Source organism: Azolla caroliniana, unplaced genomic scaffold (assembly GCF_043228905.1).
Source record: "Azolla caroliniana isolate FFs.n. ecotype wild unplaced genomic scaffold, voAzoCaro1.0.p SCAF_4, whole genome shotgun sequence".
Classification (NCBI taxonomy): domain Eukaryota; kingdom Viridiplantae; phylum Streptophyta; class Polypodiopsida; order Salviniales; family Salviniaceae; genus Azolla; species Azolla caroliniana.
Genome location: NW_028230439.1, coordinates 10,140,772 through 10,284,950, shown reverse-complemented (window position 1 = coordinate 10,284,950; position 144,179 = coordinate 10,140,772). Strand labels below are relative to the sequence as shown.

The following is a 144,179-nucleotide window of genomic DNA, read 5'->3' as shown; positions in this document are numbered from 1 at the left end:
CATTGCAGATGAAGCATATTTCTGTTATTTTGTCCATGGCTTTAGCACCACTGCGAGTTAATTCATACCTAGGAGTTGCCCTATGGAGTCCACTTTAGAACATCAATCTGAATATTATGGTAATGATGTTCACATGTACAGTAGAGAGACCTATTGAGGTTAATTCTAACATATAGTAGCATGACTGAAAGCATGGCTGCAAAACAAATGTTTCTATAAAAGCCAGAAAACCATGCCATTTCCTGAATTCATTTTCACTCATTTTTGTACCACAATGCCTGGATGGAACAGTGAGAAATACTCCTCTTCATCAGATTGGACATGGCAATCACTCATCAAGCAGTTGTTCACATGGAACACAGCCGAGACTTCAATGATTTTGTCCTTTTGCATTGGATCTCGCTGGGAATTCTTTGATACAGGAAATGATAACGATGCAGAAGAGAATCATGCTGGAACAACAAAACTCTAGATGACAGAAAGATATGGTACAACCAAAGAATCCGGCAAAAGAACAAATTCTACAGAAAAGATAAGAACCAAGACAGAAAAAAAAACATCCTGGTATAAAGGTGTGGTGAAACAAAAAGGAATCTTTACATATAAAATTTTAGAATTTTATGCAAAACAATGAATAAACAGAACGGAATGGCTCTGGAAAAACAAATATTTTCCATGACATGCTTCACGTGAGAAAGATGTGGTAGACTGTTGAAGAAAAGAAGGGATGCCCTACAGACATATAAAGCTAGGATTCCATGGGAGTGATAAAAAATAGAAGAGGATCTAACTAGAAAAAATACTTCTCCGTGGCAGCTTCTATAAGAAAGAAAGACGCGATTGAAAAGAATAAGTGCAGGTAATACAATTTACATGGAAATGATAAGGTGCGGAAGAGACCAAGTTGGTAAAATGTATATCAAGGAAATGGATAAAATCAAACAATGAAATACATTTCATGGAGATGATAATAAACCAAGGAGGAATAAAGCTAGAAAGTATATTTCGATGGTGTTTCATCAAAATGACGACAGAACCAAGACAGAAGAGATTGTGGTCGAAACAAAGAATCACACAAGGAAAGACACAAATCCACGGAAATAATGACAGGAAAGATGCGGTGGAACCGAGAAAAGACAGGAAACCCCATGCAAAGTAATGACAGATTCAGATGTAGGAGGTACAAACAAAAGAGAGAGAGAGAGAGAGAAGGACAGAAAAGAACAAATTTAGGTTCTGTCAAGAGAGCCAACGATATAAATTAGGGTTTTGAACAGGAAGCAGCAGCGGAAGCAGAAGACTTACGTTGTGCTTAAGCTGGTTGATGATCTTGTGGCGAAGGCTGTCGAAGGTCCCATCGTTCATGAGGGAATTGAGGACATCCTGAGGGCTCACCTCCTCCGCCTCCGCCTCCGCCTCCGCCGTCCCCTTCGTCTTCTTCTTCGACGCTCCGCCTCCTCGATCCATTGGAAATTCAATCAATCAAACACAGTTTCCTTTTGCTTTTCGCCTCTCTCTCTCTCTCTCTCTCTCTCTCTCTCTCTCTCTCTGCGTCCGTCTGTCTGTCTGTCTGTCTCTGGCTCGTTTCTATGTGCAACCAAATCATAATTAGGCCTCCTGGTGAGGGTGAGGAAATCGCGGACACGGACGGTGCAGGACACGTTTTGAATGGCGCCTGTGATCTGCACCGTTCGATCTCTATCCACAAAAAGCGCGCGCTGAAAACCTAACCCGGGTATGACAATTGCCTTTGTTACATCTAACCCGGGTCTGACAATCGGATCTCTCACATCTATAACCTGGGTCTCACAATTGCCTCTGTCACATCTAACCCGAGTCTGACAATCGGATCTCTCACATCTATAACCCGGGTTTGACAATTGCCTCTGTCACATCTAACCCGGGTCTGACAATCGGATCTCTCACATCTAACCCGGGTAGTCTAACAATTGCCTCAGTCACATCTAACCCGGGTCTAACAAGCCTCTGTCACACCTAACCCAGGTCTAACCTAACCCGGGTGCATGCACCTAACCCAAGTACCCAATTAAAATTTATGAAGAGATCATAGTTAAAAAAAGATGCTAAGATTACTCAAAAATATCAAGCCTAATTTTTATAATACAAAATTGCATGATTTTACATATAATAATCACATGATGTAATGTAATAAAAATTATGAGATCAAGGCTCTTGTTCAAAGCACGGCAAGATACACCCACAATTTTTGTAGCAATTTGCATTGGAGTCTCTTGAAGTCAGTCAATGTCAAACCATCACAATGCAAACACCGAACCTTCTTAGTGTCACATATTGGCAACCACCTCTTAGCACGACGAGCACCTCTTTGTAGTCAGCCAGTGTGTGTTTTGGTCATGTTTGGGGAGCTGCCAATAAGTTCTTGTGAAATGTTGGGCATGGCTCCTCTTTTCACACCAATTTGTTGCTTCCGACTTATTGAACCTCCCGATGCCATATTACAAATACTTTCCCGGGTTAGGTGCAAATATTACTTTCCGGGTTAGGTGATAATGTACAACATATATACCATATATATCTAACATCAATTTTCAACTTCCATATATACTATTATTGACATATATCCGTTTGCCCAATTATGACATAATATTGAAAGAAGCAACACGTCTGATTCATTGTTTATAGCGTAATATGCACAAACAAAAGTTACTACAATATGCACAAGAATTTATCAAAAAGTGTGGCTTTGTATTGACACGTAAAATACAATATATTGTGGGCAAAATTACATGCCGAAATTTACAATACCTACAAGGCATTCATATTGTCCAAAATTGCAAGACAATTGACTTTAATACCGAGAGTACCTACAAGTTTGTTTACACATGCCATATGGCTTTAACAAATGGACCAATATTACGTCTCTGAGATACAAGTGTGGCTATTACAATAAACCCAATTACAATACTGAGGGGTATAATAAACATGTACAAGCCATATAGAGGATGACAGAAAACAGGATCAGGTTATAAGTTCAGAAACCCAAAACACGTCGTGCCCACTTAGCAATTGTAACGCGTAGAAGGTAGACGTCATCATCGTCGTACCAATGCTCAGACCCCTACCAAATAGGATGTATAAGAACCAATAATCGAGGGTGACTATAGAAAATGGAAATAATAAGATACTTACGAAGTTTGGTGATTTGAGGCCATAAGCGAACTCTTCGACAAACATACGAATTGTTTGCATTACATAATATATGCAATCTGTTTCGTTGGGCTGAGTTGGTATATGGATTTTAGTATATCGGTTCTCAGGTATGATTTTATGGTCTGCGACGGTGCTTGTGACTTTGGTTATAGCCATTTCTGCCAAACTCTTAAATTCCCTAGTAGCTGGCTTATTCATTCATTGGGTCAATAAATACAATTGGATTATTCATGGACCATGTCGATGCCATCTCTCCGTGGGTGCACATCGATTGCAATTCACGTTCCCCGATGTAAACAGACAAATTCAACCTTCTACAAAAAAGTTGGAATCTGTTTTGCATCATAATATTACAACATGAGAATACCCTTCGAATGTTGATTGTTAGTACACTAAATCATCGATTGTACAACCAGAACACCTGGTGAATGTCTTTCCATTTGTCATGGATAAGGATCTTATGACTTCCCTGTATGCGATCTGAACGTAGCCGACATCTTCATAATCCTCCTTTGACTCAAATGGAATATGTACCCATAAGGTCGGGTCCAACTTTGGCCGTCTCACTGGGATTTTGGCTCTACCCGGTGGGTATGCTTCCAAGTTAAATTGTGTCTTATGCCCACCGCTAGTTGAGATGTTCCAATCTTCTTTGTCTATTTGCACCTTTTGAGCCCTACACTATAAGGTATCAAATTGGCAACATATTATTAGTTCGATGAGTATTATTAAAAATACCCTAAACCCAAAATAAAATACTTACATAAAAGTCGTAACCTTTTGCAATCTTAGCCTTAATCTTCTCTATCCGCGTCTCTTTTGTAGAATCATATTTCTCGATCTTGTGGCATGTAAAGTTTTGTACAAATTCAGCCTCTGTGCAAGATCGAAGATCATTAGGGATTGCATTGTATTCCTCGAGTGCTTTTTGCTTTATTGTTCTTAAGTGGGACAGATGAGCTCTATTATATTTTTTATCAACATTAAAAAAGTGATTGATTGATCTCTCTCGTTCGTAGTTGCTAAAGTATCTGGGACTACCTTCCAATGCTTCCTCCTCTTCCACTATCTTCAACCCTCTTGGAAACACGGTCCTAACGCCATGTTCCTTCAATAAATGTGCCTCCAGATCCACTTTCTTGTGAAACCATCGTGGGTTTTCCTAGCACGACTTTGCAACTATGCATACTCGACATTTGATCCCCATTGGATCTCGAACACACTTGAACATTTGGAGGGTGTCAACTCCACCTGATTTCACAATGACGACAATGTATAAGATGCATTACAAAAAAAGATTTTGTATCAATTAGCCTTATCTAAACCCTTACCTGATGAAGTCCTATCAACATTTATCACATTTGTCGATTCACAGTGGGTCTGTTGGCTTACAATGTCTACACTTTCTAAAGCCCTTGCCTCATCCATATTGTCTTGGGTCTCCATCAATCTTGAATCGTGGTTTGTTTTCCTCCTTCGTACATAAACCTTGTTGCCATTGCTGAAAATAGAACATCTTCATTAAAACATTCAATGACTATAACATATTTTTTGAATGAATTTGAATAGTACCTGTCCTCATTAGTTCTTCTTTCACCCCAAAATCCATCCATGTCAAGGAATTGCAAGGATTGAGCAGTCATCAATCTAACAATATTATATATTTGAAAGCTGAAAAGCAATTGAAGAATTATTATGCACCAAGGGAGTTGTTGAACAACAGTGCTCGGCCACAACCGAGGAATAGGATCGATTTTCAGAAAACGGGAAATACACGAAATGCACGAAGACAATAGAGAGAAGAGTACACAGGATGTTTTACGTGGAAAACCCTAAATGGGAAAAACCACGGGAGTCCTCAAACTCCAACTATCACTATACACAGAGATGTACAATGGTGAAGCTACAAGGCAACAACCTTGAGCTCACTGCCTTCGCCACAGGCGGCGGTATTACACAGAGGCGTCGACCTCTTCCTTCCTCTCTCTTTCTCTCTCTCTCGGCTGCTCTCACTTTGCTCTCTCTCGGCTGAAAACATAAAATGAGCAACAAACACAAAACTGTTTGCCCTAAGTCATATTTATACACATATGACTTTCGGGCTATTTACAAATATAGCCTCAAGGGCTCTTGGCAAACATATTCACAAATATGTCCCCGCATCCGGATCTCTCTCCGGGTACATTCGTCATCCGGCTCCGTAACCGGGGTCTTCATCATCCGGATCCGTATCCGGGTACTCTTCATCCGGCTTCATGCCGGGTACTCTTCATCATCCGGTTCCGTAACCGCAACCGGGCTTGCCGTCATTCATCTCCGGACATCCCATCCGGAGGGACCGAAATCCCAACAAACTCCCCCTTCACTTCGGCATGGGATGTCTCTCCAATCCGACTCTCTTCCGGCACGCTCCCAGCTTGTCGGGTGTGAGCACTTTGGTCAGCATATCTGACCCGTTCTCTTCCGTGTGGATCTTCGTCAGCACGAACTCCTGGTCTTCTATCCTTTCCCGGATCCAGTGATATCTTCGCTGGATGTGCTTCGTCCGGGAGTGATAGGCCGCGTTCTTCGCAAGGTGGATGGCACTCTGACTGTCGCAGTAGAGTCGGTACTCCTCTTGCCGGATACCGAGCTCTCTAATAAAGTCCTTCATCCATATTATTTCCTTGCCGGCTTCAACAGCCGCCATGTACTCCGCCTCCGTGGTTGACAACGCAAACGTCTTCTGCAGCCTCGACTGCCACGAAACAGCTCCCCCTGCATACGTCATCACATACCCTGATGTGGACCGGCTGGTGTCTGCATCAGCCGACATATCCGAATCGGTAAAGCCGTCGAGTTCGGGCTTACCGGAGCCGAATCGGAGGCACACGTTTGCCGTGCCCTTTAGGTATCGGAGTATCCACTTGACCGCGTTCCAATGCTCTTTGCCGGGATTGCTCATGTACCGGCTCACCACTCCGACTGCATATCCTATGTCCGGTCTCGTACACACCATGGCGTACATCAAGCTCCCGACGGCTGAGGCATACGGCACTTTCATCATATCCTCCTTTTCAGCCTTTGTCTTGGGACTTTGCTTGTTGGACAACTTGCAGTTTGCCGGGAGGGTCGATCCGACCGGTCTTGCTTCCGACATGTTGAACCGGTGAAGCACCTTTGTTACGTACTTCTCCTGTGACAGCCACAACTGCTTCTTCTTCCGGTCTCGGATGATGTGCATCCCTAGTATTTGCCTCGCCGGACCCAGGTCCTTCATTGAGAAGGTTCGGTGAAGTGCTTTCTTCAGCATCCGTATCTTGCCCTGGTCCCGTCCGACGATCAACATGTCGTCCACGTACAGGAGGAGTATTAGAAAGTCTCCTCCTTCGAACTTCTTCACAAACACGCAGTGATCGGACTGCGTTTTGTGGTACCCTTCGTCGGTCATGAAGGAGTCGAACTTCCGGTACCATTGCCGGGGAGCCTCCTTCAGTCCGTAAAGGCTCTTCTTCAACCGGCATACCAGGTGCTCCTTCCCTTTCTTCTCGAATCCTTCCGGTTGCTGCATGTAGATCTCTTCTTCGAGGTCACCGTGAAGGAATGCCGTCTTCACGTCCATCTGTTCTACCTCGAGGTCCATGCTTGCCGCTATGCTCAGCACCGTCCGGATGGAGGTCATCTTCACTACCGGGGCAAATATCTCGTCGAAGTCGACGCCCTTCTTTTGCTGGAACCCCTTCACCACGATCCTGGCTTTGTATCTCGGGGTGTTTCCGGCATCTCCCGGTTTCAGCTTGAACACCCACTTGTTTCGAAGTGCTCGCTTTCCTTTCGGCAACTCCACAAGTTCATATGTGTGGTTCTCATGCAGGGAATCCATCTCCTCCTGCATGGCACTTAACCACCTGCGGCTATGGGTGTCAAGCTTTGCTTCTTCAAAACTCTCCGGCTCCCCCTCGTCGGTTAGCAGCACGTGCTCTGGTTCCGGAAATCTCCGGGGGGCCCTTCTCTCTCTTAGAGGGTATCTCCGTTCCGGAGCTTCGATAACCGGCTCCTCCGTTTCCTCTTCATCCGAATCCATTTCGGGATCGGGGTTGGTTCCGGTATCAGTTTCATCTTCCTCGGCCGGTTCTGTTTCTTCACCGTCTTCGGCCGGATCCTCGAGTGCTAACCGGTCCCTTGCCGGTCGGGACTGCTCCTCGTAGAGTTGATCCTCACCGGTCGACTTGGAGCTCTTCATCTTCTTCTCCGACTCCCAGTCGGCGAGTGTCTTGTTCTCCATGAAGATGATATCTCGACTCCTGAATATCTTCTTGTCGACCGGGTCCCATACTCGGTAGCCGAACTCGTCGTCGCCGTAACCGAGGAATATGCATGGCCGGGTCTTTGGATCTAACTTTCCTCTCCGGTCCTTTGCCACATGCACATATGTGAGACACCCGAACACCTTCAGATGCCGGTAGGAAACTTCCCTACCGGTCCACACTCTCTGCGGCGTGTCTCCGTCCAAAGGCACTGAGGGTGATCTGTTTATCACGTATGTCGCCGTCGACATTGCCTCAGCCCAAAATCCCTTGGGTAATTTCGCATGTGCCAGCATACTCCGGACCCTCTCCATTATGGTCCGGTTCATCCTCTCGGCCAGCCCGTTCAGTTCCGGCGTCTTCGGCACGGTGAACTCGAGCCGGATTCCCTTCGAGCGACAGTACTCCTGGAACAGCCCCCGGTATTCCCCTCCGTTATCTGCTCGTATCGCTTTCAGCTTCTTGCCGGATTCCCTTTCCACTCTCGCGTGGAGTTCTTTGAAGACGGACAATACTTGGTCCTTTGTCTTCAACGGTGCCGTCCACAGCTTCCGGCTGTGGTCATCTATGAATGTTACGAAGTATTGGGCTCCGCCATGTGACTTCGTTTCTACCTGACACACATCAGTGTGCACCAACTCCAATGGTACACTACGTCTCGTCGGTGGCCTTGAGTGGAAGGAGGTCCGGTTTTGCTTACCGGCCAAGCAGTCGGTGCACTTCTCCAGGTGCACATGCTTCACTGGAATAAGGTTGTCTTCTGCAAGCCTCTTCATCCCCTTCTCACTCATGTGGCACAGTCTCTTGTGCCACAGCTCACCGGCAGTGTCGGCTGCCACGTTCAGCTCCTCCGGACATAGCCAGGAATTCATCAGGTACAGTGTGTTGACCTTCCGGGCCCGAGCCACTATCAGGCTCCCCTTGCTGAACTTCATGACACCGTTCCGGATGCTACCCGTGTAGCCTTCATCATCTAGCCTCCCGGCCGAGATCAGGTTCAATCGGACCTCCGGAACGTGTCGCACATCCTTCAGCAGCATCTTGCATCCGGTTGATGTCATCAGCCACACGTCTCCTATGCCGGCAATCCGGCATGTGCCTTCATTTCCCATCCGGACACAGCCATGCTCACCGGCTGTGTAGGATGAGAAGTATTTCTTCTCCGGGGTCAGGTGGAACGACGCTCCGGAATCGACCACCCAGGTCATCTCTACACCGGCAAGGTTCAGCTCCCTCTCTTCGGTAATGAGCATTATCTCTTCTTCACTTGCCGCGAGTGCCGTCGTTCCTTTCCGGTCCTGCCCTCGCCGATCCGGACCTCTCCGGTCCGTGGCTCCTCGGTATGCACCGTTTCGCTCCGGTGACTTCTTCGAATCGGTGTCGTCGGCTCCGTTGTCTTTTCGGTAATGCCGACAATTCTTCCGGAAGTGCCCCGGCTTCCCACAGTGGAAGCATGTGGGTCTTCCTCTTGACTGCGACCGGGTCCCCGACTTCTCCCGTCTTTGCGGACTCCGGTTCCATTGTCTTCCCCGATCCGATTCGGTAAGCAGCATCTTCGGATCGGAAACCGGTTCTTTATCTCTCCGACGCGCTTCTTCGTTCAAGATGCTTGTCTTTACCGTTTGTAGAGACAAGTTATCTTCGGTGCAGGAGGTGCTGAGAGTCACCACCAAGTTCTCCCAGCTGTCCGGCAATGTACACATCAGGATGATGGCTTGCATTGCATCCTCCAACGGGAACTTGATCGCCGCAAGCTGGTTCACGAATCCCATGAACGTGCTTACGTGTTCCACCATGCTCTCGCCGTCCCGGTACTTGAGGTTCACTATCTTTCTCATCAGGGAGGTCCGGTTCAACGCATTCTTCCTCTCGTAGAGGCCCGACAGCTTCCGCCACATCTCATATGCGTTGGTGTCGTTCGCCACGTGTTGTAGAACGCTCACGTCGACGTATTGCCGAATGGTTGCAACGGCTTTCCGGTTCAGAAGCCTCCATTCCGTCTCAAGTACCCCCTTGGGTATTTCCGACCTGTCGATCGGTTCATACAGGTCCCGAACAATGAGCAGATCCTCCATCTTTATCTTCCAGTCGGCGTAGTTCTGCGCATTCAGCACCATCATCCCCGGCTGCCCGCTGCTGCCGCCTTCCATTTTCTGTGTTACCGTCGCTCTGATACCACTTTGTTGAACAACAGTGCTCGGCCACAACCGAGGAATAGGATCGATTTACAGAAAACGGGAAATACACGAAATGCACGAAGACAATAGAGAGAAGAGTACACAGGATGTTTTACGTGGAAAACCCTAAATGGGAAAAACCACGGGAGTCCTCAAACTCCAACTATCACTATACACAGAGATGTACAATGGTGAAGCTACAAGGCAACAACCTTGAGCTCACTGCCTTCGCCACAGGCGGCGGTATTACACAGAGGCGTCGACCTCTTCCTTCCTCTCTCTCTCGGCTGCTCTCACTTTGCTCTCTCTCGGCTGAAAACATAGAATGAGCAACAACAATAACTGTTTGCCCTAAGTCATATTTATACACATATGACTTTCGGGCTATTTACAAATATAGCCTCAAGGGCTCTTGGCAAACATATTCACAAATATGTCCCCGCATCCGGATCTCTCTCCGGGTACATTCGTCATCCAGCTCCGTAACCGGGGTCTTCATCATCCGGATCCGTATCCGGGTACTCTTCATCCGGCTTCATGCCGGGTACTCTTCATCATCCGGTTCCGTAACCGCAACCGGGCTTGCCGTCATTCATCTCCGGACATCCCATCCGGAGGGACCGAAATCCCAACAGGAGTTGTGTGTTTTCATAATACTCACTTTCCATCCATCTACAATGCTATCATGCGAAGGATGAAATGCTCGAGTCGAATCGACGCGAATCCGACTTCGAGGGAAGTGATGACGGGTCTTCGAGAGCGAAGTCCGCATCGACTAAGATTGCCTCAACATCGGCTAATGACCAATTGCGCCGATCTACCCGCCAGAAGAACCCTATTGTGCGGTTTGGATACAATGAGTACATGGCGCATCACTATGCGTACATGACCCATGTAGCAGAAGTGCATGAGCCGGAGAGCTACGCAGAAGCGGTGAAGGACGCAAATTGGCACGCCGCAATGGAGGAAGAGATGCGCGCATTAGCGGAGAATGAAACCTGGGACCTGGTTGACGCACCGAAAGGTGTGAAGCCGATTGGATGTAGGTGGGTGTACAAGGTCAAGTACAACACTGACGGCTCGGTCAAGCGATACAAGGCCCGGTTAGTAGCGAAAGGCTACTGCGTAGAAACACGGCATCGACTACGATGAGACGTTTGCACCGGTCGCGAAGATGACGACCTTCTGTGTTTTGCTTGCGGTAGCTGCGGCAAAGGGGTGGCACTTACATCAGATAGATGTAAAGAATGCGTTCCTGCAAGGTGAGCTTGAGGAACAGGTGTACATGGTACAACCCCCTGGATTTCACTTCGGAACGAACAATTCGGCGGTGTGCCGATTGAAGAAGTCCCTTTACGGACTAAAGCAAGCCTTGCGTGCCTGGAACGCGAAGATCACGCAATGATTGCGTCAGATGGGCTTTGCGACGTCAAAATCGGACTCCTCATTGTTCATCCGGAAAGGTCGACTCGGGCCAGTTAGCATTTTACTTTATGTTGATGACTTGGTCATCACCGGCGCCGACCTAGGTGAGATTGACCATGTGAAGCTCCAGCATGCGGCATCATTTGACATGAAGGACCTAGGGGGCCTTCATTACTTCCTCGGGATCAAAGTGATCCGCACCCTCGAAGGCATACTGATCAGCCAACGACGTTACGTGCTAAGTATGCTCTTCAAATTCGAGATGGCCGACTGTAAGTCCGTCTCGACTCCTCTGGATAGAACCGTCAAGCTTCGCCCCGATTCCGGAGTGGTATGCGACTCGACGAGGTTCCGATAGATAGTCGGAAGCCTTATATACTTGACCATCACCCGACCAGATCTTAGCTACCCGGTTGGGGTGATTAGTCAGTTCATGGTGCGACCTACCGAGGAGCACCTTCAGTGTGCGCAACATGTCCTACGGTACGTAAGCGGCACTAAGGACCGGGGGGCTACTATATCGGACCGGTACAACCCTGCAGTTGGTCGGCTACACCGATGCCGACTGGGCCGGCAACGTCGTGGATCACCGATCCACGTTCGGGTTTGCGTTCTCTCTTGGGAGTGCCGCGATTGCGTGGAGTAGCAAGAAGCAGCCGACAATTGTGTTGTCGAGCACCGAAGCCAAGTATAGAGGAGCGGCCATCGTGACATGTGAAGCCATATGGTTGAAGCGGCTACTTAAGGATCTGCAGCAGGAGGTGTCCAATCCAACGACGATCTACTGTGACAACCTTAGTAGCATCCAACTAGTGAGGAAACCCGTATTCCATGCCCGGACCAAGCACATTGAGGTGCACTACCATTTTGTCCGTGAGCGTGTCCTTTCTAGTGAAGTCGAACTTCAGTATGTTCCGACGAATCGGCAGAACGCCGACATCTTCACCAAGCCTCTTGGTCTGGACAAGTTGCGGCAATTCTCAGGTGCGCTTGGGTTGCGTCACCTCGATGTGCCGAACTTGAGGGGGACAGACGTCCATGATGACCATGGAAGGGAGCAGGAAAGGAGCGGAAAAGACCGTGATGCCGACTCAGATGACGAATTTGATTTCGGATTGGCTGAAGAAGCCGAGGGCGGATCCGCGGAAGAGTCCGAAATTGGACATAAGGGGAGCAGTCGAAAGAAAGAGCCGAAGCCAACCAAGCGTGGGGGAGATGAAGCCATCAAGGGTGAGAAGACCGAAGACGAGTTGGAGACAACCAACTCGGACGAGAGCGAAAACCGATCAGAGGAAACCGAGTCGGTTCAGATGTTTGATTCGGATATGCTGAATCAACCAAAGGCCAAGAGGACAAGAAGGCAGCAAAAGTCAACACCAACACGAAGGAATCGGCGAACCGACAAGCGCCAAAGTCACAGCAGCGAGGGAGCTGATTTGGGCCTGTTGAGCAGACAAGCCGACCGAGGAGGTCGAGGTGCACAGAAACAGAAGGGTCGCGGCAAACGGGACCGGACCAGACGAGGAGCGCGAGCGAGGCGGAGTGATGCCAGAAGGAGCCGGGTGGAAAGACCGGCTGCCATGGAGACTGACACTACGATCCGACATCAAGTTGAGCTTGAGGGGGAGTGTTGAGCGGCAAGCTCAACTAGATCCGGATCGACTGAATAAGCCTGAGCCAGATCGGCATCCGGAAGGATGAGCCGGTGAGCAAGTGAGCCGGTGAGCTGGGGAGTCGGTTAGCCGGATCCATCAATAACCGGAAGCCTAGTAGCAGCCTAGACTACTAGGTAGTTAATGTCTCATAGTTAGTGTCAGACGCTCGTGTGAGCATTGAAGTACACCGTACTTCTTTCAGTCTGTATGGACTTGTATAAAAGTGTTCATTGAACACATACGATGTACAGATTGAGTATTATCTTTTGAATTGAGTTTTGTGTGCTCTCTGTCTCTATCTCTCCCGCGTACTGTGTATATTCTAAGCTCTCCAGTAAACCTATTTTTCTGTGTTCGGTTTTCTATTGCTTCCCCATGCTATTCGTTTTAACAAGCACTTGTTAACTCATATAGAATAGAGCCTTTTGTGTGTTTAGAGAATTTGATGGCAATTACCAACATGAGAATTTGATGGTGTCATGAACACATGACCATTATGGCGTCACCCGGACTTGAACCTCGAACCTTGTAATTCATACTTGAAAACCTCAACCATTAAGATAGCTTATTGTTATATGAAACAATAAAAGCTACTTCTTGTATTACATTGATTATTGTAAAAACTCTAGATTATTCTAGAATGTTCTAGAATGTCCTAGAGCATTCTAGGTCTAGAACATTCTAGAACATTCTAGAAATCTCTAGGCTATTCTATAGGAACCTATAAATAAGCGCATACATGTATTCTCAAATCAATTCGAATCAACACCAGTCTTTAGCTCTCATTACATATCTTGTATCCATTCTCTTTCTTTCTCTATCTTATACATCCATTCTTCTCTATCCTTCTTCCATCACTCTATCTTTTATCCTTGGTTCTGACAGTTTGATTCGAATTCTCTCTCTCTCTCTCTCTCTCTCTCTTATCCTCCTTTGTAACCATCCTGAAACCATGGCTGCCATTAACTCAGAAGAATATCTCACCCTTGTTGCAGAAATGGAGAACCTTAAATCCAAGTTCGCATCTCTTGAAGTAGAGAATCAACGTCTACTTGGGGATCTACAAAAGGTTACTATAGAGAAGCAACAACAACAAGAGGAGTTCACGCGACGAGTGCAACAGTTAGAGTCGACAATCGTCGTGTTACAACAACAAAGGGTTGAAGGTCAGGGACTTATCAAGGAGCCCAAAATTAGCCTCCCAGCTAAATTTGATGGGTCGAGGGCGCATTTCCGAGGTTTTTTGAATCAAGTACGGTTGGTGATTCAAATGCATCCCGCACGTTATCCAACAGATGCATCACGAGTCGGGCTAGTGGGCACTTTATTGACTGGCATAGCATTGTCGTGGTTTGCTCCATTGCTAGAGACCAATTCTCCTCTACTAAATAATTTCGAGGAATTTATCAAGGAATTTAAGGCTTGTTTCGGAGATACTGATGGGGCGAGAACAGCTATCAACAAGATTCGTACACTTCGTCAAGGTGATCAACCAGCTTCAACATATGCTGCCAATTTCCGTCTCATTGCAAGCGATATTCCTTGGGATGAACAAGCCCTAATGGAGCAATTCCGTTCAGGCCTTCGTAGTGATGTCAAAGACTTACTTCTTACCTTCCCTGAGGATCCAAGGTCACTTACAGAAGCTATTAGTCGAGCAATACGGTGTGATAATCGCCTTTTTGAGCGTCGATGTGAGCGACAACAACAAATAACAAGATCTAGATTCACACCAACTTTTGCATCAGTAATGGCGCAATCATCCCCAAGGCAAATGTATAGCCCTGCTCCAACTCCGAGGCAAACACGTAGTCCAGTCCCAATGGATAGTCCTACATCCATGGAGATCGATATGACCCAATGATGAGGACCGTTGTCAGACGAAGAGAAGCAACGTCGTCGAGCAAACCATCTGTGCTTATATTGTGGAGGTCCAGGACATATAGCCATTCATTGCTCCCGTAGGCCGAGACGTCAGGTAAATCAAATTCACTATGACAATAAAAATGAGTCCAACATTTTAGAAGTAGTTAGTGAATCTAATATTATGAATAATCCACCCTTGTCCAATAAATTTGAAGTCCTAAGCCAATTAGAAGAGGAGTCAAACGAATAAGTCCGGCCAAAATAGGAGCCATTTGGTTGGACAACCCTAGATATGTACAACCTGGTGTGGGTTCCATTTCTTCCAAGCATGTTAGTAGAGTCTTCTCAGCCCTAGTACAAGTTAGGACACCCAGTTGTCAACTTCAAGTCCAAGCCCTCTTAGATACTGGAGCCAATTCTTGTTTCATGGATAGAGATTTTGCCCAAAAACACCAAATATCCTTGCATACACTTCCTTGTCCAGTTTCCGTAGTAGTGATTGATGGATGCCCCATAGCTTCCGGGAAGATATTTGAAGAGTCTGAGCCAATACACATACTCTTGGGTGATTTAGGATGTGTAGTTTCCTTTAACATAATCCGTAGTCCTGAGCATCCAATTGTCCTCGGTTTGCCATGGTTCGAGCTACATAACCCTAGAATCGATTGGAGGAAGCGAGAAATTAGGTGCCCTTTAGCAGAAAATATCATTGTCAAGGATCGAACTCGGGATTATCCTCCCAAAGTATATAGTTCTACCGATGCACCATATCCTTCTCATCAAATTTCAGCCATCACATTGCAACAATTGCACCAAGTGGGAGGCAAGGAGGACCTTTTCTTATTTGCAGTATCAGTGACACCTTCTAGTGTCACTCAAGGGAATTCAGACATCCAAATTCCCAAAAAATATCAAGACTATGCTGATGTTTTCGACAAAGTCAAAGCTAGTGTTCTTCCAAAGCATCGACCGTACGACTGTCCTATTGATCTCCAACCAGGAAAAGAGCCTCCGTGGGGTCCGATTTACAATTTATCACCCACTGAGCTTGAGGTTCTTCGAGAATACATCGAGGAAAATCTTGCACATGGGTTTATTCGACATTCAAAGTCTCCATCTGGTGCTCCTATCTTTTTTGTGAAGAAAAAGGACGACTCCCTTCGTTTGGTCGTGGACTATCGAGGCTTAAATAAAGTCACCATAAGGAATAGGTATGCTTTACCTTTAATCTCCAATCTCTTAGAACGCATTGGTGGGGCAAAGCATTTTACCAAAATTGATCTAAGGGGTGCATATAATCTTGTTCGAATTCGGCCAGGAGATGAGTGGAAAACAACATTTCGTACTCGGTATGGTCATTTCGAGTATACAGTCATGCCTTTCGGGCTCACAAATGCACCTGCCGTATTCCAACATATGGCAAATGACATCTTCCGGGATTTCTTGGATATTTTTCTAATCATCTACCTAGATGATCTATTGATTTACTCTAAAACACAGGGGGAGCATGATATACATGTGCGGCAAGTACTTGAACGCCTAAGGAAGTATGGTCTTTACGCCAAACTTGAGAAATGCAGTTTTGATTGCAAACAAGTCGAATTTTTGGGATACACTATTTCATCCCAGGGTGTTTTCATGGACCCGGCAAAAGTCCAAACAATATTGGAATGGAAACCCCCATGCTCAGTTCGGGATGTCCAGTGTTTCCTCGGATTTGCGAACTTCTATCGCAAATTCATACATAATTATTCAAGCATTGTGTTACCCCTTACTCAACTCACCAAGAAAAATCAAGCATTTTTTTGGAGTATCGAAGCGGACAAGGCTTTTATGCAGCTAAAAGAGGCATTCACATCAGCACCCATCCTGAAAAGCCATTTACTATTGAGGCGGATGCATCAGACTTTGCATTGGGGAGTATCCTATCGCAACCAGGCGAGGACGGGCAGATACATCCAGTCGCGTTTCACTCGAGAAAGTTTACTGTTTCGGAGATAAACTATGAGGTGCATGACAAGGAGTTACTAGCTGTGGTCGACTCATTCGAGCAATGGCGTCATTTTCTAGAAGGATCACCTCATCAGATTATCATTTATAGTGATCACAAAAATCTCACATATTTTCAAACAGCTCGAGTATTAAATAGACGACAAGCTCGGTGGGCCCAATTTCTAACGCGTTTCAATTTCAAGATCATTTTTCGCCCCAGAAAACAAGGGAAAGCAGATGCTTTGTCTCGGTGTTCGTATCTAGCACTTCGACCTGGAGATCCGGCCTTTGACAATCAAAAGCAAACTCTCCTCGGGCCATCAAAGCTACAAGTAACAACAATTTATGCCACACCACTTGATTCTACCCTTCTTGACACTATTCGGCAACAACTTCATTCGGATGATTTTGCTAAGGATGTCTTAGCCCACTGTGGTTCAAGTTGTCCATCTTGCTCCACATTGCCAGGGTCATCTCAACATTATAAGGACTTCAAGTGGCAAGATGGTTTACTCTTCTACAAGAATCTCCTTTACGTCCCCGACGGATCACCCCAACTTCAAGTGTTGGAACACTGTCATGATGCCCCCATGGCTAGACATTTTGGTATTTCTAAGACCATTGAGCTGGTGAAACGTTTGTTTTGGTGGCCTCACTTGCAAAAATTTGTCGAAGATTATGTTCGCACTTGTGACACCTGCTGTTGCGCCAAAATACCCTGGCATCACCCTTATGGCTTACTACAACCATTACCCCCTCCCAACAAGCCATGGCAATCTATTTCTATGGATTTCATTACGGATCTGCCACCTTCCAAAGGCTTTGATACTATTTTAACAGTAGTGGATCGGTTCACCAAGATGGCACATTTTGTACCATGTGTAAAGACCATCAATAGTGAAGAAACTGCAGATCTCATTATGCGTGAAGTGTTTCGCCATCATGGTCTCCCGAATGATATTATTAGCAATCGAGGTCCTCAATTTATCTCACACTTTTGGAAGCACCTATGGGCAGGCCTCAAAATCTCTTGCAAACTCTCTTTGGCTTATCATCCACAAACTGACGGACAAACATAGCGCACAAATCAAACGCTTGAGCAATATCTTCGATGTTTCATTAGTTATCAACAAGATGATTGGAGTAAAATTTTACATCTTGCTGAGTTTGCATACAACAACACGGTCCACTCTTCTACCAAAGTTACACCTTTCTTTGCCTACACCGGCAACCACCCTCGATGGTGTATACTGGATCTTCCCGAGGTGTCACGAAACCCTAGTGCGGCGCATCACCTCCACCGACTACAACAAATCCAGTTCGAGTTATCGTCACATCTTCAGAAAGCGCAAGCACACCATAAGACCAATGCCGATCGACATCGTCTTAAGTCTCCGTTTAAGGTTGGTGACCGTGTATGGTTGCTTCGTCGTCACATCAAGACTACCCGACCGTGTGCTAAGCTTGACTATCAACGCTTAGGTCCTTTTGTCATCACGACGCAGATTAATGATGCAACATTTCGTCTTAACCTTCCTGCACATATGCGGCTTCACCCTGTCTTTCATAGCTCTCTTTTGGAACCTTGCCACACCTCTTTAATTCCTGATCGTGTCGTGCCACCACCGCCTTCTGTACAACTTGTGGACGGCCCCGAATACGAGGTAGCTGCTATTCTAGAGCATTCTAGGTCTAGAACATTCTAGAACATTCTAGAAATCTCTAAGCTATTCTATAGGAACCTATAAATAAGCGTATACATGTATTCTCAAATCAATTCGAATCAACACTAGTCTTTAGCTCTCATTACATATCTTGTATCCATTCTCTTTCTTTCTCTATCTTATACATCCATTCCTCTCTATCCTTCTTCCATCACTCTATCTTTTATCCTTGGTTCTGACAGATGGCAATCCATCCATCTAAGGCCTTTGAAAATGTTACATGACAAAAAAAATTGGATTTGAAAACATCATAGGGCTATGACAAAAAATATGTTCCTCATCCATAGCCAAGCAACTCTATAAAATGACCATCCAAAAGCAAAATATACCATATGTTCTAATTTTTTAGAACAATAATTTATAACTAGTTATATAATCAACCACATATATTTGCTAGTAGATATACGATTTAGAAATAAATAGCATACCAAATGCATAAGAGACGGGGCATAGTTGTTAATGGTAGGAAAGACATATGATGATCAATGTTTTTCAATTTTTCAACTAAGATGAAAGATCATATGCATAGAGTCTTGGATGCCTAATAACGATAGAGAGGCAAAGAGAGAAAAGAGGGAAAGAATGTATCTTAAAGTGTATCCAGTAGCTATTCTGATGTAGGTGCGGGGGTAGCTTTTGGTTCTAATGCACTTGCAAATGCAGGTGTAGGTTTCAAATTTTGAAAATTTGGGGAAAAAGAATTTATGTAGGGTTTTAATCTTGTTGGAGTTGTGCCCGGGTTAGGTTTGAAGGACCAGGTTAGGACAATTGGATTATAAGGCCCGGGTTAGGTGAAAGGACTGTGGGTTAGGATTATAGGATCTTAAGGCCCGGGTTAGGTGAAGACTCTGGGTTAGGCTTCGATAATTACATTCCCCGGGTTAGATGTGACAGGGGCTCGTCAAACCCGAGTGAGGTTTTAAGCACGCACTTTTTATAGACAGAGATCGAACGGTGTAGATCGCACACGCCATTCAAAATGTCTTTGCACCGTCCATGTCCGAGATTTCCTCACCAAGCCTAATTATTATTTGGTAGCAAATAGAAACGTCGTTGTCTCTGCGTATATGTATATGTATACAATATATATATATGTATATATATATATATATATATGTATATATATATATATATATATATGTATGTATGTATGTATGTATGTATGTATGTATGTATGTATAAGTGAAAAACACACACTTCTATTAATACTAAACTTTGCGTGTCCACAAACACTACTACTATTACTATTACTACTACTACTACTACGAGTGTTGGGCAAAGTTTCTAGTGCCTACTGGAAATTTTCCTGTTGCTTATGATCCTAACTGGAAATTAAAAATTTTAACCAGCCACTTTCCTACGAGTGATAATGTCAACCGGAACATGTTCAAAAAATGTTTTTTTTGGCACATAGCAAATTTTGTTTTGGCACATCCAATTATATCAAACTGATGAAACATCTTAATCAAATTCACAAGCCTTTATGGCTTATGTTTTCTTAATGAACCATTTACCGTCGTGATGGCTAAAGATTTGATTCTGAGGCTCAATATTGGATGTTATTGGCAACTCACAAATATTTCAAACTTCAATACTATTCATATCTCGTCGATATCTAAGTTGTTTACAATGTTCAGATACATTTCTAGGAAATTAGGCTCTCCTATCCAAGGAAAAAATCATGGCATTTGGTACTTTGGTTATCCATACTCAAAATCAGAATGTTTGAAACGCTTTTGTTTATCCAATAATGGTTGTTTAAGGCCTATCAATTGTTTCCTGGCCTTATCTAGTTTTTCTATCAATCACTCTAGCTTTGCGAATTCATTGAGCTCTGCAATGGGAAAAAGGAACAAACCATACTTTTATATAGCTTTGAGCAACCACTGACATTGCCAATTAGCACATGTTTTGTATCCATAAAACTAGAAGTATTACAACCATACATTGTTTTGGATGAACTACGCCCGCTGTGCAAATTTCAATGTGCTCATGTCTCATTGGCACACCTGTAATAAAGAGAGGTTACCAATGTTAGCCCACTTACAACAAATCAACAGGTTTGAGGTTGGTAATAACTGTCAACTAGTTTCTATGTTAGTTTGTGAGGCTGAACAAAATTGTTAAACAAGATTTCTTGCTAGACTTACAAGATAGATGGGTTCACTATAGCAATAATGGTTGTTTTCGAGTTACCACCCAAAGAATCTTTTATTAAAAATCCCTCTTTGAATCATCATCAACTATAAATTTTCATGTCCTAATAATCTAGGTAGACTTAGATAGTAACTTACTTGAAGTAAGAATGTGAGTTTGGAATCCCGTTAGGGTACATGGCATTGTTCTCCATGTGCAATGCCCACCAACACCATGATAACTAAACTGGAATGACAATTATATTTGATAACTTATGAAACAAAGTGCACATTTAATGTAACACCGTAGAATAAGGGATTTCCTTACCCAAGTGTGGAAAGAGATTTATTAATGCTTATAGCCTCTCTCAGTCACTCACCTTTTGCTTTAGAGCTCTTTTGTCTGCCAAATAGATTTGTATTATCAATAAATTGATTATTTGTGCTTCTTATATCTTTACAAAAGGTTGTTATGAATATGTATATATGTACACAAAAGCTTGTCGTATCCAACAATAGGGGAAGCCAACTAAGACAGGGCTCTCTCTCTCTCTCTCTCTCTCTCTCTTTAAGTCAAATCTCTTTCCAACAAATATGTTTTTGATTTATATAGACCCTGGAAAGGACCAAATCAACTGACCTTTGATGTTCTTTGTAATAACCAAATAATTGAAACTCATGGATAAAGAAGAATCATTCAAATTCATCATGATGTATATCACTATAGCTGACTACTACATATATTAAATTTCTGGCAACTATAACATAAAGGTAAACATCAAGAATATCCCACCTCAAATTATTCAAGGAATGTGATATAGGAAAATGTCATGTCAAGTTAGTGTTTTGCTAGAATTGTTTTGCTCAAGCAATGCAAGCTTTGCTTCCCTATTTGCAACCTTTTTCTGAGCGCGTTCTGATGCTCATCTAGGACGAGCTTTGAGCTCACTCACATTCAGAGGGGGCATTATGTAAGGCTGCAAGGGCTTGTAAGCAAATGGATGCTTATCATCCACAAACATTCACAGCTTTCTTGCCCTATCATCTTGTAGCCTATTCTTGGGAAGCATATGGAATACAACTTTACGAATAACTTTAGTAGGATCTCTTCGCATCTGCTCTGTCAAACTCCTCTCCTTCAGGTGACCTACATAACCAATATGCCAACGATAGAACTTATTAGTCAATTTTCTTCCAGTAAATGCAACCTCATTAGCATTTACTGCAACACAAATGTCTCCTTTTTCAATATGAGGCGTGTATGTAGGCTTATCTTTCCCTTGTAAAACCACATTAATCTATGATGCTAGACGTCCAAGAACCTGTCCTTTCGCGTCAAAGAGTCTCCACCTTAGACCTTCAATTCGTTCAGATGTAAGACTTGCCATGGCTCTCTTTAAGGCCGCCATTGCTGCGGAAGCTCGCTCCTTCCTACAATTGCTACACACTCGGAAAACTATTGAGCAAAAGGAGTCTCTCTCTCTCTCTCTCTCTCTCTTTGTTTTCTAATTATTTTTATATAGAGATTAGTTATTAACTAAATTAACATTAATTAATTAAATAATGCATCATACCCTACCTCCATAGTTTTTTCTTCTTCATAACCAATAGAGGATTTGTCAGCATCAATCAAGTCGCCATCGAATGTTTAGATTGATGTCAATACATGTACACAATTTATAATATATGGGATTGCCTGTGTATGGATTGTCAAGTCTCGACTCTCGACTCTCGAGTCGAAGGCACTGACAAACGAGAAGAGGTAATATAGACAAACAGGAAATAAGAGGGAAAAGAGGAGAAAGAGGGGGAAATGAGGGATTCGAGAGTGGGGGGAGAGGGGGAAAACAGATAGGGAAAAACACACCGAAAGAGGGGGAAAGAGGGAAATTTGTTTTTATAACATTATTTTTAAAAAAAATGCATAAATAGTTGGTTACAAAAAATTAACCGGTTAGATTCCGGTTTTGGGGAAATTCTAGTCGTAATTAGTTCCGGCTCCCCCGCACCTAGACCGGCAAATGTCCCAACCCAACCGGAACACTGAAATTGTTCTTGGGACTTTGGCCAACACTGACTACTATTACTTAGTACTAAGCAATGGTTGGCCACAAGTGAGTGACTGACAAAACTTGCCAAATCTCCAAATCTAACAATCAATCAAACCTTTCTCTCTTGGTAAAAAGCACACAATTATATTAATTGTATGTAAAATCCACTTAGTTACAACACTTCTTAGAGTCCTCTACCTATCATATATATGCCTATATATGTAGGGAGAAGGACGTCTTGTAATGCCATTACAAAAACTTGAATGTGCATTTGAGGAAATGATCCTCACATGCTCTATCAACCAAAAATTCTACACGAGAATTGTTGAGAATTAAGCTCAACTTGGTCTAGTGTGTGAACTCACTTTGAGAGTGAAGAGACACTCCAACGGTCAAGAGTCACCATTATGTCACCACTTTGTATTCTAGCATTTAGTATGAGTTATAGAATCATATTCTATGACACATAACTTATGAGCTTTCACATTCCCCATGCTCCATGAGGCTTGTACTTAATGAAGAGAGAGGGTGACTACATAAAGCACCCTCCTCCCACCTTGTATAATGTTGAGTCTTTCTCCTTTGTTAATATACTTAACCTTGCGTATTCTCTGTGTTTTACTCCTTGTCTCTCTTACTCTCTCTCTCACACACATATACACACATAACTCATATCTCTTCCGCTTCACAAGTATCCATCTCTTGATTCTTTACATGGTATCAGAGCGATTTGGTAGCTCGATCTAGCTCATTCGCCTCATTGTGATCGTGTGTTGTGCTCTACGCCGACGACCAAGAACCGGCTCATAGTTATCGTAGCGTTGCTACATAGCTCGCATTCAAAGAGAGAAGAAGAAGAAGAAGAATCGACATAATGAATACTCAAATGGGGAGCGCTCTCCCTACCGAGAAGTTGGATCGAAACAACTTCGCATCTTGGGAGTACAAGATGCACCAATACCTTGTCGGACAAGGCTATTGGAGCTACATCAAAGGAGTGCATGAAGACCAACCCGCCGAAGCGGCTCCTAGATACGCGACATGGGAGCAAGCCGCAAGCCACAAGCCGCGTGATGTATTGCTTGGCGACATGTGTTCACGACCACATGCTCGGTTACATTCGAGAAGCCAAGACGCCGAAGGAAGCGTGGGAAAATCTACGAAAGATTTTCGCCGCCAACACGACCACAAGGAAGCTTCACCTCTGCCAAGAGTTGAACAACATTCAACAAAGGGACATGTCCATCACGACATACACCTTGAAGATCAAGGAGCTTTGCGACTTGCTCGGCTCAATAAGCGTAAGTATAGAGGATGATGAGATGGTTCAAATATGCCTTGACGGCCTCGCACCATGGTTCGGCGGCGATGCGAACCGCCGTTCTAGCACGGGAGAAATCTCCCTCCTTCTTCGAGCTCCAATCAATGCTATTGGTCGAAGAAAACCACGTGTGTACGAGGAGCAATGAGTCGGAAGGCCACATGCTCTACACACACTCTAATGGAGGAAGAGGACACAGATGAGCGAGAGGCCGATTCGGCCAAGGACACGACGGACGAGGTTCGACCTACGACAACAACTCCCAATTTCGGCCGCAAAACGGAGGCCAACGAGGAACCTTCGCAAGAAGGGGGAGCTTCCACTCCAGCCTGAGCCGTCAAAACGCAACCGAATGCAGATATTGCGGAAAGCTCGGCCACCACGAAGAAGAGTGCCGAAAGAAGATGCGCGAATCGGCTTCCACAAGCCGACAACTCACGAATTACGTGCACAATTCCGACTACGAAGAGTATAGCGGAATGTATAGGCACAACTCCGACTACGAGGATTGTGGCGGAATGTACGTATACAACTCCGACCGTGGCGGAATGTTCATGATGAAACATAGAGCAAACTCTATGTCGGCCTCTACCTCAACTAGTGCTCTCAATCCGGACGACGTATGGTTTGTTGACTTCGGGGCCTCAAACCATATGACATCCCACAAAGAATGGTTTCTCGAACTTTGAGAGCCGGAGCGACCCGGTTTTGTCAAAACCGGAGATGACACTACGCACCCGATTCGGCACATCGGCAATGTTTCGTTTGGCGAAAGAGGTAAGAAAACATACATTAAAAATGTCTTGCATGTTCCCACCATCGCAAAGAATTTGGTCTCGGTCAGCCAAATGGATAAGCAAGGGATGCAAGTACGATTCGACCAAGAAGGCTGCTTCATCGAAAAAGAAGGCCGAATCATCGCACGCGGAAGAAGAGAGGGCCGGATGTTCATTCTCGATTCGCACGAGATGAAATCCGCCATGTTCGCGAAAAGCACGAAAGCCGACTCCGACATGGAGCTATGGCATAAACGAATCGGCCACATCAATCTCAACAAACTCAAAGCAATGAAATCGAAAGGAGTCATTATCGGACTCCCGACATTCAAAGAGAAGGAGATTGAAGGTGTATGCGAAGCGTGCCAATTTGGCAAGCAACACCGACACCCATTCCCGAAGGAGTGGAATGTGAGCAAAGGCATACTCGACGTAATTCATTCCAATGTATGGGGTCCGGCCCAAACGGCGACATTCGGCGGATGCCGATATTACGTGCTCTTCATCGACGACTTTTCTAGGCACACTTGGATCTATCCGATGCGGCAAAAGAGCGAAGTGTTCGGACACTTCCAAAAGTTCAAGAATGAAGTCGAGAAAGCTACGGGCCGACATGTACAATCCCTTCGATCGGATGGCAGCAAGGAGTACTTCTCAGACGATTTCACGGCGTATCTCTGAAAGGAAGGAATTCGGCGAGAATTCACTTGCCGACACACTCCGCAACAAAACGGAGTAGCCGAGCGCAAAAATCGGCACATCCTCGAAGTAGCACGGGCCATGATGAACGAGAAGCATATGCCCAAGTCATATTGGGCCGAAGCTGCAAATACGGCAGTCTACCTAATGAACCGGTGCACAACATCTGGCGTGCACGAGGTCACTCCGCACGAAAAATACTTCGGAAGGAAGCCAGACTTATTGCATATCCGGATATTCGGCACGATAGCATACGTGCACATCCCCGACGAGAAGCATCAAAAGCTTGACCCGAAGTCGGAGAAATGTATCCTCATAGGATACTCACTTGAACAAAAGGGGTACAAGTGCTACAACCCCTCAACTCGAAAATCTCGAGTAAGTCGAAACGTCGTTTTTGACGAGTCCGCCTCCTGGTACGCACCAGAGACAACTTCGCCTCTGCTCGACCCGGAATTTGCCGAACAAGAGATCGAGGATGAAGATCGCCCTACGCGCATGATCGAAGAAAGTCCGATCACGACCCGACTGAGCGGACCACAAGAGCCTTTGAGCGATCAAAGCACATCACGGCCTAGCCCGACGATGGACAAAGGCAAGGCGAAAATGGCGGAATATGAAGACGATCGCCTCGACGACGATGAATCGACTCACTCACTCGACAGTGAGTTCGACGGCTTCGATGTACCAATCGGAACTAAGAAAGCCCTCATCTCTGCAAATGAAAAGCTCCGCCGATCCACTCGTGAAAAGAACCCCGTAAGCCGATTCGGCTACAACGAGTATATGGCGTACCATTACGCCTTTATGATGAAGGTAGCGACAGTACGGGAGCCGGAAACCTTGTCGGAAGCCGCGAAGGACCCGCGATGGATTGAAGCAATGAACGAAGAGATGCAGGCACTATGGAAGAACGAGACGTGGGATCTCGTTCCCACCTCACCACACAAAAAGGAGATCGAATGCAGATGGATCTACAAGGTGAAGTATAACGCCGATGGCTCCGTAAACCACTACAAAGCTCGACTCGTAGCGAAAGGATACGCTCAGACGCATGGCGTCGACTACAAAGAGACCTTTGCCCCGGTGGAAAAGATGACGACGGTGCGAACCGTAATTGCGATTGCCGCGGTCAAAGGGTGGCACCTCCATCAAATGGACGTCAAGAACGCCTTTCTACAAGGCGAATTAGAAGAGGAGGTGTACATGATCCAACCACCCGGCTTCAACTCGAGCACCCATCCGAAAGCGGTTTGCCGACTCAAGAAGCCTCTCTACGGCCTCAAGCAAGCACCGCGTGCTTGGCATTCGAAGATAACGCAATATCTTCATCAAATTGGCTTCCGTATGTCAAAATCGGACAACTCCCTCTACATACGAAGCGATTCTGCAAGTCCGATCGTCATCATTTTATATGTGGATGACCTAGTCATTGGAGGTGAGCATCTCGTCGAAATCAATAAAGTCAAATCCCTCCTTTCCGACAAGTTCGAGATGACGGACATGAAGGAGCTCCACTACTTCCTCGGCATCGAGCTAATTCGGACTCCAGCCGGAATCATGATCTCTCAACGGCACTACATCCTCAACTTGTTATACAAGTTCGGGATGGCTGAGTGCAAATCCGCGGCAACCCCGCTCGATCGCAATCTTAAACTAGATGCGAACTTCGGCACCAAAGCGTGTGAGCCGACTCAGTATCGGCAACTCATCGGGAGTCTAATCTACCTCACTATCACTCGACCCAATCTCAGTTATCTGGTCGGTCTCCTTAGCCAATTCATGCAAACACCGCGTGATACTCACTTGGATTGCACTAAGCGAGTTCTACGATACTTGAGCAGCACAATGGATTGCGGCATCCTCTACAAGACCGCGATGCCAATACGACTCGAGGGGTACACAAATGCCGATTGGGTCGGCTACAAAGCCGATAGAAGATCAACCTCCGTATTTGTTTTCTCCCTCGGCAGCGGAGCAATATCCTGGAGTAGCAAGAAGCAACCCACCGTCGCTCTTTCGAGTACGGAGGCGAAATACAGGGGCGCAGCCGTAGCTGCGTGTGAAGCTGTATGGCTCAAGAGGATTTTGAAGGATCTGGGCGTACCCATCAAGGATCCGACTTCCCTTTACTGCGACAACATGAGCAATATCTATCTGGCTCGGAACCCGGTGTTCCACACGCGGACAAAGCACATCAAAGTGCATTATCACTTCATCCGAGAGCGCGTTCTGGCTGGCGATGTCGACTTACTACACATTAGCACCAATCTTCAAACGGCCGACATCTTCACTAAAGCCTTAGGAGCCGACAAGCTATGGCAATTCATGACCGATCTTGGATTGACGATCCCTGATCTGCCAAGCTTGAGGGGGAGTACTTTGCAACTACGCACGCAAGCAGAAGCACAGACTTTGCACAACGCAAGCTAAAGCACAGATTCCGCAACTCCGCATAAAGCGAGCCAACGCGAGTCGAAGCGGATTTCGGATACCGTATGAAACCGACCCGACTTGAGCTTGAGGGGGCGTGTTGAGAATCAAGCTCAACTTGGTCTAGTGTGTGAACTCACCTTGAGAGTGAAGAGACACTCCAACGGTCAAGAGTCACCATTATGTCACCACTTTGTATTCTAGCATTTAGTATGAGTCATAGAATCATATTCTATGACACATAACTTATGAGCTTTCACATTCCCCATGCTCCATGAGGCTTGTAGTTAATGAAGAGAGAGGGTGACTACATAAAGCACCCTCCTCCCACCTTGTATAATGTTGAGTCTTTCTCCTTTGTTAATATACTTAACCTTGCGTATTCTCTATGTTTTACTCCTTGTCTCTCTCACTCTCTCTCTCTCACACATATACACACATAACTCATATCTCTTCTGCTTCACAAGAATCCATCTCTTGATTCTTTACAAGAATACTTTCACCTTCTTTATATGTGCTTCCACCCCATGTCTATTATCAAACATGAAAGCATTACACATATTCCAATTGTGTTGTAGTCCCCAATATCGTAAAAATTGGAACAATATCTCCATCTGATCATTTGAACCATTTTGAACATATTGAGAAAAAACCCATTGTTGAGGTCTCAAACAACAAGGGGTTAAAACTTGCCAAATGTCGGATAAGTACTTCCAAACGGTACACGCTATAGGACATTTAATGAACCTATGTGCACTATCCTCTAGTGGAACAATGCAAAAGAAACAAATGTCAGACCCTAGTCCTCGTCTCTTTAAGGTTGAACCTAATGGGAGCCCACCAATCATTACTCTCCATATGAATACCTTTGCACGAAATGGTAGATGGGAATTCCAACGACGTTGTAATATTTTCCACCACCTTGCATCCGGCTTACATACATTCCACAACTTCTTTGCTTTAGGAGATAACCAAGATAATGATTTCATTGCATGATGACACAATATATTTGTTGTTAGAGTTATGATCTAAAGTAAGCATATGATAAGGATAAAAGATAGATAGATAGAAAGGAGAGAGAGAAAGAAGGGTGTTGAACCACCTGACCACCCTCGAGCGAAGGGATCGAGACGGACTCGAGCCTCGATCGACGTCCCATACCACCGCAGTGGCATCGAGTCATACCTAGTGCTGGCGCGCTTGCTACAAGAGTTGACCCACCACGAAACAGAGTCTCGACATAGTCAAGATATGATGAAATGAGGGTAGCTAGGCCTCATATTTATAGTGATACACAAGACCCCCAAGCAAGTTCACACTTGGCCTAACGGGTTGTCTCAATCCCGAGGATTAAAAGTAATCCTCTCCTTCTTTACACTCTCATTTAACCCTCACACTTATCCACGTGTATAGAATACTACAATAAATTCTCACCGCGGGATATCATATGGTCATGCCCGTAACATTTGTAATGACCTGTAACAAGCGTGTACCATCTTGTAACCCCCAATCCACCCAAGGTGCAACATTCGTTTTTGATGGCAAAGATCCTTGCAACAATGGTATATCTTGTAATTTCTCCCAAATAAATCCATAAATTGGGAGATACATAACCATTGCTTGGCATCTTCAAATTTCGACAACCTTTGAGATTCATTATCAACCACATCTTCTGAATGTATAATCCCTAATCGAAATAAATGATTGAATTGAGATCTCAAGTTCTCTTTCCCATGCCAAAACAATAGTTGAGAAGCAACGAGCAATTCATTTTGTAATGAATTACAAGATTCTCAATCACTTGATGGTTCCCACTCAAAAAGAGATAATGCATCTTGCCATGATCTTACCAAATGTTGTACACATACAGAATGTCGAATCTTTAGAGGAATACTTCCATTGAGTAAGGACCACCAATATGCTTGAATCTTTGTTTTCCCGTGCACCAATCCTTCATGCTCAATAAAATATTGCATCATAGATATCCATGGTTGATCTTGTTGACATATATCTCATAATAATGCAAATCTATGAGCCATCAAATGCATTTCCTACTCCAATATTGTTGTACCACCTAACCTTTTGGGAGTAGCCAACTAGTCCCATGAAATCCATGTAACTCCCATCCTTTCTCCCTTCCGCCACAACATGAACTAAATAGGTTGTAACATGTTTTGTAATGCCTTCTTAGTCCAAGGTAGTAATGGTAAAAAATATAATAACATGGGTATCAAGATACATTGCACTACTTTGAGTCATACATGAAATGGCCATAATTGAGACTTCCAATACATAGATTTGTCCTTCAATTTACAGCCAATCCAATCAATCAATTGAACATTTGCAACATCAACACCCAATGGATAACCCAAATGTCGATAAATGGATCCTCATGTAATCACTAACCCTCACCATCCCAAACATTTTAAATCACTCTCCGTACATGAAATAAGGCGAGACTTCCTCCAATTTATATACCACCCTGAAGCCAAAGCAAATTGGTCCCAAACTTGCATACTCCTTTCAAGATTTTCTTTTGAGGCTTGCAAAACATAAAACAATCATCAGCCAATGCTTGTGCCACCAATTGTCCACCAGAAGGAAGATGCAAACTCACAATATCACCACTAGCCGCAAGATTTGACAACATTACTAACAAAGGATGTGTAACAATAGCAAATAAGAATGGGCTTAGTGGACATCCTTGCTGCGCGGATGTAGTGACGAACACTTTTGAAGTAACTCCGCCATTAAGCATCACACACGAGGTTTCATTTTGCCCTAGCAAATAGATAAGTTGACACATATGAGAATCAAACCCCATATTATACATCACACCTGAGAGGAAAGACCAATTAACATGATCATATGCTTTTTCCAAATCTAATTGCACCATAACCATTTCTTGATGGGTATGTTGAGCATAATTAGTAGCCATTTGAACATTCAAAATAATATGCAATATATGTCTACTTGCATAAAACCATGTTGAGATGGATGAATAAATTTAGGTAAGAATTTCTTAAGTTTGTTGGATAATATCTTTGCAAACACTTTGTACAACCCTCCCATCAATGAAATAGGCCTCCATTGATGAAATGACGCCGGAGATGGTACCTTTGGTATCAATTTGATTAAGCCCACTTTCTAGCTCTCAAGCATGAAATTAGAATCCCAACATTGTTGAAACATTTGTGTGAATGGACTCTTAAGCATGCAAGCATACTTCTTAAAAACTTCAATTGTGACACCATCCCAACTAGGGCTTTTATCATTTGGAAGGTGTAACAATAGTTTTTCCACCTCAACTTCTTCAAAATCAACATCCAATTCTTGACAAATATTTGTATTCACGACACACCCAATTACATTAAAAAACTCTTGTCGTGCTTTCAACACAATCAAATTCTTAAAATGAGTAATACATAACTCAATAACCTTGATTGGGTCTACAACAATGTCATCCCCTATCTTAATTTGTACCACATTTGAACGAGCATATGATGGTCTTAATCCTTGAAAAAACATATGAGATTGTGATTGATTATCTATAAATCCCTCCTTTAACTGATGTAGACTTGTTTGTGTTGATAACTTTGACAAGACAAATTCTTCACAATATCATGTACTTGAACTTGAAGATCTAAAAGCTCTTATTCATGCAGATTATTCTTCATCGCATAAGAATATGTGAAAACTTATCAATCAATTTCTTACGCTTTTTAGCAGTAGTCATACCATACATACGATGAATATCACTGATGTTTTTTAGTGTTGTAACTTGTATCACATGCATGCTATCCTTTTGAAATAACTTGTTTTGAAAACATGCCAAAAATTTGTTGCATATTGTTAGGAACAATACTAAGATAGAGAGGGAATTAGTACTAAAAGATGTGAATTAGTACTAAGAGAGAGAAAAGGGTGTAGATCTCACGAGAGAAGGATAGAGAGAGAGAGAGAGAGAGGAGAGAGAGAGAGAGAGAGAGAATGATGATAACAAAAGATATATTATATTATATGAAGAGTAAGTACAAGAATAGCTATGAGGCTTAAGACTGGCGTTGAACCGATTTGGTTCGAAATAATGCCTTGTGCCTCCTTTTATAGTGTTTTCAGGAGTACTCTTGAAGTTTCTAGAATGTTCTAGAGAAATCTGGAAATATACATCAATTTTCTATAGTGAAATAATAAATGAAAATAATATCCTTCGTATTACAATATATTGTCTAATGGCAAGGGCTCAACCTATGTAACATAAGGCCATGGGTTCAAATATTTCCATATCATGACACGATCCTCTCTTCAAAACGACGAGTGTTATGAGTTGGTTTGGATTGAGGACCCGGTTTTTTTGGATATTGACGATGGAAGTCTTCAAGAAGAGCAGGAGCACGGGTCACATTCTCTATTGGTTCCCAAGTACACTCACTAGGGCTATATATCCTAGCCAATCGACCAAATGGTAGAGCTTGTTGCAAACAATCTTGGAATCGAGGATGACAACAACCTCGTACTCAGGTCCATCTTCAAGTTCGATCGGAGGTGGAGGTGGTTTAATATGACCTGGGATAATGTTGTTCTGATAGGGTTCTAGAATAGAACTATGAAATACCAGATGTATCCATAATTACGGAGGTAGATCGAGACGAAAAGCGACATCATTAATTTTTCTGATAATACGGGATGGACCCAATCGCCGATAATCCAATTTATCACATAGGTGAGTAGTCTTGATGTGTCGTCGTAATAGCCATACCCGATCTCCAATGTTAAAACTAGATGGAAGCCGATGATGATCCGCATAATCCTTGTGTGTTTGTTGAGCTTGTTGTAAATCAATAGATAAATCCATTTGTATCTTGCGTAACCGCTCCAAACGATCCTCTGCACAAGGATTTGTGGGTAACTCTGGAGTTTCGAATACACACCACCAGGGATGATACCCCATATAAGTATAAAATGGTGTAACCTTAGTCGATGAGTGGACAGAGTTATTAGACGCAAATTCGGCAAAGTGGAGAATATCCGCCCAATCATCTTGGTGATAGCTTAGAAAACACCGAAGATATTGTTCCAGCATTTGATTTGTTCGTTCTGCTTGTCCGTCTGTTTGCGGGTGGTAGCTAGAGGAGAGGTTACAAGTGACCTTGAGCATTTTGAAGAGGTGCTTCCAGAATTTCGAGATGAACTGGGGTCCATGGTCGTTGAGGACACTATCAGGGAGGCCATGATGCCGACATACCTCACGCATAACAGTTTCGACGGTTTCTTCACTAGTGATTTCCTTAGCACATGGCAGGAAATGGGCCATCTTCGTATATCGATCTAGTACAGTTAAGATCGCATCGAATCCCTTAGAAATTGGAAGATCTATCATGAAATCTAGAGCAATGGATTGCCACGACTTGCTTGGATTTGGTAATGGTTCCAATAAACCATATGGATGATGTCTTGGCATCTTTGCTCTGCAACATGTATCACATGTCTGAACATAATCTTTGACAATCGTTGCATATGGGCCCAACATAATGATTCTTGTACTAAATCTAACATTTTAGTACTACCAAAATGCCCAACTGTATATGTGTCATGACAATTTTGGACTAGAAGGTGACAAGAACCATTGGGAACATACAAGAGTTTCTTAAAGAATAGTAATCCATCATGACATTCGAATTGTCGATAGTCCGTACCTGGTTGTTGCGACTGTGAACAGGTTGCCCGCGAGGGATCCATTTGTGTTAGAATGGCTTGAGCGAAAGCATCTATCTTCAAGTCCTCACGTATGGTATCATTAATGTGGGAGTCCAATGGAATACCGAAAACCCGTGTTGCTTGCAGTCATGCCGGTCCCATGATTACTTGCTTTTGGTTATCAAATGTAGGCTCACCGGGACGCGGTGCTAGATACGAGCGCTGTGATAACACATCTACCTTCCCTTGCTGCTTCCCAGGACGATATGTAATTTTGAAGTCGAAACGAGTGAGGAATTGGGCCCACTGAGTCTGTCGTCGATTTAATGCACAAGCATTTTGGAAATACGCAAGGTTTTTGTGATCACTGAATATGGTGACTTGATGAGAAGATCCTTCTAAAAAATGCCTCCATTGTGCAAAAGAATCCACTATTGCTAATAGGAGCTGATGTAAATGCTTTCTTAAGATTTACAAAAGCAGTGCCCGATTTCTTAGACCAAACAAATGATTGCCCCTTCTTGGGAAGCTGTATGAGAGGCAAAATTGTTAGGAAATCGGTCCCTGCGGATGGGATCCGGTGATGGATGAAGAGGACCCGGTGAGAACCGGAAGAGATCCGGAAACAGGAGACCCGGTAAGAACCGGAAGAGAAGACATATCTGTAAATATGTTTTGAGTAAGCCTATGGAGGCTATATTTGTAAATAGCCCTAAGTTCATATAAGTATAAATATGACTTAGGGCAATCACTTTGTATTGTGTGAGATAGTACTTGTTGTCATATTGTTGTACAAAGCGCGACAGAGAGAGAGAGCGTGATACATAATGTTTTCTGTTGTAACCACCGCTAGGCAAAGAAACAGAGCTCGAGGTCGTTTCCTCCGAGTCTCTGATTGTACCTTTCTCATATAGTGATAGTTCGGAGCCTGTGGGCTCCTGTGGTTTTTCCCTATTAGCGTTTTCCACATAAACATCCTGTGTATTTCCTTGTGTACTCTCCATTTCCCATTTCTGTGTTTCATTCCCTTTTGAAGTGATTCAAGACTAGGTTGTGGCCGAGCTATATTCCACGCTATTCTCTTCAAACTGGTATCAGAGTGAACAACATAGGAAATGGAAGAATCGTTCGGCGGCATGTTCAAGCTCACCAGCTCCAACTACTCAGTGTGGAAGTCGAAGATGAGGGATATGCTGGTGGTTAAAGATCTTTGGTTGCCGGTTGAGTTCGGGGAAAAGAGACCAGATAAGATGGACGCCACAGTGTGGGAGGCAATGCACATGAAGATGACGACATACATCCGGTGCTTCATCGACATGACCCTGTACAACAACTTCAATGAAGAGAGCAAGGATCATGAACTCTGGGAGAAGATCGGCATCATGTTCTAGAACAAGAATGCCGTTAATCGGGTTTGGGTATTCCGGAAGCTAGTGAGGCTCCGGTATGGCAGAGCACATGAATGCCTTCCAGGGGCTGATACACCAAGCAACCTCGTTGTAAGTACCTCTCGCTGATGAGGTACTCGCATTACTCTCGGATATTTGGGAGACGTTAGTTGGCACGTTGGGCAACGCCGGGCCGGAAGGAAAGCAATTGTCCCTAGCAAGGGTAAAATCAAGCTTGCTAGATGAAGAGGCTCGCCAGAAGGACCGGGAGTCTGGAACCGATCCGAAGGCCTTGGTCACGGAAGATGACCACAACCGGGGAAGAGGCCAGTATCGGAGTCCCCAAAACCAGGACAAATCAGGGACAAAGTCGAAGTCAAGGGGGAGGCCTACTTGCTTCTACTGTGGGAAGCCGGGGCACTTCCAAAAGAACTGTCGGCATTTCTGGAAAGAGAAAGAGACCGGCACCACCGATTCGAAGAAGAGTTTGGACCAAAACGGTTCGGACCGGAAAGGCCCGGATCGGAAAGGAATGTTGGCGATCGCGACAAGGGAAGAAGAACTTATGTCATTACCAAAGAGAATGAGTTAAACCTTATCGATGATGAGAAAATGTGGGTTGTCAATTCCGGACCGTCGTTCCACCTGACACTGGATTGGAAATGCTTCTCATCCTACAGAGCCGGTGATCATGGTTGTGTCCAGATGGGGAATGAAGGTACATGCCGAATTATCGGCATAGGAGATTTGTTGTTGATGACATCAACTGGATGCAAGTTGCTGTTGAAGGATGTCTGACACCTTCCGGAGGTTCGACTGAATTTGATATCAGTCGGTCGGCTAGATGATGAAGGCTACACGGGTGGCATCCGGAACAGAGTTATGAAGTTCAGCTAAGGGAGCCTAATAGTGGCTCAAGCCCGGAAGGTCAACACACTGTACTTGATGCATGCCCGGATATGCCGGGAAGAAGTGAATGTACCATCCGACACTACCGGTGAGCTGTGGCAATCTCATTCCATGTTGGGAGACAGGCCCCTCCGGATGGGAAGGAAGAAGAAACGGTATGAGGAGTACCCGGCTATGGAGAGCCGGATGATACAGACCCGATGAGGACCGGATGAGGAGTACCCGGCTACGGAGAGCCGGATGATACAGTCCTGGTGAAGACCGGATGAGGAGTACCCGGCTACGGACAGCCGGATGATACAATCCCGGTGAAGATCGGATGAGGAGTACCCGGCTACGGAGAGCCGGATGATACAGTCCCGGTGAAGACCGGATGAGGAGTACCTGGCTACGGAGAGCCGGATGATACAGTCCCGGTGAAGATCGGATGAGGAGTACTCGGCTATGGAGAGCCGGATGATACAGGCCCAGTATGAACCGGATGAGGAGTACCCGGCTACGAAGAGCCGGATGGTGCAAAACCGGTGAGAACCGGAGGAAGAGACATATTCGTAAATATGTTTTTGAGAGCCCATCGAGGCTATATTTGTAAATAGCCGAAAAGTCATATTAGTATAAATATGACTTAGGGCAAACTTTTAGTCGTTGTTGTCATTCTTCCTTGTTGGTGCAAGAAGAAGAGAGAGCACGTAATAGTGTACAGAGAGAGAGAGAGAGAGAAAGAGGTCGTTGCCTCTGTTGTAACCGCTGCGTGTGGCGAAGATCTGTGAGCACGAGGTCGTTGCCTCTGTGAACTCACTGTTGTACATTCTCACATAGTGACAGTTTGCAGCCTGTGGGCTGCCGTGGTTTTTCCCTCTCTGGGTTTTCCACGTAAACCTCCTGTGTGTCTTCCTCTCCTTTGTGTCGTGTTTTATTTCCCGTTTTCTGTGTATCATTCTACGCTCGGTTGTGGCCGAGCATCGCGCATAAGGAACGTCCGGTTCCTGTCAAGTGGTATCAGAGCGAAATCGACACAGAAAATGGACGAATCATTTGGCGGCATGTTCAAGCTCACCGGCTCCAACTATTCAGTATGGAAGTCGAAGATGAGGGACATGCTCGTTGTTAAAGACCTCTGGCTGCCGGTTCATTTCGGGGACAAGAGACCAGACAAAATCGATGTCGCGATATGGGAGGTGATGCACATAAAGACAACGGCGTACATACGGTGCTTCATCGACTTGAGCCTGTACAACAACTTCAATGAAGAGAGCAAGGCTCATGAGCTATGGGAGAAGATCGGCATAATGTTTCAAAACAAAAATGTTGTTAATCAGGTTTCGGTATTCCGGAAGCTAGTAAGACTCCGGTACCAAGATGGCTCCAGCATGGCGGAGCATATGAATGCCTTCCAAGGGCTGATCCACCAGGCAACGTCATTGGAAGTACCTCTTGCCGATGAGGTACTAGCGCTACTCCTGCTCGGTTCCCTCCCGGATAGCTGGGAGACGTTGGTTGTCACTTTGGGCAACGCCGGGCCGGAAGGAAAACGGTTATCCCTAGCAAGAGTAAAGTCGAGCTTGCTGGATGAGGAGGCACGTCGGAAAGACAAAGATGCGAGCTCCGACTCCAAAGCGCTTCTTACCGAATCGGAACGCAGAAGACATAGAAACCGTAGTCCCCAGAACCGGGAGAAGTCGGGGACACGGTCAAAGTCAAGGGGGAGGCCTACTTGCTTCTATTGCGGCAAGCCGGGACACTTCCAAAAGAACTGTCGGCATTTCCGTAAAGACAAGGAAACCGACGGTACCGATTCGAAGCAAACCCCGAACCGTAACGGTAAAGACCGGAAGGGGCCGGACCGGAAGGGAACGAGGGCAATCGCGGCAAGTGAAGAGGAGTTGATGCTCATCACCGAGGAGAGTGAGATAAACCTTGTCGACGACGAGATGACCTGGGTGGTAGACTCCGGAGCGTCGTTCCACCTTACCCCGGACCGGAAATGCTTCTCATCCTACTCAGCCGGTGATCACGACTGTGTCCGGATGGGGAATGAAGGTACATGCCAAATTGTCGGCATAGGAGACGTGTGGCTGACAACACCAACCGGATGCAAGATGCTGCTGGAGGATGTCCGACACGTTCCGGAAGTTCGTTTGAACCTGATATCAACCGGTCGGCTAGATGATGAAGGCTACACGGGTAGCATCCGGAATGGTGTCATGAAGTTCAGCAAAGGGAGCCTGATTGTGGCTCGGGCCCGGAAGGTAAACACACTGTACCTGATGAATGCTCGGTTATGTCCGGAAGAAGTGAACGTGGCATCCGACACTGCCGGTGAGCTGTGGCACAAGAGGTTGTATCATATGAGCGAGAAGGGGATGAAGAGGCTTGCAGACGACAACCTCATTCCAGTGAAGAACGTCCACTTGGAGAAGTGCACTGATTGTCTGGCCGGTAAGCAGAACCGGACCTCCTTTCGATCAACGCCACCGATGAGACGTAATGCACCACTGGAGTTGGTGCATACGGATGTGTGTCAAGTAAACACGAAGTCACATGCCGGAGCGCAGTACTTCGTGACGTTCATAGATGACCACAGCCGAAAGCTGTGGGCCACACCGTTGAAGACAAAGGATCAGGTGTTATCCGTCTTCAAAGAGCTCCACGCGAGAGTGGAAAGAGAAACCGGCCGGAAGCTGAAGACGGTTCAAGCAGATAACGGAGGAGAGTACCGGGGGAAGTTCGAGGAGTACTGCCGCTCGAAGGGAATCCGGCTCAAATTTACCGTGCCGAAGACGCCGGAACTAAACGGACTGGCCGAGAGGATGAACCGGACAATAATGGAGAGGGTCCGGATTATGCTAGCGCATGCTAAACTACCCAAGAAGTTTTGGGCTGAGGCACTGTCGACGGCGACATACGTGATAAATAGATCACCCTCAGTACCCTTGGACGGAGACACGCCACAGAGAGTGTGGACTGGTAAGGAAGTATCCTACCGGCATCTGAAGGTGTTCGGGTGTCTCGCGTACGTGCATGTAGCTAAGGACCGGAGAGGAAAGCTAGATCCAAAGACCCGACCATGCATATTCCTCGGTTACGGTGACGATGAGTTCGGCTACCGAGTGTGGGACCCGGTCAACAAGAAGGTATTCCGGAGTCGAGATATTATCTTCATGGAGGACAAGACGCTCGCCGATTGGGAGTCGGAGAAGAAGATAATGAACTCCGAGTCGACTGGGAAGGATCGACTCTACGATGAGCAGACCCAACCGGCGAGAGACCGGTTAGCACTCGAGGAACCAGCCGGTTACGGTGAGGATACCGAACCGGCAGAAGAAGAAGTAGAGGAAGCTGAGACCGGAACCGGCCAAGACCCCGAATCAGATTCGGATGAAGAGCAAATGGAGGAGCCGGTTACCGAAGCCCGAAGACGGAGATATCCTCTCAGAGAGAGAGAAGGGCGTCCCGGAGATTTACCGATGCAGAGCATGTTCTGCTGACCAATGAGGGGGAGCCGGAAAGCTTCGAAGAAGCGAAGGAAGACACCCACAACCGAAAATGGTTAAGTGCCATGCAGGATGAGATGGATTCCCCCCATGAGAACCATACGTACGAATTGGTGGAGCTGCCGAAAGGAAAGCGAGCACTCCGAAACAAGTGGGTGTACAAGTTGAAACCAGAAGATGCCGGCAACCCCCCGAGATACAAAGCCAGGATCGTGGTGAAGGGGTTCCAGCAGAAGAAGGGCGTGGACTTCGACGAGATATTTGCCCCGGTAGTAAAGATGACCTCCATGCGGACGGTGCTGAGTATAGCAGCAAGCATGGACATCGAGGTAGAGCAGCTGGACGTGAAGACGGCATTCCTTCACGGCGACCTCGAAGAGGAGATCTACATGAAGCAACCTGAAGGATTTTTGGAGAAAGGGAAGGAGCACCTGCTATGCCGGTTGAAGAAGAGTTTGTACGGACTGAAGCAGGCTCCCCGGCAATGGTACCGGAAGTTCGACTCCTTCATGACCGATCAAGGGTACCACAAGACGCAAGCCGATCACTGCGTGTTTGTGAAGAAGTTCGAAGGAGGGGACTTCCTGATACTCCTCCTATACGTGGATGACATGTTGATCGTCGGACGAGACCAAGTAAAAATACGGATGCTGAAGAAGGCTCTCAACCGAACCTTCTCAATGAAAGACTTGGGTCCGGCAAGACAGATGCCGGGGATGCACATCATCCGGAACCGGTCAACGAAGCAATTATGGCTGTCACAGGAGAAGTATGTGACAAAGGTGCTTCACCGGTTCAACATGTCAGAAGCGAAGCCGGTCAGATCAACACTTCTGGCAAACTGCAATCTATTCGGAAAGCAAAGCCCGAAGACGAAGGCAGAGAAGGCGGAAATGATGAAGATCCCATATGCCTGTACCGTCGGGAGCTTGATGTACGCAATGGTGTGTACTTGACCGGATATAGGATACGCAGTCGGGGTGGTGAGCCGGTTTATGAGCAATCCCGGCAAGGAGCACTGGAACGTGGTCAAATGGATACTCCGGTATTTGAAGGGCACTTCAAATATGTGTCTCCGATTCGGCTCCGGAAAACCTCAACTAGACGGTTTCACCAATTCGGACATGTCAGTTGATGTGGATACCATCCGGTCTACATCCGGGTATGTGATGACATATGCAGGGGGAGCTGTTTCGTGGCAGTCGAGGCTGCAGAAGACGGTTGCATTGTCAACCACAGAGGCGGAGTACATGGCGGCTGTGGAAGCCGGCAAGGAAAATTTATGGATGAAGGACTTCATCGGAGAGCTCGGTATACGGCAAGAGGAATACCGACTCTATTGCGACAGTCAAAGTGCTATCCACCTTGCTAAGAATGCGGCCTACCATTCCCGGATGAAGCATATCCAGCAGAGGTATCACTGGATCTGGGAAAGAGTAGATGACCAGGAGTTCGCACTGACGAAGATCCACACGGCCAAGAACGGGTCAGATATGCTGACCAAAGTGCTGACACCCGACAAGCTGGATGCATGCCGGAAGAGAATCGGACTGGTAAGACACCCCATGCCGGAGTGAAGGGGGAGTTTGTTGGGAGACTGGTCCCTCCGAATGGGAAACGGTATGAGGAGTACCCGGCTACGGAGAGCCGGATGATACAGACCCGATGAAGACCGGATGAGGAGTACCCGGCTACGGAGAGCCGGATGATACAGACCCGGTGAGGACCGGATGAGGAGTACCCGGCTACGGAGAGCCAGATGATACAGTCCCGGTGAAGACCGGATGAGGAGTACCCGGCTACGGAGAGCCGGATGATACAGTCCCGGTGAAGATCGGATGAGGAGTACTCGGCTATGGAGAGCCGGATGATACAGGCCCGGTATGAACCGGATGAGGAGTACCCGACTACGGAGAGCCGGATGGTGCAAAACCGGTGAGAACCGGAGGAAGAGACATATTCGTAAATATGTTTCTGAGAGCCCATCGAGGCTATATTTGTAAATAGCCGAAAAGTCATATTAGTATAAATATGACTTAGGGCAAACTTTTAGTCGTTGTTGTCATTCTTCCTTGTTGGTGCAAGAAGAAGAGAGAGCATGTAATAGTGTACAGAGAGAGAGAGAGAGAAAGAGGTCGTTGCCTCTGTTGTAACCACCGCGTGTGGCGAAGCTCTGTGAGCACGAGGTCGTTGCCTCTGTGAACTCACTGTTGTACATTCTCACATAGTGATAGTTTGCAGCTTGTGGGCTGCCGTGGTTTTTCCCTCTTTGGGTTTTCCACGTAAACCTCCTGTGTATCTTCCTCTCCTTTGTGTCGTGTTTTATTTCCCGTTTTTTGTGTATCATTCTACGCTCGGTTGTGGCCGAGCGTCGCCCATAAGGAACGTCGGGTTCCTGTCATTCCAGTGAAGCACGTGCAACTTGAGAAGTGCATTGATTGTCTTTCCGGCAAGAAAAACCGAACCTCCTTCCGGTCAAGACCACCAATGAGACGTAATGCACCACTGGAGCTGGTGCATACCGATGTGTGTCAAGTGGATACGAAGTCACATGCCGGATCGCAGTACTTCATGACATTCATAGATGACCATAGCTGGAAGTTGTGGGTCTCACCGTTGAAGACAAAGGATCAGGTGTTATCCGTCTTCAAGGAGCTCCACGCGATAGTGGAAGGAGAAACCAGCTGGAAGCTGAAGGTGGTTCGAACGGACAACGGAGGAGATAACCGGGTGCAGTTCGAGGAGTACTGCCGGTCAAAGGGAATCTGGCTCAAATTTACCATGACGAATACACCGGAATTGAACGGGCTGGCCAAAAGGATGAACCAGATCATAATGGAGAGAGTCCGGAGCATGCTCACACATGCCAAGCTACCCAAGACATTTTGGGATGAGGAGCTGACGACGGCGACCTATGTGATAAACAGATCACCCTCAGCACCCTTGGAAGGAGACTCACCTCAGAAAGTATGGACCGGTAAAGATGTATCTTACCGGCATCTGAAGGTGTTCGGGTGTCTCGCATACGTGCATGTGGAAAAGGACAAGAGAGCAAAGCTGGATCCGAAGTCCCAACCATTTATATTCCTTGGATACGGCAATGATGAGTTCCGTTACCGTGTGTGGGATCTAGTCGACATGAAGGTGTTCTGGAGTCGGGACATAGTCTTCATGGAAGACAAGACCATTGCCAACTGGGAGTTGGAGAAGAAGATGATCAACTCCGGAACATCCAATGAAAACTGGCTTGAGGACACAAAGACCTACCCGGTTGAAAACCGGATGTTAGCCGGCAACCGAATGACACTAGACGAACAGGCCGGATACGGACGAGAAACCAAACCGATCGAAGAAGAAGAACATGAAGAAGACACCGGAACTAGACAAGATCCTGTCAGGAACTGCACGCTCCCTATACGCAACGCTCGGCCATAACCGAGCTTAGAATCATACACAGAAAAACAGGAAATAAATGCACGACACAAAGAAGAGAAGGGTACACAGGATGTTTACGTGGAAAACCCCAAACTAGGGAAAAAACCACGGCAGCCCATAAGCTGCAAACTATCACTATGTTAGAATGTACAACAGTGAGTTCACGGAGGCAACGACCTCGTGCTCACGATCTTCGCCACACGCGGCGGTTTCAACAGAGGCAACGACCTCGTTCTCTCTCTCTCTCTCTCTCTCTCTCTCTCTCTCTCTCTCTCTCTCTCTCTCTCTCTCTCTTTGTACACAGTTACACGCTCTCTCTCTTCTTGCACCAACAAGAATAACAACTTAAAAGTTTGCCCTAAGTCATATTTATACTAATATGACTTTTCGGCTATTTACAAATATAGCCATGATGGACTCTCAGAAACATATTTACGAATATGTCTCTTCATCCGGTGAGCACTCCTCACCGGGTCTGCACCATCTGGCTCTCCGTAGCTGGGTACTCCTCATCTGGTTCTCACCGAGTCTACACCATCCGGCTCTCCGTAGTCGGGTACTCCTCATCCGGTTCTCACCGAGTTTGTTCATTAGCACTGTTCTTCTCCCTTCCCATCCGGAGGGACCTGTCTCCCAACAGATCCCGAATCGGATTCGGATTCGGAATAGATGAAGGAACCGGTAATCAAAAACCAGGGACGAAGATATCCTCTCCTGAAGAGAAGAGCCCCCCGGAGATTTCCAGATGCAGAGCACGTGTTGCTGACAGATGAGGGGGAGCTGGAAAGCTTCGAAGAAGCAAAGAGAGACACCCACAGCCGCAAGAGGCTGAGTACCATGGAGGATGAGATGGATTCCTTGCATGAGAACCACACATATGAACTAACAGAGTTGCCGAAAGGGAAGAGAGCACTCTGGAACAAGTGGTTATACAAGCTGAAACCGGGTGATGTCGGAAATCCACCAAGGTATAAGGCATGAATCATGGTGAAGGGCTTCCAGCAGAAGAAGGGAGTGGACTTCGATGAGATCTTTGCCTCGGTAGTAAAGATGACATCCATCCGGACGGTATTGGGCATAGCGGCAAGCATGGACCTCGAGGTAGAGCAATTGGACGTCAAGACTGCATTCCTACATGGCAACCTCGAAGAAGAAATCTACATGCAGCAACCAGAAGGATTTGAGAAGAAAGGGAAGGAGCACCTCGTGTGCCGTCTGAAGAACAGCTTATACAGACGGAAGCAAGCTCCCCGACAATGGTATCGGAAGTTCGAGTCCTTCATGATCAACCAAGGGTACCACAAGACACAAGCCGATCACTGCGTGTTTGTGAAGAAATTTGACGAAGGTGACTTCTTGATATTGCTCCTATATGTGGATGATATGTTGATCGTCAGACGAGACCAAGGAAAGATCCGGATGCTGAAGAAGGATCTGAACCGGACCTTCTCAATGAAAGACTTGGGGCCGGCAAGACAGATATTGGGAATGCACATCATCCGAGACCGGTCGAAGAAGTTGTTGTGGTTGTCATAGGAGAAGTACGTGACAAAGGTGCTTCAACGGTTCAACATGTCGGAGGTGAAACCGGTCAGATTGACACTTCCGGCAAACTGCAAGCTATCTGGGAAACAAAGCCTGAGGACAAAGGCGGAGAAGACAGATATGATGAAGATTCCATATGCCTTTGCCGTTGGAAGCTTGATGTACGCGATGGTCTGTACCCGGCCGGATATCGGATATGCAGTCGGAGTGGTAAGCCGGTTCATGAGAAATCCTGGAAGAGAGCACTAGAACGTGGTCAAGTGGATACTCCGGTATTTGAAAGGAACCATGAGTATGTGCCTCCAGTTTGGCTCCGGTAAACCCCAACTTGACGGATTCACGGATTCGGATATGTCGGTTGATGTGGATACCAGCTGGTCTACATCCGGATATTTCATGACTTATGCAGGGGAAGCTATTTCATGGCAGTCGAGGCTGCAGAAGATGGTTGCATTGTCAACCACAAAGGTAGAGTACATGGCAGCTGTAGAAGCCGGCAAGGAGATAATCTAGATGAAGGACTTCATCGGAGAGCTAGGGATCCAACAAGAGGAATACCGGCTCTACTGCGACAGTCAAAGTGCCATCCACCTTGCAGAGAACGTGGCCTACCATTCCCGGACAAAACATATCCAACGGAGGTACCACCGGATCTAGGAGAGAGTAGAAGATCAAGAGTTCGTGCTGACGAAGATCCACACGGAGGAGAATGGGTCGAACATGCTAACCAAGGTCCTAACAACTGACAAGCTGGACGCGTGCCGAAAGCGGATCGGGCTGACGAGACAGCCCATACCGGAGTGAAGGGGGAGATTGTTGGGAAATCGGTCCCTTTGGATGGGATTCGGTGATGGATGAAGAGGACCCGGTGAGAACCGGAAGAGATCCAGAAACCGGAGGAGACCCGTTGAGAGCCGGAAGAGAAGACATATCGGTAAATATGTTTTGAGTAAGCCTATGAAGGCTATATTTGTAAATAGCCCTAAGTTCATATAAGTATAAATATGACTTAGGGCAATCACTTTGTATTGTTTGAGATAGTAGTTGTTGTCATATTGTTGTACAAAGAGTGACAGAGAAAGACAACGTGATACAAAACGTTTTCTGTTGTAACCGCCGCTAGGCGAAGAAACAGAGCTCGAGGTCGTTTCCTCCGAGTCTCTGATTGTATCTTTCTCATATAGTGATAGTTCGGAGCCTGTGGGCTCTTGTGGTTTTTCCCTATTAGGGTTTTCCACATAAACATCCTGTGTAATTTCTTGTGTACTCTCCATTTCCCATTTCTGTGTTTCATTCTCTTTTGAAGTGATTCAAGACTCGGTTGTGGCCGAGCTATATTCCGCGCCATTTTCTTCAAAAATAAGCTTTTAGTCCTGTATAAACTTGCGGTGGAAATTTGTGAAGCCTAAAAAACATTGCACATCTTGCAACGAACGGGGAGTCTGCTAGTCTACCACAGTTTTGACCTTAGCTGGATGTATAGAGATGCCTTTCGAGGAGATGACATGGCCTAGAAATTCCACCTGGTTGCACTCGAAACTACATTTTTCTAGTTTTGCATAAATACCATGTTCTCGAAGCCGTTTTAGTACTAACAGTACATGAGAATCATGCTCTTCTTGGGTCTTCGAATAAACCAGTAGATCATCCGAATAGTTGATCAAACAAACATCCAAGAGATCTTAGAATATATCATTCGCCATGTGCGGGAAGACTGTCGGTGCATTAGTGAGACCGAATGACATGACCCTCGTGCTTATCTCTCCATCTAGAGGGACCAGTTTCCAAACAAACTCCCCCTTCACTCCGGCACAAGGTGCCTCGTAAATCTGACTTGTCTGTGGCACACCTCTAGCTTCTCTGTCGACAACACCTTTGTCAGCATGTCTGATCCGTTCTCCGTTGTGTGGATCTTCATCTGAGCAAACTCCTTTTCTATTACCCTTTCCTAGAGCCAATGGTATCTCCTCTGGATGTGCTTGGTCCTTGAGTGGTAGGCAACATTCTTCGCAAGGTCCATGAGTCGGAATTCTTCTTGCTGAATCCCCAGCTCTCTAATGAACTCAATTTCTCCCGCTTCCTCCCAGCCTCAATTTGTATACCCAATTGTTCTCGAGTCCCTTCTTTCCTTTCGGCAACTCGGCCAGTTCATACGTGCGGTTCTCATGCAAAGAATCCATCTCATCTTGCATGGTATGGTACTCAACCACTTTCAGTTGTGGGTATCTTAGCTTCCTCGAAGCTTTCCAACTCCCCTTCATCTGTTAAGAGAACATGTTCTTCATCCGGAAATCTACGAGGGGCTCTTCTCTCTCTCAAAGGGTATCTTCTGCATCCATTTGCAGCAGACGGCTCTTCATTCGAATAGGATTCTAATCCTCATTTGGCTGATTGTCTTCTTTTGACCGGTTCCCTTGTTCCTCACTTGGCTCTCGGCTTTGACGACTAACTACTCGGTCCATTGGTTCGTCTCTGGCTTCAGTCGAATTGACGGATGTCCGATTCGGCTAACCATCAACTCGGCTCGGGTCAGCATCTGGAGGGCTATTTTCCATCTCCCAGTCAACAATCGTCTTTTCTTCCATGAAGATGATATCTCGGCTCCTAATCACCTTCTTGCCAATTAGGTCCTGTTGTTGGGGTGGGGGGTGAAGCCTAGAATGCCTTCACCCCCCCTCCCAAGGGGATTACAATAGAGAGAGCTAAGGAGAGTGAGAATACAAGATGACACCAAAAATGAGGGGAAAAAACTATCTTCATTACATGCCCCATAAGGGGTTTATATAATACAAAATGTAACGGTAAATAATAACCGTTACAAAAGAGACGACCGTTACACTCTTGTCACATGCACATAATTGTGCATGTGCTCACACATACTCATCCTCACACACTCATATACATATTACACATACCGAACAACCCCTTCAACGTGTTTTACCCTTATGCCGCCCCGTACAACTCCTACGGGTAACAGGTCCCATAGTCGATAACCGAATTCATCTTCGCCGTAGCCAAGAAATAGACACGGTCGACTCTTGGGATCAAGTGTCCCCATCTGGTCCTTAGTTACATGCACATAGGCCAGGCAACCAAACACCCTCAAATGCTTTTATGATACCTCTTTGCCAGACCATACCCTTTGTGGTATGTTACCTTCCAATGGAACCAAGGGAGACTTGTTTATTATATAAATAATTGTCATCAACGCCTTGGCCTGGTATATCTTCGGCAACTTCGCATGTGCCAACATACTTCAGACTCTTTCCATGATGGTCCAATTCATTCTCTCGGCCAACCCATTCAACTCTAGCGTCTTCGGCATGGTATATTCAAGCCGGATACTGTTCGATCAACAGTACTCCTCAAACTGGCCTCGGTATTCACCGCCATTGTTCGTCCGGACCGCCTTCAACTTCCGTCCAGTTTCTCTCTCGGCTCTTGCCTAGAACTCCTTTAAAACACTCGGTACTTGATACTTCATCTATAAAGTAGCCAGAGTTAAGAGGAAGGTCAACCTGAAGCATGTGTGTCTGGAGTTGTATGAGGATTGCATGAGGCTTCACCAAAACGTACATCAAGATATCCTTGTCAACAACGCGTTGTCAAATGCATTCGCCAGGGCGTTCACCTACAAGAATTGCCAAATGGCAAAGGAAGCAACTAACCCTTAATTGTATAGGGTAGCAAGAGATCTTATAGGTGAGTCATTGACAGAACGTTGCCGCAAGAAGACACCACACAAACACAACAAAACCAATGTCAATGATACAGGGGAGACATTGATTTAGTCAATGATGAGAAATGTTCATCGTGCCTGGGAGACATTGGAAGCAACAAAGGCTGCCTTAGAGAAAGCAACATTTGTTGCTGCCATCAAAAGCAAGCTCAACATGGCAGTCACAACGATACGGAGCAAGATCGAGGTTGCTCAACGTGAGCTCGAAAAAGAGGGGCCGCTAGATCCCCAACAGAAAATATAGCTAGAGACAGAGATCCAGGTTCTTACAATGAGCATGGATCTCCTAGGGGTCAAACATGTCGCTAGCAATGATGTTCCAAACCTCCAAGTAAGTCAATGTATTTGTTTCTTGTTATTCATTCTTCCTCATTCTATGAATATGATATGGCAGTAAAATTTGCAATACAACTTCTAGGAACAATACAAAAATCAAGATTAGCTGGTTAGTTGCCTTAAAAAGCAACCACAATTTGTGGAGGGAATGTAAAGGTGTAGACAAGAAAGCGACCTCAATATTCCTGCACCCTTACTAAAAGTAGCAATTGGAGATAAGAGTACATTGAGTGTTCACGCAACATGCATTGCTTGCGGCTTAGCCATTGAGGACACAACTGCTACTATGTTGGAACACCTACGAGCATGCTAGCATACATATCATATCGCTTGTTTTGTATATGCCTATCACACTACTGCAATGTGTTTGGGAGATTGAAATACAACTCTCCCTGATGAGTGGACAAAACAGACATGTAAGTTTTCTACTCGGCTCTCTACAAAGCAAAAGTTGTAATAGGTAATAGTTGTTGCTAATTTGCTAAGGCCTAGGGAGAGTAATAGCTAATTAGGTAAGCCTTGAAAGTTATAGCTAAATGTCTAAATTTGTCCAACAAGAGTAGCTAATTAGCATACTATTGCGTAAAGTAATAGCTAATTAGCTAAGCCTTGAAAGGTGTAGCTAAATTGCTACAATTGTACAAGAGTGATAGCTAATTTGCTAACAATGGAAGGAGTAGTAACAAAATACCTATATAGTGGTGGCTAATTAGCTTACAGTTGCGAAAAGTGATAGCTAATTAGCTAAGCCTTGAAAGGTGTAGCTAAATAGCTACAGTTCTACAAGAGTGATAGCTAATTGGCTAACAATGGAAAGAGTAGTAGCAAAATACCTATATAGTGGTAGCTAATTAGCTAACATTAGGGAGAAAGGAAGCTAAATAGCTAAGGTAGTTGTAGCTAATTAGCTAACACTAGGAAGAGTAGTAGCTAAATAACGAACTGTGGGAATACTCATAGCTAAACAACTAACAACGGGAAGAGCGGTAGCTAATTAGTTATAGATGTAAAAGAGTAGTAGCTAAATAGCTAAGACCTAGACAAACGGATGAAGAAGACGATTAAACAATGGATGAAGAACGCATTCATCTGTCACCCACTGCACAGGACGTAGGACTTGATCTTGCCCCTCATCACACATGCATATAACACCTTGGTGCAAGCATCTACCCGAATCAGCCTTTTCTGAGAACTCTATCTATGGATGTGACCCTCGCTTACCTCCCGATGTCAATGTGGACCTACGAGGCAAAGATACCCGCACCGACACCATGGATTGGTGGCTACATTTACAACAGCTCGAGCCTTTGCTCCAGTTGAGCATATGCAAGAACCTGCAATTAGGACAGTCATGAGAAAAGCGGTTGTATGGTAAAGGTTGATATGCAGCTCAAAACACAGCTAGAGCACGGGTCTTGGGTCTATTGCCCGATCCTAGTCTATTTCCTTACTAAGAAAACGGGACTCAATGAATCAACGATGCACATGTGGATCGACTCTTTTATTTACTATCATACGCACCATGAGGACCAACACATATTCTCTCCACCCAGAGATGCAAATGGACAAACGACACTTAAAACACAACGACGGATTGGAGACGACATCAGAAACAACCACTACGGGCAAATTTTTTGAAAGGGGGAGTTGTGGAATCACGCGATAAAACTAGAGGGTAAAACCCTAATCTAATCCGAGTAACTACAACCAAGGTTAACATAGTTAAACCCGAGTTAAGGGTAGCTAGGGGAATGTAACCATGAGAGCTTCAAGATAGTAGACTAGATCTTGAAGTGTAACTATAAGCTCTATAAAGGAGTTTACATGAACATGAACCAATAGAACATACAAGAGCATTTTATAGTATAATTAACTATTATTATTAATATTTTAATAATAATAATTAACTAATATTGTTTTTACTTCTTATTATTACTTATCATTAATAATATTGTTATTAATATTAATCTATTCCTTTATTTATTTATTTAATTTTAATCTTGTTTGTGAAAATTATTTATTATTACAACTCGTCTAACCTTACAACACCCTTTGCTTTATCATTCAACCTTTTCCATATTCCTAGTTTAACTTATTTCCTCCTATGGTCTCCCCCATCTCGACACCAAACTTTATTTCTCAATAGATAAAACATTCACATTTATTCAGATGTTCTGCATTTGTAATATTATTGCTCAGTCTCTAAGGTCTGATTCGAACTGTAGTGCGAGTGAAATTAAAAGAGAGAACGATTGATGTTCAAAAAAGATCGGATGCCCAAATGGTTAGCTCAGAATATCTTCTTGTGCATGCCACATTTTCCTCATCAATCATATTTCTCAACTTAGACCATGTATTTCATCCAGAAGAGATGTGTGAACAATGTGGTTGTCCCATAATAGACCGTGCACTTGAAATCGCCCATTCATCTTGACCAATGCTTCATAGATCGACTTGATGATCGAGGCTTTCATACCATCCGTACTCTAGGAACTAGATATCAGTTCTATATGATGCAAGCTCTCGATTCATTCTTCCCTTCGTAACATGTTGATTTCCTTGTTCTTTGAGCCATATACTTGCACCGTGTACATTATACCCTTCCAACAAACAGCTTTGTGTGAGATTTGGTTGATAATGGCCTGTGACATATTACAGAAACAAAATAGAATCAGCATATCTAGAGTTTTCTTCATCATTGAGAAATTTTAAACAAGCGAAAGGAGTATTTATAACATTGCCCTTATATGTAGCATTTTTCTATTATTTCAGAGGGATAGATCATAGTTAAGTGTAAAATATCTCTAGGTTGATATGCCCGAGGATGATCTCCGAAAAAATATTATCACTCTTGTCCATTTGATGCAATCAAAACCTTTTCATGGATACTCTCCAAGATGCCAGTATAGGTATTAATAGTACTTACAATATTCAGTTGTAAATCCATCAGTCAAAAGCTCTAATCTGTATTAAAGAGGAGGTTGCCCCCCCCATGTAAAGTATATATTATGGTACAAGAAGGGGCACAAATATAATATTACTTGGCCCTGAGGACAAGAGAAATTGTACAGCGCATATTTTTTAGAGATAGAGGAAGATAACTTACTATAACATAAGAAGTTGCATCTCGAACCCAGAAGATCGAGGAGATGCCATCATGGATCGACCTTGGAGTGCCGTAGAATGCTCAGGATTGAGTATTTGTTCTATCGAATATCCACCAAGTTCGCCATCTTTACTCCTGCATCTCTACTGATTGAGAGGAAGGTAGCTATCCTCGCAAAGGAAGATGTATGTATAGTTTCATCTAAACATAATCAACATGTGTCTAAACATGTGTAACCTTGTCACCGAACTTTCTTTCTTGGATGAAGTTCATAAGTGATCAAAGTATTTCATCATTTGTGTATTTTTTTTATATCCAGAATTGATGTCCTTGATTTTTCATGTTTTCTCACCGTCGAGCTCTCATTAACTCAACCTTGTTAGCATCCTCCTGCATTGCAGCTTCAATATAGATATTATACATACAAATGTAAATGGCATCTTCCATTTCATCAAAGCCCACCACATTTCCAAACGCAAGTCTTGCAACCTGCACATTACCACACCTTCGGCAGGAAGCCAACAATGTTTGCAACAAAACAGTACCAGGATGCAGTGGCATTTTCTTTATCATTGCTACTGCTTTATCAATATTCCCTGCTCGACCAAAAAGATCCACCATGCAATTATAATGCTCAACTGCAGGAATAAGATCAAAATCATGTATCATCGCCTCAAAGTACATTTCACCCTTATCTACTAAGCCAGCATGGCTACAAGCATTAAAGACATTAAGGAATGTAACAAGATCTGGCATCGTACCTCCTCTTAACATCATATTAAAGAGTTCGAGAACATTATCGTTTGCTGCTACTTGTGTATATCCTATTATTAGTGCATTCCATGAAACAGTTGTCCATAATTGGAGGTTGTCGAAGATGTATTTTGCTACAGTACATGATCCACACTTAACATACAAATCTATCAAGGCATTTCCAATCAGAATCTCTCTTTCAAGCCCTCTTTTTGTTATCTGCGTATGGATTTCTTGACCTTTAACTATTGCTCCTACATTGGCACAACAAACCAAGCTGCAAATCAAGGCCACAGGATCTGGAGATATTCCTGCATGGTAAATCTGTTCAAAACATTTGAGCACATGGTCATTGTGCCCAAAATCAGCAAAAGCTGTGATAATTACATTCCACGATACTACGTCTCTATTCGGAAGTTTTTCAAACACTTCCTGTGCTGCTTCAAGCAAACCATGTTTTGCATACATGTCTATTAAAGCATTGCCAATAAGAAGCTCTTTTTCTAGCCCTTTTTTCATAATCTCAGCGTGTATTTCGGTGGCTTTTCTTCTATCTCCAACATTAACAGAAGCTTTAATTACGAAAACATAGGTAATAACATCTGGAGATACTCCTTCAAGTTGCATTTGTTCAAAACAATTTATAGCTTCCTCACTATTGTGGCATTCTACATTTGCTCTTATTATTGAAGTCCATGAAAATACCTCGGGAACAAAAATACTGTCAAATGACGCTTGTGCATCCATGAGCATGCCCGAATCAGTATACATGTCAATCAACACGCTGCCAAGTGCACTGTCTATTTCAATCCCTTGCTTTACAATTTTGACATGCATTTCTTGACCTTTGGCTACAGCTCCTATGCTAGCACAAGCTTTCAAGGAACAAATGTATGTGATAGTACTGGGTAAGACATCATTGAAGCACATTTGTTCATAACAAAGAAGTGCTTGTTGAGTATGTCCAAGTTCAGCATAGCCTGTTATCAATGCAGTCCATGAGACAACATTTCTGTGAGACAACTTGTCAAACACTTCCTGTGCTTTGTTGGGGGATCCACACTTTGCATACATATGGATCACAGTGCTGCTAAGGAGCTGGTTCCCTTCCAAACCTTTTTTGGCAATCTCAAGATGTATGTCTTCACCCAAAGAAATGGTTCCAGTGATAATGCATGCTTTCAAGCTGAAAATTAGAGTAATGACATCTGGGGAGAGGCCCATTTGTTGCATTCTCTCAAAGCAGGTCAATGCTTCCTCGCCATATCCATGCTCCACATAGCCTGCTATTAAAGCATTCCATGAGACTACATTCCGGATTAGAACCTTATCAAACACATCCTGTGCTTTTATTATCATCCCAATTTTAGCATATATATAAACTAGGGTACTGCTTAACATTACATCCTTTTCTAGGAGTCCTTTCTTTGCAATTTCAGCATGTATGTTGTCAATGGTTTCAACGTTATCACATGCTTTCAAACTATGAATAAAGGTCACAGGACTTGGAGATACTCCTTCGCCTTGCATATTCTCAAAGCAAACCAATGCCTCATTACCACGCCCATTGTCCACATAACCTGAAATAAGTGCATTCCAAGAAACAACATTTCGGACTGGAAGATTGACCAGCACTTGCTTTGCTTCCACAAGCATATCACATTTAGCATACATATCAATTAATGTGGTTCCAAGGAAAACATCCCCTTCTAACAATCCCTTTCTTGTGATCTCATCATGTATTTCTTTTCCATTGAGTGTTGCTCCAGTACCACTACAAGCTCTCAAACAGCACATGTATGTTATAGCATCTGGGACAATACCATTGAATTGCATTTGTTTAGAACATTTTAGCACTTCCTCGAAACACCCATGATCAGCATATCCTGTTATAAGAGTGTTCCACAACACTACATTTCGAATTGAGATCATTTCAAATGTTTCCTGTGCTTTCGTGAGTAAACCACATTTGGCATACATATCAACCAAAGCACTACCGACAAAAACATTTCTTTCCAGCAATCCCATTCTGACAACATCAATGTGCAACCTACTTCCACTATCAACATCCTCCAATTTGATACAAGCCTTAACTAATATTACATAGGAATGCCCTGTCAAACAAGGCAATTCATGTTCACCCATCTTGTGATAGAAATCGATCAGTGGTTGAGACTCGCCACAGTTGGCATAACCCATGATCATGAGATTCCATAAATGCCCATCTTGATGCTCGAGCATCGCAAATACACGCAGAGCTTGGTTCATTTTCCCAATCTCAACCAGCATGGAGACAAGGTCATTTCCTATCAATGGATGAGCTTGGAGGCCAGCATCACATATGGAGGTATACAAGCCTATTGCATAGACTTTGTCTTTATGTTTTTGCTTTCTCCATGTGCACAAGGCAGCAATGAAATCATGAAGAGAAGATGAATACTTTTGACTTATCTGTGGTGGCGAAAATACGACTTCATTAGGAAGAGAATGTCTCGATAAAGATGTGCATAGCTTGACCATTTAGTACACAGACCTTCTTCTGCACTTGATTTGTCAGAATGATCTTCTACACGATTAAGGGTAAGCGGCCATTTTTGTGGAGTTTCTTGAAACATGAAGGACATTTTCGGAGCTCTGTCAAAATGGAGGGTATTTTGGGAAGTAATGGAGATGTATTGTATTTTTTGGAGTTTTGAAATCAAGGGCACCAAGTGGGGGCCCCTAGAATAAATCTAGTATGGATGGGGTCGTAGAACCGTTAAGAGGATTAGAGCATGTGGCATGTGCCTAAGAAACCATGTGTTTGATTTACAATAACACCCAATTTTGGGTTTGCAGGATGCATATTAGGTTACATACTAACATGGGAAGGGGCATGTTCTCTCCCAATGAATCATTAAAAATGGGGAAGATATGAGGTTTCAATCCTCTCTCATCAAATATGCTAATGGTCGGTTTTTCACTTGAGTCTAGGAGTTATCAAGTAAGCAAGCAAGCATGTGAGGAAACAAACAGAGAAATGGCCCTAACTAGCCAATAGGGCTAAAGCAACGACAAGTAGAACTCTAACCACAACATAGGTGTTCTTTCCTCCGGTCGGCCACCTTTGGACATCACAACGTTGTGTGGGCATCGTGTTGCCAATTGCACAACATGTATACCGTCTCTAAACCTAGAAATTCTCCATATTTCCCATTTATGCTAAAATATTTTAAATGTAAATGACTACAAGGTATAAATTTTGAACCCGAGACCTTGTTTACATGTAGCATTATGTTAGCAATATGTCCCTCCTATGGGAGAAGCCGATAGTCGAAGTCAAGGAGTAGCCGACTGGTCAGGCCAAGAGCCGACAATTGATGTCAGGGAGAGTCGACAACATAGTAAGTAATCCAAGTCGAAGACACGACTAGCTAGTTGGGCCAACTAGATGGATGAAGAAAAGGCTGACTAGTTGGACCGACTGGACAGTCGACATAGGTGTCGGCTAGTTGAATCAACTAGTCGACCAGTCGACTGATTAACTGTTATTAGTATAGTAATAGGAAGATATTAGTAGAGGTTACATTTTAAATAGCCCATATTGTGTATAAGTATAAATACACTTACGGAAAACATAAAGATTTGTATGCATAGAACAGAAAGAATAGAATAGTGTTGAGCCCCCATAGCGAGGGTGTTATAGAGGTAAGAGAGATAGAGAGAAGAGAGAGCGACACCGTAGTTTTGTGAGCTTAGACGCCAAGAGCCCAATGTGGTTGATACACTCTATGCAGAGAGAGTGTTGTATACTGTCTCCTTTTGTATTCTCCATTGTATAGCAGATCTTTGTTCCCATGGTTTTCCCCAAATAGGGTTTCCATGTAAAAATGTGTATTTTGTGCATTTGTTGTTTTCTATTTCGGCATTGTTGTGTATTTCACAATTGGTCTTCCTCACGAATCTTAGGGAACACATCTCAACAAACTAGTATCAGAGCATAGGTGAAAGATGGAAGGAAGTGTGAGTGGTTTCTCAGGTATGATAGTTCTAAATTCTCAGAACAATGAAGACTAGAAGATAAAGGTGGAAGACCTTCTCATAGTTAAAGACATGTATGAGCCCATCAATAGAGTAGAGATACCCACAGGGGTATTAGAGTCTGAATGGAAACTCTTGAACAGAAAGGCGGTGGCCATTATCATATAACGCGTCAACGTGAGTGTCCTTCAGCATGTGGCGAACGACACAAATGCCTACGAGATGTGGCAGAAGCTGTCAGGTCTATATGAGAGGAAGAACGCCCTCAACAAAACATCTTTGATGAGAAAGATTGTGAGGCTGAAATACAGGGATGGAGAAAGCATAGTTGAGCACATAAGTGTCACAAACACACCAACCGCGGACTCGGACGGAACACGAATGACAAGGCTACGAGGAACTTACAAAGCTAGGAATGACATAAAAGAATGAAGATAGAGATGTTATACGTTTTAGGGTTAGGGTTAATGGTAATGATGATTGATAATGACGAACATAGACATGGTGTAATAATGAAGATGATGGAGAGTATGATGGTGAGAGAGATCATGAAGATGTTGACAAGCATTGAGAAGCATTGCGGGGTGGGGGATGGTTTCCTAGAATGGCTCCACCCCCCTCCCAAGGGGGTTCAACGTAAGGAAGAGAGAGAGAGAGAGATGTCAAAGAGAGAGAGAGAGAGAGAGAGAAATGATCATTGTATTCATGCATTCCCCATAAGGGGTTAAATAGGTACAAAAGGGTAGATACACAAGGGTGCAAGACCCTTGGGCATTCACACCTAGTCACTCACTCACACCTCTTTGTATCTGCCACACTCACACTTACATTCACACTCATAATCGTATAACATTACACATACATATCAACACATTACATCTTTCACCCTCACTTATCACAGTTATCAATCACTTGTACATCTCGTACGATAACACAATATGGCACACCCATGGGAGAGTGCCTTGCACGTCGATCCCCCATGCCTTGATCATAATCTTTCTTCGACTGGAACTTCAATCGGTCCACTCAACGATCGACTCCCTCGATTGGAGCACTTGACTCGAACATCTTTGTCGGTCAGCGAATCTTCATCGCCACGAACATTCTCGTTTTGTCGTTCACGAACTTTGGTAACATCAACGATCGACTCCCTCGATCGGAGCGCTTGACTCGAACATCTCCATCGGTCAGCAAATCTTCATCGACACGAACATTCCCGTTCTGTCGGTTCACAAACTTCGTTAACATCATTTGGGTCGTCAAAAAAACGTTTTATGTATGTGTGTTCTTCTTCATATCTTGTGAGTTGCGTGTGGATCGCATCCATTTCTTTTAGGTTCATGAGTTTTTGAAATTCTATAGGTGCCCTTTGATTTTTAAAATTTTAATTATGTACCCTTATGAAATCTGCTCGTTATACCCTTGTGTTTTGTTTTTCCCTCTCTTTTGTTTTATTATTATGATTATTTTAATTGTTTATTTTGCCTTGGATTCTGCAACTTGCTTGCAACGGAAAGCATTTCTTCCTGCTTCATGTGTTCTTCTTCTTCTAGTCTTCTGCCTTTTCGTCTTCTGTCTTCTTTCTTTTTCCTCTTTCTTTTTCTTTCTGTCTCTCCTCCTCACTTCTCCATCTCTCCATGTCTTCCATTTCTCCTATCTTTCTTTCTCTTCTTCTCCTTCGTTCTTTTTTCTTCCTTCTGCTTTGTTTCTCCTCATTCTATGCTATGCTTGTTTTTGCTTCCTCTCCTTCTGAAGCTCCATAGTATCCATCGCTCGGCGGTTGTCGCCATTTGTCTCTGGCTCTGCAACCGTCTCTGTGCGGCCACTATCCGGCGTCATCGTCTCTATTAGCCCTATCCGGCCTGTCTCTATTTTGGCCATCATTCGTGTCGTGAGCGAACATGTGCGGTCCTCACCAGGAACTAGAATAGCAACGAGCAAAGGACTGTAGGTGAAGTGGTCAACTCGACTTCTTCTATCATGAGATTGTAAATAGTCGAAGTTGAGCCAAAACATGGCACAAACGGTAGCGCTAGCGAGAAACCAACACGATCCCCACAAGGAAAGTGAGCAGGTGTGATCCCCACCGTGTAGTTAGGCGTGCCAAACGGGATAGTAAACTGTTTCAGCATGCCATACATCCCGCGAAACGTCTCTTTTACCTTCTCGATAGACCTACCTCTACTTTAGATACTTTCATGTGGTTAGGACGTCATACATCTAATTTTCCCTTCTCCCCATATGTGAAAAAGACCCATTGTAGGAAACCCCGTAATAAATTTTGCACGCCTCTCCTTGGTAAACCTAGAATTAGTAGGATCCACAACCACTCTAATTATTCCCTCTCTAAACATGAGACACAACTCCTTAGCCTAGGTTCGAAACACATCCTCCCATCTTCTCCACCATCATCCCCTACCCTACTTAAAGAATTTGATAGCCTAAGTAGGACCCTTCGACTTAAACATTTTTTCAAAGATGTGAATAATTCACCCCAAAATCCCTTTAAGCTACCTAACCCTAGTTAGCAACCTCCTACTAAGTACACTCCCCTAGAAAACATTATAGCTAAACACCAAACTATCTTTAGGGACACACTTCATACACTCAAATTAAAACCCATTAGGATTGCACCTCACTTATCACTAGCCTTACAATCTCTTAAGAAAAACAACAAAATCATAATCCTACCTGCTGACAAAAATGTTGGAGTGTGTGTTCTTGATAAGGACACGTACTATAACAAAGCTATAAAACACCTTTCCGATACTAATACATATAAAAAAGTCTCCTACTATCCACTTGAGGAGTTATCCTATAGATTGAGAAGCATTGTTAATAACCATCTTGGTACCCTATCCAACATAGAAGCCAACTACATACTACATAAACCCTCAAAAGGGTACCAAGTATGCCATATATATTTCCTCCCAAAACTCCATAAAAACCCAATAGGTTTTAGACCTATTTGCTCATACAATAACTCCCTTTTTGAACAAACATCAAAATGGTTTCACCACCAACTCATGCCTATCCTTCTCCTTCAGAAGCAATATTTGAAAGACTCACATTCCCTTGTCCAGACTTTAGAACATCTCAACCCACCCCCTAATAGCTTTATCTTTACCTTTGATGTTGAATCTTTATATCCCAACATACCCCCTAAGTTAGGACTTCAAGCTTTACGAAAAATGATTACCCCACATTTTTCATCTTCTAAAACTAACCTTATCTATACACTTAGTGCACTCACGTTAGAATATCACTTTCTATCCTTTGATAACATGATCTATCAACAAGTCAAGGGTACGACCATGGGTAGTAACTTTTTGTAGTTTATGCATGCCTATTCTTAGCTCACTTAGAGAACTCCCAACCTTTCACACCCTAATCTTTTCTATTTCACTAGATATATAGATGATGCATTCGGGATATGGACGGGTACTAAACCCGAATTAGAAAATTACCTCCAATTCTATAACACCTCCACTAATAATTACTTCAAAATTGCCATCACCACTTCTCCCTTTAGATTACTGTTCTTAGATTTATGGATTAACCTAAAGAATTCACATTTCTCCTTTAATTGCTACCAAAAGCCCCAAAATGCCTACCAGTATCTCTCATTCTCGTTAGTTCACCCCCTTCACTTAAAACGTCAATTTATTATTAATGAACTAAAACGATACCTAATTAGAGAAAGTACCCCCTTAGGTTTTCTTCGAATGAAAAAACTATTTTTTAGTAGATTAGTTAAGAGAGGATATTCCCTTTCTTTTATATTGGAGAATTATAAAAATGTCCTATTTAGCATTAGGAAATCACTTGTATTTAGTAGAAAACCTAAAAGTACCCTTATACCTGTCATCTTCAAACTTAGGTATACAAAAGATACCCCTAGATTAGGAATTCACGACATGCTAGAAAACCTCCAGCCGATTTAGCCACACATCCCCAACAATCTAAACTACCACGACCCTTCATATGTTGGACTAAGTCTAAGTCCATTCATTCCCTTCTCGACAAAACTAAATATAAATCCATAAATAATCCCACTTAATACTATATTCCTTTTATATCCCACCCCTATAATCCCCCTCTTCTTAGAGCCCACCCCCACCTATCACTTATCATATACATACATATAACCCCCCTCTACCCCACTTTCACTTATCAATCCTTTGCCTATCACGATTCCCTGTTTCCCTCTCTCCCCTCATTAAACTCCTATTCTCTCTTTCTTTCTCTCTCTCTCTCTTCCCCCTATATAAACCTACCCTCTTGTTGTTAATGACCTTGGCACTGATGAGCTCTACCTAGAGTGAAACTAGTTTGCACAAGGTCTTTCTAATGAAAATTTCTTAAGCTTTTTTTTTTTTCTCACTCACTCTTCTCTTCTTCTTTCATCTCATTCTCTCATTCTCTTTTACTCTTGTTCACCTCTAATCCTACTCACTTCAGTTTCACTTGCATCATTGCTTTATATCTTTTCTTACTCTTCCTATATCATCTCAATAGTTCTTGCTCGTTCGCTCACACTCCTTGTCACAACGCTACGGTCACAACAAGCATTGCGGGGTGGGGGGTGGTGCCTAGAATGGCTCCACCCCCCTCCCAAGGGGGTTCAACATAAGGGAGGGAGGGAGAGAGATGTCAAAGAGAGAGAGAGAGAGAGAGAGAGAGAGAGAGAGAGAGAGAGAGAAATGATCATTGTATTCATTCATTCCCCATAAGGGGTTAAATAGGTACAAAAGGGTAGATACACAAGGGTGCAAGCCCCTTGGGTATTCACACCTAGTCACTCACTCACACCTCTTTGTATCCACCACACTCACACTTACATTCACACTCATAATTGTAAAACATAACACATACATATCATCTTTCACCCTCACTTATCACAATTATCAATCACCCGTACATCTCGTACGGTAACAAGAGATGAAGAAGGAGACAAGATGGAATGAAATGAGAATACTAGATTGATGTGTCAATGATTGGTGTTGAAACCCTTGAAAGGGACTAAGGAGGTTACAAGTATTTATATTGCGGGTTGAAGTACATGCATTAGAATATTCTGGAGAATATTTGGGAGAATATTCTAGAACCTTCTAGTTCTAGGATGAAAAGAATGGCGTGCAGAAGCAATATAGGAAACCGAACAACAAAAAACACAGGTTTAATGGAAAGCTTAGGTTTGCATAGTACACACAAGAGAGAGAGAGAGAGAGAGAGAGAGTAAAACACCAAAACTTAATTCAGAATAATGCTCAATCTATACATCGTGTGTGTTCAATGAACACTTTTATACAAGTCCCCCTCAAGCTCAACTTGAGGCTCTTCGGGATCTTCCGAATCACCGCTCCGGTTCCTCCTGGCTCCACACCTCGCTCGCGCTCCTGAGCCTGTTCGACTCCGCATGCTTCGACCCTTCCGGTCGGCTTGTTTGCTCCCACGACCCTTCACAGTTCCCTCGTTGTCGCGGTGTTGCCGCTTCTCTTGCTGCCTTCTTTTCCGCCTGGCCCTCGGTTGATTCAGTGTATCCGAATCAAACATCTGAATCAAACATCCGAACCGACTCGGCTACCTCCGATCAGTTTTTGCTCTCGTCCGAGTTGGCTGTCTCCAACTCGTCTTCGGTCTTCTCGCCCTTGATGGCGTCATCTCCCCCATGCTTGATTGGCTTCAGCTCTTTCTTTCGGTTGCTCCCCTTATGTCCGCTTTTGGACTCTTCCGCGGATCCACCCTCGGCTTCTTCAACCGATCCAAAGTCGAATTCGTCATCCGACTCGGTGTCGCGGTCTTCGTCTTCCGGAACTTCTCTCCCTCTTCTATGGTCATTCGGGACGTCTCTCCCCCTCAAGTTCGGCACGTCGAGGTGACGCAACCCGAGCGTACCCAAGAATTGCTGCAACTTGTCCAGACCAAGAGGCTTGGTGAAGATTTCGGCAGTTTGCCGATCCGTCGGAACATACTGAAGTTTGACTTCACCAGAAAGGACATACTCACAGACAAAATGGTAGTGCACCTCAATGTGCTTGGTCCATGCGTGGAAGACGGGGTTCTTCGCGAGCTGGATGCTACTGAGGTTGTCGCAGTAGATCGTCGTCAGATCGGACACCTCCTCTTGCAGGTCCTTAAGTAGCCGCTTCAACCATATGGCTTCGCATGTCGCGACAGCCGCTCCGCAATACTCAGCTTCGGTGCTCGACAGTGCAACTGTCGGCTGCTTCTTACTGCTCCATGTTATCACGACACTCCCAAGAGAGAACGCATATCCCAAGTTAAGATTAATGGTTTCACCATCTTGAGAAGATGTAGGTTCCAAAAGTGGAAGTTACATCTATTGTTAGAATTGAGAATGTTTTAAGTATAAGAGGTAACATTGTAATCCTTAATGCCATCATCTATAAATTTAGTGCTCATTAACATCCATAAATTCATAACTCAAGAAATGTATACAATATTCATAAATAATTTTGATAAATCCATAACTCTTAAAATGTAGATGTTATTCATAAACTGTCAAAACTGCCAAACTTAGACGTAAACATTAATATATCAATTTGAACATATCACATACTTATCAAGGTATCCACAATGCTCTCCTCTTCTTTATTTTGAGAGCCCCCTACAAAATTTGTGAAGTAATTGGCATTTGAAGGGTTCAATTATTATCAACACAATTATTAATGGTTTTTTGTTAATCAAGGAAGCACATGTTCACCATAAGGTATCTTGTTGTGCAACATACTTCTTTATAACATCGATATTCATCTTTTACTCTTGTCGAAACAAAGATTTTAGTACAATTCGAGTTCATGTAAACCCTAAATCTCTTTTATTTGAAAAAAAAAGAAGATTTCTAAACATGAACTCCATACGTTGTATTGAGTTGATGTAAAACACAGAGTTTTCATCACAATTCCATCCAACGTATCAAATTTATGTTCAAACTTTTTTTTCCCGATTTTAAAAAAATAAAAAAATCAAACTTGACTTGATGAAAAAACCAGATTTTTCACCACAATTCAATACAATGTACCTAGTTTATGTTTAAAATATTTTTTAAAATTGTTTTTGAAACATGTATTCGGTACATTGTATCGACTTGTGATGAAAACTCTGGTTTTTTCATCACTTCAACTTTTTTTTTGTTTTAAAAACCAAAAAGACCCAAAATAAATAGAAAAAAACGGGTCGGTCGTCAAAATTTCGGCTGAAGAGACGACGTAGTTGACCTCCTCATGCCGTCGGTTCTTATCCGCTCTCTGAGCTTTGTCGGTTTTTGCTTTCAATGCCCGACAGTCGGCTTTGATGTGTCCCGGTTTCTTGCAGTAGTTGCAGATTCAGATGTCCTGAGACTTGCTCCGGCTTCGCTGATTGTTCGGCGGTCGGGAAGAACTTCTTCCTCGGTTGTTCGATCGATCAGTCGAACCTTGTACTACGTAAGCTTCATTTGCCGAGTCTTTGGCGAAAGACTTTCTCCGAGCTGCTTCAGTTAGGATTGCGCTCGGGATTTCGGAATACTTAATGGCAATTGTTGAAGCATTGCACACGGTTGTGATGAAAGTTTCCCAAGAAGAGGGGAGACTACTCATGAGTATCATTGCTCCGAGTTCATCCTCTATTGTCGTCCCCTGAGACAATATTTGGGAGCTTAGGCTTTCGTACTCGTTGAGGTGTGCCTGAACCGAATCGGATTCTTTCATCCGCAAGTTGTAGAGGCGCCGGATCAAATACATCTTCGTTGCGGCGACCTTCTTTTCATAAGTTTCCGACTGTGTTTTCCAGAGTTCAAAAGTTGTCGAGCATGATTGCACTGTGAAGTACACTGACTCTGACAAGTGCATCCGAATCGTGGTGCGGACGATTCTGTCCAGCTTTAGCCACTTGTTTGCCTTGTATGCTTCTGGTGGATTTTCATTCTCAATCGGGTCTATCTGACCCTTGACTATGAGATAGTCCTACATTTGTTCCTTCCAGAAGTTGAAGTTTGAACCGTCGAACCTCCTTAGACTCATCTCCGATGAGCCGGATGTTGATGCCATCTGATTCGGTTTCGGTTGGTAAGACTCTGTTCGGAGTTGACTAGGAACCTTAGTTGGGTGCAGTCGGTCGGCTCACCCGATATCGTTCTAGTCGGTCTTGAACCCGAGTCGGTTTGGTTTCGGATACTTGTTTGCTGAACCTTCTTGGAGTGACTCCGGTTAGCTTCTGATTGTATGCCGAATACTGATCGCAAGAAACCGATTGTTTAGGCTGATTCTGCTTCGGATGACTGCAGCGATGAGAGGGACGGATCCAACTGATCCTCCCGAATGTCGATCGGCCGAATGAAGCACGAATTTGGTTGTTGTCTGGAGAACAATCTGCATCAGGTGGTTACAACAAGTGGGTGAATAGAGTCCGGTGACCTATTCGGATGCAGACTTCTTGTTTGTCTTCTCTCTTCTCTGTTCTTCAAGAAAACCAGAAATAGAGTGTTGTGTTGTGTACTATGATGGCCGACAGCGGGTTGAAGACCCTATTGGGAGACAGGTCCCTCCGGATGGGAAGGGAGAAGAACAGTGCAGATGAACAAACTCGGCCGAGGCCGAAACGGTATGAGGAGTACCCGGCTACGGAGAACCGGATGATACAGGCCCGGTGCGAATCGGATGAGGAGTACCCGGCTACGGAGAGCCGGATGATACAGGCCCGGTGCGAACCGGATGAGGAGTAACCGGCTACGGAGAGCCGGATGATACAGGCCCGGTGCGAACCGGATGAGGAGTACCCGGCTACAGAGAGCCGGATGATACAGGCCCGGTGCGAACCGGATGAGGAGTACCCGGCTACGGAGAGCCAGATATTACAGGCCCGGTGCGAACCGGATGAGGAGTACCCGGCTACGGAGAGCCGGATGATACAGGCCCGATGCGAACCGGATGAGGAGTAACCGGCTACAGAGAGCCGGATGATACAGGCCCGGTGCAAACCGGATGAGGAGTACCCGGCTACGGAGAGCCGGATGATACAGGCCCGGTGCGAACCGGATGAGGAGTACCCGGCTACGGAGAGCCGAATGGTGAAGAACCGGTATGAATCGGAGGAAGAGACATATTCGTAAATATGTTTCTGAGAGCCCATTGTGGCTACATTTGTAAATAGCCGAAAAGTCATATTAGTATAAATATGACTTAGGGCAAACTTTTAGTTGTTGTTGTCATTCTTCCTTGTTGGTGCAAGAATAAGTGGGAGCGTATAACTATACAGAGAGAGAAAGAGAGAACGAGGTCGTTGCCTTTATTGTAACCGCCGCCTGTGGCGAAGATCGTGAGCCCGAGGTCGTTGCCTCCGTGTACTCACTGTTTTGTACATTCATACATAGTGACAGTTTGCAGCCCGTGGGCTGCCGTGGTTTTTCCCCTAGTTTGGGGTTTTCCACGTTAACATCCTATGTACTCTTCTCTTCACTGTGTCGTGTTCTATTTCCCCTTTTCTGTGTATGAAAAGAATCTCGGTTGTGGCCGAGTCTTGCGCATAAGGAGCTAGGAGTTCCCGTCAAGTGGTATCAGAGCTAAATCGACACAGAAAATGGACGAATCATTTGGCGGCATGTTCAAGCTCACCGGCTCCAACTATTCAGTATGGAAGTCGAAGATGAGGGACATGCTCGTTGTTAAAGACCTTTGGCTGCCGGTTCAGTTCGGGGACAAGAGACCGGACAAAATCGACGCCGCGACATGGGACGTGATGCACATGAAGACAACGGCGTACATACGGTGCTTCATCGACATGAGCCTATACAACAACTTCAATGAAGAGAGCAAGGCTCATGAGCTCTGGGAGAAGATCGGCATAATGTTTCAAAACAAAAATGTTGTTAATCAGGTTTCGGTATTCCAGAAGCTAGTAAGACTCTGGTACCAAGATGGCTCCAGCATGGCGGAGCACATGAATGCCTTCCAGGGGCTGATACACCAGGCAAAGTCATTGGAAGTACTTCTTGCCGATGAGGTACTAGCGCTACTCCTGCTCGGTTCCCTCCCAGATAGCTGGGAGACGTTGGTTGTCACTTTGGGCAACGTCGGGCCGGAAGGAAAACGGTTATATCCCTAGCAAGAGTAAAGTCGAGCTTGCTAGATGAGGAGGCGCGTCGGAAAGACAAAGATACGAGCTCCGACTCCAAAGCGCTCCTTACCGAATCGGAACCCGGAAGACAGAGAAATCGTCGTCCCCAGAACCGGGAGAAGTCGGGGACACGGTCAAAGTCAAGGGGGAGACCTACTTGCTTCTATTGCGGCAAGCCAGGACACTTCCAAAAGAACTGTCGGCATTTCCGTAAAGACAAGGAAACCGACGGTACCGATTCGAAGCAAACCCTGGACCGGAACGGTAAAGACCGGAGGGGGCCGGACCAGAAGGGAACGATGGCAATCGCGGCAAGTGAAGAGGAGTTGATGCTCATCACCGAAGAGAGTGAGATAAACCTTGCCGGCGACGAGATGACCTGGGTGGTAGACTCCGGAGCGTCGTTCCACCTTACCCCGGACCGGAAATGCTTCACATCCTACTCAGCCGATGACCACGGCTGTGTCCGGATGGGAAATGAAGGTACATGCCGAATTGTCGGCATAGGAGATGTGTGGCTGTCAACACCAACCGGATGCCAGTTGCTGCTGAAGGATGTCCGACACGTTCCGGAAGTTCGTCTGAACCTGATATCAGCCGGTCAGCTAGATGATGAAGGCTACACGGGTAGCATCCGGAATGGTGTCATGAAGTTCAGCAAAGGGAGCCTGATTGTGGCTCGGGCCCGGAAGGTAAACACATTGTACCTGATGAATGCCCGGTTATGTCCGGAAGAAGTGAACGTGGCATCCAACACTGCCGATGAGCTGTGGCACAAGAGGCTGTGTCATATGAGCGAGAAGGGGATGAAGAGGCTTGCAGACACAACCTCATTCCAGTGAAGAACGTGCACTTAGAGAAGTGCACTGATTGTCTGGCCGGTAAGCAGAACCGGACCTCCTTCCGACCAAGGCCACCGATGAGACGTAATGCACCACTGGAGTTGGTGCATACGGATGTGTGTCAAGCAGACACGAAGTCACATGCCGGAGCGCAGTACTTCGTGACGTTCATAGATGACCACAGCCGGAAGCTGTGGGCCACACCGCTGAAGACGAAGGATCAGGTGTTATCCGTCTTCAAAGAGCTCCACGCGAGAGTGGAAAGAGAAACCGGCCGGAAGCTGAAGGCGGTTCGAGCAGATAACGGAGGAGAGTATCGGGGGCAGTTCGAGGATTACTGTCGCTCGAAGGGAATCCGGCTCGAATTTACCGTGCCGAAGACGCCGAAACTAAACGGACTGGCCGAGAGGATGAACTGGACCATAATGGAGAGGGTCCGGAGTATGCTACCGCATGCAAAACTACCCAAGAAGTTTTGGGCTGAGGCACTGTCGACGGCGACATACGTGATAAACAAATCACCCTCAGTACCCTTGGACGGAGACACGCCACAGAGAGTATGGACCGGTAAGGAAGTGTCCTACCGGCATCTGAAGGTGTTCGGGTGTCTCGCGTACGTGCATGTAGCTAAGGACCGGAGAGGAAAGTTAGATCCAAAGACCCGGCCATGCATATTCCTCGGTTACAGTGACGATGAGTTCGGCTACCGAGTGTGGGACCCGGTCGACAAGAAGGTATTCCGGAGTCGAGATATTATCTTCATGGAGGACAAGACGCTCGCCGACTGAGAGTCGGAGAAGAAGATAATGAACTCCGAGTCAACCGGTAAGGATAGACTCTACAATGAGCAGACCCAACCGGCAAGAGACCGGTTAGCACTCGAGGAACCAGCCGGTTACGGTGAGGATACCGAACCGGCAGAAGAAGAAGTAGCGGAAGCTGAGACCGGAACCGGCCAAGACCCCGAATCGGATTCGGATGAAGAGCAAATGGAGGAGTCGGTTACCGAAGCCCGAAGACGGAGATATCCTCTTAGAGAGAGAAGGGCGCCCCGGAGATTTACGGATGCAGAGCATGTTCTGCTGACCGATGAGGGGGAGCCGGAAAGCTTCGAAGAAGCGAAGGAAGACACCCACAACCGAAAATGGTTAAGTGTCATGCAGGATGAGATGGATTCCCTACATGAGAACCATACATACGAATTGGTGGAGTTGCCGAAAGAAAAGCGGGCACTCCGAAACAAGTGGGTGTACAAGTTGAAACCGGGAGATGCCGGCAACCCCCCGAGATACAAAGCCAAGATCGTGGTGAAGGGGTTCCAGCAGAAGAAGGGCATGGACTTCGACGAGATATTTGCCCCGGTAGTAAAGATGACCTCCATCTGGACAGTGTTGAGTATAGCAGCAAGCATGGACCTCGAGGTAGAGCAGCTGGACGTGAAGACGACATTCCTTCACGGCGACCTCGAGGAGGAGATCTACATGCAGCAACCTGAAGGATTTGTGGAGAAAGGGAAGGAGCACCTTGTATGCTGGTTGAGGAAGAGCCTGTACGGACTGAAGCAGGCTCCCCGGCAATGGTACCGGAAGTTCGACTCCTTCATGATCGATCAAGGGTACCACAAGACGCAGGCCGATCACTGCGTGTTTGTGAAGAAGTTTGAAGGAGGCGATTTCCTAATACTCCTTCTATACGTGGATGACATGTTGATCGTCGGACGGGACCAAGTCAAAATACGGATGCTGAAGAAGGCTCTCAACCGGACCTTCTCAATGAAAGACTTGGGTCCGGCAAGACAGATGTTGGGGATGCACATCATTCGGGACCGGTCAGCGAAGCAATTATGGTTGTCACAAGAGAAGTATGTGACAAAGGTGCTTCACCGGTTCAACATGTCAGAAGCGAAACCGATCGGATCGACACTTCCGGCAAATTGCAAGCTATCCGGTAAGCAAAGCCCGAAGACGAAAGCAGAGAAGGCGGATATGATGAAGATCCCATATGCCTCTGTCGTCGGGAGCCTAATGTACGCAATGGTTTGTACCCGACCGGACATAGGATACGCAATCGGAGTGGTGAGCCGGTTTATGAGCAATCCCGCCAAGGAGCACTGGAATGCGGTCAAATGGATACTCCGGTATTTGAAGGGAACTTCAAATATGTTTCACCGATTCGGACATGTCGGCTGATGTGGATACCAGCCGGTCTACATCCGGGTATGTGATGACATATGTAGGGGGAGCTGTTTCGTGGCAGTCGAGGCTGCAGAAGACGGTTGCATTGTCAACCACAGAGGCGGAGTACATGGCGGTTGTGGAAGCCGGCAAGGAAATATTATGGATGAAGGACTTCATCGGAGAACTCGGTATCCGGCAAGAGGAATACCGACTCTACTGCGACAGTCAAAGTGCCATCCACCTTGCTAAGAATGCGGCCTACCATTCCCGGACGAAGCATATCCAGCGGAGGTATCACTGTATCCGGGAAAGAGTAGATGACCAAGAGTTCGCACTGACGAAGATCCACACGGCCGAGAACGGGTCAGATATGCTGACCAAAGTGCTGACACCCGACAAGCTAGACGCATGCCGGAAGAGGATCGGACTGGTAAGACACCCCATGCCGGAGTGAAGGGGGAGTTTGTTGGGAGACAGGTCCCTCTGGACGGGAAGGGAGAAGAACAGTGCAGACGAACAAACTGAGTACCCGTCTACGGAGAGCCGGATGATACAGGCCCAGTGCGAACCGGATGAGGAGTACCCGGCTACGGAGAGCCGGATGGTGCAGAACCGGTATGAACCGGAGGAAGAGACATATTCGTAAATATGTTTCTGAGAGCCCATTGTGGCTACATTTGTAAATAGCCGAAAAGTCATATTAGTATAAATATGACTTAGGGCAAACTTTTAGTTGTTGTCTTCATTCTTCCTTGTTGGTGCAAGAATAAGTGGGAGCGCGTAACTGTACAGAGAGAGGGGGGGAGAACGAGGTCGTTGCCTCTGTTGTAACCGCCACCTGTGGCGAAGATCGTGAGCTCGAGGTCGTTGCCTCTGTGTACTCACTGTTTTGTACATTCATACATAGTGACAGTTTGCAGCCCGTGGGCTGCCGTGGTTTTTCCCCTAGTTTGGGGTTTTCCACGTTAACCTCTTGTGTACCATTTCTCTTCTTTGTGTCGTGTTCTATTTCCCCTTTTCTGTGTATGAAAAGAATCTCGGCTGTGGCCGAGTCTTGCGCATAAGGAGCTAGGAGTTCCCGTCAGACCCTCCAACACTCTGATACCAAATGTTGGGGACAAGGTCGTCAGAGCGGAAGAACAAACAACATCTGTGATGTTGAAGGACCTGTGTATGAGAATAAACAAGATACATACACACACACACACACACACAGGCACAGGCACAGAGGCACAAAAGAAACGATTTATTTCTTAATAGCAACAGTTACAAATGACAACCAACAACCCTTACTAAAGGTTACAAAGTCACTTTATATAGTGACTATCCTAGGGCAACTGCCCTTTATGCTATTTACAGAAATAGCCCAAACTTGGGTTGTCCAAAGGGACAATGTGAATACGGCCATTATACACTCGTATTCGACATAAGCAAGGATGGGGGTTCGATCGTGCCAAATGTTAGCCAGTCGGCTATAGGGTCGGAAGGTTGGAAAGGGACATGTGTGAAAGGGTCGGAGTCGACAATGTTTGGAAGTATGAAGGAGTCGGAGTCGGACCGTCGCGGCGAATCAGTGAGTTAGTAATTACGAATGTTGCCAAGTAGTAAAAATATGTATTAGAATTAGTTAGACAGTTTTGTAATAGTTCTTGCCAAAACAAGGGCAAGTGTAATCTTGAAAAGAGACTCTCAATTTTACCTATAAAAGAGGGACCAAAAACATTCTAAAGCTATTGTTCTATTTTGGAATTAATATAAGTTATGAGTTAGAGTGTTTTTGTGTAAATGGTATCTCTGTGCATTGTTATTCCTAGTGTCGATTTCTAGTTTGCTAGACTTACTAAGTAATTATATTAAGACCAATTAGTCGATCAAGGTTACTCAAATAGCAAGTCCTATTTGTTGACTAGTTCGTCTATCCATCCTTCTACCACAATCATCTTGATAGAACGTTCGGATCGTAACGTTCGACCTATTTTGCCGGCTACGTACAGTAATGGACTGTCGGCCGAACAACCCGACCAAGGGTACCACAAGATGCAGGTTGAGCACTGTGTTTCCATGAAGAAGTTCGATGGAGGAGACTTCCTAATACTCCTGCTATATGTTGACGACATGTTGATCGTCGGATGGGACCGTATCAAGATTGGGATGCTAAAGAAGGCCTTGAGCAAGTCCTTCTCAATGAAAGATATGTGTCCGGCGAGACAGATCTTAGGGATGCACATAGTCCGGGAGCTAACAAAGAAGCTAGTGTGGATGTCATAGGAGAAATATGTGACAAAGGCGCTTCAAAGGTTCAACATGGCGGATGCGAAGCCGGTCGGGTCGACACTTCTGGCAAACTACAAGCTATCCAGGAAACAAAGCCCAAAGACAAAGGCGGAGAAAGCTGAGATGACGAAGGTATCGTATGCCTCAGCAATTGGAAGCCTAATGTACGCAATGGTGTGTACCCGGCCAGACATCGGATATGCGGTTGGAGTGGTCAACCGGTTCATGAGCAATCCGAGAAGAGAGCATTGGGGTGTCATCAAGTGGATCCTTCGGTACCTGAAAGGCACCTCAAGCATGTGCCTCCAATTCAACTCAGTTAAACCTCTATTGGAAGGCTTTACTAATTCAAACATGTCGGTTTATGTAGATACCAGCCAGTCCACATCCGCATACGTCATGACCTATGTAGGGAGAGCGATAACGTGCCAGTCGAGGCTACAAAAATTAGTGGCATTGTGACAACGGAAGCGGAGTACATGGCAGCTGTAGAAGTTGGCAAAGAAGTAATTTGGATGAAGGACTTCCTCGAAGAGTTAGGAATTCAACAAGAGAAATTTTGACTCTATTGCGACAGTCAAAGCATCATCCACCTTGCAAAGAACGCAACCTACCACTCCAGGACAAGGCATATCCAAAGGAGATATTACTGGCTCCGGGAAAAGGTAGATGACAAAGACTTTTCTCTGACAAAGATCCACACAGAGGAGAACGGGTCAAACATGTTTGTTGGGAAGTCGGTCCCTCCGGATGAGATCCAGTTATGAATGAAGAGAACCGGAAGAGATCATGTAACCGGATCGGATAGACCCCGTGAGAACCGGAAGAAATCTGGTAACCGGATCAGATGGACCTTGTGAGAACTAGAACAGATCCGGAAACTGGATCGGATGGACCCGGTGAGAACCGGAAGAGAAGACATATTTGTAAATATGTTTTGAGTAAGCCTATTGAGGCTATATTTGTAAATAGCTCTAAGTTCATATGAGTATAAATATGAACTAGGGCAATCACAGAAGACAGAGTTGTCATATTGTTGTATGTCCATAACTGTTGTATAGAGAGAGAGAGATATATATAGAGCGATACTCTGTTGTAACCGCCGCTTGGTGAAGACACAGAGCTCGAGGTCGTTGCCTCCGAGTCTCTGATTGTACCTTTCTTATATAGTGATAGTTTGGAGTGTGTGGGCTCCAGTGATTTTTCCCTGTTAGAGTTTTCCATGTAAACATCAGGTGTACTCTCTATTGTTCGTGTGTGTACGTGCATTCTCTCCCCGATTCCCATTTCTGTGTTTGATTCTCATTGAAGTGATTCAAGACTCGGTTGTGGCCGAGCAATATTCCACGCTATTTCCTTCAAACTGGTATCAGAGCGAACAACACAGGAATGGAAGAATTGTTTGGCGGCGTGTTCAAGCTCACCGGCTCCAACTACTCAGTGTGGAAGTCGAAGATGAGGGATATTCTGATGGTTAAAGTTCTTTGGTTGCCGGTTCAGTTCCGGGACAAGAGACCGGATAAGATCGACGCCACAGTGTGGGAGGTGATGCACATGAAGACGATGGCATACATCCGGTGCTTCATCGACATGAGCTTGTACAACAACTTCAATGAAGAAAGTAAGGCTCATGAACTCTAGGAGAAGATCAACATCATGTTCTAGAACAAGAATCTGGTTGGACTGATCCAGTCTCTCATTCGGTCCGCTTAACCGGAACGATTCTGGACTCTCATCTTGAGTCCCAGCTTCATCTTTCTCTACCTGGGCCGGTTCGGGCTCACTATCCCCATCCTCCGACATCGGGTCGGGATCGGAAGTCGGAGTCAGTAAGGAATACCACGATGCCGATTCATCAAACTCGACATCTCGGCTTACTCGGACCTGCTTCGTCCGGGGGTTATAACACTTATACCCCTTTTCCTCTTGAGCATAGCCGACTAGGATGCATTTTTCCGATTTTGCATCCAACTTTCTCCACTTCTCATCCAGCACATGTACATAGGCTATGCTGCCGAATATCCAGAGGTGTCTCAAATTCGGCTAACGCCCGAAATACAACTCGTGAGCTGACACCTTGTCCCCGATCCGGTTCTGGATGTAAACGACCGTTTGGACCGCCTCCGCCCAGTAGAACTTGGGCATACTCTTTTCCTCCAGCATTGCCCTAGCCGCGTCAATCAACAACCGATTCTTCCTTTTGGCCACACCGTTCTGTTGCGGTGTGTATCTGCATCTGAATTCTCGCCAAATTCCTTTTTGTTGCAGATAGTTGTTGAATTGGCCGGAAAAGTACTCTTTTCCGCCATCCAACCATAGGCATTTGGTATTCCTCTCCGATTCCCGTTCCACCATCTTCTTGAGGCTCCGGAAACACCCGAAGACTTCGCTCTTCTGCTCAATGAGGTAGATCCACGTATGCCGCGTGTAATCGTCGATGAAGGAGACGAAATATCGACTCCCGCCAATGCTAACATTTTGTGCCGGTCCCCACACATCCGAATGGATAAGATCGAGCTTGTTACGGCTTCGATTTGTTTTGGTGGGGAATGGAAGCCGGTGTTGCTTCCCAAGTTGGCAGGCTTCACAAATCTGTGCTCTCCGGCTGCTAAACTTCGGCAAACCGAAAACGACTTGTTCCGTTTGCAGGTCTTGAAGCCTCCGGTAGTTGACGTGGTCGATCCGCTTGTGCCACAGGTCGATATCCGACTCGACCTTCTGTCCTTTGGCGAACAGTGCGGTGCCGACGTCACTGGTGTTGAGGATAAACATCCTCCCATCTCTGCGCCCTTGCGCAATAACTTCGCCCTCATCCTCAATGAAGCACCCGAGGTGCGTAAACCGCACTTGCATCCCTTGCTCAACGATATGTCCGACCGACACTGTTATCGGCCGGCAAAGTAGTCCAGAGTGTGAAACGGAGGAGTTATTTAATTATTAAGGAATGGTTGTAAGTAAGCTATTATTGTGGACGGACGGACCGGAATCGGTATGCCGTTCCGAATCCGGACCGATCCCGAACAGGTGCGGATGGCACCGTTTTGTACTACAAACCGGAAACCTATTTAAAGGCCCAGATACAATGTAATGAGCAGCGGTTAATTAATGAAGCTTAGTGTTTTTTATCTCTCTGTGTTAATTGCCGATCTGCATTCATTGTTATATCTTACGCGTGTGATCATTAAGGACGATCTTGCTAAGTAACCTAATTAAGTCGGATTAATCGTTGAGCCTAATCCTCTTGCTGTAACACCCCTTTGGTGAAGTGTCTTCCGAAGACACCCTGTGTTAGGCCATTGTCTGGCCCTAAGAGTTAACACAGTTTTTGGCGACCACGATTCCTGTTTTTGCAGCGAACGATGGCACGAATGGATGACTAGATCAACGCACGACCTGGTTACAGATTGAACTCGACGCCTTGTCGAAAGGCAAAGAAGACGTGAGGCTTTCCAGCAAGCGGCGCAGGAAATTAGAGCGGATCGCTCGTTTTCCAACGTAATCCAGAGAGTAGCGGAGGAGTCCCTCTGGTTACAGCAAACATCGCACCCGGACGACGGCAGCATCCTAAGCAGCCTCCGGGAAACCGAATCCCTTCTCCAGGCGTTGGCAAGCGGAGAAGACGAAGCAGAAGCCTTTTTCAGCGTATGAATCGGATTCCGAAGGGGGATACAACGTGCACACGAACTACCGTAGCAGCAACGAAACCCCGGGCGGACCGGAGGACGAAGGATCGGACACCTTACCGACACCGGAACCAGAAGTGCTAAGGCTGGAACCTCCGGAACCAGAAGCAAAGGAAGAGCAACCTCCGACACCGGAAGTCGAGGAGGAGAGGCCTCCATCACCAAAAGAAGAGGAAAGACCACCGACGCCGGAGAAAAACCAAGAACGACCACCAACACCACCAGCCCGCGCACCGATACCGGACGACGACATGTCGTTCCAATACTCCAAGTATAGAGATGATCCGGATGCGGAAGCTCATGTTCACGCCTTTGAACAGACATGGGAAGCAAACCATGTGTCCCAGTGATTGACCCCAGAGGAAGAGGAACGCTCTAAGATAGCGGAATTTGGCGTCACATTGGAGGGACCGGCAGCAAGATGGCGTCGGACGCAGGACCCGTCTACCATCACAACCTACGCAGATTTAAAAGCTAAATTCTTGCATTTTTTCCAAAAGGAGGTGGACCAGACAGTAATGGTGGGCTTATTTTATACCATCCGACAGGAGGCGGGGGAGAGCATTCCCCAGTTTGTCATCCGGTTTCAACGGATGCATAGTCAGCTTGCCTGTGCACCCCCGGAGGAGGAATTACGGACTATATTCCTAAATGCGCTCCGGGAACCCCTACGCACGGTTTGCACGGTAATTGACTTCCGCGCAAGTACCATCGACCAGGTCATTGACTAGGTAAGAGAGATGGAAAAGACAAGCTCTTGGCTCACACTGGGAGCACTCCAACGAGCGTTATCGTCCGATGAAGACCTCTGGTTTCGGCAAGCAATACAGTGCACAACCTGCTTGAATTCCAGACACTCGGCACTAGAATGCACTATGAGGACGCAATGTGTAATCTGTCAATCCAAGGGCCATACGACGGATAGGTGCGAGTATAATCTATTGAACCGGCAAGCACCGCTCGTCCGACAAATAGAGCCACGCAGCAGCCGGGATGAAGAAGAGGAACGCTGGCGGCGAATGGACCGCGACCGACCGGCACAGGATGTCTGGTATGGCGATCGACGGGAGAATGATGTCTGGTACGGTGATCAGCGGGATAACTACGACCGGTATGATAGAAATGATCGGTACCGGGATTACAATAGACGATACGAACATTACGACCGGGAGCACTCCCCCGGGTATCGGCAGCAACGGGAGGAATACGGCAGATATAACGACCAACCTCATCAAGAGTACCACAATAAGAAGAACTATAACAAAAAACGCCATTTCAAAAAAGGCGGCCACCCACGGGATCCGGAACAAGGAGCTTCAAGCAACCAACCGGCCCAAAACCTCGCGCTTACCACGAGATCTGCCTCGGGTACAACAGACAATGCTGAATCCAGCAATACCTGGAAAGCCTACTGCTACTACTGCCGATAGGAAGGCCATTATAGTAATCAATGTCCGGCGAAGAGCTATGACAAACGACCAACAGTAAATATATGGTAGTCCCTGAAGTGGCAGATCTGCAGCAGGTGACCACAAGGTCGAAGGGCATGGCCAAGGAATGGGAGACGCATGAGACCATCCGGAAGCAAGCGACGGAATGGTGGAAGAAAGCAAACGAGCAAAACGTAACAGACTTAGAGCGGCAAAAGGAGAACACCGAGCAAAAGGAGAACACCGAGCAGCAAAGTGTGTATTTGGCGTGTCCAGTGGGACCCTACTAGGACATATTGTGAGCCAGGAAAGCATTGCAGTCGACCTGAACAAAGTGAAAGCCATATTAGAAGCATTGGCGCCGGCAACGGCAAAGGCATTGAACCGGTTCTTAGGCCAGATCCAGTGGCACAGCCGGATGCTCCGATACTTGGCCGACCTAGCTACACCGTTGCATGCCGCGGTACATCGAACACCATTCCAGTGGACCGACACCGAGGATAGGGCGTATAGGGCCCTCAAGGTACTATTGTCGCAAGCACCGGTAGTGCAGCCTCCGGATTGGAGTAAAGAATTTCATGTGTTCGCGGACGCCTCCGACATCGCAATCGGAAGCGTACTGATGCAACTTACGGAGCCAAAGTGGTACCGACCAGTGTATTATGCCAGCCGAAAGCTATCCCAAGAGGAACGGAACTACTCTACCACGGAACGGGAAGCTCTAGGGATGATCTACAGTGTGACAAAGTTTCGGCATTATTTATTGGGAAGGAAGTTTTCCTTCCATGTAGATCATTCGGCACTCCTCTACCTGGTGTCCAAGGCGTCACTCACCGGTAAGTTGGCTCGGTGGACCTTACTGTTACAGGAATTCGAGTTCGAAATATTCCATCGACCCGATATACAACATGCCGTAGCGGATTATTTAAGCCGATTAGAGTCCAGAGAAACAGGCGACGGAGTAGCGGACGAGTTTCCGGATGCGGAGCTGTTTCGAGTCATTACGGAAATGGCAGCATATGAGACAGTGGCACAGGAAGACAAGTGGCTCACAAATATGCACCAGTTTCTTAGCACAGGACAACCTCCGGAAGAGATGAATCGGGACGAAAGGAAACGCCTGGCGGTGCAAAGCCGACATTTTTGCTTACTGCGAGACACACTTTACCACAAGGGCGTGGACGGCATATGGAGACGGGTTGTGCGCAGCGATGAAAAGGACCTCATACTGAGGGAAACCCATTGCGGAGTTGTCGGAGGTCACTATGCCGGAGATGCGACGGCCAAGAAAATATGGCAAAGTGGCCTATGGTGGCCAACTACATTAAGAGATGTTGTACGGTACGCAAAAGAATGTGACCTATGCCAACGAATGGGCCAACCAACGGAGCAAGCTCGGATGCCACACCAGCCTGTACTACCACTCGAACCATTCCAGAAGTGGGGGTTGGACTTCGTTGGACCATTCAAACCACCGGCAATGAGAACAGGTAATCGGTACGTCATCGTCGCAACGGATTACTGCACGAAATGGGTGGAGGCAAAAGCCTTAAGAGACAACACCGTTGTGTCAACGGCAAAATTTCTATACGAATACATCTGGTGTCGTTACGGATGCCCAATCGAATTAATAAGCGACCAAGGGGGGCACTTTCTCGGCCAAGTAGTTGAAAGCCTGACAACATTCTATGTCGTTGTCCATAAACGGAGCACACCGTACTATCCACAAGCAAATGGGTTAGCTGAGTCGACGAACAAAACGCTCCAGAATATCCTCCGGAAGATCGTCAACGAAAACCGTACGGATTGGGATACCAAGCTACATAGCGCGATTTGGGCATACCGGACAACATACAAAACAAGCATCCGAACAACACCGTTCCGATTAGCGTTCGGACTAGAGGCGGTCATGCCGGTGGAATTCCAAGTACTAAGCTTACGGATCCAGCTACGGGAACGGCTGAACGAGAAGGAGTCGGAGGCAATACGGTTAACAGCGCTTTGTGAACTCGAGGAACAACAACTGGCAAGCATCCTGCACTTAGAATTGGAACAACGGCGACGGAAAGCATTTGTCGACCGGCAACGGAAAGGAAATGAAAAAATGTTCGAAATCGGCAAGCCGGTGTTAGTATTTCAGACCCGGATGGGCAAGATGCCGGGTAAACTACGGTTTAGATGAACCGGCCCGTATTGGCTGACACGTGAGTATAATGGGTCCTACCAGTTAGGGACACTTGCCGGTGAAGTGCTAGGCAAATGGGTCAACGGATTCAGATTGAAGCCATATAGAGGACCGATGCCCAAGAACCGATTTGAGCAAAGGACCAACACAGGTGAGGAAATGACAACCTGTGACGGAAATGGCAACCACCAAGCCGGCAACCGTAATGAGGCTGATAAGGGTCCGATAGGACCAACGGACAAGTAACCTCACACTACATTAAAATTAAAAGAAGAAGAAAAAAAAAACGAAGTAATCATGCAAAAGCGAGGTATGAATGGACAAGAGAGCGAGGAGCGAAAAGGTACATAGTGGGCATTTAAGTGCCGCCACAGGACATAATGCTATTTTAGTACACGATGTGCACACGCTCGAAAAAGGCGCCAGAATGCACAGAGAAAAACCACTGCACATGGAGACCCTCTACTTTCGCGAACCCAGGAGCACAGAAGCACCAAGGCGTTGGAAGATCATCAGACGAGAACCTACGCACAGAGAACCCCCGCTTCCTGAACTCTCTCTCTCTCACTCTCACTCTCATCACCATCCAACCTCGCCACCACAATCCGACCTCGACACAGACATGGACCCGCAAACGCTATCGGAAGTCGCCAAGAAATGGCTAAAGCAACACGGGCTCGAGGGCTTCTTGACGATTATGGAGGCACCGCCACACAAAGAAGCCGACAAGGTGATCAAAGAAATCGACACAGAGGTCATAACGGATGAGGCGATCCGTGCGTTAACAGGCCTTCCGGAGGGAGGCATATTCACAATCGACAATCCGACCTCGGAGCAACTCATCAAGTATTTTGGTGAGTACTCCCTAGCCAGCAAGGGCTACCGGACACAGGGCGATGGAGATATGCTGTTCCGCGAGATTGCTCGTGTGCTACACAAATACGGCCATGTGTACCCTAGACCCCCTGTCATGCCGCAGAACCGGGCAGGGATGATCATCGCCACCTATGAAGGGATCAAGGTGGATTGGCCGGTATTGATCGTAGACGGTTTGTGTGCGACGATCGAGATCGTCAGAGGAAAAGACGGCAAAGAAGGCCGAGAAGGACATAGGATATGGCACGTAGTAACGCAGTGGCTCACCTTGCTTGTGCCACCCCGTCCAGCCCGTCCAGCCCAAGAAGCGGGGAAGAGTGGCGGACAGCACCCCAAAGACTGCTTCCAAAAGACAACAGTTGTTGGCCTCTAAGGCCACTAAGGGGAAGGCGGCGGACGCAGAACAAGCGGGAAAGGAGAGCGCCAACCGGAAGCGGCCAACGGATGCGCAGGAGGAACCACTGGTACGGCCCGTAAAGATTACACTCCGCCGACCGGTGAATAGAGAAGCGGACCCCTTGGCGGCAAAACTCAATGCCGGGACTCAGGAGGAGGAAATAGAGGAGGAGCCTACGGAGCACCTCCAGCGACGGTCGTCGACAAGGACCGTTGAGGCAGCCGGGAAACGTTTAGACCCTCAGACGGAGGGAACACCAGCTCCCCATACTGAGACTCCCACGCCAAGGGAGGAACCGGAACCAGTGCGCATGGCACCGGAATCGGAAGCCCCTGCACCACCGGCACCACCGGCAAGTCCCATTCCGCCAGAGCCGGAAAGGTCAATGCAGCCTCCCTCCGCCAACCAAGAAGAAGCGCAAGAGGAACCAGGACAGTTGGCTGGTCCACAGGCAGAAACGGAATTGCAACTCGGCGAAATCAGGTGGGACCACCCATCTACAAGCGAGCCCATCCGTCAAACCTCCGTGCAAGTGCAACAACAATGCACCGGTAGCCTGTGGCTCCGGTGGATAGGCGAACAGATTGCCGGAGCAGTGGGGTATATTGAGGCGGAAGAAAGAGCGCAAAGTGAACGGTTGCTCGTCACAACCGAACAACTAGAGACGGCCCAGTCCAGAATCCGGTGCCTTGAAAAAGACTTGGATCAAGTCACGGCAGAAATGGCCAAAATGTCCTTAACGGCAACACAGATCCAATCACCGGTGAGTCCGGTAAGTGTACAGAATGAAGAACCAGACCAACCTGTACATACTAATAAGACCCCGGCAACGGAAACCGTTCCAGAGAGAGATGCGGCGCAAGCCCAGGAGCTTGCGGAATTGAGAGATGAACTAGCCGCACAAGAAGCGCTAAGGAGCCGTGAACGGGAATTGAAGACAGCGGCCGAAGCAGAATTAAAGAAGACTACTGAGAACCTCCGTCGGGCAGAGGAGAGCCTCCGGAAAGGCCATCAAGCTTACGACCGGCTAAGGGAGGAAAAAGACAAAGTGTTGCAGGAAAAGGACAAGCTGCAGAAGACAGCAGAAACGGAAATTGAACGGCTAAAGGAGGAGCTCCGCTAGCAGAAGGACCGCGAGGACCGAGCCCGTCGACAGATCAACGTACGGCTCAAGCAAAAGACAGATGATTTTGAGCACCTGCACCGGGACTACAAACGGCTGGAAACGGAGCATAAGGAACGGATGGCCGAGTTCCGGCAGGAAGTTGATCAGGCTGCAACGGCGCTCGCTGACGAACAACGGAAAATACAAGACGGTTGGACGAGGCGGAGAAGGTCCGGATGGAGCTCCAGAGTCAGCAGCAGGAAGAAAGGGAGAGAGCGACAACAGTATTGCAAAAATTACAAAGCACATATCAAAGGCAATTGACTCATTACAAGGAGCAGGCGGAAGACAACGTCAAAATCATCAAGCAATTGAAGGAGGAACAACAAGCTGTAGAGATCAAATCGCAGATGGGAACGGGCCGGATTCAGTGCATCCTCCGGGCATGGCTGAATCAGACAAAACGCTTGATTGACGAAAACTCCGTAAGATGGTGGACAAAGTGGGCACAAAATACGGCGGAACTCCAATTGCTACGGGTAGACGTGGAAAACCGGCGGAAGGAAGGAGATGATTGTTACACGTTGACTTCCGAGGACTTCACCGCCATACGGGACGAGCTGGCTGAAGACTTCCAAGTCCTGGCGGATGAACAGCTGGTGCAAGTCCGTCAACTCGTAGCACAGCTAGACGATGATAGGTTGGACGCTCAAATCCAATTTGAGAGCTACAAGCGGTCCCGGGTTCGGGAAGAAAAAGCACGGGAAGCGGCAACGGTTAACCTTAGTGATGAGGAACCGTCGCCGGCCGAGGGCCAGGCCGGAACCAGTCAACCGGAGACCACTACGACGGAGGGAGCAACGACGGAAACGCTGGTGTCAGAGCAACAAACAGAGGAGCAGCCGCAACAGCCACCAAAGGACCAGTCGCAGCAGCCATCAACGGAGCAGCAACAACAACAACAACAACAACCAATTCCAGATGAACCATTGGAGACTCTCGAACAAAGCATTCTGGATATTTTGGACGAAGAATAGCAAGGGTCGGATGGTGGATTCGACGTACAAGGTACTGTCCCACGGGCGTGCCATGTGTTACCGGCCGGCAAAGTAGTCCAGAGTGTGAAACGGACGAGTTATTTAATTATTAAGGAATGGTTGTAAGTAAGCTATCAGTGTGGACGGACAGACCGGAATCGGTATGCCGTTCCGGATCCGGACCGATCCCGAACAGGTGCGGATGGCACCGTTTTGTACTACAAACCGGAAACCTATTTAAAGGCCCAGATACAATGTAATGAGCAGCAGTTAATTAATGAAGCTTAGTGTTTTTTATCTCTCTGTGTTAATTTCCGTTCTGCATTCATTGTTATATCTTACGCGTGTGATCATTAAGGACGATCTTGCTAAGTAACCTAATTAAGTCGGATTAATCGTTGAGCCTAATCCTCTTGCCATAACACCCCTTTGGTGAAGTGTCTTTCGTAGACACCCTGTGTTAGGCCATTGTTCGGCCCTAAGAGTTAACAGACACCAGGTTCTTCGTGATCGTCGGAACATGTAATACATTCATCAGCTTCCCCCTCTGTCCGACGTGGCTCAAAGGGACTTCTCCGACGTGCACGATCGGGTGGTGAGTGTCGTCTCCGGTTTCGACAACTCCCGGTTGATCTGGCTTCTCCAAAAAGGAGAACCACTCCCCATGGCTCGTCATGTGGTTCGATGCGCCGGAGTCAACGTACCACACTTCCTCCGATTTGGAAGTGGTCTTCTTCATTGAGTTTGCCTTGTGCTTCATCACCAAGGCTGGCCCCTTACCGTTCTTGGATCCTCCCGATCCGTTTGCGTAGTGCGAGCTTTGTCGGCCTTCCTTACAGGTCTTGCCAGATCCAGATTTATCCGAATCGGCACGCTTTCTCCAGCACTCGCTTTCCCTGTGGCCCTTTTTGCCACAGTACCAGCATTCCATAGCGGATTTGTCTTGCCGGCCTCCGGCACCACCTTGACTCCCTCTGCTTGTGGAAGTCTCGGAACTGCTGTCGGCACGCTCACTGTGCCTTCGTTCCTGTTCTTGCCGGCCGCCTCCATTGCGTGCCGACCTGCCTCGTCCACCACGCCCGCGGGACCAGATCTGCTCCCGTGTACAGCATCCGGATGTCTGGGGATGCACTAGTAGATGCACCGGCGTGGTTCTCCTCTACAAGGAGCATCGACTGTAAGTCGAAAAAAGAGGGCGTATTCTCCCTTGTACAAACCGTAGTCCGGAAAACTCCGAACTTGGACACCAAGCCTCCAAGGCAAACCTGCACCATCTCGTCTTCCTCTACGGTGACGTTAATAGAGGCAAGCGAGTCACAGGTCCCTTTGATCCGGTTTGTGTAATCTGCCACCGACATGTTCTTTTGTCGAACAGTTGTTACGTTTCACAACAAATACCCCCATAAGCCAAGTCCGAAATCTTGTCTTCCGACTCGTGGAACTCTTCGTTGAAAAGGGGGGATAATGTCATGATGACATACATTTTGGCCTTACAAGGATTCGAGCCCAAGACATCTCGGTTTATACGTTAGACGTTTAACCATTATACTAACATATATGATATATAGTTATAATAAATGTATTAGTTATTACAAGATATTTAGAATATTCTAGAACATTCTAGTATATTCCATGATTATATTAAATATCTAAAATATTCTAGAACATTCTAGAATACTCCGTAAGGACCTATAAATAGGTGTCTATTCATTCATCACAACTCATTCAGTTCAACACCAGTTTGTAGCCCCTTAGCCTACTCTTTGTAATCCTTGCTCTCTTATAATATAAAGTCTCTTTCCATTTCTAGTGTTCTTTCTCTCTCTCCCTCTACCTTCTATTGTCATCTTATTTTTCTCTCTCCTATTCTCAAGTCACGACAGTAGTGTCGTCTCTTCTTTTGCTTTTCTTCCTTCAATCACGTACACGTGCTACGTAGCGGCACTACGGTAGCCGATAGTTGGATTTTGTCGCAGGCGTCTTGAACACACACTCACGGAGTCGGGTGGGCTTAGTGGATTTTCTAAACCACACGCTCTGATACCATGTTAAGAATTAGGTAAGTAATTAAGTAAGGTTAATTAGTACCTCAATATGTGATTAGTTTATAAGCGAAAGATTAAGTGAGATATGTGTGTATGTGTGTGAGAGGAAGAGGAAGAGAGAGAGAGAGAGAGAGAGACAGGAAGTTAACACTTATGAACAACACAAGATGAGGGATGATTAACTCTATATTAAATTAGCATGAATATCATTGAATACAAAAATGCCTACAATGAGGTATATATAGATCTCATGTCCAAGGCGTCACATGTGTGAGGATAATATAGGTACAAAAGTGTAAGTCCTATATTAAATGTACTTGGGAGTGGAGGATCTAGAATATCCCACTTAAGTACAAGGTCCTATTTAAGGTGTTATAGCCAATACTTCTAACTAGATTCCATCTACGTAACTACGAAGTTACATGGTTAACTAACTAACTAAACTAAGTTGAGCTTGATCTCTCAACAAAGTTGTTGTATAGACTCATGTCTATAAAACACCTCATGTATGTAGATGTCTTCAGATCCATGACCTCCCACATCGATGCATCAACCTTGTTGGGCTTCTTTTGGCCGAACTATATTGGCAACCATAGGTTTTTGCACATGAGCAAATCTCTCATCTTCGACTTCCACATTGAGTAGTTGGAGCCGGTCAGCTTGAACATTCATCCAAGAGATTCAACCATCACACTAATACCAGTTTGAGGCGAATGTGGGATCGACCACAACCGATTAGCAAGCAAAAATGAAAAAAACAAGAAACGAGACGGTGTCGTGAGGATTTTCGGCCAAGTGGGATAAATAAAATGGGGATGTGCAACATTGCACATGCACTTGGAAGATTTGTAAAAGAAACAAATGTTAAAAAGGAAGGGTAAATGTAAGGTGTTAAAAGTGCATTACGAAGATTCATAAAGTGTAAATGTGATGTGCACTTATGTGCACATGCACATGTAGACTAAATGGAGAGTACATGAAGTACGGGTGTAGTGAGTAGTGGGCATATTGTGTGTGTGAGGAGAGGGAGTTAAGGCTCCATCAATCTCTCCTCCTAAGATGAAGGCCAAATATTCCCCCATTGAAAGAAGGGGGGGTTGACCTCTTCTTTATGTAATGTGCCTCACCCCTTACTACTATAAAAGGGAGTGGGGCCATTTTTAGGGGGTTTCCACTTTTTGGGTTTCTTTGGGTTGCCATTAGGGTTTCGGAATTTTGTGTTTTAGGATCTCGTTTTAGGGGTTTCATTTGTCTTCTACTTCTTCTTCTTTTCCTCTATCCGGTTAAGGTTTCAACTAGAGGGTTTACATTCGGCCTCCACGGCCATGGTTGTAATTGATGTGGTGTTTTCCATAATGTATCTTGTCTTGTTTAGATCTTATTCTCTTGATTCTTAATCTCTTGCATCTTAATCTTTCTCTTTCTTCTCGGTTGAACTCCCAAGCTTCTCTCCCTCCTCTCCCTCCCTAGTCCAAGACCCCCTGTGGTCCCGTCTATCCGACATGCACGCGCGGAATTCCACGACAACGGAAGACAAAGAAACACAAACACCGAGACACGAGATTTTAACGTGGAAACCTTGAATGGGAAAAACCCATGGGAACCCATAAACTCCAAAAACAAAATCACTATGTGATATGAGTATACACGAGACTCATAGGCAATGACCTCAAGCTCGTCTTGGTCTTACAAAAGGATACACACAACACTCACACTCTCACAAGGAATAGACCATAATTACAACTCTGTCTCGCCCTCACCAAAATGATTGCCCTAGGTGTATTTAGACTCATACACAGTATGGGCTATTTACAAATATAACCTCTACTCAACCACAACCCAATCAGTTTCTGGATGCCTTCCAGTCAATTAAGATCTAATTTCCGGATGCCTTCCAACCAATTCGGATCCAGTTTCTAGATGCCTTCCGAACAATCCAACTCCTTCTCTAGATCCAACTTCCCGCGTATCCCATCCAGAGCGACTTGCTCTCCCAACAGAGTGGAGCAATGCCCTATTTCTAAATTATTTTGAGGTATTGGGGTCTATGGTTTAATTGGAATATGCAGAATGCATTCACTTTTGATTCACAAGGGTGAGGAAATATGTTGCAAAGTTAAAAAAACTTATTTTGTGGCAATTTACTGTGTTAGAGAATTATAGAATCTCAACCATGAAGAGAGCCAATTGTGTAAGGTGACATTTCATCATATTTGTCATCTAAATTAGTATGTAGGGTGGGATTGAATTTGTAGTATTTAGATCCCTAGAGCTGTAAAGTTTGTTGTACATTAGTCATGGTGGTGTTTTCTTTCGTAATAAAAGGCATTATGTACGTAGAGAGATAGATAGATAGATTATATTATCATCTTTGGAGATCAAATATGACCTAAGAGACCAAAAAAATTACATTTCATGTGATATGTGTGAAAGTAAGTAGCAACTCTCGATGTTCAAGAACTTTACCAATGAATGTTGCAATCGAGAGTGCACATTGTGGTTGTGAGAGAAATTCGTGCAAGGATTGGGCTTGGTCGAAGATGTGTGTAAAGCATGGTCGAATATGATCAAAGGCAGAGCATTGTATCAAAGTGTGATACTTAGATTCTCGAACTTGTTTAGGGCAAAGCGTGCATAGTCGACCACTCTCATCACTTGTGCCCCAACGCCCCGTCTCACATCGCAATGCATGTGAGCTAAGTCGAATGGAAGCAATGATTCGAACAGAAGCCAACGGAATGGGCTCTAATGTGTATCAATGTGTACAGTTTCCCCGTTCCGCGAAGAATATGGTTTTGTAGTTAGGTGGAACATGTGTAGTATAATGTATGAAGCGTGATCCTCCACATTTTTCCCATGTCATGATACATTGGCGTTGCGAAAAGGCCTCATTTACAGAGGAATCTAGTGATGCATCATGAAGCAAATGTGTTGCATCCCATCTACCAAACCGCTTTGTCATATCTTGCATCCAACCGAAACACAAAAATTTGCTTTTATGCATATTTTGGATCTTTTTGCTTGCTTCCCATGCGATTCTAGGAAGTCGATGTGAGGGACTTTTTTGAATCTTAAGCATGTATTCAAAGAGAGAGACAGAGAGAGACAGAGAGAGATTATATAGCCCAGATGGATGTAACTCGGTTGGTGTAATAGAGAGGTGAGAAAATTTGGGTTTTGAACCCAAGATGTAGTGTTAGCAACTTACCACTAGGGTAAGCTAATTACAAAGAGAAGTTATATAAAGGGAACTAGTTGCCCCCTTCATTATGTCATCTTGAGACGATGTCGAGACTCTATTCGTGAGGATAAGCTCTCTTAATCTATTATTCTTGTTAATCACTTATTCGTTATATTTGGAAGCAAAGCCATTCTAATGACCTTTTTCTCTCTTTTGTTGTTATTTGTTTGGAACAATTAACGAGATTTTCGATACAAAATCCAAGCACAAACAAGCGAAAAATTTGGCATTCTTCTTTCTTTTATCTTTTATTTTGAGTCATTAACACTTTAAATGACTTTGGCAAAAATATAATATTTATTTTATGATGATATCAATAAAACTTTTGATACCTCAAGACGTAATCGATTATCTCAAGATAAACGAGACACTCACTATCGTCGAGCACACACTCGAGCAACCCATAATGCATAGTCCAAATGATAGAGTTGATTCACAAGCAAATGAATCCAATTGCATCCTCTCTAGCCCAATTGATGGTAATTGTGATGAGAAACTCACATGACGGTGAGAGGCAAGGCAGAACTCACAAGGAAATCTCAACCCTCACCCACCTCACACCTTGTTAATTTGTAGAGTGTACATGTGTAAATAGTGAAAAGCATTAAGTTGACCTAAAATGTATCTTTGATACAAATGTAAAGTTTGATTTTGAATTTAGTGAAAATAATTTTGTGTCTTAACCACAAGCTTTCAGTGTCTCACTCATAACCCAACTTATTCATGCTAACATTGTGCTTCTAATTTACCTAAATTGCCTACAATAGCACAACATTGCTGCTTTCACAACATTTGGAATCAAAGTAGAAGCTTTATGTTTCCAAAGATCATTAGGATTTAGCCAAGTTTTAAGGGTTGAGAAGACATTTGTTATCTAGGGTTTTTTGGGGAAAGCTCATCCATGTTCTTTTTGTGCAGATCACCTTGAGCTCTAGAGACAATTTCTAAAACTATTTGCTACAACATTTTCTTAGCTACTATTGCAACTCCTTATGGTCTTAAGTATTGCTCTCAACTAGAACATTGATCATTGCTTCCATGGATAATAGAGGATTGAGCATGAAGATTGCACTCAAACCTAGTATTGTATTCTCCTCAAGCATCGTTCTTGCGTATTCAAGACTTAAGATATTGGATTGGCACACAAGACTTAAGCACCATTTTATTTGGCTTGACAAAACCTCTACTCGAAAAAACCTAGCTTGTTTGCAAGATGCCTAGACAATAGGAAATCAATCTCTAGCTATTTCTTCCAATTCACAAGTGGAGCAATCTCCTGGAGGTAAAAAAATCGGGAGAACATGGCAACCTTGAAAACTAAAGCAAAATATATAGTTGCAGCAAAGGGAGCAATATGTCTCAGTCAACTAGTTGGCAAGTTTCGATAAATCATTTCGAATTCAACTTCGACATTGTATAGTGATAGTGAGAGTGCTATTTACTTGGCAACGAATTTAATCTATCATTCAACATCAAAATATATAAAGATTCAATATCACTTTGTTAGGGAATGTGTCATGAAAAAGATACTTGTCATTGACGATATTCTAACTCTCGACAACATATTCGATGATATGACCAAAAGTTTTATGATAAATCGATCCCAATCTTTGTGCACTCAAATGGGCTTGAAATTGATACTAACATTGACGAGATGAGTGAGCTACATTGAATATGCCCATTACGAGGGAGTGTTAAATTGTAGTGTATACATGTATAATGGACATATACATGTTGTAAGGGCTATTTGTTTAAATAGTCAAAAGGGTTAAGTTAACCCTAAAATGTAAGCGTGTAAAGTTTGATTTGGAATTCAATGGAAGTAATTTTGTGTGCTAAAAAGGTTTCACTCACTCTCCCTCTCTCGTAACCTAATACATTCATACTAACAATGTGTTTCTAATTAACCTAAATTACCTATGGTGTAGCACACCATTGCTTTCTTCTTTCACAACACAACTTAGACCAAGTGATAGCTCTACGATCCATGCATACTTTTATCCCTAATGTAGAGGGAAAAACAAGAAAAAAAACCCCATAGCCAAACTAGCTAACAATAGTTGTAAAAGGAGAGAGATATCTAAACTCATCCCTCAACTTAAGGTTATGGGGATGTTGATCATATAGAAAGATTTAAGCAACTCACACAAGCATAAGAGCCCATTTTCGACATCAAAAGAGTGATGGCTTTTGGGCTCACTTTTGATTCTAAACCCTTTTAAAAGACATCATGTAAACATGCATGTGTGTGCAACTCAAGCAAGACTGCAAGGGATTTGAACCAAGGAGCACATGATGCCGTGAGAGAATATATAGAACCCTTCATGTGTAGCCCTCGTGTGGTTCCCCTTTGTGAGAAACATCTCACTTGAGGAATTTGATTTAAGAAATCCTCATTCAAGTAATTGTCTAGTTTGAGGAAACTAGGTTTGAGGAATCTTGGTTTGAGGAAATTAGGTTTAAGGAATTCCAACCTCAAGGAAATCTTGCTTTGAGAAAATCCTGGTTCAAGGAAATCCTACCTCTAGGAAATCTTGCTTCAAGAAAATATTGTTTCAAGGAAATCAAGGTTCGAGGAAATCCTTCCTTCAAGGAAATACTAGTTCAAAGATATATTGGTTTAAGGAATTCATGCTTTGAGGAAACCCTTTTGTCGATGTTGAGAATTAACTTCTCACTCTCTTTTCCTCCACTCAACATGATTACACAAAGATAACAAGGATTAAGACTAATTACTTGTTCTTAATACAACAATTCTTAGATAAAGACAACACCCACTAATTTGTTTATGGAAGTATTCTCTTTTCCAAAATAGGGTTTACAATGAGTAATTACAAACGGAAGTACATTAGGAGGAAGGAGTATGAGTTTCGGGGGCTCAAGCTCACGAAGAACAATTGTCATGCCTTTGTTGTTGTAGCTTAACAAACCCTCTTTCACATCCTCCTCTTCAAGATCCTCTTTTCTCTCTCTCTTCTATCTTCATCTAAGCAAGAAAACCTTTTAATGAAATATCCCAAAGAAGTGGAAATGTACACTCACCAACCCTAAAACAACCCAAATAAGAAGAAGAAGAAGAAGAAGAAGAAAGGAGAATTAACCTGACATCCATAAAACCACAACATGGTCAAACTAAAACCCATTATTGAACCACAAATCGTGCCCTCAACTCCCCTTTTCATAGAGATAGACGAGGTTCATCCACTGCAATAAATGTTTGCCTACTCCCTTCCATTGAAATGTTAAAAAGAAAGGGTAATTAACAGCAACAAACATGTGCTAGAATTGGAATCTTACACCTCCTCACACACAATTGGTAACCTTACCCATTAGGCCATTGTTGTTTTTTCCTTTACATTTGAATATGTTCATCAACAGGCTAGACAACCCCATACTATAGAACTTCTTGATAGCTCATATGTGTTTGTCCTCTATTGAAGCATGTTTAGTGGTTTTGAAATTTGAGGATCCCATGACATGCATCCAAACACTTACATTATCAACTACCTATCCAAAGGAAGCCCTAACAACCCAAAAACCATCACATAGCATCCCTACAAGAGTAGAATTCCTGAAGACTATGTGGTACGTGAAATTATTACATGCCTCACATGTTAAGGCCATCACACATGGCATGAATGCCCTCTCCTATACCAATGCATGTTGCAATACTGCAACCAGTGCTGAGAGTTCCTGACACCACCCACACAATTCTTGGAGAGAACCCAATGGGAGATTTGGACATGCAACCCTGGTAGATCATCCTAAGTCACCACTTAGGGTTAACCGATCGACCCACACAATTCTTGGAGAGAACCCAATGAGAGATTTGGATATGTAGCCCTAGTAGATCATCCTAAGTCACCACTTAGGGTTAACCGATCGACCCATACAATTCTTGGAGAGAACCCAATGAGAGATTTGGACATGTAGCCCTAGTAGATCATCCTAAGTCACCACTTAGGGTTAGCCGATTGATGTACACAATTCTGGGAGAGAACCCAATGAGAGATTTGGACATGTAGCCCTAGTAGATCATCCTAAGTCACCACTTAAGGTTAGTTGATCAACCCCACTAGCCATTTGGCTACAACAACCTCCCATCCCTGTCATGATTATTGAACATCCTTTGTTCAAGAAATTTCTTCAAATTTATCCTTTGCTTGATGTTTGATCTTAGCTTGTAAGTAGGTACAATTCTTCCTTTCCTTTTATTGGTGAATTCTTTGACATTCATCCACGTAGGTCAAGCTATTTCTTCCAACTTCTTGGTCACTTTCTCATTATGGCGCAATGAAGGGGAGTGGGACCACTAGGAACCTACACCGGAGAGGATGGGAATGCAAGACTATGGAGGCATCAGTTGACATCATCCACAAAGTCAATGGGTAGAGGGCGATGCTTGAAAATCAACAATATTGTTGATGGAGGCAACCATGGTAGTAGTTAGTTGTGTCGAGATAGTAGCAAACATCGACGACGTTAGTGGTGGACAATGGAAGGTGGTGAGCCACGAGAAACAAGAACTAACAACGACAATTGACAACAAAGAGAAGTGCTTGTTGAAAGGGAGCACAACATCATGGTTTCCTTAGTTAAGGTCCCCCACAATCCCACTCAAGTAGTACACACATGCACGTAATCATGTCAACACCTCGAGAGTTTACAAAAAACTCTATTAAACACACTTCTTGACGTCATTATATACCAACCAAATGTCAAGTAATACATTGGTTGTACCTACACTTTACCATAATGGTATTAAAACTTCATTTATTGTTGTTATTGAGGATTGGGTGGGGTAACAATTTACATATGCCTCTTTATTACAATTTTCAAAGAACAACCATAACTATGCTTCCAAGAACCTACTTAGCCATATAGCTTGGCCACAATGTTGATATTTGATTTTCAACATGTTCATTAAAGCACACATCCATGTCTTGTGTTGGGGAATTTGAACTACCTAGTGGTATATGATTTAATGGCCATACTTTACAACCATTATCTTCACAATGAACATCAAAATGTCACCTGAAACACATACCCTTTGCTTACAATGGTCAATTTCAAACACCTACTTCACCATATAGTACACCCAAAATATTGATATTTTGATATTCATGCTATCTAAAAACATACACCCTTTCTTATGGTGGACAATTCCAAGGACCTAAATGGCCATATTATACGACCGGAATATTGATATTTGATTTTCAAAATGTCACCTAAAACACACATCCTTTGCTTTATAATGGGCATTTTCCAGGACCTAAAATGATGTCAACAATGCCACATAAAAAAACACATACTCTTGGCTTTATTGATGGGCACTCCTTAGGCACTAATGGCCATACATAATCACGACTAACATATTAATGATTGATTGTCCAAACGTAATCTTGAACGCAAAACCTACGACTTTAATGATGGGAAACTCGAAGGACCTAATTGTGGAGACAGAAAGACTTACCAAACATTCTGACAATTGATTGCAGAAACAAAAAGCGCACCACCCTTTCGGCGTTAAAGATGGGCACTGTGTGGGAAAAAGCAGATTGTGAGAGCGCAACCTAAAACACATACGCCCAGGGGTCCATGTTTCTGAAGGGCCTACGGGGGGGACAGAGGAGAGCGATGGATGGCTCAACGGAAGTCGACGAGAGATGGCAGATGTGTGGCATAATGACAAAGTTTGGAGATGTAAGGATGTGTGGTCTCCATCTCTAATAAACCTTCCTATAGAAAATACACACCCATACATACCTACCTACATACATACATACCTACATACATACCTACATACATACCTACATACCTACATACCTACCTACATACCTACATACCTACATACCTACATACCTACATACCTACATACCTACATACATACATAGATTGAAATATTCGCATTCGTGGGGCCTCCCCCACGAATCCCAACGAATGCGTATACGAATATTTCTTCTAATATTCGTTAACTTTTTTTTCCCCCTTTTTTTCCCCTAATTTTTTTTTTGGGAAAAATTCAGTCGACGAGTAGCGAACAGAGACTTTCTGTTTTCTTGCCTTTCTCTCTCGCCTGCTCCCATTGAAGCTCCAATCCTCCTCTGCATCTTCCTGCGCGCAATCTCTTCTTCTTCGCAGTCTACAGAAACAACAGATTCAGGTATGCTCTTGCTTCTCCTCTGATTTTCCTGCAAGAAATATATGCTCTTTTGTGTAGTTTTGTTCTCTCACGAGAGAGAAGAGAGAGAATTTTTTGTTCTCGAATTTGGTTTTCATCGAATTTTTTGTTCTCGAATTTGTTCTAGAATTTCATTTCATAAATCATAATTCGTTCCTTGTAGTCAGATTTTGTTTATTCTGCATTATGCAACAAAATATAGAAATGAAAAAATCCATGTGCATATGTACTATGAAGAAGTTGCTCTAATAAACAATGCAACCAAAGGAATGAAGAGTCTCCTTTGCTTGTGCATGTTCCAAAGTGCAGAAAAAACCAAATCAGAGTGCAATGAAAGAACATTGCATTATGGAATAGTTCACTGTCGCCTAATTCTTTTAGTTATTCTCATAGGTTAGGGTCCAGGGAACAACAAAGGCTGAAGGTTAATTTACACAATGGTGAAACAAAAGAGCTTCGAATGGAATCATGTGGCCATTTTGAGAAAACATGATAAGGGTATGCCTGTTGTTCAATGCAATCATTGTCACCATGTATTTGTTGGTGGCCCCTTTCGAATAAGAGCTCACTTGTTGGGCTTGAAAGGTTTAGGTGTTGACAAATGCCGTCAAATTGATGCTATTATAAAAGCCGAAGTACAAAAAATGGTATCTGGTTGTGCAAATGTTGACATGAATGATGAGTCATCGATGGAATGTAATGCTGAAAATTGTAGCACAAATGTTGATGCGAATGTGGAATCAACGTCTATCAATGAAATGCCTTCATCATCGTTTGGTAATGCATCAAGTAAAAAGATGAAAGTAGACAATGTACCTTTGAAGATGTTATGGCAAAAGCAACTTGATAAAAATGTTGATGAAGCTATCAGGAGGTTTTTTTTTGTAGAGGATATACCGGATGTAAAAGTGGGAAGTACATATTTTCGTGAATTAATAAAAGCTGCGGCACTTGCTGGGCCGTCTTATGAGCCACCATCTCCTTATCAATTGCGCAAAAAGCACTTGAATGAAGAGGTGAAATATGTTGAAAATGAGATTATGCAAATTAGAGAAAAATGGAAAACTATTGGATGCACTGTTGTGAGCGATGGTTGGTCAGATACCAAGAATAGACCAATAATTAATGCGATGGCTACTTCTGCGTATGGCACTGTGTTTCTGAAATCAGTTGACACTAGTGGAGAATATAAATCAGGAGAGTATATCTTTAAGATTTTAAAGGATGTTATTCTTGATATTGGCCCATCAAATGTTGTGCAAGTTTGTATGGACAATGCAACTAATTGTGTAGTAGCTGGGAGGATGATAGAGAAAGAGTGGCCCATGATCTTTTTTACCAGATGCACATGTCATTGCATCGATTTGTTGTTTGAAGATATTGGAAAATGTGCTTGGGTTCATGATGTTTTGAAATTAGCTACAAAGGTAATCGTGTTTATTACACGAAAACAATATTCTTTGGCAATGTTTCGTAAGTTTAGTGAGAAAGAATTGTTAAAGCCTTCCACTACTAGATTTGCCTATAGTTTTATCATGTTGTCAAACTTATTGGATGACAGAGTCAAAGGTGGATTACGAAGAATGGTGGTTAGTGAACAATGGTGTCAATGGAAAGGATCAAAAACACAACTAGGAGAAGAAATAGTTTCAATTATACTTGATGTTTCTTTTTGGGCAAATATAAAGAAGATCGTAAAGATATGCAAGCCTATCCTAAAAGTTCTTAGATTGGCGGATAGAGAAGGTGCAACCATGGGTTTAATTTATGAATGTACTCATTGTATGATAGAAGAAATAAACCACATTGAAGATGTAGATCGTTTATTGCTTGATGAAATTCGGGAAATATGTATGCAAAGATGGACAATGCTACATTCACCATTGCATGCAATTGGTTTTATTTTACATCCAATTTGGAGAGAAAAAATTCAAGATATTGATGAGAAGCTGAATACAAGTTGGATGGAAACTATTATGCGGTATACTAATGGTGATATACCTTTATGTGGTGTTTTATTAGATGAATTCTATGCTTATAAAACTCAACAAAAGAGTTCATTTCAAGTTCCTATGGCAAATGATCCAACTAGAATGCATGATGCAATTAAGTGGTGGGAAACATTTGGAGCAAGCACTCCAAACTTAAAAAGGCTTGCAATTCGTGTGCTTTCTCAAGGTTCATGTGCATCTTCTTGTGAAAGAAATTGGAGTACATTCTCATCGATACATACAAAAAAAAGAAATAGATTGACTCATGCTCATGTTGAGAAATTGGTTTACATACATGCAAATCATTGTCTCATAAGAAGAATAAAGGAAAGGGGATTATGCATAATTGAAGCAACATTAGATATGATCAACAAAGAAGAAGATGATGAGAGACTTTTGAGAATGCAAAATCAAGCTATTGATGAAAATGAAGCTCATAAGGACATTATGGATGAGCTTGAAGATACGGATGATGAATGTGATAGTGCATAGAGTCTTAAGCATTTCGAAGCATTACTTAGAAGTTAGAAGTTAGAACCTAGAATTTAGAAATTACAATATAACGGCTCATAATCGCTTTAATTAAAACTTTTCTTTCTTATGTTAGTGTGATTTTGAAGACCTTCCATTTTTCTATAAATTGGTGATTTTTCCTTTTTTTTTTGAGTGAATTGAATAATTTTTATTATATAAATTTATTTTCCATAAACGAATGGTTTTATAATATTCTTGGAGCAATTTTATATTCTCGAATACTACGAATATTGCGGATGTCGAATACCACGCATATCACGCATGCTTCAATCTATGCATACATACATACATACATACATACATACATACATACATACATACATACGTACATATAAAGAGCAAACCTTGCATAACCTACATGTGTGTGTGGACTGAAGAATGCAGAAGCACACTTCCCCTGTTCCATCACTCTTTCTTCTTGTAAAGCTTCTCTTGTAAAGCCATCCATCCATCCATCCATCCATCCATCCCTTCCTTCCTGTCTGCAGACCCCTCCCTCCATGGTCTCTTTGTCGTCTTAGATCGCCTCAAATACACAGACCGAAGAAGTTCTCTCTTTCTTTCTTCCCCAGGTACTCCTCGCAACTTTCGCTGCCTTTTTGGTGTCTCTTCTTCTGTCTCCTGTTTCTTTTCCCCTCTTGTTCCTTCCTTTGCTGTGAATGTGGTATGACAAAAAAAACTTTCGTGTCTGCGTAACTTTTTCAACCTTGTTTCCTTTTGCGCTGTTTCTAAGAGAATCCGTCTCTGTGTAAGCTCCTCCTGTTGACATCCTCTGGCATAGTAACACACTTTATCGTACCACTTTCCGTTTCAAAGCTTTTGTTTTTCTGTAGATTCTGTTTATGAGTACCACATTGCGAAATCTTTTTATAAGAGAATCTCTATTGGAGAGAGTTTTCTTTTTCTGTAGTGTTTATTGTGTCTTATTATGAATCTGTCATGAGAGAAGTTTATGCTCTACATATCCGTCTGACATCTGGTTAGCTTAATCTACATATTTTCTGTACTCTTTCTAAGAGCAACTACATTTGGAAGGGTTCATGTTACCTGATGTTTGAAACCCACTAAATTAGTAACATATTGATCATACCACATTTACTCTGTTTTGGCAGGAAAAACAAGGATTACACGATACACAATGTCTTTATTCGGGTCCAGTAGCCGTAAGAATTATCAATATATTTCTTTACTTCAACAAATCTATTCACATTCTTTTCTTGTTATGTTATTGAATCAGCATTTCACTTGGCATTTAGTTTTGTTATGTTATTGATTTTAGGGTTTTGCTTGGCTTTTTATTTTGTTATATATTCACTTTAGCTTTTGGCGCATCCAATTCAAGTCCATTTGGTGGAGGATCATCGTCGACATCGAATCCATTTGGTTCAACAACTCCATCAAGCCCCTTTGGTACCAATCAGAACACATCATCAATGTTCGGAGCAAAAACTTTTGGAAGTCCATCATTTGGGGCTTCGCAAACTGGAAGTTCAATATTTGGGGGAACAGCAACTGGAGCATTTGGAGCATCTACACCGGCATTTGGTACATCTTCCACACCAGCATTTGGTAGTACACCATCTCCCTTTGGGTCAGGTGAGTTCTCTATAATTCATGTTTTTGTAAACAAATAAAATACATAATTGATGATGCATCGCTTGTGTCTGGGCACATTTCTAGTTTTTCTTCAGGGTGTAGAAAGCTGTTTTCTTTCCTTTTTTCCATGAATTGTTTATTTTCTTTATTCTTATATTAGTAAACTTTTCATTTGTTGGTGGCCATGCACTTACTCTTACAACGTTCATAGGATTGAGTAGGGAATGCTATTCTTTTTTTTATGTGTGCAATAAGTGTAATGTAATCCAACAGAATATGTAGTGTTTGGCTGGAATGATCACATTTTTGTATGTCGGTTTATGCATAACCAGCAAGAAATATTTATGCATGCCTTTTACTTTGTAATATTAGATTTAAGAAAGTATGTGGAGATGTATTTATGTGCACACTTCATCTGTAGAGAGACACTGCTACAAAACTGACTAAACCCTCACATTTATGCAATTGGTACGATGCCTAAACCCTGAACCCGCAGCCCTAAACATGACTAATACCCTCACATTTGTACAATTGGTAAGATGCTAAACACCTAACATTAATCTAGCAAGAAGTTGTATGGTTTTATACTCCCAAAAATAAAATGAGGAATATTTGTCGCGTTAACATCTTACAAATATTGATTGCCAATGTTAAGTTTAGAAGAGCAATGTTTTATTTGAGCTTAGACCAGTATACCTTCAAGAAAAGAAGGGAGTGAAAGGTGATGAAGATCACAGTAACACAATTATCCATATACAATCTTTATGATGCCTTTCAAGAAGAAAAATGAGTTTAAATTGACCATCATCAATGTTACAAATGTTTTGTCTAATATATGACTGACGTACATTGCTCCTAAAGGGCTTGCACATCAAAGGATTTCTACAAAGGCTTCTATTAAAGCATACATAAATCTGTATCTTAAGCCCATAAAGAGCTTTAACCCCAAAAAGGACCTCAATCAAATATCTTATGTCTTTGGTTTTGCTCGTCTATTTGTGTACACGACACATATTCACACAACTCAAATGTTTTCTCTTGTGCTGTGCCAATCCTATGAAGGGATAAGCATCCCTTATCATCTTCTTTGTGGACACCAACAATGTCACTTTAACCTTATTGTTCATTCGTAGCCAAGAACTCGTACCATTTTTTATCGTGCCCTCCTGGATTCCTGGAGGTGAACTATGGCCATGCGCTTCTATCACATTAAGACGTTTGTGTTGACAAAAGTATCTTAAAATTCTGATTATATTCCTTTCCTTCCTTGGTATATATTATTGTGATGTTGCACTGGATGAACCTAGAGTAATAGCCTCTAACACTATCCATATCCACACAAAGAGAAGAGATACACTTCATGTTAAAATACCGGATATCCTCTTGAGCCAATCAATAAATTCTATGTCATGGTGACTCCTGCTGAAAGCCTTCTGAGTTCAGCTGATGTTGCTGTATCTTTTTTCCAATTACCATCTCCCTGCAATCTTCTGATATCATCTTCGCTCAGCCATTAATAGAGGAGCAAGAAGTATATGCTGCTACCAGACATGGGTTTGTAGATAGGGGTTGTAATGGCCTTCATTGGTTGATCAGCCAGCTAGCTGACTCTGAACAGGGTGAGGCCAATAATATGTAGCCAAATCTCGTTTTATTTGTCTGATACCAGCAGTTTCTTGTGAGGAGGTACGGATGTTTGATCTAAGGGAATAATGTGCAGAGAGAAGCGAATCCATTGGTCTGAACAAAATTCAACTTTAACAAGGAAAAACCTTATTGGATTTAGAAGTTGACCCGTCACAGGGACAGCAACTTCTAGAAGTATATCCATATCATTGTTTGGATTTGCATTCTTATTGATTGGATTTGCCTATTGAAAGGTATGTAATTATCCAGAATAGTTGCATTTTGGAGGAGGTGAATATCCTTTTTTATCCATGTTTTTAGGACACAATCTGTTATTGAATATGATAAAATCAGCTGTGGGTGTGGTATCCCTGAAGAACTGAATTGTGAATATCTTGATTTGAACAGTTGCACAATTGGCTATCTCACTCACAAACTTTTTATAAGAATAATTATGGGAACTGATAGGTTGATGTGATTGTGTTTAAATTCAGGAACATCTACTTTTGGTCAAAAGCCTACAACAAATTTTGGCAGCTTCGGTTCAACGCCTGCACAGCCTAATGCTGGTCAGGCAAATCCTTTCGGAAGCACATCCTTTGGACAGTCTCAACCTGCTTTTGGATCTTCAACATTTGGATCAAATGCTCCTGCATTTGGCTCTAGTACACCTGCATTTGGCTCAACATCATTTGGTGCCTCCTCTACCCCATCTTTTGGTACTACCCCTACTCCTGCCTTTGGGGCTACTTCCACTCCAGCATTTGGGGCCTCTTCTACCCCTGCTTTTGGTGCTACTTCCAGTTCAATTTTCGGAAGCAGTAGTACCACCAATGCGTTTGGACAGTCAACCTCAGCCTTTGGAAGCAGTTCAACACCAGCATTTGGCAGCACTTCTGTGTTTGGCAGCAGTGGAGCTACAACTTTCGGTGCTCAAAGTTCTCCTGGATTTGGTTTGCTTATGCCCTTTTCCTATTTAAGAACATATTTCCCATACTATTTAGTTTGCATTCTTATGTCCGAATGTGCTTATTGGCAGGTTCCTCACCTAGTTTTGGAGCCACAACTTTTGGGGGTCAGAAGAATGGCAGCAGAGCTGCAGCTTATGCTCCAACTACTGATGCAGAAGCTGGAGTTAGTGGTCAAGCCGGGAAACTTATGTCAATTTCAGCTATGCCTGCTTTCAAATCTAAGACTTTTGAAGAATTGCGATTTGAGGATTACCAAGCTGGTGATAAAGGTCGGTTTGATGTGTTGATGTAAAAAAATAATGGATTATATTAGTATTCTTCAAAGACAAAATGGAAACGTTTAAAGTACACTGGAGGGATATCTATTTGCATTTTCTTAAAATACACTGGAGGGATATCTATCATTCCTCAATTTTTAGCCCTGGTAAAGTTTCCTATTTCATGGTAGTTGGGCACCCCAAACAAGTTTATCACATAGTAAATGTACATAACATACAGTATTACAGTAAAGACATGTACATGATGCATCCATGCATGTCAAGACGCATCTTGCATGATATGTGCATGGACATATGCATATGCTTGCTAGATGGATCTTGTATGATGAACTGGTAACACCACATAAACTCACTTTCATTTTTTGAATGTGAGATTTCAATACTAGGTTGGACAGATCAAACAATCTTGATTAGATCTCCTGCAACTCAGCTTAACTGTGTGGCATAAAAAGCCAGATGACTTAAAACCTGCAGGCCCTCTGCTAGGACCACACTAATGTAGATATTATAGGCAGATGTAGGCTATCATTGTGCTTGAGTTTTTAGTTTTCAGAAACCGAAATTCTTACTCCACTACAGAGACGGAAGAGATGAAATTTGGTATGGGCTCATAGAGACATTCTTGGGTATTCCAGGGTAACTAGTTTTCTGAATCATATATTGTATCTTGTTACTTGGAGTATGGGCTCATAGCGATATTCAAGACCTTGTGTTCGTTGTTTCATTTTAGAGTCTAGACTATTAGTGAATTAAATTAATTGTATCCATCATAACAGAAATTATTTTCAGTTGAAAATTTAAATTAGGATTTGTTTAAATTCCCAGTTAATTTAGTAAAATTTATGGATGGTATTACACCAGTGCCAGGATTGCGTTTGATAGTTCTACACATATTGTTATACAGGTGGTCCTAATCCACAAGCACAGCAACCAGCATCTGGTATTTTTGGTCAGACCCCAACAACTTCCACCCCATTTGGAGCAACTTCTTCTCCAGCTTTTAGTCAAACGCCAGCTTCATCTCCAAACCCATTCAGTAGCAACACCTCTAGTCTTTTTGGAGGCAAACCAACTACAACTTTTGGTGCACCTGGTACTGCTTCTGGAATGACACCATCCCCATTTGGAGCTGCACCATCTACCCCAGCATTTGGTCAGTCAGCAAGCACTCCAGTATTTGGTCAAGCAAGCACTCCGGCATTTGGTCAAGCAAGCACACCAGCATTTGGTCAAGCAAGCACTCCGGCATTTGGTCAAGCAAGTACACCCTCATTTGGCGTAAACTTAAGTACAACTTTTGGGTCTGGAAGTACTCCTAGCAGTTTTGCTTCAGGGTTTGGCAGCTCCCCATCTATGTTCGGTGCTTCCTCTACTCCTGCATTTAGTTCAGCTTCATCTAGTCTATTCAGTGCAGGCACAAGCACATTTGGTTCCAATCCTTTTTCACAAAGTGCACCATCCAGCTCCTTGTTCTCAACTCCAAGCCAGCCAGCAACTGTAACAACTCCTGCTTTTAACACTCCAAACCTTGGCTCAAACCTATTTGGAACTTCTGCTTCACTGTTTCAGACCAATAAACCAGCAGGTTTCTCAACACCAGGAGTAAGTCTATCTTAAATTTCTGAGATGTGAATATTAGCCGCCTGGATTATATCCTCAAGGATGTTTTATGTGCAGTCATCTGTATTTGGTGCTCCATCATCTGCGCCCATTGGAGGTTTTGGTTTCTCGAACCTAGGGCAATCACAGCCAGGTGATACTGCTGATCAAATTTTTGTTTATTGATTTCAATATGGATCTCTTCTCACTCATTCTTGTCTTGTCTGTGTTCTTATAGGAATGAACTCATTTGGTGCACCTGCAATATCTGGATCAGGTCTCAGCACATTCACACCACAGTAAGTATATCAAATAGCTGGTTTACTTTGGTATGAAGTTGGTGCTGGATTGTGTAAATTATGATATATATACTTTCAGGACAACTACACCAGTATCAATAACCAATCCCTTTGGAAATCTACCTCCTATGCCTCAGATGTCTATCGGCCCTAGTGCATCACCAGGATCCTCAATTCAATATGGAATATCTAGTATGCCAGTAAGATTTCCTGCTGCTTCCCTTCTTGACATTTTTTATGTACTTTTGCTGCATTGAATCCTTCCAATATATGGTTTCTTATGCAATATGGTTCCTTAAGGCAACAGAGAAACCCACTCCAATGCGTATGACATCTGTTCTTACACCACGGCATATCACTCAGAGATCTAGAATCCGTATGCAAGCACGGGGATATAACTCAAGAAAAGATACTCCAAAGGTAACACTTTAAAGTCAAGAGAACTTCACTTTATTCTATTATTTGGTGCCATAGATTAGTCTATTCATATCAATTGAGATCTTAATGCTTTGATAATTTTTCCTGGTTAGACTTCCTTCTTTAGTGATGGTGAAGACACAGTCACCGTTTCAAAAGGAGATGCACTATTTGTTCCTCGAGAGAATCCAAGAGCTTTAGTAATTCGTCAACCTGGGCAACCACAGAATCTAGTACACAGTTCAAAATCTACGAATGCTGATTTTAGGATGGAGAAGGGTATGTTTTTAATCCCCCTATAGTTTAACACTTTTCTGCAATCCTGAAATAAGCATGAACCATGCCTGTTAGCAGATGATAAGCTTGATGGAAATGGAATCAATGGAAACGGACTGGTTGAATGTAAGGATCATTTGATATATTTTCTACTTCCACTACTACATTCAGATAGAATCAATGAAATGAATGCATCGAAAGATAATTGAATGCATTTATTGTTTTTCCAGCTCATTCCCATGGTTATGTGAATTCTACATTTGGTAGAACCAAGGTGGAAGAAGAAATTTCAATATCTAAGGGTTTGCCAAAGCAAAATGGCACACATTTAAAAGGGATTCCTAGAGGAAATGGTTACGCTTCTGTTGCTGGACATAGAGCCGAGGAAGCTGCAGTTGCATATGAGCATGGTGCAGATATAGAAGCTGTAATGCCAAAGCTACGAAATTCTGATTATTTCATCCAACCCAAAACACAGGAACTGGCTGCAAAAGAACGAGCGGAGCCTGGATATTGCCGATCAGTAAACGAATTTGTGATTGGGCGACATGGATATGGTTTTCTGAAGTTTTTGTGCGAGGTGGATGTTCGGGGTCTTGATCTTGAAAGCATAGTACAATTTAACAAATGTGAAGTGTTAGTATACATGGATGAGAGCAAGAGACCACCACCAGGTTCAGGTCTGAATAAACCTGCGGAGATCACATTGTTGAATGTGAAATGTGTTGACAAGAAGTCGGGCCAATATTTAACAGAGGGGGTTGAGGTCGAGAAGTTTGAGAGACGACTGAAGAAGAAAACAGAGGAGCAGGGTGCAGACTTTATCTCCTACAATGCAATTAAGGGAGAATGGAAATTCCGTGTAAAACACTTCAGCAAATATTATCTTGAAGAGGAAGAACTTGAACATTAAAATATGACTTGAAGTAATGTGTGCTGTTGATTATGTCTGAGATAAACACTTCTGCATCAGAGGCTGCAGAGCTAAAGATATTGACATGGGCTCCTTAAAATGATTGATTGATTGTTTCGAAGTTCCCTGATCACAGACATTGTCAAAGTAATCCACAGTAAAGCTTCTAGTATGTGAGTAATAAAACCTAAATCAGGTTTTATTGAGCTCATATACGTTTCTAGAACATGAATGAAAGGATATCGAATATTATAATTCATTCATGTACTAGGATATAAGGATATGGACCTCATATTTTTTTGCAGGTAACTCTTTTTAGGTGAGACTACATGGATGAGCTGCTAGCCAAATGGTTTAGGCACATCTCAATGTTTACAGATCCTGGTAAAACAACATGATTTTGAAAAAAAACATGACTCAAGCATTTGACATTAACCTATGTAGAGGGTCACATGTTTCAATCTCCAATTTATTTTTTCACCATAAAAGGACTTCTAATTCAATCCTGATACCAATTCATGTAATGATTATTGTGGTTATGTTCCATATTTTAGAGGCATGTCTGACTGTTTTTACTGGTCGAGAAAATCAAAGTTTCTTTTTTAGGCTATATTGACTTCGTATTCAAATGTAAATCTACAGATACTACCCATAATTTGGAAGTTAGGAATTGACTTAAGAATCTCTTTTGACAATATAGATGAGTTTAGTTTGATCACAGTTTCTTGATGGGGTTCTCATGTTGGTTCCCACAGTGAATGGAGATTATAGATTTATAAATAGAACATGCATATTCATATATGCCTGTTCAAGTGTTAGGACTTGGATAGTGAGCTATGTTAATGTTGATGATTCATGAAGCTATGAAGTCCAAATTGTCTCAGTTTAGTAAATACTTTGTGAGCCTAGGGAGGGGCCTACTTTGATCAAGATCAGTAGTGGTTCATAGTCTTATAAGTTGTCTAACGTGGGATGATTTTCTTCTTCCCATGAGCGATTTCTCATTATGAGATGAATATGGAGATGGTAATGGTTTTTCCTTGATGACTTTAGTGAGGCAAAACTTGCGAACAGATCATAGAACATATTGTCTGAAAACTAGATGTTCACATCATTTTCCTTTAACGTAATTGACAATAAAACTTTACTCATTTTTCTTGTGGGGATGATCTATCTCTAGGATATGTATAAAAAATATGCCCATTTGCTCAAGCTTTGATTATGGATGTAGACATGATAGGACCCTTTGAAAGGCACCACCAAACTTGTTCAAATGAAAAACAAGAGTAAATTTAGTGCCCTTCATAAACCTCTAACCTCCCTTGGTAGTCATTTGAAAATGCATCATGAAGCAAATGTGATGCATCTCAATTAGTCTTCGGAAAATGTATCATGAAGCAAATGTGATGCATCCCAATTTTGAAACCGATTCTTCACGTCTTGCATCCATTGGAACCCATAATTTTACTTTTGTGTATTGTGAATTTTTTTATATGCTTCCCATGTGATCGTAGGCTCTTTGATGTGATGGTTTTTTTAACCTTAAGCATGTACCTTGTAACCATTACCATGGTCAAGCATGATCTTATTGGCAAGTTACTCTGTGCCAAAAGTAAAAGCATGTATGGCTTTTATAGCTTGACTTGAAGTAATTGCGTAAGAAAGCAATTTTGAACTTAAGAGATGTTACCATCCCACATTTGAACCTCATAGAGAGGCCATTGTTATCAATGTGACAAAGAAGTATTTCCTTGGAAACTAACATTACTTTCGCCATTATTACATGTGTTCTCCAATGCATAGTAAGTCCTTCCCACTTGTAAGTGAGGGAGTATTATTTTCATTCTATCTATGATAGAAGGGAACCTGATTGTATAGAATGTAGAGTTCACACGGGTAACCTTTGTTTTGGACCTATTGACACAACTTATTATGCATATAGAAGTTTTCCAATACACTCCTAAGCTTGTTTCATCGAGAGGGGGCTAAGATTGTGTCTCTATTGCTAAAGGTGATGGCCATAAGCATTACATTATGGTTCAAAATAATGACACCAAATGCCATTCCCTCTTTTGTAGTTGGATGCCACAACCCTCATTATGATTCTAATTTTTATGCTTGTTTAGATAGATACCACTTTTTTCGATGTAGAAGATAATCTTTCTTATGTCAAAGTCAGGCTAGGGTTATTGTCTTTGGTGACATGAGTACTTGCACAAGAATTTTGCAACATGATGCACAAAAATCTTTTGTACCACATATCTCAAGGATGCAAGAGGATAGATACATAGATGTGTGGCGTCACTCCTATAGATGAAAATTATTTTGAATATAGAAAATTACTTCTAAAAATGTGCAATAGTATTGAAACATTCATTGCAAATGGTATATATTTATTGAATGATACCATTTGTTTTATTACATATAGAAAACATAATGAAAATAGTGTTATTGATGATATATTATTCTTATAAGGCATCTTGGATTGCATTCATAAATTTTCATTTGTAATTGGTCTCCAAAGTCATATATTACAGGACTTTATGTATTGATCTTAAGTATAGAAGGATTTGAGTATATGTATTATGAAATAATAGTGCAAGACAACCATATTTGTGCATAGACTTCAAAAGCACATATGCATGCCAAGATGATTATTGAAAAAGACAGATTTTAAAATACTAACCATTAATGTAGTGAGGAAAAAAAGGATGTGATAAGGAATTTCATGACACACAAAAGTACCTTATAATGTTAGATGTTCTTAAAGATATGATAAAAAAGATCGACATGCATATAAAGGACTTCTTCAAAGAAAGAGAAGAATATGGGATGTTAATCAAGTATTTCTCCATACCCAAGAGAAAGCAAATGCATGTGGAAAACTTTGGAGGAATTTGAAGGGGAGATGTGTCGAGAATCATAGTAACTTAACCTTTTGTAAATGCTTAATATGACCAATCAATTGTTGGAAAGATGACATGTTAGAATTCTCTTTCAGCCATGCCTTTCTCTTCAGTATTAAGGATATATATATATTGGGCTTAAGAAACTGGCCTCTCGCAAGGCAAGTATCAATATTGAATGCTCAAATTGATGGTGAGGAAAGCACATGTTTGGATAAGCAATGTGTTTGTACCCTAACATGGCATGTCGCATGACTCGAATACAAATTAGATCAATCATAGTTAGTTCTATTATGCCTAAGCTTTTTTAATTGAAAATATCTTAACACCACCAACCAACTTGTCACTCTTCAAGTAATAATGGAAGAGTTCTATTTTGAAAGGTACTGAGCGCTATTGTTGCTTTGTAGACGTCAATAAATTCTTTAATATGGTGTTTCATGAGCGTCTTTGGGGACAAATGGGATAACTCAAGATACTAAGGTGAATGTATGTTTGCAGTTTCTTAAATCTATGAGAGGGTGTTGTGCCATGTGCGTATGGGAGATGGAATTTAAAAAAAAACACTAGCACCATTGGTGTTAAGCAAGGATGTTCACTCTCACCCTCTCCTTGGTTTGCACATTAACGAAAAATATAGTCACAAGTTTGTAAAGCAATACGTAATTGAAGAAATCACAATTGGGAATGTGGTTATCATGCTTTGTGATGCGTAAATGTTGTAGGTCTTTTTGCAAATACATTAGAAGATGCCAAAAGCTTATGAGTGTATTGGGAAAACTTTTGTACGCATAGTAAATTGAGTGTTAATAGATCCAACATGAAGGTTACGCTTGTGAAGACTCAATGGATTGTGTACAATAATAATGAGCCATTTAAAACCATAGGAATCTTCAAATATCTTAGGCGTTGAGGTTCCACTGCACTTATAGATGGAAGGAATGTGTTACACATGACTTACAAGTCGAAAGCAAGGCTTACCATGCATTGGAGAACATATACGATGGTGGATAAATTAAATGTTGTTGTCAATATATATCTCTTTGATACATTGGTAACATTTGTGTTTCTTTATGGGGTTGATATATGGGGTAGTAGCATTCATAAGTCTCTTGGAAAGGGTTTCAAAATGTCCAAATGTGCTTCCTTATGAAGTTTCTTCAAGTCAAGACACAAATGTCATACATGTTCAAACTTTTTAAGACCAAATCATTTCCCCTTGAGATTGATTACATGGTTAAGGTTCAAACAAAAAAATCATGTTGGCTTCCTTAAAAATATTCAAAAGACACTTAAAAATAAAATTTTGGGCTCCGAAAGGATGGAAGATAATAAGAAACAAATTGGAAAAAAGGATACATCAAATTTGCTTCATGATTGGTTGATATATTCCTTTGTCAACGAGCTTTTTTTGCAATACCAATATGTCATAGTTTGGAAAAGATGTGGAGGATCAAGGTTCGCATTTTATATTACTTACACATGTTGAACCAAACTACAAAACCATCTTTTAATGGGGAAACCACAATCATCAATACATGTTAGAGCACACCCCTTTGTCCACCATTCATATTATAGCTTCTATGTAATTATCACATCTATTCAATATGAGACAAGGTGTTTGGCACATGTAAGGAGACTCATCATCCATGCCTATTTTTCATGGACAAGCGCCACATTCAACCATGTTCGAGTTTACTTTTCCACACTTGTCAATCTAGTCTCCTCGCTACACATATTCCACTCACAATTTAAAAAATGTTTAGTAAAAAAATCTTGAAAAACAATAATCAATGCACAATTCCACATCTATTATGTACACATCATTCATTTTTGGGTCCCGTTGGTCATTTCACGTATGTTGCACTAAATTCAAAAACCATCCTCTTTTATGAATAAGGAAACCATATTCATCGATGCATCTTAAACCCCATCCCTTTGCATGCCATCCACACTATTGCTTGATTGCAAATGAATTAGCTCACATTCTCTTTGATGTGAGATCAAGAATTGGAGCACATGTGACCCTTGTCAATGTATCACATTTTCATACAATGTGTTGCAGTTTACCACCATTCAAGTTTCTTTCCACACATTAGGAGCCCACACTCTCAAAGGTTGATTGAAGATCCTATAGAACTTGAGGCAAGGTTGTTAGCATGCAAGCCAAAAGAGGACTAGGAGTTCAATTAAAATGAGAAGTTGCTATCAAAGCCGAAACCTAAAATGCTTTCATAAACAAGTATCTCCTCTGATATAAACTAGATCCATATGTTGGCTATATGGGTGAGATTTGGTAAGGAAACACACTAGAAAAACCAAAAGTTAGATTGAAGCTAGTTATTATCAATAGTTTAGGTGTAACCAATCCAAGGCTTAGACTTGCCAAATAAGCATTGGGTTTGGGGGTTGCCTTTGACGACCATACATGAGTAGGAAAAACTAACCCAAGGGATTTTTTCTTTGAAAACTGTTAACTCTTAGGGCCGGACAATGGCCTAACACAGGGTGTCTACGGGAGACACTTCACCAAAGGGTGTTACGGCAACCGGATTAGACTTCAACGCTTAATCCGACTTAATTAAGTTACTTATTGGGATTGTCTTTCATAACACGCGCAAGATATAACAATTACGACAGAACGGCAATTAACACAGAGAGATAACAACGCTTAAGCTTTCATTAATTAACCGCTAACTATTACATTGTATCCGAGCCTTTAAATAGGTTTCCGGTCTGTATTACAAAACGGTGCCATCAGCACCTGTTCGGGATCGGTCCGGATCCGGAACGGCATACCGTTTCCGGTCCGTCCGTCCACACTCATAGCTTAATTACAACCACATTCCTACTACTTAAATAACTCTCCGTTTCCCACTCTGGACTCCTTTGCCGGCCGGTAACAAAAACCATTCTTCGAAACAATCAAGCTATCCCCATAAGGGGACACGAGCTAATAAGTCTCCTCAAAGAATACAATGTGGTGCTCACATGGAGCATGCAAATTGTACCGCCTTGAAGGGTCCATGTATACCCACTCAACCATCCTTTTAGTTTCAAGATTGTAATTTGTAGATATTTCATTTATTTGGTCAACTCTTATAAGATCATCTTAATGGCAATATATCCAACATGAATGAATGCCCATTTCACTACATCCTATTTTGCCACTAGACCACTTGGGTTATTATTATCCTTCACCAAGATTCCTAGATCTCTTCTATCCTTCATATCGTATGGAACAATAGAACCTTGTGTAGGCCACTCAACACGTCGGTCAACATGTACTTTCGATATCTCCATTCTCAACTTGAGAATTCCTACTTGTGGAAGTCATTTTCGACATGAGATGGCCCTTTGCTTTTTTCTATTTTCTTTTCCTAAGAGAAAGTGATCCTTTGACGAGTTCAAATGCAAACAACGATAATGACATGTATATATTGCACATAAGAAAAAGACAAATAATACATTTTTCTAATGGATTTGAGATGTTTTTTAGTGGGCATTCACATAAGATGGAACTATCGCGTCCCTACAGGGATTTGTACATAATCATCTCATTTGTAAAATTTTATAACTAATGGAAGGAGTTTTTTTGGGAAAAGAAAAACAATAAATAGATTGAGCATGGAAACAATGATCTCCTTCTCACTTCAAAATCTTTTATTAAAGAACTCCTTAAGTCAAGCTTACCACAACTTTTCAAACAATACTTTCGAAAACAAATAAGGTCACACCATGTTGTATTTCTTCTCATGATGGGTGATATCCAAATGTAGTCTCGATTCATTGTCCTCTTCAAGATACAATTCCTAAAATCATAGTAATATGCATGCTCGATTCAACCAAGATCTAAAAACAGATCAAAGAGATATGGGCATTGCAAACTTTGATTGCATCGAATATGTTAGGCAATTCAAACAATTGTGTAGCCAGGATGTTTGTGTACCTTTTCCTCAACATGCAACCCTTATAACCATACAAAGCATGCATGACCTTCCCAAATCTCCAATTGATTATGGATTACAATATATTGCTTGCAAAGTTCCTAATATTCGCATACGTCCAATCTGGTAGACGTATACGAACATTTGTATACATTTGCGTATAATACACGATATTCATTTTCCTTTTTTATTATAGAAATGAGTGTTGTTTCAATGAAATTTAGTTCATGTTTGGAACTTTGGATGCTACTTTCATAGTTTTCAATGAATTTATGGTCTTGACCTTTGTCTATAAAAATGTTGTTTATTTTTTATTTTTCATATTAAATTTTTTTAGAATAATAAAAATAAATATAGACGAATGGATTTCAATCATACTTGGAGCCATTTCACGTATGAGTATGATACGAATGTTCATGCATGAGTATGGCACGAATGGGAAGTATGGTTAGAACTGTGCTTGCTTGCTTTGTTATGCATCATCTTCAATCGACCCATGTGTTATGCGAACCTGTGGCCCCATGCACGCACAATACATTGGAAGAAAAAAAGGGAACATACCGCTATCAAACCGAATGTCTGGGGAGATGGAAGCAGAGACAATGGTGAGCTCGAGCGATGATCTCGCCATTTTCTTTCTCATCTGTCGTCTGCAAGGAAAGGCAAGGCAAGGAAGATGGAAGGAAGAACAACGCGTTCTCTCTCTCTCTCTCTCTCTCTCTCTCTCTCTCTCTTAGATAGTTATATTCACGTGAAGAAGATGAAGTAGAAAGAAAGTCGTGAAGCCCCAAGAAGAAGAAGAAGAAGAAGCAAGAAAGAAAGAAAGAAAGAAAGAAAGAAAGAAAGTCTTGGACATGGACATGGAGAGGGAGACCTGCCTACACAAAACCCTGGACAAGATGAAGTGATGGTTGTTGCTAACCCCCAGGTCCGTGACATCCAATGTGTTTTCTTGGACGGAAAGTGGTGATGGCCAACAATCGTCTCCAATTGCATGTTGGGGCCACAATGTTGGGAATTTGGTCCCTCTGGATGAGAATCAGAGGAGCCGAAGGAAGCAACCGGACCGGATGGATCCGGTGTGAACTAGATCTAGGGACATATCTGTAAATATGTTTCTAGTGTGCCAATCATGGTCATATTTGTAAATAATGCTAAAGTCATATAAGTATAAATATGACTTAGGGCAATCACTTGTCGAGAGATATTGTTGTATATACACAATGAGAGAGAGATAGAGCGTGTGAGATACATAAAGCTTTTCTGTTGTAACCGTCGATTGGCGAAGACATAGAGCTAGAGGTCGTTGCCTCAGAGTCTCGCATTGTATCCTCTTCTCATAGAGATAGAGTTTGTCGGCTCCTGTGATTTTTCCCTATTAGGGCTTTCCACGTTAACATCTTGTGTCTGTCTTATTTCTATTTTCTGTTTCCTTCCATTGAGTAAGACTCAACTGTGGCCGAGCGCTATTCCGCACAAACTGGTATCAAAACGAACAACAAATAGAAGAGTCATTTGGAAGCATGTTCAAGCTCACTGGCACCAACTAATAAGTGTGGAAGTCGAAGACGAGGGACATGCTTGTGGTCAAAGATCTCTGGCTGCCGGTATAGTTCGGGGACAAGAAATCAGACAAGATTGATGCCACGACTTGGGAGGTGATCCACATGAAGACGACGTCATACAAAAGATGCATCATCAACATGAGCATGTACAACAACTTTAAGGAAGAGAACAAGGAAAATGAGCTCTTGGAGAAGATAGGCATCATGTTTGAGAACAAGAATGCCGTAAATCGAGTCTGTGAGACTCAGATATCAAGTCAGCTCCAGTATGGTGGAGCACATGAATGCCTTCCAGGGGCTCATAAATCAAACAATCTCTTTGGAAATACCTCTAGCCAACGAGGTACTTGCGTTGCTGCTACTCAGTTCCCTCCCGGATAGTTGGGGGAGACGCTAGTTGTCACTTTGGGCAACACTCGGCTAGAAGGAAAACAATTGTCCCTAGAAAGGGTAAAATCAAGCTTGCTGGATAAAGAAGCTTGTTGGAAGGACCGGGAGTCCGGAACTGATCCGAAGGCCTTGGTCACGGAAGATGACCATAACCGGGGAAGAGGCCGGAATCGAAGTCCCTAGAACTGGGACAAATCGGGGACGAGGTCGAAGTCAAGGGGGAGGCCCACTTGCTTTTATTGCAGAAAGCCGGGGCACTTCTAGAAGAATTGTCGACACTTCCGGAAAGCCAAAGGGGGAGCCAACATTCCGGAACCAAAGAAGATTTCGGAAAGGAGAGGAACGTCGGCAATCGCGACAAGTGAAGAAGAGTTGTTGCACATCATTGAGGAAAATGAGCTACATATTGTCAACGACGAAACGACGTGGGTGGTCAACTCCGACGCGTCGTTCAATCTAACTCCCGACTAGAAGTGTTTCTCATCTTATAGAGCTGGAGATCACGGTTCCGTTTGGATGGGAAATGAAGGTGCATGCTGAATTGTCGGCATAGGAGATGTGTGGATGTCGACATCAACCGGGTGCAAGTGCTACTAAAGGATGTCCGACACATTCCGAAGGTTTGGTTGAACCTGATATCAGCCGGTTGGCTAGATGATGAAGGTTACATGGGTAGCATTCAGAACAGAGTCATGAAGTTCAGCAAACGAAGCCTGATCGTGGCTCGATCCTGAAAGATCAACATGTTATACTTGAGACATGCCCGGATATGCCAAGCAGAAATGAACGTGGCATCCGACAATGTCAGTGAGTTGTGGCACAAATGGTCGTGCCACATGAGCCAGAAAGGAATGCAGAAACTTGCCGAGGACAACCTCATTCTGGAGGTGAAAGACGTTCAACTTGAGAAGTGCACCGACTGCTTGGCGGGCAAGCATCGGGTATAACATTGAAAGATCAACATATTATACCTGATGCATGCCCGGATATGCTGAGAGGAAGTGAACGTGGCATTCGACAATGTCGGTGAGCTGTGGCACAAATGGTTGTGCCACATGAGCAAGAAGGGAATGCAGAAACTTGCCGAGGACAACCTCATTCTGGAGGTGAAAGACGTTCAGCTTGAGAAGTGCACCAATTGCTTGGCGAGCAAGCATCAGGTATAACATGTTGATCTTGAAAGATCAACATGTTATACCTGATGCATGCCCGGATATGCCGAGAGGAAGTGAACTTGGCATCCGACAATGTCGGTGAGCTGTGGCCCAAATGGTTGTGCCACATGAGCCAGAAAGGAATGCAAAAACTTGCCGAGGACAACCTCATTCTGGAGGTGAAAGATGTTCAGCTTGAGAAGTGCACCAACTGCTTGGCGGGCAAGCAAAACCAAACCTCCTTCTAGACAAGACCACCGATGAGATGGAATGCACCGTTGCAACTTGTGCATACCGATGTATGTCAAGCGGACACGAAGTTACATGCCGGATCGCAGTACTTCGTGACGTTTATAGACGACCACATCTGGAAGCTGTGGGTCTCACCGCTGAAGACGAAGGACTAGGTATTATCCATCTTCAAGGAATTCCACACGAGAGTGGAAAGAGAAACCGGCCGGAAGTTGAAGGCGGTTCAAGTAGACAATGGAGGAGAATGCCAAGGGTAGTTTGAGGAGTATTGCCGGTTGAAGGGAATCCGGCTTGAATTCACCGTTGTCGTGAAGAATGTGTTTCACGATATAAAAATGAGCTTAAATGTTGTATTTAATAATATTTGAGAGACTTGACCCACATCCTTATAAACGATGTACAATGTACATACCACTAGGCTAGGCTATTTATTTGTAAAAGTGTGTAATAAATGTGCTTCATGATATAAGAATGAAGCTATATATTGTATTAAGTAAAATTGATGGACTTGAACCCTCAACCTTGTATACCAAGCACCAAGCATACACCACTAAGCTAGGTTAATTATTTTAGAATGCATTTTCATCATTATACTTATCCCATATCTATTTTCATACATAGCCATCATTCATCACATGCAATGCATGTGCGCCAAATGGCGATCATGCATTACATGTAACTCATGCATTGCATGCATGCCATGCTCCCATACATTACCATATGCATGGCAACACTTATATAAAGAGGGGAAAGGGAAAACAAAGGAATCAAGAGAAAGTTAGAGAAATAAGATAATTAAAGAAATAAACAAGTTAGCTTGTTGGTGAAGAGGCTCCTGTTTCCAAGTTGGAGTCAAGAGTTCGAATCAAGGGTCGGTAGAGAAAGGGTTCATCTTGCTACCAAACATTGTAAAGTTGGTAAAATCTTGTATTCATAATATACATCATGTTCATATCATATACTTTTTTGTCTTAAATCATACTTTGTCTCTATCTTGCGTCTTGAATCATATATTGTCTCTATCTTCTATCTATTCTCATCTCTCTCTCACACACACATTACTCGTAACTCTTCTTCTTGCTACTCTTAACCTTTCTAACATCACCATACAAGCCTTATTAAAATTTAAGTTCCTTCAACTCCCCTTAACCTTCATCCCTGCGACTTCGCCGCACGAACCACAACTACCCCGACACCGTGTCGAAGACACCGGAGCTGAACGGATGAACCAGACTGTGATGGAGAGAGTCGGGAGCATGATGGCATATGCCAAGTTGTCCAAGGCGTTTTGGGCTGAGGCATCGATGACGGTAATGTACGTGATTAACAAATCACCCTCAACACCCTTGGACGGAGACACACCACAAAGAGTATCGACCGGTAAAGACGTGTCTTACTGACATTTGAAGGTGTTCAGTTGTCTCGCTCACGTGCATGTTGCAAAGGACAAGAGAGAGAAATTGGATCCGAAGTCCAGGCCATGCATATTCCTTGGATATGCCAATGATGAGTTCGGCTACCGGGTATGGGACTTGGTTGACAAGAAGGTCTTCCGGAGTCGAGACATAGTCTTCATGGAAGACAAGAACATTGCTGACTGGGAGTCGGAGAAGAAGATAATGGACTTCGGGTCGACCGACAAAGATCGGTCAAAAGATGCAAGGATACATCCGGTCGGAAACTGGATGTCAACCAAAGAGCATGATGAACCGGCCGGATTCAGACAAAGAACTGGACCAACCTAAGAAGAATCGGGCATCGAAACCGGACAAGATCCCGAATCAGATTCGGATGAAGAATAGACGGAGGAACGGGTGGACGAAAACCAAGGATGGAGATATCCTCTAAGGAATCCGAAAGGAGGAATTCCTGCTCTACTGCGACATTCAAAGTGCCATCCACTTCGCAAAGAATGCGGCCTACCACTCCCGGACCAAGCACTTCCAGAGGAGATATCACTCGCTCCAGGAGACAGTAGAAGATAAAGAGTTCTTGTTGACGAAGATCCATACGGAGGAGAACGGGTCGGACATGCTGACCAAGGTGTTGTCATTCGACAAGCTGGACGTGTGTAGGAGACAGATCAGATTGACAAGACATCCCATGCCGCAGTGAAGGGGGTGCTTGTTGGGAATTCGGTCCCTCTAGATGGGATCTGGAGGAGCCAGATTGAACTAGCCGAAGGAAGGAACCATAAGGTATCCAGTGTGAACCGGATCTAGGGACATATTTGTAAATATGTTTCTAGTGTGCCTGTCATATCCATATTTGTAAATAATCCTAAATTCATATAAGTATAAATATGACTTAGGGCAATCACTTCTCGAGAGATGTTGTATAGACACAATGAGAGAGAGAGAGATAGAGCGTGTGAGATACATAAAGCTTTTCTGTTGTAACTGCCAGTTGGCAAAGACATAGAGCTCGGGGTCGTTGTCTCTGAGTGTCGCATTGTATCCTCGTCTCATAGAGATAATTGGAGTCTGTGGGCTCCCATGGTTTTTCCCTATTAGGGCTTTCCATGTTAACATCTTGTGTCTGTCTTATTTCTATTTTCTGTTTTCTTCCATTGAGTAAGTAAGACTCAGTTGTGGCCGAACTCTATTCCGCACACACAAACACAGACAAGATATGCCCGCCCGAGTCAAGATTGTGGACAAGGGGAGAGAGAGAGAGAAAGAGAGAGAGAGAGAGAGAGAGAGAGAGAGAGAGAGAGAGAGAGAGAGAGAGAGAGAGAGAGCAATGATAGAAATAAGGAATCTTGTGTTGTTGGCATCCACATACTCAACACACAGTGGGGGTCTTCTATTGTATTCATCATCTTCAACCTCTTTAATCTTGTGAGTTTCGGTTATCTTTCTTGTTCATGGAAAATTGTTTTTATCCCGGATCGCTATCACATCAAGAATAATGGATATGAACATGAATTCCTCTCAAATTGTGGGGGACATCGATATGGACACAATTGATCCAAAATAGAGTAATGTGATGGTTGAATGTAATTGTGAAAGGGAAGACATTGGAAGCTCTAAGAGGTTTAAGGGTATTGAGGAAATTTATGAGAAAAAAGCGACATATGCCAAAGTAATACATGTAAATGAGGTTGACAAGGATCATTGTAATTGGGATAATTTATGGGGAATTGCCAATACCTTGTTGTCTGATATTGTGGAAGAAAATGAAAATGCAACAAAAGAATGCATTGATGAGGATGTGCACGATGTGGAAGTTGATGCTAAGGCAGTTTTGCAATCTTTAGATGTATTCTATGATCGTGCGGTTATATTGTTTTTTACCGGGAAACTCCCATACATTAATTGGATTAAACAATGGTTGAACACAATCGTGTCACCAAATTGCGTTGAAAATATATATGCAAGACCTCGAGGGTTTTATGATGTAGTGTTTCATTCATCGGAACATAGAAGTGCATTGTTGATTGAAGTTCGTGTGTTTTTTTATAAATGATTGGTGCATGTAATGCAATGGTCCCCCGTTGTGGACTATGCTTCGTTAAAACAAGAATGCCCCGTTTGGTTAACAGTGGATTGTAACCATGTTTTTTTATGGCCACTTTTACTAGAGTTGATGAGTCAAATGGGTAAAGTGTTGGTATCTCCACATGCAAATGCTACAAATAAGTGTAGATTTTGTGTGTTATGGGATACAAGTCGTAAGAGGCCAGGATGGGTGCGTATGAACACACCTGGTATGAAAAGACTTTGTTTTAAATTGAAGTGGGAGACATTTGCAGGTCATTGTTTTGGATGTGGTGAATGGGGTCACTTTATGGCGGAATGTCATCGTCATTGTCCTTCAACTATAGAGGTTCCTAATGAAGGGAATGGTAAGGAAGAAGTTGGGAGAGATGTTGGTGTGTAAGATATTGTGGTTGTTATGGATGAAGGAACATCATCTAGAGCGGGTTATAAAGAGGTTTCACTTGAAGGTTTGGGCCCTAAGAATAAGGGAGCTCAATCTATGGATATGGAAAAACAAAGTTTGGTGGTTATTTATAAGGGAAAAAACCCATTGGATAGAATTAGTAGTGATGTTGTTGAAAAGGATTGGCATCATGTTAAGGGCAAGTCGAAAGGGAAAGCAATAAATATGCAACGTAATAGTTTGCCCACTACTCGTGAAACTACTTGGAAAGGTAATTTAGGAACTAGGGAGGGTCCTTGAAAAGTTCCTTTGCAAAGACAATTTAGGGATAAGGGATTACCCATTCACCTTCAGTTTGATTCATTGGGATGAGTTGTAAACTCATTGAATTCTCAAGGTTTTCATCAAGCGGGAGAACCTAAACAAAAGATTTCAATAGACAGCCCTAAGGATGTGGTGCATGAAAATCCATATGCAGCATTGGAACATGCTTTGACTAGTTTCATGACATCGGTTTCTTTGAATGGGCAAGTGTGCCCATAACATTGTTGATTGAATGAAAGTGGTAACATGGAATGTGAGAGGGGCATGTTCTCCTCATAAGAAGTATATATTATGGCAAACTTTGTTAAATAAAGAATGGGATGTATTATGTGCAGTTGAGCATAAGTGTCATGAGTTAGCAGGATCCACAGTTCATTTGCATGGATATTCATCATTCTATGCAGGACATCTTAATAATCATTATTCAGGTGTGGTATTAATCGTGTGGGATAAATATTATCCTCAAGTGGTGCATAATGATCCTTATGATCGGTTTTTGGTTGTAGAAATCACTTTTTTTGGCGAGGTTGTGTGGGTGGTTGGGATTTATGCCCCTAACCAAGCCACACAACGCATTGCATTATGGGGCTCACTCCGTCAAACCCTATGTGTGGGTCGTCCAAGATTACTTATGGGTGATTTTAACATGTGTGTTGATGCATCTCAATCTACGTCTGAACATTCAATCATGGATGATCTTGAGCAACTTGCTTGGGATTCATTGACTATGGAGGTTCTAAAGTTGGATGTTTGGACATGGTTGCATGAGAATGATTCAGGTTTTACTTTCCAATACCCTCAATACAGACAAACATGGAGTCGGTTAGATAGAATGTATGTGATGGACAATGATTCTTTTTTACAGACATCAATTCGTATGATAGTTTTACAAGATGTAGGAACTTCAGATCACTTTCCTATTTGTTTGGAGGTTTGTGGTAATGCAATTGACATGTATAAGTCTTTACTTGTAAAGCCTCCATTACGCTTTAACTCTTCTCTTTTGCTTCAACCTCACTTTGATTCTCTCATGAAGCAAATTTTGGTAAATTTTTCACAAGAAGTGAATCTTAAAGGAGTTAAAGCATGGGAAATCACATTACGAAACATTAAGATCTGTAAAGAATCGTGTATGATTCTTGTGTAGCGTAATAGGTGTGAACTGTGTGTGTGTGTGTGTATGAGAGAGAGAGAGAGAGAGACAAGGAGTAAGACACAGAGTATACGCAAGGTAAGTATATTAACAAAGGAGAAAGACTCAACTCCATACAAGGTGGGAGGAGGGTGCTTTATATAGTCACCCTCTCTCTTCATTAACGACAAGACTCATGGAGCATGGGGAATGTGAAAGCTCATAAGTTATGTGTCATAGAATATGATTTTATGGCTCATAGTAAATGCTAGAATACAAAGAGGTGACATAATGGTGACTCTTGACCGTTGGAGTGTCTATTCTCTCTCAAGGTGAGTTCACACACTGTCATGAAGACAACATTTTGGTTATCAAGAATCGAACCCACGACTTCTTGGTCTATGTGTTGAACCCTTAACCATTGTAATAACATATATGTTGTGTGATTATAATAATTATGTTTCTAGTTATTACAAGATATTAGAATATTCTAGAACATTCTAGATTATTCTAGATTATTCTAGAACATCCTTTAATATTTCATGATTATATTTCTTATCATAAAATCTAAAATATTCTAGAACATTCTAGATTACTCCACAAGGACCTATAAATAATTGTCTATACATTCGTTTCAACTCATTCGGTTCAACACCAGTCTTTAGCCCTTAGCCTACTCATTGTAATCTTGTTTCATCATAATATAATCCTCGAGTGAGCTTTCTCGGTACTCACATGGTTGCAATCTGGCAAGACAACTTTGGCATTGTTCTCCATACAAATCCCACACTCTTTCTCCCATTCCACATCTAAATCCACTCTTTCTCCCATACAAGTGAGCTTTCTCGGTACTCACTTGTTGTAAATCCCCGAGTAGCCTATGATTTTCTTGCTCTAATGCCACAAACTTAGTTGTGAGCATGTCGAGCTCAGAAAGGACACGCATATACTCTTGCTTGTTGATGGATTCCATAACCGAGGGAGAAAAAGAAAGAAGGGAAAAGAAGAAAGCTTGCTAGGGTTATTGGAAAAGGAAATAGAAATATTCGGTTCAAACTGTCAAGATTACCAGAGCATCGACCCTATGATTGCCCAATTGATTTGCAGCCAGGAAAAGAGCCTCCATGGGGACCAATTTATAACCTTTTGCCCACGGAGTTAGAGGTTCTTTGAGAATATATAGATGAGAACCTGGCAAATGGTTTTATCCAACATTCAAGATGTCCTGCTGGTGCACCCATCTTTTTCGTTAAGAAGAAAGATGGTACGCTTCGTATGGTCGTGGATTATCGGGGCTTGAATAAAGTAACTATTAGAAACCGATATGCTCTACCATTGATCTCAAGCCTTCTAGAACGCCTCAGTGGAGCAGAGTTTTTCACGAAGTTAGATCTTCGAGGTGCCTACAACCTTGTTCGCATTCGTCCTGGGGATGAATGGAAGACCGCATTCCGCACTCGCTATGGTCATTTTGAATATACAGTGATGCCATTTGGTCTCACGAATGCACCAACAGTTTTCCAACATATGGCGAATGACATTTTTCGAGACTTCCTCGATATCTTCATCATAGTTTACTTGGATGATATCTTGATCTACTCAAAAACTCAAGAGGAGCATGAGATACATGTTCGCCAAGTTTTGCAGCGGTTACGAGAGTATGGTCTCTATGCAAAATTGGAGAAGTGTAGTTTCGACCAGTGTCAAGTGGAATTTTTGGGGTACATAATCTCTTCAAATGGCATCTCTATGGATCCATCAAAGGTTCAAACAATTTTGGATTGGCAAACACCACAGTCTGTGCTAGATGTACAATGTTTTTTGGGGTTCGCAAACTTTTATCGCAAGTTCATCAAAGATTATTCAAAGATTGTATTGCCCCTCACTCAACTAACGCGCAAGAATCAACCATTTGTATGGGGTATAGATGCGAACTCTGCATTTGAGGGTTTAAAGCAAGCGTTTACATCTGCACCAATTTTAATGCATGTTGATCCAATGAGGCGCTTTATACTTGAAGCTGATGCATCTGATTTCGCACTTGGAAGCGTACTATCCCAGATTGGTGAAGATGGTGAACTGCACCCTGTGGCTTTTCACTCACGGAAATTTGAAGCTGCAGAAATCAACTATGAGATTCACGACAAAGAGCTTCTTGCCATTGTGGATTCTTTTCAACAATGGCGTCATTTTTTGGAGGGTTCTTCTCAACAGATTATTGTCTTCAATGATCACAAAAATCTAACATACTTCCAAAGTGCTCGAGTCTTGAATCGTCAACAAGCTCGTTGGGCGCAGTTCTTAACTCGTTTTGATTTTGTAATTCTATATCGCCCTGGGATGCAACAAGGAAAAGCAGATGCTTTATCTCGACGTTTGTATATGGAACTTCAACCAGGAGAGGCCGCATTTGAAAGTCAAAAGAAAATCCTCTTAGGTCCTGATCGTCTACGAGTAATGGCAATACATACTATCAACACACCAGGAGATTCGAGGCTTCTTGATTCCATTCGGGAGCAGATTGCGACAGATGCATTCGCCCAAGAGGTTTTGAGTCATATTATCCCAGATCGTGCTTCCAGCTCTCAATCTAAAAATCCTCGTCTAGACTACACCCAGTTCAATTGGCATGATGGTTTGCTTTTTCGACAAACTCTCTTGTATGTGCCTGACGGTCCTTCTCGACTCAAAGTCGTGCAACAATGTCATGACACGCCAATGGCTGGACATTTCGGCATCCACAAGACTTTTGAGTTGATTTCTCGCCGATATTGGTGGCCACGGTTTCGCCATTTTGTTACGGATTATGTTCGTAGTTGTGATACATGTTGCCGATCAAAAAAGCCTCGACATCATCCATATGGCCTATTACAGCCAATGCCTATTCCGGAGAGCCCATGGAAATCTATTTCCTTGGACTTTATTACGGATCTTCTACCTTCCAAGGGATTTGATTCTATTCTCACGGTAGTCGATCGTTTTACGAAGATGGCGCATTTCCTTCCATGCACGAAGACCATTACTAGTCAAGAGACAGCCGATTTACTCATGCGGGAGGTGTTTCGCCATCATGGTCTTCCGGATGATATTATCAGTGATCGGGGTCCCCAATTCATCTCGAAATTTTGGCGGCACATGTTCAAACTCTTACATACTTCTTGTAAACTCTCTTCCGGCTACCATCCAGAGACTAATGGGCAGAGTGAGCGCACCAACCAAACAGTCGAACAATATCTACGTTGTTTTGTCAACTATCAACAAGATGATTGGGTGGATTTATTACATTTTGCGGAATTTGCTTACAACTCTAAACATTCTTCTACTGGCTATTCCCCATTTTTTGCTAACATTAGGTACCATCCTCGTTGGACGATGCTTGAACATCCCGAACTCCCAAAAAACCCGGCTGCTGAAGATTGGCTCACTCGACTCCAAGAAATTCAAGATATACTTTTGCATCATTTATGTGGTGCCCAAAACACTCAAAAGAAGATTGTTGATCGTCATCGGCGTGATTCATCGACTATGTTTCAAGTAGGAGATCGTGTATGGCTCTTACAAGGTAGCATTAAAACCACTCGACCTTGTTACAAATTGGATTATCAACGTTTTGGCCCATATGTGATCTCTGGTAAGATCAATGATGTGACATTTCGTCTTGATCTCCCTCATATGCGTCTTCACCCGGTCTTCCATGTTTCACTTTTGGAGCCCTACACAACAAGCTCTATTTCGGGTCGTCTTACACCTCCCCCACCTCCAATCAAAGTTTCCAATGGCTCTGAATATGAGGTTGCTGCTATTCTCGACTCCAAGATCATCCGCAACAAACTATATTATTTGGTTGATTGGTTAGGTTATACACCTAATGATCGAACATAGGAGCCTGCCGAGCATCTTGCTAATGCCTCCGACATGGTTGTTGCATTTCACGACAAATATCCCCATAAACTAAGTCCGAACTCTTGTGTTCCGACTCGTGGAACTCATCGTCAAAAGGGGGAGATAATGTCATGAAGACAACATTTTGGTTATCAAGAATCAAACCCACGACTTCTTGGTCTATGTGTTGAACCCTTAACCATTGTAATAACATATATGTTGTGTGATTATAATAATTATGTTTCTAGTTATTACAAGATATTAGAATATTCTAGAACATTCTAGAACATTCTAGATTATTCTAGATTATTCTAGAACATCCTTTAATATTTCATGATTATATTTCTTATCATAAAATCTAAAATATTCTAGAACATTCTAGATTACTCCACAAGGACCTATAAATAACTGTCTATACATTCGGTTCAACTCATTCGGTTCAACACCAGTCTTTAGCCCTTAGCCTACTCATTGTAATCTTGTTTCATCATAATATAATCTCATTTCTATTTCAAGTCTTATCTCTCTCACTCTCTCTCTCTCTCTCTCACGCACACGCACACACACACTCTCTCTTTCGCTCTCGCTCTCGCTCTCACTCTATCTTCTACCCACGAGTCTCGACACACACTAGACCAAGTTGAGCTTGATTCTCAACAAGATCATTCATCGTATGTATGGAGTAACTAATGCTCTACGAAGAAGAGGTTTTCTTCGATGATTCTCACAAGTTCTCTCTAGGTGTAATGCATTATTGATACATGCACCATTAAATGAGGAGCTTTTGGATATCCAAAGTCAATTGCAATGCCAAAGTTATCGTTATGCGAAGGTGCGACAATTGAGGGATGGGCTCATAGATAATCAATGTCAATCTCGTTTGTTTTTCCAAGCGTTACATCCTACTTATACTAGATCTAATGTGGTACATGTGAAGCAAGGGGATGAATGGATAGTGGATCCTACTACAATAATTGACATATGTGTTCGTTGCTTTAAGGAGTTGATTGGCCCACAATTGTTAATGACAAATGAGGTGAGTAGAGCACGTCATGAGTTTTATGATGTGGTTGGATGTATTGTGCATGACCTCATTACTCATGAATTGGATGCGCATTTCACTGAGGATGAGGTGGAGAAAGTTTTAAGGCATCTTCCTAGTGGTAAGAGCCCCGGTTGGGATGGCTTGACAAATGAAGTTTTAAAGCAATATTCAAACATTTTTAAGGGGCCCTTAACTTTGATGCTTCAACATTCTTGGGATTCTGGTCGTATGCCCCAAGCTTGGAAAGTTGGTCTAATTAAATTAGTTCCAAAGGTGACATCTCTAGAGTCATTTCACCAATGGAGACCTGTTTCTTTGATGGGGGGGTTGTATAAGATATTTACAAAGGTCTTGACAAATAGATTACAAAAGTATTTGCCAAAGTTGATACATCCCACCCAATATGGTTTTATTGCAGGTAGGAATATATTGCATAATGTGTTGAATGTTCAAATGGCCATGGATTATGCTCGAAACACTCATCAAGAATTGATTATGGTGCAATTAGATTTGGAGAAAGCTTATGATCATGTTAATTGGTCCTTTGTTTCTAGGTTAATGCATACAATGGGCTTTGGACCTCGTATGTCTCGCCTCATATTTTTATTAGGACAAGATGTGGTGTCTTGAGTAATGCTTAATGGGGGAGTTACATCAGATATTGCCCTCACAAGATCCGTTTGTCAAGGATGACCTATTAGTCCATTGTTGTTTGTTATTGTTACTCATCCCTTGTTAGTGATGTTATCCAGGCTTGCAACAAATGGTGATATTGTGGGTCTACACCTTCCGTCTGGAGGACAACTAGTAGCACAAGCTTTGGCTGATGATTCTTTCATGTTTCTACAAGCCTCACGAGAGAATCTTGAGAAAGGGATGTTTGTATGGAACCAATTTGCACTGGCTTCCGGATTACATATTAATTGGAGGAAGTCTAGTCTCATATCATGTACTGAAAGGGATTTGGAATGTTTAGGATGGCAAGGATCCGTGGTGAAGAAAGGCTCTATTTTTCGACACTTGGGCTATCCATTAGGAATGAATGTTACAAACGGTCAATTGATTGAATGGATGTCTAGTAAGTTGAGGGATAAGTTCATGTAGTTTCAGAAGTCGGGGCCAATCATCCTCTTCTTTGATGGCGTCCTTGAAGAGTTCAGAGACCTCGCTCATAGTGACGACATAGACCTTAGCGGTTAATACAAAGACGGCCAATCCAGGATTGCACTGTTCTCTATTAAGGCAACGGACATTTCCTTAACAAATCATGTATTGGAAGTCACAATCTTGGCCATTTCTTGTACGCTTGAAGGTTGTACAATGTATTATGGAACCCATGATATTATATTATTTGCCATTGTTGCCATGGACAAAGGAGGCTTTGCATTCTATTTTGCAACCTCTTCGATATTTATTGTGGAAGAAGAGGGATAAGATGGGAATCACTTGGGTTGCATGGAATCATCTAGCAACCCCTAAGCGCTTGGGGGGAGCTGGAATATTGAACTTATCTAAGCATATGATGGCTCGTAGATTTTCATTATTACAAGATATGTGTTCAAACTCACAACCATGGATATCTATTGTTCAATATTTCATTAAGAACAAGGGTTTAACACATGGGAGGACAACGATTAAGGTTTCATGGTGACAATTACTGAATAGATGTATTTCACTTAGGATTCCAGGCTCTACATGTGTTCAACACTTGGTTACCTCATGGCAAGAAGCACTCTTGTTATGTGTATGGAAACCATCATCTAGTAGAGAGCATTGTAATTCTTTGCAAAAAGAGTTGCTTGTGTCTTCTTGGTTATTATGTTGGCCAAGTAAGGAGAGATTGCACTCTCAATTTAATCGTTTGTTTCATTTGGGGGTCAAAGAGGTGGGAGATATAGTTGAGGCTCCATCTCAAAGAATTTTGGGGTTTGCTGAAGCGTGACAATTATTATGCATTCTGTCTAATTATGGGTTTATTTGGCCACAACTACAAAATATTGCATTGATGCAAGGCCACTTACCTCTACAAACATGAGAACAACCATGACTTGATTGGTGTTTAAAGCGTCAAACATCATTGTTACAAGTGACTACTAATCTTTTGTATCATTGCTCTATTGAGTCTCTTGGATGGTTATCATCTAAGGCCGAAGAAGAATGGAGATTACACAAATCTGATCCTGGGTGGTGGCAGATCATACAATATAGTTGGCATTCTAAATTGCCACTTGTAGCAAAGGTCTTCATTTGGAGAGGTTTGATTAGAGGATTGCCTTTGGGATTAGCTCTAAAGCGTCGTGGACTAGCAATGGGTAATTGCTTTTTTTTGCACTATTCAAATGGAAGATAGTACTCATCGATTTATACAATGTTTGATTGCTTGTCAGATTTGGAGTTACATTTCTCAAATTTGGCAAGTCGTATCACGGTGTTCTTTGACACCTAGACAGTGGGTGTTTGCACAATTTACGCAGGTTGACCCAAAATCAGAGATGGACATCGTTTTTCTATTTCTGAGATATTGGGGATATTGCGTCATAATTGGAATATGCGCAACGCTTTTGTATTCGACGGTAGACATGGAGGTGAAAGCATATCTACGAAAATTTGAAGGGAGTAGTAATGTGACAATTTATTTTTTATTGGAGCAAGTGGAAATTCTTTCCTCGGTGGAGTGTTCGTCTTGTATATTGGCAATTCAACATGTTACACTACTACCCATGTAGTGTAGTGTAGTTAGTGGGTGACCATTCTCCATCGTCACACCTATTGTAAGTAGTGTTTTTTTTCACACAACATTTATTAATATAATTGTGTGTTTTCACCAAAAAGAGAGAGAGAGAGAGAGAGAGAGAGAAGGGGGCCCAATGTCCATGTCCAAGACTTTCTTGCTTCCTTCTTCTTCTTCTTCTTCTTCTTCTTCTTCTTCTTGGGGCTTCACGACTTTCTTTCTTCTTCGCCTTCTTCACGTGAATATATTTTCTATCTCACAGAGAGAGAGAGAGAGAGAGAGAGAGAGAGAACGCGCTCCTCTTCCTTGCCTTGCGTTTGCAGACGACAGACGAGAAAGAAAAGAAAATGGCGAGCTCATCGCTCGAGCTCACCATTGTCTCCGCTTCCATCTCCCCTGACGTTCGGTTTGATAGCGGTATGTTCCCCCCTTTTTTCTCTCTGAAAGTGTGTGTGTGTGTGTGTGAGAGAGAGAGAGAGAGTGAGTTCCCTTTTCTCTGAGTGATCGAAGCAGTGAGACCGTTCCAGTTTCGACAGAGAGAGAGAGGTAATTATGTGCAGATTTTCTCTGCGAGAGAGAAATATTGTGAGAGTTCCATTTTCCCTGAAATGGATTGAGATCGATTCATTCATTCTCACCATTCAGAAAAAAGAAAGAAAGAAAAAAGAGAGACATTTGTTTTTCATGTATCCATGCTTGTCGTTTGTTCTTTTCCCTTATGTCATTCCTGCGTCATATTAGGTCTATTCATCTCGCCGGATCTGTTCTTACCTCTTCTTTGCTTCGAGATTGTCTGTGGTGATATAATTATCAAGATCTTAATTCATTTGGATTTTCAGGTCGATTGAAAATTCCAGATCTTATGTCTGATTCTTTGCCTTAAAACCTTGATGTGGTGACATCAATTTACCCGTTGTTTTTAGCATCAAACCAACTGAGGATGCCTAGATTCTCACTGTGGTGACATCTGTTTCTGAGATTCTGAATCTGATTTGGAATCTTTAACTCAAACAGAAAATGCCAGATCATGTGTAAAGATTTTCTTAGATCCTTGTGATGGTGGTGTTGATTAAATTGAGCCATCGGATTGATTGAGATTTTGCATTCAATTGGAAAATACTAGATCTCATCTGAAGTCGTAAATTTGCATCACTTCAGTCATTGGTAGGGACATTAGCTAACATCAATTTATAAGCTATCAAGCTGATTTAGACTTTCAAATCAAGTAGAAAATACCAGAGATATGATTTTGCAAAGATCTTTGCATTGGTATGGTAAATCAACTGAAAATGCTAGATCATATGTAAGTTTTCTTAGATCTTTAATGTGGTGGCATCATTTTTATAAGCTATCAAGCTTCTTTGTTCTTTCAAACAAGTGAAAATACCAGAACTCTTTGTAAAGTTTTTCTGCTTAGCTCTTCAGGCGTTGATATAAAATTCATGGACAATTTGTGGTCTTGCCTATCCTTGTTGATTTCCTCAGTCCTTGAAATAATAGAGCATTCTAGCTGGTGAGCTTGTACATAACTTTATCAATATTCTTCAAATTTTGATATAACAAACAATTACCTCAAGTCTTCATGCAATTGCTATTAGGCAAAGTGAAGCATTTTTCAATGTAACAATTGCAAGGCGTTTTATCATTTTCTACCGAATTCTTTTCCCCTGCTTGCTTAATTCCTTCACCCTATTCCCCTTCTCCTTCGTCTCCCTACTTTTATTTATTTTAGGTCCTCTGTCTTTTCTTTTGGCATCCATTTTTTATGTTTTGTTTTAATAAACTTTTACCCTTTCTCACACTTCCCAGACTCCCTTTATTTTTACATTCTTTGTTCCTTCATTTCTTTTCTCAATCTCTTCTATCATGTGATTGTGATTAGTTTTTTTAAAAGCCAATTTATTATTATATTTGTAAAAAAGAGTCTAGGAAAAGCAAATGCAGCACATTACACTTTGCATGTAGTGTCTCGTTTCTTTTCAATTTCTTTATAGCATGTTCCTTTCATCTATGTCACACTAAGCACTCGCTGTGTAAAAGCATTGCTCATGTGTATAGGATTTGGCTGTGGCCATGTCCTCAGTAAAATCTAATTTGAGGCGCTTTGCCCTTTTCATGTTTTGAAGAATGTATTTAAATTTTGTAACAGTTGTAATAAATCAATTTCTTACAGTGGTTTTGTTTATGTGGACAATGTTTTCTGCATTTTTAACTTCTGCCATTAATCATTTCTGTTTCTACTAATGTCATGAACTGAAGATTGAATATTTGATTCATATGGCTTTTTTCTTGGTTTGGTTCCATCTTGTTTTGCTTTTTGGCTATGATTCTTTATTTCCATTGAACCCATTTCATGTTCCTTTCATTTTTAATCCACTTTTTTTCAGAGCCTAGAAATGTTTTTGCTGTTGCAAGTTTCAGCAAGCAACAGATACGCACCAAAACTGCCGAAGGTGAGTCTTCAAAGTCGAAAGATATATAGACTAGAATCTACATTGATTTTTTGATGGTATGGTAACTTTTTAATGTGAAGACCATGGGAGATACCCAATATGGAATGAGACCTTAACATTTGACCTTCAAGAACAAGATCAGTCCCAAGACATTTATGTGCAAGTGTATAACAGTGATGAACTCTTGGGAGTGGCCAGGTATGTCTACTCAAAGTGTGGGGAATGAATTTTGTATTATTTAGACTGACAGATTTAGAAAGAGTAGAATTAAGTTTAAGTTATCTGGTGGCGTCATGCAATGTAGGATTTCAATCTTTGATGTTATTGGGAAAGAAGATACAACGTTTTGTCCTCTGATTAGCTCAAGCAAGGGTGAAACAGGGAAATTGAAAGCTTCCTGGAAATGGAAGCCACTTACTCAGGTGTGAGCTTTGTCATCTGTAAATATCAATTTGGACATCATAATATAAGATAGTGATTTACCACATACACACATAGGTGCAGTAACATTGTAGAAAAAACTCTTGGCGCTAATTTATTTGTAGCATCAGATGAAATGTGTAAAAGCATATATTGCATGTGATCAGGATCCTCATCAAAGCAGAGATTCATATGAATATAACAAGTTGGATAGTGTTAGCGATGCCTTGATGAATCTCTCTGTGAACCAGCAAAGAACTGATCCCTCTGCACCATCTTATCCCAGCAAAATCATTGAAACAGGTAAGCAAATATGAGCATAATTAAACAAGTATATTGTGCATGTGTACTTGAAGATCCATATTTCTGATGTCCTATATTTAACTGGACTATTGAGGAATTGAAGAAAAAATCAGCGTGAGCTCATCAGTGTATTCAAGAGGCTATCCACCACCCGCAGGTGATATACCTCCAACCTATCCTCCAAATAAAGATGATGAAAGCTCACCATGGACAAAACCGGGTGAAACATCAATTTACACTGGTGGTGGATACCCATCTGACTATCCACCATCTGCATACCCACCATCTCATTACGGTGAGAACCCACCCACTGCAGTGTTGGAAAAAGGCTTTGGATCTTCAGAGAAAGGCTATGGTGATCAGCATCCAGATGCCTACCCACCAGCTTCGTATCCTCCATCTGGTTACGGAACTTCAGAGAGAGGTTATGGTGATAATTCTCCAGCTGGTTACCCACCGGCATCATATCCTCCTCAGCCTGGCTATGGAACTTCAGAGAAAGGCCATAAAGGTGATAACGCTCCAGCTGGTTACCCACCAGCATCATATCCTCCTCAGCCTGGATATGGAACTTCAGAGAAAGGCCATAAAGGTGATAACGCTCCAGCTGGTTACCCACCAGCATCATATCCTCCTCAGCCTGGATACGGAACTTCAGAGAAAGGCCATAAAGGTGATAAGCCTCCAGCTGGTTACCCACCAGAATCATACCCTCCACCTGATTATGGAGCTAACGAGAAAGGTCATAAGAGTGGATATGGGTATTCTCAAGGCTATCCTCCAGCACCACAACATGGGTATGCACCAAGCTATCCTCCAGCACCACATGGCTATCCACCAAACTATCCTCCAGCTCCTCCACATGGCTACCCTCCAGCTCCTCCACATGGCTATCCTCCTGCCCCATCTGGCTACCCACCAGCACCCCCCTATGGATATCCCCCTGCAGGCACATATCCCCAACATGGTAAGCATCATTTGATCATCTCTCCATTGACATTCTATTATCTCTGAAATCATATGACCAATGTTCATGAGAAAGGTGTTCTTATTTAGCAAAAACCGTTGAATTTTTTAACTTTCTGGTTGGACATATTTATAATCCGATAGAAATATTTGAATTTTGCAGCTAAATTCCCTTTCAATTTTATGGTATTTCTGTCATAATTTCTGATATTTCACGCATGAAAAGAAAGCTTGGTTGATTGCTGCAGAAAATTATATTTTCCAAGACCATATATGATTAATGCACAGCTACTTTAAGTCTGGAACTATACTCTTGTACACATTTTTAAAATTTCATTGAACTATTTTCCCAGGTTATCCAGCACCACCAGTTCATGGGAGTAGTCATCTTGGAGGTCATCAAGTGCCACATGCCTTAGGCTATGCTGCGGCAGCTGCTGCAGGTGCATATGTTGGCCACTCTGTCGGACATTCTTCCAAGCATTCTGGACATCATAAGAAACATAAACATTCTAAGAAATATAAGCACAAAAAGTTCAAGGGCCTAAAGTTCAAGAAATTCAAGAAGTTCAAATTTTGAATTTGCTTTGGACACATTCCAGGTAATAAGCTTATTCTTTTTAGACTGTTTAATTTATCGGTAGAAGCCTGATTCTGCCAGAATAAAATTATAGATCGGCAAGATGGCACTAATTTTCATTCCCAAGTTGTACTTTTAAAGTCTCAATGTTCTTAGAGATGGTAGCCATATGATTGAATGAAAAGGCTATGATGCCGTCTGTATCACAATGTTCTGGATTGATGACATGTAACCCTGTACTTGTAAGGCTAGAAAGGAGTAATGGTTATCAATGTCTGCATGTCACTTTTCTGTTGTGCTTTTAATTTATTCACAACACACTTCACTTTCTTGGCCAGTTTCTGTTAATATAATGTGTTCTATGAAGAAATCATGTTCTGCATTTTCTTTATGCACATGCACCTACTTTTGGACATTGATAATATCCATAGGAATGGTGTGAACATTTTTTTGTTGATTTCCTTGTCATTCACTTCATTTAATTCGTGTCCTTAATAGATTTCTAAATGCCTATATAATTTTAAGTTTAGGAAACAGGGAACAACTTCATCATATTTATTTATGTAAAACATGTTTCTCTCTGAGGAAACAAGGAACAACTTGATCATATTTGTTTATATATAACCTAATTCTCTCCCTAACTTGTTTTTTGGAAATTCATTTATTTTCAGTATCCTTGCGATTTCAGTTATGGTGGCTAGCTGTTGGAGCATGTTGCAATAAATAACTCTTGTACATTAAAAAAACCCAGCCCTATTTTATTTTAAAACCCTTCTTTTGTTAAATTGGTAATCTGAGGAGAATTTCATTATTGATATGATCTCTACATTAAGATCTCAATGCCATGAACTATGATGATTTCAATGTATAATCAGTGCCTCCGCTATCTGATTAAAATCTGGGGGTCAATGCAGGAGGATTAAACTGAATATATATCCACATGCCAATATTCAGGATGCCTTATCGCGAGAAGACATTGCTATGTAAAAAACTTTGGATTTCATTGTTTCATTGACTTGGGTATTTGTATTGCTGTTGCAAGCTTTTCTTTATAGGAATGTTTTTACATAAAAAAGATGGTTAAGTGAATCAAGTAAGAACATTAAGTGAAATGAAGATGCATTTGTATGCAAAAAGCTTTGGATTTCATTGTCTCATCTACTTGAAAGTTTTGTTTTGTTGTAGAAAAGCTTTATTTCAAACAAATAGTTTGGGCCACTGCTGAAATGGGGAAAAATGTGGTTTTTGTAATAGAAAACCTTGAAATGATCTTTGTAGTTAAAACCGTCTTATGTTAAGCTTTGGATTTCATTGTCTCATCCACTTGAAAGATATCTGTTTTGTTGTAGAAAAGTGTTACTTCGAACAAATAGTTTGTAGGGAATGAGATTAACGTTGAAGGCATCAGAAAGAAATTGAAATCAATGGAGATTGTTACAAGCATAGCATCACCTTTTATAGGATCTATCTCCTTAACTTCAAGGCTCCACATTGGCTTCACACTATAGGATGTGAAAGAGGTTGTAATATATCCATCACTTATGGTCAATTCCGTGAATTTAGCATTCCCATTCATGGAAATCAGTATGTATCATATGAATCTTCGCTGTCTATTGGCTTGGAATCACTATATATGGATCATGTAACACATCTAATTTACTAAAATTCAGTATCATTGATGCTATTGTTAATTTCTATGGGTCATCATTGAATGTTGGACAAGTTTTTGCATTGACATATTGGTGCCTTATCATCAATTGAACATGAATTAGAAAATCATGTACATGAAGTCTTCAAAACTTTCAATTTACAGCCCAATACTACGGACAAACTTTCAATGTAAAGCCCAATACTATAGACAAACTTTCAATGTACAGCCCAATACTACAGACAAACTTTCAACGTACAGCCCAATACTATAGACAAACTTTCAATGTACAGCCCAATACTACGGACACTTGGTATATGGCTTTTTAAGTTACTGAGAGAGCTTAAGCACAAGAGCGGAAATGTAAGAAGGGCCTACACCCACTCAAATTGAAAAACATGAGATTTGGTGTACAACAAATTTGAAACATAAAAGAGAGTGAACTATGATAGAAGGGACTTCAACACAATACCTGTAGGCAGAATTAAAATGCGAAATTTAATAAACACGCCAAAAACATTTTATCAAATGATTACACACATCCAAGTAAACCTTCGTGCATGTGGCTTTTGAACATAGATCTGTTGTTCATGGTATATTAGATTGAAGAACATAGTGACAAGTATTTAACTATGGCTCTTTTGGGCTATCTTTCTCTCTAACAAGACTTCAATTAGCATAAGACGGTTTTAACTACAAAGATCATTACAAGGTTTTCTATTACAAAAGCCACATTCTTCCCCATTTCAACAGTGGCACAAACTATTTGTTTCCTTACAAGTTGACATTCTCTTGGGATTTACATGCTCAACGTTATGTATAATTTTTAAAAGTACTATGGGAACCATGGAATTCCATGCTTTCATTTTCTGACAAGAATATTTGAAATATATGAACTTGCAAAGAATGCGGGGTTTATTGACAATATATTGTTTGATTTTGGCTGCTATATAAGTTGGGTATGATGTCTCTTTCTACCAACACTCGCTCAAGCATGTCTTATGGATGTGCATACAAAATTCACCAACCTCCATTGGCATGTCTCTTTCAATACATTTTCAGCCATGATAATTTCTAATTTCAATAGTGATGAAAAACTTTTTTCAGAAGGTGATCAAACATTGATAAGATATCCAAGATAAACATTTGCACGAATGTAAAGCAATAATATCGATGAGGATAAGAAAAGAAACATAGTAAGATGTGTGTGGAGATTGTAGTATGAAAGAAAAAGATAAATCTTTGGAAATTTAGAGCATTTTGGGAAATGTGGAAAAAAAATGAAGTTATTTTCTTGGGGTCATAAAGCAAGATACCTATAAATTAAGGGTTTTCATAGCATAATGAATGTGAAAGAGCACAAGTAAACCATGAAGTAGGGTTAAAGAAGACGGTGGGGCCCAAAAGCTAAGACCAACATGTGGGTAGCATACTTTTATAGATATTTTGTGAACTATAGTCACTACAATGTGTTAGGGTTCTATTGACTTATGCGTGTTATTATTTTTGTTTGGTATAAGAGTGTTTGTCAAGAAGGCATCATAGTAGTGAGAAATATGTATGGTATTCATGTTAACGATTTCTTGTCAAGTGTGTTATAACTCAACCTCTTGATGTTGTCTTTATCTCTCCCTTTAAAGAGCATGACCCTATCCTAACTCACTCTCAAATATCAACATACTTTTTGTTTCATAGAAGTTTTCCTATATAGAGCTTAATGAAGTGTCATGGAAGAAAGGTCAAGGAGGTTGAGAATCCTTGTTCATTATATCTGCTAAAAGGAGGCTTGAATGTTCAAGTAGAAGAATCTAGGGGTTTAACCTTCCCACAAGCAAGACAATCACAATAGACTAGCTTTTTATCCTGTGAAACATAAGATTACCAACTTTTATCCTACAATTTACATTATTAGAATAATGCATGCATTGTTTTTATACCAACTACATTTTGTTTGAGGAATATTGACGCATCAATCTCTCTTCAAATCATAACATTTCTTTATCATTTTTTTGAAAAAAAAGAAAACATTTCTTTATCGTGTACAATTGAGGACTTTGCTATTTACTTGTGTATCTTTGAGAACATTGTAATGAAACTATTATAATTGGGATGTTTTATTTCAAGCTTAGGTGTTCTCAAAACTTAACATTCACGTTAGTCTTGTGCATTTACATGTAATGTGTGTGAGTCAAAGATATCATAAGGGTTATGAATTCAATAGAATTGTTATACAAAGGGTAATGATTTGATTATTTATGGCTTACAAACATTGGCAATACAAGAAATTTCTTTCTTCACAATATTATGGCCAATGCATTTACATTGTATTATGCATATTGTGGTGTGCATGTCTTTGTGCATTTCACAATATGTACAATTTAATATAAGGATTATGGCAAATGCATTTAAAGCATATTACGTATATTTATAATATATACATGTCGTAATATGTTTTAAATCCATTAGCCGTAATCCTTCTATTATTTTGTCGAAAGGGTTTTGGCTTTATTAATCTATGCATGCATGCATGTATGCAAAAGTTTGCGTAAAAAGTTTATAACATTGTCATACACAATGTATAAGCATAATGTACTTATCACACCTATTATTTTGTCGAAAGGGTTTTGGCTTTATTAATCTATGCATGCATGCATGTATGCAAAAGTTTGTGTAAAAAGTTTATAACATTGTCATACACAATGTATAAGCATAATGTACTTATCACACCTATTATTTTGTCGAAAGGGTTTTGGCTTTATTAATCTATGCATGCATGCATGTATGCAAAAGTTTGCATAAACAAGTCTATAACATTGTCATAAACAATGTATAAGCATAATGTACTTATCACACCTATTATTTTGTCAAAAGGGTTTTGGCTTTATTAATCTATGCATGCATGCATGTATGCAAAAGTTTGTGTAAACAAGTCTATAACATTGTCATACACAATGTATAAGCATAATGTACTTATCACACATATGTGTTCATTTTGTCTATGTAGCATAGACAAAATGAAAAATCTCAAGTCTGCTACACAACAGCATGACCTCAAATGTGTAGCTAAAAAGTTGGTGATATTGATGCATATTCACTTTGGATAATAAAGGAGGTGATTGTTCATTTTTTTAATGAAGAAGATTTTGTTGCCGATATGACTAATAAACTCCAATAGGACTATGGAGATAAAAAAATCACAACTACATCTCTTGAGAAGTTCTTATAGTCTTTTAGTTATGAAGCTGATCTATGTTTGTACTCTGGTATTAGTAATTGGTTTCACTAACTTTTGGCAACTTAACATTTGATTTATAATCAAGTAGCGAATATATATTCTAGTAATGAAAATAGTTGCAAGTATAGTAGGAAACTCTGGAAATGGAAATGTGCCAGCATATAAGAATGCAACCATAAGTAAGCTACACACAACACTAATTAATTCCTTCAAAATGGTGGTTGATCTAGAAAATAAAGGCCATGAACAGTGAAAGAATATGCCAAGGTGCACAAGGCATATACCATAGAGCTACTTGATACCATCAATAAACAAAAGAATAGATAAGGTTTACAATGCACACATAGATCTAATAGACTCAATCAACAAACAAAACAAAAGGATCTAATAGATCTAATGCTGTTCACTATAAGGGATGCGTCTATAGCCTATTTGCACAGCATCAAATACACATAGGAAGCTCAATCTCATTTTTAACATTACATCATATTCTCCAGTTCATTCACAACCTTTGATATAGTTATCCTTTAAAAGGATGAGCCACCCTTAACAAGGTAAAAAACTTAAAGACAAATTTATTTTTAATACAAGAAGTGATCCAAACCCAAAAACTATATAGAAAGCTTCACAGAGGTGGTTATTGACATTTACATAATTGTGTGAAAATTGACTTTAAGAATCATCAAATATTACCATATACTGTATCACTCCATGGGTTGCATTTACCAATGTCTTTTTCATTTACATTTGTGGCAACAAACAAACAGACTATCAAGAGGATTTCTCTTACTCTGTTTTGTGTATATCTCATTTCACATAAAATTATCTACAATCCAATGTTTTTTTGTTTGAACCATATATTGCAAAGACACTTTCTGACACTAAGAGAGGTAACTTATCGATGTATATGAAAAGCCTCTTTAGGTTGTCTTTTGTCAATGTGGAAGTGTCTTGGACCTCCGACAACTCCGTGAAAACCCAAAGATCCCTTGAATTCACTCGCTTCAAGTTGTCACGACAAAAAGGGCATGACTGTGAACGAGAGTGCCTGCCATGAAATCATTGGCATGTTTCAACTTCAAAGTCCTCAAATTTTAGCAAGTGATAAAGAAATCTATCATTATGATCTTTTATAAAATTAGGGTGTTTTAGAGTTAAGGTTAGGTGTGGATTCGTAAATTAGGGTCTCTAGGTTCAGGTTCAAGATCACAGAGAAATAGGTACATTGGGGATTAAAGCCGCTTACAAGTATGAAATTTACAAGACATGGAAAATATGTCACAAAATTATGTTCATTAGAACTATCAGGTTTAGGGTTGCATTAAAGATTTAGAGTTGCAATGGTAAACCCAAAAGTAATAGCTAAAATCCCTTGGACGGAATAGAATTATGATGATGGTCTTCTAGGCCTTTTCTGGTTGATGATTTAGGATTTAGGGCTCAAACACAAAACTGTCGACTTACCAATCTCGGAAGCATTCGAGACACATTGCATGGTTGCAATCTGGCAAGACAACTTTGGCATTGTTCTCCATACAAATCCCACACTCTTTCTCCCATTCCACATCTAAATCCACCCTCATACCTGAACTTTTCTTGTACATCTCCACACAACTTGCCTTCTGTCTCAATACTTCCATTTCAGCTAGACCTCCTTGTAATTGCTGTAATGAAGGTAAAACGTAGGCTGCCACGATTCAAGACGTGGGACGAATTATTCAAAAAAGTGTCGCCTTCTTAGGATAATGAAATTCAAAGAAAAAAACAGCACAAAACTCATGAAAGAAGGGGGAAGACAAGAGAGAAACAGAACTCATACCGTAAAACTCTCGAAGGCTCAATTTCCTTTCATATATAGACATTGTAGTTGTTCCATCTTTGTATACCTTAAAAAAACATAGCATGTGTTTATTTATGAAGAGAATGCTGTAGACTATGATGACAGACAAACATGTAGGCAAGTATAGACTTGTAGAATGTGTTCAAAATATGAACATATACCTTGTATATGAGAATGCGGAGAAGACCAAGTGCACCAGCAAGGCTACAATCAGTCCAACGAACCAAAAACAGGAAAAAGCGGGCAGCTCGGCTATATGAAAGCCTCATTTGTAGACATGCTCCATCGTAATCCCTCGGGAACTCCAAGGCCCTATCCCATCCAACATTTCTTATACATCAAATATTCTGTATAACCATCCACTGTTTCTCTTGTCACGTGTTTCCGAATTTGATATACACATTTAACCATACACTGCATTTCTCCTTCACGTTTGAATGTTCAGATAGGCAGTCTTTAACAATAAAGTTCAATAGTACAAAAGAAAAAACCAGTCAATTTTGAAAATTTAAATCAGCCCACAAGCATTTGAACCAAGAAGGTTGCAACTTGCAATGAATCGAAATAATTTTTTTCAATACAATTTCATTTAGTAGATTGTTTATCTATGAATAACTCAAAGCCAGGGAAATAAAACAAGGAAAAGGATAAAAAAATTTGAAGGAGGAAGCTACGGAACAAAGATGTACATAGAAATAGGGAATATAGCTATACATACTAATGGGGAACTTACAGAGTGTTGGCATGTTGAATATCTGCTTCTAGACATTTGAGAGAGTCTTTGAAAGATTTCCCCCTTCGCATAATGTATCATCACAGTATGATTTATAAACAAAACATATAAAAGATGCCTACTCTTCAAAAAAACCCTAGTTCAAATATCGATCTGTCTAGAGACCAGGCGCTTAAGCGTGTGTGTCAGTTTGTTTTACGAGAGGGTCGGCTTATATTGATGGGGGATGAGGGAGGGGGGTATGTGAGGAGGTATGAAATGGGAAGCGCCATAGCCACAAAGGCTCTGTGCTCTTTACGAGGGTTGCCTTCATTCCTCTCTATCTCTCCCTTCGCCCTTCTCTGATGCGTCTGTCTGTGGGAGTTCTTCATTCACACAACTTTGCGTTTCTTTTCTCTTCTCTTCTCTTCTCTTCTCTTCTCTTCTTCTACATTCTCTGTCTCACTTGCAGCATGCAGGAGACTTAAAGACACTCAATTTTCTTTTTTAACATCATCAATCACAATAGCTACTAGCTACCTTCATTCATCTTCTCCTTCTTTTTTCCCCACAAAATGAGACAAACATCTTCTACTTCTCTTGTGTTAACATGATGGATGGATGGATGGATGGATGGATGGATGGGTTGCTCTGCTCTCTCTTCTCATTGGTTTTTTCTCTCACTCAATCAAGAGACGTGGGCCAACACACACACACACCCTGTCCCAGCAGTAGTACTCGTGGGTGCATATATATATATATACCCATGGCCTCCCTGCTTAATGTGTGAGTGAGCGAGTGTGACACAACTCTCGTGTAGACTCTTCTAAGTGGCCTCTTGGTACAGACGAGTGATTTCTTGTGGGGTTTTATAAGCCCACGAATGTTGTACTATTGTTAATGTTAATGTTGAGGTTGATGCTCTAACATCCAAGAGAGACTGAGACTGAAGAGATTAACGTCTTCTAAGACCGAAATGCCCACAAAGGCAATACTCTTGTTAATGTTAATGTTGACATTGATGCTCTAACATGAGAGAGAGAGAGAGATGATGTTGAAATTTTAACATCCTCAAAGGCGAGAGAGACACCTAGACAGAGGTGGTGGCAAAGATGTTGAAATTGTAACACCCTTCAATGGCTAGAGAGAGACCAAGTCAATTGTTTGGAGACTTAGAGGTGGCATGTAGTTTTTAGTAGAAGCAATGTATGGTGCAACAATGATACATGCAAGAAGTTGATTCCACGACTTCCTATATATAACCTAATAACTTAGTAGTGAAGTTCATCCACTTTGTATTGTGGGCTTGTTTATCCAATATGTCTATGATTATGCTTGCATCACTTGAAAGATTTGCGAAGTCCATTGTTTTCAACCGAGCCAATCAATCAACGCATGTGAAAGTATTTTTGCTAAATATCGTGAGTTTGTTAAACCAATTTAATTTGTCTACTTACTTGTTATGAAAGGCAATGGCTTTAGCTTTTTTTTCATCAAATAGTGGATGAGGTAATCATGGGAAGGAAGGGGGGGATGCAAACACAAGCATTTCTAATGCCACACTTTAAACTATTCGGCCAACCTTCTTTGAAGAGAGAATTAGCAACTGATCTTTCTATATACAAATTTTCAAATATATTAAATGTATGCTTGTGTGATTTTACTTTAATAACCTAAAAGTGCCATCTTGTATGAGTTTTCCGCTGGACACCCAACACAAATCTTAGTCAATGACTAATGTCCAATGGTTGTATGCATGTGTTGAACATATGCATGCTTATCGCCTATCACTTACTTTGGACAAAGACAAGAGGGAATTTGTCAATCTTCCCAATATAGGGTGTCTATTTGAAGACAACCGTTTATCTTCAGTAGAAAAGATCAAAAGAATATCATAATTTATTTCTAAGCACATGACCCAGTTGTAACTTCTAATATATATCAACACTCATGATAATTGATTATTAATTTACAAAAGAAAATGAAATGTGTGGTCTCATCCCTATTTGTTTTAAACATTAAATATAATTTCACCATTAATTATAGGCAACACACTACTCTCTTTAGTGCTATGATTCACATGCTAATGCATGCTATCAAAAAGTATGTATTGGGATTGTGCGTCTTCCATGTGGTTATCAAAAGGAGGAAATTATATGTTGTAGTCAAAATGCAATAGAAATATTCAACTTGGTGAGCGTGATCAACTATGTATAAGAAGATGTTGGCATCACAATCAATAAGTATTACTTTTAGATGACTTTGTAACTAATTTGCCGAATGATTTGCACGTCCATGACACATTGACATCGTCTTATTGCAAAAGGTTTGAAGTACAAAATAGAGAATAGATGCCAAATATTTGTGCACCATTTTCTTTCTACGTAAATATCCATGTATTTGACATATGCAATGTGTAGAGTTGGCATCTACGTTCAATGTTCATGATGCACGTATTCAAGTGACTCAATATGAAAAATAATCATCGTATCTTAGCGGTAATTCAAAACTACCCTTGGTTAAAAGAAGAAGTAATGTAGACAATGCACTTTAGTGATATACTCTCAATTTGATTAAACAAATAACATTGCTCTCTAGATGTCATCCCCCCTCTCCATTCATAACTCTACTCTCACTAAAATGTACACTATTGATAAATGCAGAAATTTGGAATTATTGATTACCAATCAACTTTGTTAATGCCCGTTATGTTCATATATGTAGACGTAAGTATGAAATATAATACACATATGTAGAAGAAGAAAATAGGATCGATGAAAGTTTGCTCAATCCACCCTGATTTTTTACTAATCATGCATTTGGTCAAGTGTTTGGAATCGATTACTCACAAAAAAACATTTCAACATAGCCGATGGTTTTTCTCATGATGTACCCAAAGATGAAATGGGCAAAAAAGGAATTTGCGACCACCTACTACATGTGTTAATAGAATTCAATGTAAATAAATGATTACACAATCTCATTAGAATATGGAATTGAAATATGACGAAACTTGTTTTTCAACAAACTTTTGGCCAACACGCACCAACCTATCTTAAATGGTTGAACATTCAAATTAAGATAAAGTTTAATAGATGCTTTGGTGCACACATATTATAATTTATCACTATTCTGGTTTTTACTCATGTCACAAGAAATAAATGTGAATGTTGTAAAGCCATTCTTTTAGGTGCCAAATGTTATTGTGAATGATTAATGTGAATCTAGCTCCATGAAGGGTGATCGTGATAAATTTCAGTAAACCCATATGAGGGTCCGAGGGCTATGCAAGGAGTCCTTGAGCCTTCAAACTTCTCATGCACGATTATAAACCTAAAGCTTCCATGTGATGATTTAGCATGTGTGTATTGTCCTTTATTATAAAATCATATTGATTCCTTTTGAACAAGAATCAACATGCATTATGTGCATACATCACATCCATTAGAATTGTATTGTATAAGTCAAATGTGAAACCTTAAGGTTGCGATAGTACTCTATCAAATTAAAATAGCTCTAGTTTGTCCCTTTCTTTGATGCTCTTGATACTTATACACCATGTATCGATAAACAATGTGCATTCTTGTGAAGGAGTGGAGCATGTAAAGGTGGTACATAAAGTATGTGTTTACAATGAAAAATTAGAGCAATGTAGTCAACAACATCGTGGTGGCAACTATAACATAATCCTTCTTTGATTCAAGTGCAATAGGGGGTATGATTGTTGATACTCATCCCTCTTCGTTGAAGCTTCCGAGTGGCATGTCAATGACAAAAATCTTTTGAGGTTCTTTGTTTAGACTCTAGGTGTTCTCATTAAGCGCACATTTTTGTATTGACAGAGTTATGTCTCAATGACAATATCATTTGTCAAAGAATCCACACCATTGTATACCCTATCCATGGCAAGTTAGGCGAGTATCGTTGTCAAACTAACTATTCTTGGCCTAACAATATGTAGAAAGCTAGCTAGTTTTTATAGAAAATTGCTTATTACTTGAAATTGCACGCTACCTTAGGTGTAATTTTAAACTTAAAAATTTCCCACTCATTTTTCATACACTTTCTTCCCAAGTTCCTATTGTTCAAACTTTGATTTTGACTTTTTTAAAGCTTATTATTGGAGTAGGGAATCTCTCTCTCTCTTTTTTTTTATAGTAATTACCTTACCCTAGTGGTAAGTTGTTAGCACTATAAGCACTACATTGTGGGTTTGAAACCCAACTTCCTCACCTCTCTATTATATAATCCTTATATATCTCTTAATTCACTAGATGCCACTCTGGAATGTAGGGGTTGAACCCATGACCACATGGTCTCCATTGGGCAACCTTACCAACGGGAGTATGGAATCCCTCTCTCTCTCTCTCACACACACACACACACACACATTTCCATCCCACTATCTCAATCACATTACATCCTTTTTTTGGGATCGTCTCTCCGTTTGGGCTTCTCACATTTGCTTCTCACATTTTGTGTTCCGGTTGGATGCAAGATATGAAAAATTGGTTTGGTAGATGGGATGCAACACATTTACTTCATGATGCATCACTAGATTCCTCT

General features: G+C 42.5%; 6 protein-coding genes and 1 long non-coding RNA gene across 11 annotated transcripts in view; 3 read left to right on the top strand and 4 right to left on the bottom strand.

Annotated features, from left to right (window-relative positions):
- LOC147865061 (uncharacterized) overlaps positions 1–1,482 on the bottom strand; it is a 6,099-nt gene extending 4,617 nt beyond the window's left edge. The window contains exon 1 of the mRNA XM_087317793.1: positions 1,306–1,482. Within this exon, the coding sequence (XP_087173919.1) occupies positions 1,306–1,467 (162 nt within the window). The 5' untranslated portion in view covers positions 1,468–1,482. The remainder of the gene's footprint in view (positions 1–1,305) is intronic.
- A 1,936-nt stretch (positions 1,483–3,418) lies between these two features.
- On the bottom strand, positions 3,419–4,672 carry LOC147865060 (uncharacterized). 3 transcript variants are annotated; one of them, XR_015529616.1, is made up of 5 exons: positions 4,524–4,672; positions 4,234–4,443; positions 3,970–4,068; positions 3,614–3,873; positions 3,419–3,524 (listed from the first exon to the last, which is right to left on the bottom strand). It is a non-coding gene; the product is annotated as an uncharacterized LOC147865060 (long non-coding RNA). The 3 variants fall into 3 exon arrangements; XR_015529615.1 differs by having other exon boundaries at positions 3,614–3,868; positions 3,956–4,443; XR_015529614.1 differs by having other exon boundaries at positions 3,970–4,443.
- A 45,861-nt stretch (positions 4,673–50,533) lies between these two features.
- LOC147865059 (putative pentatricopeptide repeat-containing protein At3g01580) lies at positions 50,534–54,791 on the bottom strand. 2 transcript variants are annotated; one of them, XM_087317792.1, is made up of 3 exons: positions 51,650–54,791; positions 51,382–51,601; positions 50,534–50,917 (listed from the first exon to the last, which is right to left on the bottom strand). In XM_087317792.1, the coding sequence occupies exon 1, from the start codon at positions 54,652–54,654 to the stop codon at positions 51,730–51,732; it is 2,925 nt and encodes a 974-aa protein (XP_087173918.1). In that variant the 5' UTR covers positions 54,655–54,791; the 3' UTR covers positions 50,534–50,917; positions 51,382–51,601; positions 51,650–51,729. The 2 variants fall into 2 exon arrangements, with proteins under 2 accessions (XP_087173918.1, XP_087173917.1); XM_087317791.1 differs by having other exon boundaries at positions 51,382–54,791.
- On the top strand, positions 51,556–104,767 carry LOC147865057 (nuclear pore complex protein NUP98A-like). Its single transcript, XM_087317790.1, has 13 exons — positions 51,556–51,563; positions 97,385–97,431; positions 97,589–97,864; positions 99,985–100,443; positions 100,530–100,730; positions 101,644–102,341; positions 102,417–102,492; positions 102,577–102,637; positions 102,717–102,837; positions 102,938–103,057; positions 103,168–103,333; positions 103,409–103,456; positions 103,561–104,767. Exons 2-13 carry the CDS (start codon positions 97,407–97,409, stop codon positions 104,241–104,243), a joined length of 2,934 nt encoding a protein of 977 aa, XP_087173916.1. The 5' UTR covers positions 51,556–51,563; positions 97,385–97,406; the 3' UTR covers positions 104,244–104,767.
- LOC147865058 (uncharacterized) lies at positions 93,874–96,251 on the top strand. Its single transcript, XM_087318625.1, has one exon. It carries the CDS (start codon positions 94,181–94,183, stop codon positions 96,224–96,226), a length of 2,046 nt encoding a protein of 681 aa, XP_087174751.1. The 5' UTR covers positions 93,874–94,180; the 3' UTR covers positions 96,227–96,251.
- A 22,972-nt stretch (positions 104,768–127,739) lies between the features above and the next one.
- On the top strand, positions 127,740–133,207 carry LOC147865056 (uncharacterized). The gene is made up of 8 exons (XM_087317786.1): positions 127,740–127,873; positions 129,844–129,909; positions 129,990–130,107; positions 130,214–130,331; positions 130,497–130,632; positions 130,736–131,599; positions 131,952–132,200; positions 132,850–133,207. Exons 1-7 carry the CDS (start codon positions 127,804–127,806, stop codon positions 132,176–132,178), a joined length of 1,599 nt encoding a protein of 532 aa, XP_087173912.1. The 5' UTR covers positions 127,740–127,803; the 3' UTR covers positions 132,179–132,200; positions 132,850–133,207.
- A 4,448-nt stretch (positions 133,208–137,655) lies between these two features.
- Positions 137,656–139,767, bottom strand: LOC147865055 (E3 ubiquitin-protein ligase AIRP2-like). 2 transcript variants are annotated; one of them, XM_087317787.1, is made up of 5 exons: positions 139,635–139,767; positions 139,063–139,213; positions 138,881–138,947; positions 138,526–138,748; positions 137,656–138,109 (listed from the first exon to the last, which is right to left on the bottom strand). In XM_087317787.1, exons 1-5 carry the CDS (start codon positions 139,703–139,705, stop codon positions 137,884–137,886), a joined length of 738 nt encoding a protein of 245 aa, XP_087173913.1. In that variant the 5' UTR covers positions 139,706–139,767; the 3' UTR covers positions 137,656–137,883. The 2 variants fall into 2 exon arrangements, with proteins under 2 accessions (XP_087173913.1, XP_087173915.1); XM_087317789.1 differs by having other exon boundaries at positions 139,063–139,248; positions 139,635–139,750.
- Between the last annotated feature and the right edge of the window lie 4,412 nt (positions 139,768–144,179).

Bases quoted from the DNA above. Each gene is read 5' to 3' on its own strand.
- LOC147865059 (XM_087317791.1), bottom strand. From the start codon at position 54,654: ATGGTCAAGCTATGCACATCTTTATCGAGACATTCTCTTCCTAATGAA.
- LOC147865058 (XM_087318625.1), top strand. From the start codon at position 94,181: ATGGTGAAACAAAAGAGCTTCGAATGGAATCATGTGGCCATTTTGAGA.
- LOC147865057 (XM_087317790.1), top strand. From the start codon at position 97,407: ATGTCTTTATTCGGGTCCAGTAGCC. The intron at 97,865-99,984 runs GTGAGTTCTCTA...GTTTAAATTCAG, and splicing joins ACCATCTCCCTTTGGGTCAG to GAACATCTACTTTTGGTCAA. The intron at 102,638-102,716 runs GTAAGTATATCA...ATATACTTTCAG, and splicing joins CTCAGCACATTCACACCACA to GACAACTACACCAGTATCAA.
- LOC147865056 (XM_087317786.1), top strand. From the start codon at position 127,804: ATGGCGAGCTCATCGCTCGAGCTCACCATTGTCTCCGCTTCCATCTCC. The intron at 130,332-130,496 runs GTGTGAGCTTTG...GCATGTGATCAG, and splicing joins AATGGAAGCCACTTACTCAG to GATCCTCATCAAAGCAGAGA. The intron at 131,600-131,951 runs GTAAGCATCATT...CTATTTTCCCAG, and splicing joins AGGCACATATCCCCAACATG to GTTATCCAGCACCACCAGTT.
- LOC147865055 (XM_087317787.1), bottom strand. From the start codon at position 139,705: ATGCGAAGGGGGAAATCTTTCAAAGACTCTCTCAAATGTCTAGAAGCA. The intron at 138,749-138,880 runs GTATGAGTTCTG...GAATCGTGGCAG, and splicing joins GAGCCTTCGAGAGTTTTACG to CCTACGTTTTACCTTCATTA. The intron at 138,110-138,525 runs GTAAGTCGACAG...ATTTCATGGCAG, and splicing joins CTCGAATGCTTCCGAGATTG to GCACTCTCGTTCACAGTCAT.